Source organism: Ranitomeya variabilis, chromosome 3 (assembly GCF_051348905.1).
Source record: "Ranitomeya variabilis isolate aRanVar5 chromosome 3, aRanVar5.hap1, whole genome shotgun sequence".
Classification (NCBI taxonomy): domain Eukaryota; kingdom Metazoa; phylum Chordata; class Amphibia; order Anura; family Dendrobatidae; genus Ranitomeya; species Ranitomeya variabilis.
Window position 1 is genome coordinate 423,915,049 of NC_135234.1, and position 144,179 is coordinate 424,059,227.

The window sequence follows — 144,179 nt, forward strand, 5'->3', positions numbered from 1 at the left end:
TTGCCTGAGAATGTGTTGGGCAATTCTAGAGAAAATGTCAAGAGAAACCACAGTACAGACACTCCAAGATCTTGTCTATGTTTTTTTCTCCACAACACAAAGACTGACAACTCTAACCTCCAATGGCTCCACCTCCAGTAAATGGACTTGCACAGGGGAAAAATAAAAGGCAGCCTGCTGTTCACAACATCTCTCATGGATTCTGCAGTCCATTAATATGGCCTGGGCCTCTGACTAAGAACAAGGGGCGTCATGAAGGACCAGAGCATCCTTTAGAGTTTCGGAAAGGCCTTTGTAGAACTGGCACCTGAGAGCTGCATCGTTCCACAGAACTTCAGTGGACCACTGGCAAAATTAGTAGTCCTCAGAAGTGTGGCCTCCCTGTGCCAGTTTCATGATCTTTGCCTTGGCAACCTGGATCCTGTGGGGTTTGTCATAGATCAGGCCTAAAGAGTTTGAAAAGGCATCCACAGATGACCATTCAGGGGCTTGTGGAGACAAGGAAAATATCCAGTTCTGAGGACCCACTTGCACTAGAGACATGATTATTCACACCCGCTGGAACTCATACCCTGACGACCGGAGACACAGAGTAAAAAATGTCAGAGGATACTGATGCCACAGCCACTGCCGGCAGTGGAGGGCTATCAGGAGTCTTCATCAAACTAATCATCTGACCCTGCAGCATATAATGCAATGATTCCAGACTCTGGCATTCCTTAGCTAGATCCTTCATGATCAGCGTCAAATACACCTTCTAGTCACAGATCGTGCGAACAGGCTCCATACTTTGGAAAAAGTAAAACGTATAGGTCAGCCTTTATGTGACGCGGAGTCACTTCTCATGGACAAGCCAGTACAACAGTACAACAATGTCCTATTTAAATCACCAGGGGGAACCATGTAATTGAAGATCCCTTATGTTTGAGACCAGAAAAAATCTGAAATTGGCATAAATTAATATTTTATCATTTTCTGTTCATCACCTGAATGGGACAGAGTACCTTAAAGCAGATTTTGAGTCATTCCCAGCTCAATGAAGGGGAATGGGTATTAAATCAGGATGTTTTCAGACAGATATGCTCCCAGTCCCTATGGGGTCTTCCAGAGATAGACCTTTTTGTTTCTGAGATAATCATCTATTGGAGAACTTCTTAATAAATCTGTAGGAATTCCGTTGTCAGGTAGATTCTGGCCTCCAGAAATGGTACTTTAGCCTAGTTAACGCCTTTCCTCCATTCTTCCTAATTCCATGGGTGTTGAATAAAATTCAAGAGGAGGTAGTCAAGGGTTATGTTGATTTTCCCCTTTTGGTCCAGGAGGCCTTATTTTACTTGACTAAGAACTACAGTATATATCTTTGACCTGTGGGTTTTGCAAAAAATTCAAGAGCTTTTATTGCAGGGTCCAGTTGTCCACCCTCAAGTTTGCAGCCTTCATTTCACGGTTTGAAACATGAGAAAATTTCTAGTCTCCAAAGGGTCTTCTACTGAGTAGGAAAAAAGTAACTTCTCCTATTTATTATATCTGAAATATATTCATAAAGTTTTGTTACTGGTTCCTATCTTTCAGTAATGTTATTCCTCCTTCGCTAGTGTTGGAATTTCTTCAGAGATGATTGGAAAAGCCCCTCGCAGAACGTGAAAGGGTAAACCAAAATAGGAAAATGCAAAAAAAACTGGAAAGGAGCAAACCAAGAAAGAAGAATAAAGACAATAGGAACAATCAGCATTTGGACAGGGAAGGAAAAGGGCAATAGCTCAACATGCCACAAAGCAACAAGTCACTAGATCAGAATCCCCAAACTAAGCCATGACAATATCTATCCAATATAGCTCACGACTAGTGTGATCCGATAGTAAATTAATCAAACACTATGGTACTAAATAAAATATCAAATTTTTATTGTAAGTCAATGATAAAACATATAAAATACATTTACTACATGTTATAGAGGGTACAAAAAATCCACAAAAGAGGGACTATACTGCCTACGATGCACTACCTATCCAGACCACAAATGTGCAAATATGCAATAGACTATCATACACCTGAGCAGCCTAAGTTCATCGCCATACACTGGAGCTATCTATGGCCATATCATAACATCATGGCAATTAAAATGGCCCCAAAGTTACGCTCCATCATTTGGCCATGCTGATAGTATGCCCAAGATAGTGAAAAACAATAATAAATACCTGCTATAAAGTCTGGAAGGGTGTCTCGGCGTCCCTCTGCCCCGACGCGCGTTTCGCGTTCGCTTCTTCTGGAGGCGTGTCTGGGCAGGGGGCTTGCCGGTATATGTATAGTAATGTCCGTCGTTCATTGGATGAGACCTGCCTGCTATTGCTAACAGCTGTTTAGGTGTGCGGGACTGGTAACCTGTACGCATGCGTCCGGCTTACCTGATCGTACGGAAGCCGGAAACTAAACATGGAAGTACCCTGTACTAGATTCTATGTCATGATCCCTAAGGTTTGTACTGCGCAGATGCTAAATCCAGAGTGTACGGAAACCGGAACTAGATTCTGACTTCTCTGTGCAGGGTGCGAATGCCGGTAAGATAGTCTTATGATATCAAAAAGTACTATTGGAGCTGGAAATAATATTTATATAACACGCCAGCTTAAATGATATATGGATATCCTTCCATTGTGTGTGGAATCTGATAGTGAATGCTAAAACTACAAATAATAAAAGCTTGTCCTATCATAATGTGAATATCTTATAAGGTGTAAAATAATAATAGCAGCATATCCTCAAGGCAAAGCGGCGCATGTCACCATGGGGGGCTACCGAATAAAATCGGGTGGTCGGCCAGCGGTAGAGGGATCAGCGGCGCAGGGTCGTCCACGGTCCGACCCGACCCCACCGTATCCCCAGGAACCATCGGCCGTCCCTCCCTCGGTCCCCCCATATAGTTCATGCGCTCAGCCTGGGGATAGGCATAATAATTGTGAACTATATCATATATAATGTGTAAAAATGTATAATAAAGTGCTACTTGACCCCTCTCTTTATTAAGAGATAGGGAAGTCAACTTGAGGTATTTAATAGCTAAAATACATCAATAAGTGAACATATCTAAACCCTATATTGCTAGAACTATAAATATAAAAGTGATAATATATTATGTATAAAAAAAGGGTAAAAGTGATAATATTATTATGAATAAAAAGTGAATGTGCATATTTTGATTTCTTGTTACCTATAATAAAATTAGGTGTAACCATATAACCATGGCGCGGACTACATGTAGGCCCACCCATGACTGGCATGTCATACAGTATTGACTAATAAAACCTATATCACAAGGTGCAGATTAGTGTACTAGAAGGGACACATAATTAAAAATGATATTATGTATGAAAATACCACATAGAATTCCCATACCAATACAACATGACAATATGTCAGGATGTTAATCCGATAGGGGAGTGTGTTCTCATGTCCTCATAATACATATAGGTCCATTCCAATCTTCCCAGGATATTCATCTCCCTGAGGACAATATTTCAGACACGGCATTCCCATGTGAAGATCTTCCTGGTAACTTCCTTAGAAAAATACCGCACACCGATTCAGCAATAGCATATAGGTGGTCAACTGCAGCAAAGCATAAAAATAAAATGAATAAAACCAACATACAACTAACAATATAAATAATACTAACAATTCTAAAAGCAACCCCCCCACTCATTTTATCCTACTACTTCCTACTATTTTACAAAAATGCCCCAAAACCAAAACTTTTATTGAGGCCCTGGGGAGCCAAGGTTCCCAGCCTATAGATCCACTGGCATTCTTTTTTGGCCAGTCTCAGGATTTAGTGGATTTTGAAACCAACAAAATCTTTAAATGGCAAACTCCAAAAATGAACGCACGGAGAAACACTTCCAGAAGTTCTTCAATAGTGTCAAACTCATCTATGAGTGAGGGAGGAGAACCCAGTTATAATACATACAATGGACCCAGAACACGCCAATTCACCAAAAAGGGATTTTCCCATGGAAACCATAATCGAAAGGATGATTCCGTTAAGGTGATTAATCTCTCTAATCATATCCTTACTAATGCACAGGAGAGGGTCTTACAGAAGGGACTTAATTTTTCACCATCTTCTACCCTAGACACGTTTACCGCAGTGAAGGACCTCCATCTATTTGCGAGAAAACTTATTTTAAAAAAATTACATCACAAAGAAAACTTGGGGGAAATCGATATTGATGCTGATGGTGAACAACAAGCCCTGGAGGCATTGGTATCCTTATTGGAAGAAAATTCCAGTAATACAAGTAAGTTCCCTATGGGCCTCATAAATAAATCTACTAAATTCCCACCACTAACAATCTCACCGGCAGTGGATACATTCACCAAAATGGTCACCAATGATATTGAAAAAATTAAATCTAGACCCAAAAGAGTCCACCAATTTAATTTAACAAGGGAGGAGAGTGTGGCCCTTAGGGAATTGGAAAGTTGGGATGACGTTGTTTTCAAAATCGCGGATAAGGGTGGCAATGTGGTCATATGGTCAAATCAACTGTATGAAATACAAGCAGAAAAATTACTTCATAACACCACTGAATACAAATTATTAACGTATAATCCAATGACAAAGTTCAAGGATGAATTAGTTGCTATCCTTACTACTGCGTACGAGAACAACGTCATTCCGAAAAAGTTTCTGGACATACACATCAAAATGCATCCTAGGTTGGCCACATTCTACCTGATACCTAAGATCCATAAGAACCCGATAGACCCTCCCGGCAGACCTATTGTGGCGGCTAATGAGGGGTTGTGCGAAATCGTATGTGATGTTATAGAATACTATTTAAAACCTATAGTCACAGAACTACCCTCATACATCAAAGATACCACTGCGGCCTTGGGCCATCTAGAAAATATACAACTTACCGAAGACATGATTTTGGTCACTGCCGATGTTGAAGCGTTGTACTCAAGCATCAGGCATACCGATGGTCTAGGGGCAGTGGAGAAATATCTCACCCACAGTTGTATGGAGAAAAATATGGCCTCCTTAATTTTGACTCTACTCAGATTTATTCTTACGCATAACGCGTTTTCATTTGCCGGGAGGGTCTATCTACAACAACAGGGTACTGCGATGGGGGCCTCTTGTGCCCCCTCGTATGCCAATCTTTTTATGGGGGCTTGGGAGTGGTCCATATTTCAAGAGTGTGAGATACAGGGCATGGAGCGAGTCCATAACTGGATTCGCTTCATAGACGATATCATGTTCATCTGGGAGGGTCCGGTAGAGGATCTTGACAATTTAATGACCAGATTAAACCAAAATGATAAAAACATCAAGCTCACATACACCTATGGCCGTAAAATTGACTTTTTGGATTTATCCATCATAGCGTCATCAGATGGGATGTTGACAACCACAGTGTTTCGGAAGCCAACGGCGATAAATTCGCTGCTGCACGCATCTTCATTACATCCAAAATCAACTATCAACAGTATACCAATCGGCCAATATCTTCGCATTAAAAGAATCTGCTCAGATGATGATCAGTTTGAAGCCCAAGCAAAGATATTGAAAAACAGATTCCTGGAGCGTGGATATAACCGACAAGTTATACAGAAGGGATATTGGAGAGCCAAAAAAACGACGAGGCAACAACTCCTACATAAAAATCAAACAGTCCCTATACAAGCTGAACAGGATATCCAGGTAAGATTTATTACCAACTATAGCAGTGAATGGTACGATCTCCGTGGGATAATTGAAAAACATTGGAAGATCCTATTCACAGATCCAATGCTTAAAAAAATTCTACCAGAAAAACCTTTAATGGTAGCCAAGAGAGCTCCTAGCTTACGGGATATCTTGGTTCATAGCACTTATGACCCTAAAAGAACATCTAAGAACAAAAAGGGCATAGGCAGAAGGGGATTTTTTCCATGTGGTATATGCAAGGGATGTGGGAATATGAGGAAAAGCACCACCTTTCATAATTATGATAACACTAGGACCTTTGACATCAGGGCGCATATTACATGTTCATCGAAGGGCGTAATTTATTATGCCGCATGCCCATGTAATAAAGTATATATTGGCATGACTAGTCGCGAACTTAAGGTCCGTGTCCGTGAACACTGTGGAGACATTGAAAAGGCCAGAAAGATTACGGATGACACTACGTTGAAAACCCTCCCAAAGCACTTTAAGAGGTACCATCAATGCAATTCTCGGGGGTTCATTGTGAAGGGCATTGACACCCTTGACTTAGGCTTCAGGGGGGGAGATGTGGGTAAGAGACTGGCCAAAAAAGAATGCCAGTGGATCTATAGGCTGGGAACCTTGGCTCCCCAGGGCCTCAATGAAAGTTTTGGTTTTGGGGCATTTTTGTAAAATAGTAGGAAGTAGTAGGATAAAATGAGTGGGGGGGTTGCTTTTAGAATTGTTAGTATTATTTATATTGTTAGTTGTATGTTGGTTTTATTCATTTTATTTTTATGCTTTGCTGCAGTTGACCACCTATATGCTATTGCTGAATCGGTGTGCGGTATTTTTCTAAGGAAGTTACCAGGAAGATCTTCACATGGGAATGCCGTGTCTGAAATATTGTCCTCAGGGAGATGAATATCCTGGGAAGATTGGAATGGACCTATATGTATTATGAGGACATGAGAACACACTCCCCTATCGGATTAACATCCTGACATATTGTCATGTTGTATTGGTATGGGAATTCTATGTGGTATTTTCATACATAATATCATTTTTAATTATGTGTCCCTTCTAGTACACTAATCTGCACCTTGTGATATAGGTTTTATTAGTCAATACTGTATGACATGCCAGTCATGGGTGGGCCTACATGTAGTCCGCGCCATGGTTATATGGTTACACCTAATTTTATTATAGGTAACAAGAAATCAAAATATGCACATTCACTTTTTATTCATAATAATATTATCACTTTTACCCTTTTTTTATACATAATATATTATCACTTTTATATTTATAGTTCTAGCAATATAGGGTTTAGATATGTTCACTTATTGATGTATTTTAGCTATTAAATACCTCAAGTTGACTTCCCTATCTCTTAATAAAGAGAGGGGTCAAGTAGCACTTTATTATACATTTTTACACATTATATATGATATAGTTCACAATTATTATGCCTATCCCCAGGCTGAGCGCATGAACTATATGGGGGGACCGAGGGAGGGACGGCCGATGGTTCCTGGGGATACGGTGGGGTCGGGTCGGACCGTGGACGACCCTGCGCCGCTGATCCCTTTACCGCTGGCCGACCACCCGATTTTATTCGGTAGCCCCCCATGGTGACATGCGCCGCTTTGCCTTGAGGATATGCTGCTATTATTATTTTACACCTTATAAGATATTCACATTATGATAGGACAAGCTTTTATTATTTGTAGTTTTAGCATTCACTATCAGATTCCACACACAATGGAAGGATATCCATATATCATTTAAGCTGGCGTGTTATATAAATATTATTTCCAGCTCCAATAGTACAGTTTGATATCATAAGACTATCTTACCGGCATTCGCACCCTGCACAGAGAAGTCAGAATCTAGTTCCGGTTTCCGTACACTCTGGATTTAGCATCTGCGCAGTACAAACCTTAGGGATCATGACATAGAATCTAGTACAGGGTACTTCCATGTTTAGTTTCCGGCTTCCGTACGATCAGGTAAGCCGGACGCATGCGTACAGGTTACCAGTCCCGCACACCTAAACAGCTGTTAGCAATAGCAGGCAGGTCTCATCCAATGAACGACGGACATTACTATACATATACCGGCAAGCCCCCTGCCCAGACACGCCTCCAGAAGAAGCGAACGCGAAACGCGCGTCGGGGCAGAGGGACGCCGAGACACCCTTCCAGACTTTATAGCAGGTATTTATTATTGTTTTTCACTATCTTGGGCATACTATCAGCATGGCCAAATGATGGAGCGTAACTTTGGGGCCATTTTAATTGCCATGATGTTATGATATGGCCATAGATAGCTCCAGTGTATGGCGATGAACTTAGGCTGCTCAGGTGTATGATAGTCTATTGCATATTTGCACATTTGTGGTCTGGATAGGTAGTGCATCGTAGGCAGTATAGTCCCTCTTTTGTGGATTTTTTGTACCCTCTATAACATGTAGTAAATGTATTTTATATGTTTTATCATTGACTTACAATAAAAATTTGATATTTTATTTAGTACCATAGTGTTTGATTAATTTACTATCGGATCACACTAGTCGTGAGCTATATATGTTAAGGTACTTTACCCACATATGGAAAGGGGATACTTATGATTATGAGCAACTAAACGTGAATAAATATCTATCCAATGCCAGGCTCTAAGATAGCTCCAAGGAATGTACAGGTGCATCTCACAAAATTAAAATATCATCAAAAAGTTAATTTATTTCAGTTCTTCAAAACAAAAAGTGAAACTCATATATAGAGTCATTACAAACAGAGTGATCTATTTCAAGTGTTTATTTCTGTTAATGTTGATGATTATGGCTTACAGCCAATGAAAACTCAAACATCATTGTAGTGACCCGAGAGTGTGTCCTTCCCTTTCAGTAATCCTAGATTGTGAATAGCTTCTGTACACTACAGCTCACTCTCTAACTGCCCCTCTACATTATCCCCTGCATTTATGAGCTGTAATTATCCATCTATAGCAGACCTGGGCAAGATGCGGCCCGCGGGCCGCATCCGGCCCGCCTGATGATTTTAAACGGCCCGCCAGCTAGCTGTCACTTCTGACAGCCGCCCCCGGCACCGCTCGGCCAGCCGCCAGACGCTTCTGAGGACCGCTGGCGGCTGGAGTGAAGGCCCTGAGCTCATACGCATCGGCCCTGTACGTCACGTGCAATGTGAGCAGCAGAGCCGGGTTGAATATCGGTGGCGGCGGCCATCTTCCCGAGGCCGCGTGTGTGCAGATGGAGTGCTCTGCTTCACGGGGCTTCAGGAAAATGGCCGCTGGAGGCCGCACGTGCGCAGATGGAGATCGCGGCGGTCATTTTCCTGAAGCCGAGTTTGCAGATTTAGATCTCGGCTTCAGGAAAATGGCCGCCGCGATCTCCATCTGCGCACGCGCGGCCTCCAGCGGCCATTTTCCTGAAGCCCCGTTAAGCAGAGCACTCCATCTGCGCACGCGCGGTCTCGGGAAGATGGCTGCCGCCGATATTCAACCCAGCTCTGCTGCTCACATTGCATTCCGGGCCGCTGCGTCACCTCACCGGTGGAAGGGACCCTGCGCACGCAATGGCGCACCTCTGCCGTCACCACACCACTGCTGCAACCCCCCCATGGACACCAGGCCGTGGCGTCGCCCACCTAAGCAGGAAGGGACCCTGCTCAGCTGCACGCCACACCGCATCACCCCACCTCTGCCGACACCATGCCTCCTGTGACCCTGCTCTGCCACCGCCAGCCTTCAGGTAAGATACTGTAAATTTGGACAATAAGACGGACCCCCATCTTATAAAAAATCTTTTTTTCTGCAATTTTCACCCCAAATTTGGGTTGTGCCTTATGGTCTGGTGCATCTTATAGTCTGAAAAATACGGTAATTATATTAGTCCGGCCCTCTAAAACCATCCCAATTTCTCATGCGGCCCCATGGCAAAATTAATTGCCCACCCCTGATTTATAGTCACCTCCATTTTAGATGCAATGCATTTCTCATTTACTGTGTTCTGGCTCCATCTAAAGGTGAAACTGTACAATGACTCATAATTATTGTTTTGTAAAGATCTGAGATGTGTATTTGGTGTCCTATTGGCCAGCTCCTAGTCACATAGTCAATAGGAGGAGCTGTTTTCCAGGCAAGTCTAGAATGTTCTGTAGTCTGAGGGATATCTTCAGGGAGAGCAGAACACACGTGGAGGCTGTTTTCGCTACAAGATCTCCTGCCGGCCTAAGAGCCTGGGTTCCCTCTCTAACCTGTACAGACATCATTCTAAAATCTTTCTGACTGGATTCACCACAGTTTTTACATTCACCTATTAGTGACATCATTCTAAAGTCTTTCTGAATGGATTCACCACAGTTTTTACATTCACCTATAAGTACTTGTGCACGTGCCGTGACACACTGCGGAGTTAACCCCAAGTACAGATCTGTAACCTCTAATTGCTGCATCTACTTCCTTCTGTAAACTACCAAAAAACACTGTCCAGTGCTCTTAAAGCTCCAGATCCCAATCACATCTCAGCATCTAAGTGTGAACTGTAATTGCCGTGGACTACCTATGAGAGACTGTTCCTTATTTGTTTCAAGTTATAATTCACATTCCTGCTGAATGCAGCAACTTGTCTGACCTTAACCCCATAGAGAATCTATGGTGTATTGTCAATAGGAAGATGAGAGACACCAGACCCAACAATGCAGAGGAGCTGAAGGCTGCTATCACAGCAACCTGGGCTTCCATAACACCTCAGCAGTGCCAAAGGCTGATCGCCTCCATGCCACGCCGCACTGATGCAGTAATTAACGCAAAAGGTGCCCCGACCAAGTATTGAGTGCATTTACTGAACATACATTTCAGTAGGCCATCATTTCGGATTTGAAAATCATTTTTCAAGCTGATGTTATTAAGTATTCTAATTTACTGAGATAATGACTTTTGGGTTTTCATTGGCTGTAAGTCATAATCATCAACATTAACAGAAATAAACACATGAAATACATCACTCTGTTTGTAATGACTCTATATAATATATGTTTCACATTTTGAATTGAAGAACGGAAATAAATGAACTTTTTGATGATTTTCTAAATTTGTGTGATGCACCTGTATCATAAAAAAAAAATATTTTCAACAATTGAAGAAATGTAAAGTATTAATGTTTTAATTAAAATAAACAACAACCCTTTTTTGTTGGTATAAATGTGAAAAATAATTTAAAGGGAATCTGTCATATCATTTAATTCAGTGTTACGTATGCATTATAACAGTACTTTTGATATCCCTTGACTCCCGACCTTTGATCAATAAATACTGTTTTTATTTCTCCCGCGGTGTATGTAAATCTGCTTGGTCCGGTCCGATGGGCGGGGCTTATTGTCCGTCTCTCCTCCCCTAGTAGTAAGAACAGCTCTGTAATACAGTGACAGTGTTACAGTATCAGGCTGCGGACCATCGCTCGCCGCATCCTGGACCTACTGTACACTGTGAGCGGAAACAGGGGGCAATTGTAACTCACAGCACAGCCGTGGTCTATAACAAAGTAGCGCATGGCTCCCACCACAGCTGTGAAATGGACAGCTCAGTTCATAGCTGAAGTAGCCACAATGTAGCAGATGTGGTTGGACAACGACAACAGTCTCCTATGTACATGGGCTGTGGTATTTGTGGTGTCATGTGCAGACACTTACACACCACTAAAGAAAAATGGCAGCCCCAGTGGCTGCAGAAAAAAATAACAATAAAATATTAAAACAGGACATTTCATTTTGCATTAAAAATAATTACATAATTAATAAAAAGATAAAAATAGCAACACATTCCCCTTAAAGGTAACCTGTCACCCCCAAAATTGAGGGTGAGCTAAGCCCACCGGCATCAGGGGCTTATCTACAGCATTCTGTAGACGGCCCCTGGGTGAGTATAATCTAACCTCTTTTTCTTATCTTTTAGGTTACATCGGGGGCTTATCTACAGCATTACAGAATGCTGTAGATAAGCCCCTGATGCCGGTGGGCTTAGCTCACCTTCCATTTTGGGGGTGACAGGTACCCTTTAAATGTAATGTTTTTTTCTCTGCCTCTATTAGAGCTCTAACTCTTAAAACTGTTCTGTTGGTGGCCCTTTCCTCGGCTAAAATAATTTCTGAATTGCATGGTATTTCTATCAACCCTCCATTCATTACTTTTCCTTCAGACAAGCTAATTAATAAACCTCACCTTTCACCGCAAGGTATTTTCTACATTTCATAGGTCCCAGGAGATTGTTCTTTCTTCGTTTTGTGGGGAAAATCCAAAGTTTCAGGGGGAGGAGAGTGGGGAGCAGTTTTTCTTTTCTTTTTCACACTAGCATTCGGCAGGGCTGCGGACGAAAGCCTTCTTCCTCCGTGAGTCCCCGCCCACTGCCGCGCCTCTTCCTTCAGCTCCGCCTACACCTGCATTCGTCCTGCGTACCCTATCTTTAACATTGGGTACACAGGCTATGCGGATGCCTCCGCATGCGTCATCTTGATGCTGCGCCTACCTGCGTCAAACGCCGGTTGCATTTTGTTGCGGTCGGCGCAGCTTCAAAATGATGCATGCGGATGCATCCACATAGCCTGTGTACCCGATGTTAAGATAGGGTACGCAGGATGCATGCAGACGTAGGCGAAGCTGAAGGAAGAAGCTCGGCAGTGGGCGGGGCTTCACGGAGGAAGAAGACTGCAGCCCTGCCGAACGCTAGTGAGAAGCTAGCCTTAGATGTTAGGGGATATCTCCTCCAATACTTGGGATCAACAGCCACTTGGAGAAAGTCTTCTTCATTGTTTGTACTTTTTCAGGGCCTAAACGTGGCAAGGCAGCTAAAAAGCCTCCCTTAGCTAGGTGGGTCAGATTTGTCTACACATTTTTGTGGTCAAGTTCACCCTCAGAACCTCAGAGCCCATTCTTCTAGAACATTAGCTACTTCATTTTGCCAAGGGGTGATTAAAAAATGTAGAAATAAACAGAAGCTCTGTTCAAACACTACAGGTTGGAGTTGGGGAACTCTCATCATTCTTTTGGTAGGAAAGTCTTTTAAGCGGACCAATGCAACATTCCCTCATGAAGGCCTTTTCATAACGTTGTCCACATTTATGATGGCATAATGTACAGGAGTCAGACTTCTCTATTCTCCATTCTAGGTACAGTAACAGCTCAGCATTACATTGATTTGGTCTTGGAATCAGTGGTAAGGCAACTTACCTAAAGTGCCCTATGAGCAGTTTTTCAATACGATAACACCAGTCTGCAGGTTGCTTGTGATGCTGTGAGCAGCCTGCGTGGCATAAATGTGCTATCATGGCCTGAATCATCTGAATTTGTCTTCCATTCCTTAGGGTACAAGTCTAGTCACTCTATGTGACTGCAGACTTGTAAATCCTCACATCGTGCACACAGCACACTGTGCGTATTCTCCAATACCAGGCGCATCGCTGCAAGTATGTGATTTGCATATATGCAGTCATGTGCCGACTAGACTCACATGGCATTGCTCAATGCAAGTACATTCGAGTGAGACTGGACATGTCTAGTCACAATGTTGCAAGAGAATTTTACAAATCTCCTACTTGAAGTCACATGACAGCCCATTTGCGGCACCAGAGAATCCTCACAGCGCGCAGTCACTCTATATACCCCAAGTCCATACAACAGGGTGTCTTCAACGATTGGTGGCCTCTTAAAAGCCTGAATCCCCCATCTAATGGAATCGTTCCAAAACCAGTTTATTTCAATTCTCGTCTCGATTGTCCAAGTCCCTTGGGTAACATTATGATTTATTCAATGTGGCACTGTTTCAGTTCAGAAGAGCAAATATACAATTCATGTTACACAAAGCATAGAAAATTGGCAAAGGTGCTAAGGAATCTACAAGTATGTGGCACTGGAAGCTCGTAGCTTTTCAAACAGACAGGGTTCCACTAAAAGAAAACGTATTACACCCTGTATCATTCTGTATAAAGGCTGCGCCAATATCCTGTTTATATTGTGGCAATGCAAACAAGAACAAAAGATTGCCTGGGTATTAAAGAAAGACACAAGGGTGGGGATAAAATGTACATGAGATTTCTGTGGAAGCGTAAGAGACTGTAAATACTAAATGGCACGAGGAACAATAGTAACACAAAACCACAACACATCATGCTAACAGGAAAGAAAATGGTTTATTGAGTGTGCAGAACATTTTCTACAAATTGGATCCTTTAGGTTAAAGCACATCTCAAACATTTGGAATACCCACAGCATATGCCACCTCTCCAATCAAAGTGACACAAGACGGGGACCGATCCTCAAGAAAGATGTTGCACTGGTATTTAGCAGACATGGCATCTTTTGTGGACATTCAAAGAACCGCCAAGTTACAATGGGGCTCTCCGTTATGGCACACAGATGGCGACCCTATTTAAGTGACTTTGTTTTACATCAGACCTATGCCCTGATTGGATATTCTTGACGTGAGACACTCCTTTATGAGAATACAGACCTGAAATTCATTTGTGTGGAACCTGCACCAAAAATTAGCAAAAAGTACATGTAACTATAAATCACAGGTAAGAAGTACTGGTAATCGTCCAAAGTTTTAAACCATCTGAACAAAGGACATTTTGATACATTATGACTAAAAATTGTGGCAATAAAACAGTCACCTAAAAAAAAAAAAGATTGCCAAGTACAAATTTAGAACTTTAGCCCCAATTCATCAAAGCAATTTAGGCAAAATTCTGGTTTACATTGCTCTGAAAAGATGCAAAATTTTGGCACAACTCAAAGTTGCTTAAAAATGTTGAGACTTTTGGCATCTTCATGCCAGTTTCTCCCAGCTATGCCAAAATGGGTGGTGATTGGATGAGGTGGGGCTCATGATGAGCTGGGACGTTCCTTCTGCCAGAAATCTTACTGACTGAAGTAAAATTACTGGCGTGGCACGTGGTGATGCATGCCTCTCGTCAGACGCTCCTGATTCATAAAGAAGCATGTACCTCTTCAAGAATCAGGAGCGTCTGACTCCACCACTCCTCCCCTCCCCCCATCAGGACATCTAGAAAATCGATGGTCTTCATGAATAACTTGCTGATTCCTGGGGGGTTTACTAACTAGATCCCCAATGACCCTAAGGACAGGGCTTTACAGAGGTCTGTCTGAAAGAAACAGCGGGTGATCATGTACACCTCTGCTCCATTCATTCTCAAGTGCTCTTTCAGAGAGAGGTGAGCACTGTTCTTGGCTATCTTCAGCAGTCCAACAGAGAATGAATGTTCTGGAGGTGCACATGATCACCCTCTGTTTATTTGCCTCTGCTCCATCCTACCATGAGAGAACTTAAAAACTTGGTCAAACAACTTTTAAGTCTTTTTGGTCTTAAACAGAAATATCTACTGAAATATCTATGGAATATATTCAGGCTTTATTCACACATCACTGTTTGTCGTCTGTGTGCTGTCAGTTTGTCTTCCACTGACACATAATGCTATATGGTGCTAATGACATCATGTTTATTTTGAGTGTTTTTTCTGATTGAAGAGTGTGCATAAAAATAATCTCAAAACAAATTTCTACTTTGGACCTCTTTGCCTCTTCGTAGACAGGATTGAAATAAAACCATCAGTATGCTAATGGCATCAATTTACTGTCACTTTTGCACTGCCTGGTTGCCAGGAGAAGCTTCGGCAACCTCTAGCAATGAGTTTTGAATAAAAGAAGACGGACCAAAAACGGATTTAGCACACCAATGAAAAACCATTTTATTTATTTTTTTGCTAATGCCTGAATAAGGCCGTAAAGTGGTACAGTCGTATTGCACATTGATGGTCTATCCACAGGATATGCCATAAATGCATAGTGGTTGGAATTCGTACCTATAGGATCCTCTGTTATACGGAGAACAGGGCTCCCATTTGCTTATTCTATTTGGTGCCGTCACCAAGGACTTTAATGAAGCAAATTGCAAACTGTGAAGCCACCAGCCAGCCACCCAGTGTGTTCCATTAGAAGTGCAGTGCCACCGAATAACGTCCGCACATAGATATGTATAGCTTCCTGCCCTTTTCCACAGGATAACAGACAAAATAAAATTATTTATTCATTTATTTAAAATACATTTCTATAACTCCACATTAGAGAGGAGGAAAAATAGTAGATTTATTACACAATAAACATGTTTAGTTGAATGTAACGGTAAAATTATGGCAGACGGAGTATTTATATGTGCCCAATAGAAACTGTGCGTAAAGTAAGTTTTCTACTTAACATGAAAACAAACTGCCATAAAAAGACAATGTGAAACGCAATCTGGGATCAATTAAAAAATGCTGACGTGTTAAGTATGCATTAGCGGTTGCTTCCCTTGGGTCAGTCATATATTGGGCAGATGGTTCAAAGGGAATCTGTCATGAACACTAACCTTCACCAGAAACGGTAATGCGGGATACGGCAGTGAAATATATTATGGAAGATGCCTATTATAGCGCCATTTATTTCACCCTTATTCAAATTTCATTGATATGCAAATTTGGTTCGCTTTTGGGCGTATTGGTGCGCTTCCACTTCGCTTCTTCTCGCCAGCACTGCCTTTTGTCTCCTGATTGAGAGTGGAGAGCAGAGGTGATGGGAGACAGGATGAGCAGCAAAGACAATTTCGGTGCAACAGATGGCACTGTGGTAGGGATCTTTTATATTGTTTTACACACCATTCCGTGCTTGCACAGTAGCAGTGTCACTAAGGCCCCTTTCACACATCAGTTTTTTGCCATCAGTCACAATCCGTTGGCTCGACGGATCCGGTTTTTGGACGGATCCGACTAGCAGATCTGGCTAATTGGATCGGAGCTTGCTCAGTTAAAAAAACAGAATCCGTCGCCAGATTCCATCATTTGACGGATCCGGCACCATAGGCTTCCATTCTAGCAAACAACGGACGGCGACGGATCCGTCGCTGTCTGTTTTTTTCGACGTACACAAAAAAGTTACTTTATCCGTTGTCTCTAGCCGCCAGACAATTTTCGACGGATCCGGTGAATGATTAATGAAACGTGAGGCGATCCGTTGCTAATACATGTCTATGAGAAAAAAACGGATCCGGTGGCATCAGTTTTCAAAATTCGACGGCTTGCGATTGATGGCAAAAAACTGATGTGTGAAAGGGGCCTAATTGGTTCCCTTTAAGCAGAGGTAGCAACTCCTTAAAGAAGGAACCATTTACATGACGGTGATTTTTCGCAAAAAATGGCGGCGACATACCGATTTTGATCAGAGGGCTAAAAAATGCCAACGCAAGTCAACGGGTCCATGAAATTTTTTTCTCCACGTACAAGAAAAACTGATGTCACTCAGCCACACTCTGATCTCCTACAGAAAATCGAACATCTGAATCAGCCCTTATGCTTTTGGAGTACTTGGAGCAGAATTTTGTTTTCTACCTATTTCTGCAAAAATCTCAATCTCAGATGCCTAAGAGAGCATCTGCGTTCTATCATTTATCACACAAGATGTCCTGCGCTATTACTCAGGGAATCAGAACTAGTTTACTGCATTTTGTGTTGTCAATGGAATCAAACAACGTAACTAAGTCACCTATAAATAAATCGATCTTTCTATATCATAAATATCTAAATATACATATTCACCTATAAAAAATATATTAGTCCATATATATCAGTACATGACAGAATACAATAAGTGAATAATATTCAGGATTATTGGCTTTTAAAAAATGATTTCATAATGACAACTTAACAATAGTTATTCCGGACACCAGGATCAGATCCCACTTTTATCTTGTTGTCAGGTTGTGATCTACAGCACATTTATACAATTTTTTTTTTTACTTATTTTGCTGAAAACAGGCAATATTACAAAATTTTTATTTTGTAGGGAAAAAAAGTGGTTAAAATATGGACTAAAAATGTTACCGCCCTAAGCCCTGTCTCTAAAGATGGCTGCAAAGGTAAAGATTATGGCCACCAACCCCACTTGTTACAGTATATTTCACCTATAAACACATTTTTGCAGCTTACATGTCATTGAGTAACTTAGTATACACATTGCATTGCTTCTCTTGTATTGACCCTGATTTACGGCCAGGATGACACTCCAGAGCTGCATTCACAATTCAGCAGGACTGAAAGCTGAAATCTCACAGAATTTCTTCCTGGCTGAATGTCTGTATGTAGCTTGCTCTAGCCATTTGTATTCTGGAAAATATCATCTTTACACCAGATAGTACAATAATGATGTGGGGAATGCGAACTGCGCCACTTCATTATTGGAGCTCTGTTAGGGGTGTCTGTCCATCCCCTGTTTCTAATGAAAACCAGCAGCGCAGACATATTCTACAAGCCGTAATCCAGGATCAATATAACAAAGTAATCAAACTGTATGTACATAAAATATGAAATGGAATCTGTCATCCGATTTTTGCTATGTACTCCAAGAGCAGCACAATGTAGGGGCAGATACCCTGATTCCAGTGATGTGTCACTTGCTGGTCTGCATGCTGTCATTTTGATACAATCAGCTTTTTCTTGCTGCAGATGTAGCAGTGCTCACAATGCTGATCTGTGTATTACCCCATCCATACCACTAATTAACAGAAATCTGGTAATCAGTGGTTAAAGCAGGGTTGGACTAGGATGCACAAGGCCAGCTGTTCTGTAGTGATAATCTCCTATTGATAAAACACTCATTTTATTGAAAAAGCAACACACAGCCTAATAAGTGACTCATCATTGGAATCACTGTCTCAGACCCTATATCATGGTGCTCTCAGATTACATAGCAAAATCTGTCAAATTGCGTTTAAAGATGGAAATACCCATTAACTAATTAACTACAATTATTAGGCCCATTGTAGTAAAATGATTATTTGTAACTGCTGGAAATCAGGTCATTGGGTGTTCTTTTGTATTTTTATACTGCACATGGGGACATTTTTAAAGATAAATATGATTTTAACACTATTTGCAACTTGCCCGACAAGAGGTAATTTGAAGTATATTAGTGCGATTTAGATGAACCCATATGTGCTGTAGCGTGTCTAAGATGCCCCAAATCATCCAGCTCGAGCCTTTGTGAGAAAATTGGGCACATTTTATGACTTTCCAAATATTAGTAAATCTGACCTATGGGTTCTCTTTTTAACATGGATTTTAAAATAGAGCAGGAAGGAGGCCGGAACAGCTCTTTAAAGGGCACTCTGGCCAAACCGATGACCTGCAATGCTGACTGCAGGCCTGAGGGGGCAGTGTATAATAAAGATATACACTTTTTAGAAGTTTTTCCTACAGGTTTGCTGAAATCAGCCATCAGTCTTCAGTATCACAATATTTTCAGATGATAAAACAGTAACAAATTAATATTTTTTGCACGTACGGCAAGCTCTTGTAAATACTATGCAAAGTGTATGGTCATTTTAGTTACTGACCAAAGTTCATAGGTTCATATTACATTAAAACAGGTTTAGAAATTAACATATTAATGAAGTCACATTTTAACAAAACCATTAGATTATTGCCCAAAGCCCACAGTGTGAAATTGGATCACCACTTCCGAACTAATTAAAAACAAGTACATGATATAGTCACCTGCTATAAAATCCCAACCAAACACATCCTACATAGGATCAGACGGGATTTGTTTAGCTTTCTCCATTTTACAGCCAATGACAATTGTAAATTATTTACCATCCGAACCTATTAACTGTCCTGGATGACTAAGCCGTTCCCATCCCCTTATTAAATGGAAAAAAAACAGCTTCCGGTAGCGCAAACTATTTCTTACTCATCCAGAAAAATGCAGTTTTATCCTTACTGAAAATAATAATGTACATTCTTGTGCTTTCATTACCCATTACAAATTTAGTGCAATTCAGTAGAAAATCACATTGTGATTTATCAAGCAACCATCTTTTTGTAGCTAAAATGTAGTGTTTGTGTGGCGTGGAAGCTTGTAACAAGGCTCCATAATGCTTGGCTTCCAATACATATGGCGTAGTCCCTGTCCTGGACTACAGCTCCACGTAAAGGACTGCTGCGCGAGTAGCGAGGCTGTAACACAATCGCTGAGTAGTAGCCCAGTCCCTTCTACTTACTCCAGGAGGAACCCAGCCATACAGCACGGCCGCAGCTCATATACTAAACGTTATCGGTCCTTGTTGGAGGCAGAATTGCTGTACAGTCTCATGGCCTTTCGGCAAATAAGCCAAAACCAATATATCTGTGGGGCCATAATGGTGCCCATTGTAATGTTGCAGTGCAGGGGGATGTTGAAGGGCACTTTGTATAGTGGAATCCCAAACTGCTTCCCGTAGGCGTGGTACATGAAAGGAAACAGCAGGATACGGCAGGCGAAAAATGTGAGCAGGACAAAAGCACCGTTCACTTTGTGCAATAAGGAGTTCTGCAAGTTCATCTGTAGGAAATAAAATACATTGTATTAGTATGAATGCCAGTCACATTAAACGTATTGTCTATGGGGGTCACTAAACCTAAAGTATCACATTATGGCATAACTTTACATTTACAAATGCTAAACACTATATAAGCCCTTATATATTGTTTACAGGGGACAAGGGCATAGGTGATTTGGCATTAGGTGAGTGTAATGTGTTTTTTATTTGAATTTGAATTTAATTATTTTAGATGCTTTATTTTATTTATTTTTTTAAGCTTGAGCACAGGCGCCTGCTAAGGAGAGACTACTTATCCAATCAGGGGCGTCTGCTATCACTGTTATGAGCGACAGCAGACATAGCCTGATGGTAGTAGTAGTCTCTCATCAGCTGTTGCCTGCTGAACTGCGGTAAGCTTTTTACTGCGGGTTACAGTATCTCTGCGAGGTCACGCTGACATCTGACAGTGTGACCCCGAAGCACTCTGACAGACGGTAACGATCTTACCGGCGGTAACGTTACCGCCGATGAGAACTGCTGGTGTTTCCCACACTGTCACACATGACAGCGTGGCAAACACCAAAGGAAGTTCGTAAAAACTCGGCAAATCCGCAAACATTTTGATACCTGCGTTCTTACTGCGGATTTAACTGACTCAACTGAATTCAATGGGTGAAAAATGCTAAAAATCTGCACAAAGAATTGACATGCTGCAGAATAAAACACACTGAAATTCTCAAAGGAAAATTACTGATAATTTGCACAACACTTCAGGATTGTCATTGAGTTAGCTTGCATAAAGATTCCCTAGCCTTTTTGGCCCATTTCAGAGTAGAAAAAACGCTGCCAAAAGGCACCGTATGCCTGCAATCTATCAGAAACAGCCAGAGCCCTAAGGGGAAGGCAGAAGCAGTTTATTACTATTTCTGTCTCCTCTTTTCTAGTCTACATAGCTACAATGCCTGCTATGCCGATGCTTCTATTAGGCCGGGGTCACACTTGCGAATTCAATGCGAGTGCCAGCACTGCTGCTGGCACTCAGGACCAGAGCGTGCGGCTGCATGTTTTTCTATGCAACTGAACGCTCCGGTCCCTAGTGTCGGCGGCAGTGCTGGTCTTAATGCGAGAGACTCGAGTGAGTTTCTTGCATTGAACTCACAAGGGTGACCCCGGCCTTAGACCCGGTGAACACATGAATGCGAAGGTCGGCCTTTCATAGCAAAGCTGCTGAGTCTTGGCAGATCCAGATCATCTCTGTAAGTGACCTGTGTCATGACAGTGAATTTTTTCCACTGTAATCGGGGTTCGCATAAATGCCTCAGTTACAGTAACAATTATATCATAAAATAAATGTAATTTATCTATTGGGATATTTTATGAGTTCATAGGGATATATCATTTAAGATATATAATAAAATCAAATTAAAGCAGTAAAAAAAAGTCCTCACCCTCCCCCCCCCAAAAACCCATAAATACACCATATAAATGCATTTTAACCCCTTACGTCCGATGGCAGTACCCGGCTTTGATATGGGCTCCGGCGGTCAGCCCGTATCCAAGCCGAAACATGTCAGCTGTTTTCAACAGCTGACATGTGCCTGCAATAGGCGCGGGGGCGGAATCGCGATCCACCAGCATCTATTAACTAGTTAAATGCCGCTGTCAAACTTACAGCAGCATTTAACAAGCGCTTCCGGCTATCTGTCACGTGATCGGGGGTCATCGGTGCGTCGGCATAACAACCAGAGGTCTCCAGCAGACCTCTATGGTTGTTGATGCCAGATTCCTATGAGCGCCACCCAGCGTTCGGCGCTCATAGCAATGCAGTCATTTTGCTACATAGGGGCGATCTGTTCATCACCCCTATGTAGCAGGACCGATCAGGCTATGCCAGCTGCTAGCCTTCCATAGAGGCTATTGAAGCATGGCAAAAGTAAAAAAAATGTTTTTAAAAATATGAAAAAAAATATATAAAAGTTCAAATCACCCCCCTTTCGCTCCATTCAAAATAAAGCAAACAAAAAAAATATCAAACATACACATAATTGGTATCGCCGTGTCCAGAATCGCCCGATCTATCAATAAAAAGGATTAACCTGATCACTAAACGGCGTAGCGAGAAAAAAAGTTAAAAACGCCAGAATTACGTTTTTTTGGTCGCCGCGACATTGAATTAAAATGCAATAACGGGCGATCAAAAGATCATATCTGCACCAACATGTATCATTAAAAACGTCAGCTCGGCACGCAAAAAAAAAAAAAAAGCTCTCAACCAACCCGAGATCATGAAAATTTTTATTTTTATTTTTTTTTAGCAAAGTTTGGAATTTTTTTCTCCACTTAGATAAAAAATAACCTAGACATGTTTAGTGTCTATGAACTCGTAATGACCTGGAGAATCATAATATCAAGTTAGTTTTAGCATTTAGTGAACCTAGCAAAAAACCCAAACAAAAAACAAATGTGTGATTGAACTTTTTTGCAATTTCACCGCACTTGGAATTCTTTTTCCGTTTTTTAGTACACAACATGGTGAAACCAATGGTGTCGTTCATATTGCCATATTGACAGAAAAATAAAAAAAAGTTATGGCTCTGGGAAGGAGGGGAGAGAAAAACGAAAACGCAAAAATGAAAAAAGCTCCGGGGGTTAATACACATACAATACATAAAAACAAAAGACTTATATTATATATTATACATATTATATTCACAAGGTGCAATGATCTGTATAATTAACTCAATAGGTTTAGTGTATAATGTGGAACAGTATAAACAAACTGCTAAAAATCATAATTTTCTATGGTTACACTGCAAAAAAATTAAATATAATTTACTACAGTACTTTCTATGCTGTTTAAGTACCCCCTAACAGGGCCAAAATATAATAAAATGCAGCAAATATCATGCAGCAATGTTGGTAAAAATAAAACTGTTTGTCAAAATGTAAAAGAAAGAATATCGTAATTATGTATTAAAAAAGAAGCTTGTAATTAAGGGTTAAAAGTATAGAGCCCCTCAAGCATAAGACTCTGCAACTGCTTGAGGATTTTAAATTGCTCAAAAGACAGTAGCCATTGTATGATTAACTCCTTGAACCCTGACACCTACCTGTATTAAAAGTTTGCCAAGGGATACAAATGGTGTGCTCAGTTCTGCAACTAGGAGACAGCCAACATAAAAATCGCCAATATCTCCTCTAATAAACTGCAAAAGAGAAGCAAATAAAATTGTAAAGACCATTGAGATGAGTATATGCGATGTGTAAGACCTGGCGGGGAGAAATGCCTGGTATGCCAGCGTGTTGTGACAAGTATGAGACTACAGCTTCTGGTATTTGGGATTTACATGGTGGTTTGTATAGTGAGCACAAACCCGTGCTTACATTTTGTCTTGGATGCATGTCCTCATGCCTCAATGTTACCATAATGCCCATCACAATATTACAAGTATACTGTAGTGGTCACTTAATTAGTCAAAAGACCCCTGTATGGGCCAGATTGGAGACCCCGGACATGCTAATGACTTCACAGATATATATATATATATATATATATATATATATATATATATATATATATATATATATATATATATATACTAGATGGTGGCCCGATTCTAACGCATCGGGTATTCTAGTATTTGCATGTCCACGTAGTATATTGCCCAGTCACGTAGTATATTGGCCGGCCACTTAGTATATTGCCCAGCCACGTAGTATATTGCCCAGTCACGTAGTATATTGCCCAGCCACGTAGTATAATGCTCCATGCAGTTATGGCCCCATAGATGACCCATATAATGCTCCATGCAGTTATGGCCCCATAGATGCTCTATATAATGCTCCATGCAGTTATGGCCCCATAGATGCCCATATAATGCTCCATGCAGTTATGGCCCCATAGATGTCCCATATAATGCTCCATGCAGTTATGGCCCCATAGATGCCCCATACAATGCTCCATGCAGTTATGGCCCCATAGATGCCCCATATAATGCTCCATGCAGTTATGGCCCCATAGATGCTCCATGCAGTTATTGCCCCATAGATGCTCCTTATAATGCTCCATGCAGTTATGGCCCCATAGATGCCCCATATAATGCTCCATGCAGTTATGGCCCCATAGATGCCCCATATAATGCTCCATGCAGTTATGACCCCATAGATGTCCCATATAATGCTCCATGCAGTTATTGCCCCATAAATGCCCCATATAATGCTCCATGCAGTTATGGCCCCATAGATGCCCCATATAATGCTCCATGCAGTTATGGCCCCATAGATGTCCCATATAATGCTCCATGCAGTTATGGCCCCATACATGTCCCATAAAATGCTCCATGCAGTTTTGGCCCCATAGATGTCCCATATAATGCTACATGCAGTTATGGCCCCATAGATGCCCCATATAATGCTCCATGCAGTTATGGCCCCATAGATGCCCCATATAATGCTCCATGCAGTTATGGCACCATAGATGCTCTATATAATGCTCCATGCAGTTATGGCCCCATAGATGCCCATATAATGCTCCATGCAGTTATGGCCCCATAGATGTCCCATATAATGCTCCATGCAGTTATGGCCCCATAGATGCCCCATACAATGCTCCATGCAGTTATGGCCCCATAGATGCCCCATATAATGCTCCATGCAGTTATGGCCCCATAGATGCTCCATGCAGTTATTGCCCCATAGATGCTCCTTATAATGCTCCATGCAGTTATGGCCCCATAGATGCCCCATATAATGCTCCATGCAGTTATGGCCCCATAGATGCCCCATATAATGCTCCATGCAGTTATGGCCCCATAGATGTCCCATATAATGCTCCATGCAGTTATTGCCCCATAAATGCCCCATATAATGCTCCATGCAGTTATGGCCCCATAGATGCCCCATATAATGCTCCATGCAGTTATGGCCCCATAGATGTCCCATATAATGCTCCATGCAGTTATGGCCCCATACATGTCCCATAAAATGCTCCATGCAGTTTTGGCCCCATAGATGTCCCATATAATGCTACATGCAGTTATGGCCCCATAGATGTCCCATATAATGCTCCATGCAGTTATGGCCCCATAGATGCCCCATATAATGCTCCATGCAGTTATGGCCCCATAGATGCCCCATATAATGCTCCATGCAGTTATGGCACCATAGATGTCCCATATAATGCTCCATGTAGTTATGGTCCCATAGATGCTCCATGCAGTTATGGCCCCATAGATGCTCCATGCAGTTATGGTCCCATAGATGCTCCATATAATGCTCCATGCAGTTATGGCCCCATAGATGCCCCATACAATGCTCCATGCAGTTATGGCCCCATAGATGCCCCATATAATGCTCCATGCAGTTATGGCCCCATAGATGCTCCATGCAGTTATTGCCCCATAGATGCTCCATGCAGTTATGGCCCCATACATGTCCCATATAATGCTCCATGCAGTTATGGCCCCATAGAGGCCCCATATAATGCTCCATACAGTTCTTTATGGCCCCATAGACGCTCCATATAGCATTGTGCCATATGTAATGCTGCTGCTGCTGCAATAAAAAAAGAAATGACATACTCACCTCTCGTCGCTGCTCCTCAGCGTCCCGTCTCTCCGCACTGACTGTTCAGGCAGAGGGCGGCACGCACACTAATACGTCATCGCGCCCTCTGACCTGCACAGTCACAGCAAGAGGACGGGAAGACAGAGCGGTGCTGGCGGATGGAACGCGGACAGGTGACTATGAAATACTCACCTGCTCCTGGCGCTCCTGACGCTGTCCCTGCCTGTCCCATGGTACCGCAGCTTCTTCCTGTAATGAACGGTCACATGGTACCGCTCATTACAGTAATGAATATGCGGCTCAACCACTATGGGAGTGGAATCCATATTCATTACTTTAGTGAGCGGTACCACGTGACCGCTGAATAGAGGAAGACCGGCAGCGTGGGAGACCATGGGACAGGCTGGGACAGCGTTAGGAGCGCTGGGAGCAGGTGAGTATGCGACAGTCCTCTCTCCCCCTCACCCGCCGACCATGACTCGAGTATAAGCCGAGAGGGGCACTTTCAGCCCAAAAATTTGGGCTGAAAATCTCGGCTTATACTCGAGTATATACGGTAGTTGGGGACACACAGGGTTAATAGCAGCGGTAACAGAGTGCGTTACACCTTGGCCCATTACCGCTGCCATTAACCCTGTGTGAGCGGTGACTGGAGGGGATTATGGGCGCCGGGCACTGACTGCAGGGGAGTAGGGGAGGGACTAATCGGACTGTGCCCGTTGCTGATTGGTCGCGGCAGCCATGACAGGCAGCTGCTGAGACCAATCAGCGACGCGGGATTTCCGTGACGGAAGTTGAGGACAGAAAGACGGAAGTACCCCTTAGACAATTATATATATAGATATATAAATATATATATATATACAGTGCACCACAATGATATAGATAGTAATCTTATATAAGAATTAGGAAATTAATGAAGAAGTAAGAAATAAATAGTATGCACTCATCTAATTGTCTAATGAGCTTACACAGCGCATTGATCTCTGGGAACAGAAAACAAGCACAACTTGAAACTTGGCTTAAAGGGTTGTGCGGGCTTGGGCCTCTATGACTGCAGACTGCTGACAGCGTGTGGTGGGCACACTGTCCCGATTCCCCGGTATTGGCATTTGCATACATGCAGTCATGTGCAGACTCGACTCATCCGGGCTCTTCTCAATTCTCCTCTATGGAGAGAAGCCAGACGAGATTAGTCAGCGTGTGGTCGTAAGTATGCAGAAACGGGGAATTATGTAAGTGTGCGCACCGGATGCTGTCGCGATTCAGCAGTCTGCAGTCACACAGTGGTTTGCACAAGCCTGGAAAGCTCCTTTAAAAGCCTTTAATACAATTGAAAAAAATGTCAGCACCACTAACGTCCATGGGTTGTGTGTGGGGTTATAGCTTAGTCCCATTTAGAACCACATACAGCCAATGGACAAGAATGACACCGATTTTGGGGAAAAATAATGCAATAAAACGTTTCTTTCACATTTTCTGCTATTACGACAATGGCATACTACCATAAATGAACACATTCATGTTTGGGTCACTTACCAGTCCGATTGGCACAAGGATGGTCAGGATGGATATGTGATGGACAAGCATTAGGAATTCCTTCTTCAGAAGGCTGTTCATTGCAGCAGAAAAGTGATCGTTCCCATTTAAGACTGTGCTGTCTTTACACTTAAACCAATGGCGAAGATACATTGCATATGTGTCGTACACCATGTATGGGATTACAAACCATATATATGCTGTAGCCAGCCAGTGTCTGTGGGGAAAAAATACAGTATCGTTGAATACTTTTATCCTCTGAATGCTCAGAATTGAATATTTCGTGTCCAGTTATTTGTTTTCATTTTTGTAAGATGTACTATTATCTTGTACTTCTTTGTAGAAAACAAACTGCTGGACTACTAGACTTCCTTGATAACTTGATTGAAGGTAAGGTGGCACTTTTTTATTATTTAAAAAATAAAAAAAAATCACATAAGTTGTTTTAACCTATGTTCTATTAAATTATATTTATGGGTTTTTAATATATATTTTTAATGCAGCCACTGGGGGCTGCCATTTTACTTTACAGGTGTGTAACAGTCACTACATGGCACTTACTGTCTGCAAACACGGCTGCCCTAGGGCACAGGAGACAGTGGTCGGAGGACGACCCTCTCTTGATCACTGTATCCACACCAGCTGAGGGCTGCCCAATTCACAGCTGTAGGTGTGGCCAGGCGCCATTTTATGCTCCATTTACCCTCTGTTGCCAGGCGCGGTATCCGGAAGCTGTACTGTTCACTTCCAGCATTACATGTTCTGGGTTGAGAGGAGGGCAAGGAGCGGAGACCAGAGGAGAAGGCAGTGAAGATCGTGGACAGGAGGAGCAGCCACAATAGCAGCATGGCGGTGACTTCATCCGTTGGTAAGTACAGGGCTGCTGCAGTGTGAGTATCAGGCATGGTACATTTGTGCAGAGGCCAAAATATGAGGGAAGAGAGGAATGAAATGGAAGTATGAGGGAGGTGGAGCCATGGAATATGAGGGAAGAGGAGCCATGGAATATGAGGGAAGAGGAGCCATGGGATATGAGGGAAGAGGAGCCATGGGATATGAGGGAAGAGGAGCCATGGGATATGAGGGAAGAGGAGCCATGGAATATGAGGGAAGAGGAGCCATGGGATATGAGGGAGGTGGAGCCATGGAATATGAGGGAGGTGGAGCCATGGAATATGAGGGAGGTGGAGCCATGGAATATGAGGGAAGAGGAGCCATGGGATATGAGGGAGGTGGAGCCATGGAAATATGAGGGAGGCGGAGCCATGGAATATGAGGGAGGCGAAGCTATGGAATATGAGGGAAGAGGAGCCATGGAATATGAGGGAGGTGGAGCCATGGAATATGAGGGAGGTGGAGCCATGGAATATGAGGGAAGAGGAGCCATGGGATATGAGGGAGGTGGAGCCATGGAAATATGAGGGAGGCGGAGCCATGGAATATGAGGGAGGCGGAGCCATGGAATATGAGGGAAGAGGAGCCATGGGATATGAGGGAGGGGGAGACATGGGATGAGGGAAGAGGAGCCATGGGATATGAGGGAAGAGGAGCCATGGGATATGAGGGAAGAGGAGCCATGGGATATGAGGGAAGAGGAGCCATGGGATATGAGGGAGATGGAGCCATGGAATATGAGGGAAGAGGAGCCATGGAATATGAGGGAGGGGGAGACATGGGATATGAGGGAGGCGGAGCCATGGAATATGAGGGAAGACGAGCCATGGAATATGAGGGAAGAGGAGCCATGGGATATGAGGGAGGTGGAGCCATGGAATATGAGGGAGGGGAAGACATGGGATATGAGGGAGGCGGAGCCAAGGAATATGAGGGAAGAGGAGCCATGGAATATGAGGGAGGGGGAGACATGGGATATGTGGGAGGCGGAGCCAAGGAATATGAGGGAAGAGGAGCCATGGAATATGAGGGAGGGGGAGACATGGGATATGAGGGAGGCGTAGCCAAGGAATATGAGGGAAGAGGAGCTATGAAATATAAGGGAGGGGGAGACATGGGATATGAGGGAGGCGGAGCCAAGGAATATGAGGGAAGAGGAGCCATGGAATATGAGGGAGGGGGAGACATTGGATGAGGGGGCGGAGCCATGGAATATGAGGGAAGAGGAGTCATGGAATATGAAGGAGGGGGAGACATGGAATATGAGGGAGACATTGGATATGAGGGGGGCGGAGCCATGGAATATGAGGGAAGAGGAGCCATGGAATATGAGGGAAGAGGAGTCATGGAATATGAGGGAAGAGGAGCCATGGAATATGAGGGAGACATTGGATATGAGGGGGGCGGAGCCATGGAATATGAGGGAAGAGGAGCCATGGAATATGAGGGAGGGGGAGACATGGGATATGAGGGAGGCGGAGCCATGGAATATGAGGGAAGAGGAGCCATATCATGGAAAAGGCTTCTAGCTGAAATGCGTTGGTTATGTATTATGGAATTTCATGGTGACCAATGTTTTTTTTTTTTACTACTGTAATAAAGAAGGTTTTTTCCACTTTTAATGGGATTAGTCTTTGCTGGAGAACCACCCTCTTTCTTTTGTATGCATTCAAGGATAGGTACGGACAAGACAAACTGGAATAAGTTCACACCCTGACAGAAGTTATGTCCCTTATCCATGTTATGTAAATAAAACCTTATAACCTGACGTTCATCCATTGGTTGTATAAATTATTCTTTTGAAAGCTGAAACCCTCCGAAATGTGGTTTAGGTTAAGAAAATAAATTGGCATCAATGCAGAAATATTGAACAGTTAATGGACACAGAATGGTCAGACTTTGGCAAGACAAAAGTTCAGTCGCCTGGTCATATAATGCACCCAAGTATCCTAGTTTACATCCTCACCTGTGCTCAGGAAATGATTGGTTAAATAGTGTGTGTATAAAAAGAAACCCAGCACCCCAGATATTCACTTGAACTGCAACTTGAGCTCTGACAACATGCCAAAAATCCACCCTGCGACCAAAGCCTGGATTATCAAGAGGCTGAAGACCAGATCCACTGCAGAGGTGGCTGGCACCTTTAATGTGTCTCAGCGTCAAGTACAAAGAATTAAAAAAAGATTTCAAGAGACTGGAGATGTTTTTGACAAGCCCAGGTCTAGCAAACCCCGCAAGACAACTGCACAGGAGGAACGTTTGTTGGTTAGAAAATCCAAAGCAAGCCCCTCTTCCACTGCAGAAGAGCTCCAACAGGCCTGGTCACCTCAAGTCCCTGTGTCAACTAGAACAGTTTGTAGGATTCTGTCTCGAAATGGCCTCCATGGTCGAATTAGTGCCCAGGAGCCAGCACTAAACAAAAGGCAAATAAAAAACCGTGTGGCATTTGCGAAGTCCCACAGCCTGCTAAACAGATGGACGCTGGAAAAGTGGCAGAAGGTGGATTTCTCTGATGAATCTTCAGTAGAATTACACCACAGCCACCGCAAATACTGCAGGAGACCTACTGGAGCCTGTATGGGTCCAAAATACACCCAGAAAACAGTTACATTTGGTGGTGGAAAGATCATGGTCTGGGGTTACTTTCAGTATGGGGGTATGCAAAACATTTTCAAGGTGAAAGGCAATATCAATAGTCTAAAATATCAAGAAGCATTAGCTACCTCTTATATGCCAAATCTTAAAAGGGGTCAAATTCTGCAGCAGGATGGTGCTCCATCTCATACATCCATCTCTACAACAAAGTTCCTCCAGGCAAAAAAGATCAAGGTGCTCAAGGACTGGCCAGCCCAGTCACCAGACATGAACATCATTGAGCATGTTTGGGGTAGGATGAAAGAGGAAGCTTGGAAGACAAAACCAAAGAATCTGGGTGAACTCTGGGAGGCATGTAAAAGACTGCATTCTTTGCTATTCCTGATGACTTCATTAATAAATTGTATAAATCGTTGTTGAGCCGCATGGATGCAGTCCTTCAAGCTCATGGAAGTCACACAAAATATTAAATATGACTCTAATAGCACCACAACTTCATTCACCAATGCTATGCAACATATATTTGTATTTTAAGTTAATTATTTGTTTGAATATCACATTACTCTCTGTGGGCGACAAAACATTTGTCATGCCAAAATCTGACCATTTTGTGTCCATTAACTGATCAATATTTCTGCATTGATTTTAATTTATTTTCTTAACCTAAACCACATTTCGGATGGTTTCTTTTTTCAAAAGAATAATTTATACAACCAATGGATGAATTTAACGTCAGGTTATAAGCTTTTATTTACATAACATGGATAAGCGACACAACTTCTGTCAGGGAGTGTATGTATGTATGTATATATATATACTGTATATATATATATATATATATATATATATATATATATATATATATATATATATACACACACATACATACATTACATATATATACAGTACAGACAAAAAGTTTGGACACACCTTCTCATTTAAAGATTTTTCTGTATTTTCATGACTATGAAAATTGTACACTCACACTGAAGGCATCAAAATTATGAACTAACACATGTGGAATTATATACTTAACAAAAAAGTGTGAAACAACTGAAAATATGTCTTATATTCTAGGTTCTTTAGTAGCCACCTTTTGCTTTGACGACTGCTTTGCACACTCTTGGCATTCTCTTGATGAGCTTCAACAGCTTCAATATTTTGACAAATATTTCCTTTGAAAACGATATGTAAATGACAGAGAACTGCTGTATGTAAAAGCTCATGTTAAAATCGCATTGCAGTCTGATAGCAATCGCAATGCACTCGGATGTAAATCGCATGCTAAGTGTGAAAATCGCCTTGTACTCGCATGACAGTCTCATGGCACTCGTCTGTTTTTTCGGTCCATATTACGGACTGTTTTGTTTCTTGCATATGGGAATGTACCAGTACTGTTACTATTACTATGTCGAAAAGGGGTTAGAACAGTGTTACTAATACTAATATCGCTGTTCCCAATGGGGCTCACAATCTAAATTTCGCATCAGTCTTTGACATGTTGGAGGGAACCATTGTACCAGGAGGAAACCCACACAACACACAAACTCCTTGCAGATGTTGTCCTTCGTGGGATTTTTTTTTTTTTTTTTTTTTTTCAACAAACTTTATTTGATTTTAACTTTTTAAACAGGGAAGGGTAGACAAGGAAAGGGAGGGAGGGTAAAGGGAGGGATACGAGTATAGGGAAAGATCCCCTATGAAGATAGGGGATACAGGCAATCATAGTATTGTAAAAATTTACAAGATAGATGTGGCATCATAAAATAATACATAGTAGATTTTAAGTAGAATAAACGTTAATCTAGGAAATGATACGAGTAGCTCTCTTGAACCAGAAAAGTAAAAACTTTAGAGTGACAGTAGGCTATATGTAATGCTATAACAGTATGGCTGAAACACGATAGTAGGCCCTATAAAATATTAGTAACGCTATGATTCCCCATGTATGTAAGGAATGTATGAAAACTGTGTATAAACTTGGTTAGATCCGCTTTGACAATACGCTGTAGCTTAAAGAAGAGAAAAACCTAGAATAAAAAGAAATGGTTAAAGAATGCAATGACATACGTAATACAATAATATTCTAAAGCTGTCCAGTAGACTTGAATAACATATGAAGGCCTGTCAGTTCCAGGTCATCTCCAGATGACCTTAGGATCTTGTGGGCAAAATGTTCGGTTCAAACACAGGCTGTGACGTGGATTAAACGGAAAGATGAAAAATGTCCCTCTAAATTCTCACTTTGGTATAGCTTTAGACGAAGGGCCAGAAGTGGGCCCGGGAGGACCTAACCCTGCACGGTCCAGGAAGTCCGCCACCCCATCTGGAGAAGTAAAGGTATGCCATTTTGCCGCAAAACGGAATCTTAGGCTAGAGCACTGGAGCCAGTTGTACTGTATTCCAGCCTGCTGCAATCTGTGAGTGGCATGCTGAAACGATTTTCGTTTTTGTAGAGTAACCTTGCATAAGTCTCTGTAGAAGAACAAGTGACTATAAGGGGAAGAACGGAATCTTGATTCTCTGGCAGTGTCCAGCAAAGAGTCCCTTAGCCAGTTGGGGTAGAAAGAGACTATAACATCTGCTGCTAGATTAGACGGGAGAGAGGGTGGTCTAGGTATTCTAAATGCTTTCACCACTAAATTTTTTCCTCTTGTGTCGGGGAGCAGGTAAGATACCATAGAGGAGACATAGTCGCCCAGCTGAGATTTTCCCACCGACTCTGGAATTCCTCGGACCTTTAAGTTATTCCTTCTTTTAAAGTTCTCAAAATCTGTCAGTTTGTTTTTAAAGGTGACTATTTCCTTCTCCAGATCAACCAAAGGATCCGAACGCCTAGAATCCTCCCCCACAGCATTCGGAGAAACCCGTTCGAGGTGCATACCAGGAGGGTCAGACCCCCTCGGGATGTTAGGAGGTTTATCAGTGGACTTGTTAAAGTCAGATGCTGGGACATTGTTAACTTGTGAGAGAATATCCTTAAATAATTTTTTGAAGATTTTCTCAGATGATCTAGTTCCTGTTAGATCTATAGATGTGAGTAAAGCCTTACATAAGTTAACCATGAATTTTATTGAGGGGTAATTGTCGGAAGCTGAGATATTGTCTATCAGGGAGTAGCTGGGACCCTCATAGCAAGACTGCTCCTGCTCCATGTCGCTAACATCCGCGGACTCTGAAGTGTCATCTGAGCCGCCAGAATCCTCAGTGTCACTGAACTTCTCTGATAACCTGTCTTGATCTGTCAGACCTTCAGCATCTAAATCGTCAGAAGAACCCATATATTCGTGTCCAGAGGAGGCCGAAGAGACTATAGAATTGTCAGAGTGTGCAGATTTCTCCTCCATTGGTGACATAGGAGGGTCAGGAAAATGATCAGTGTTGGGGTGATCTTTAAGTGACTCTCTATTAAGGGTCTCAAGGTTCTTTTCAAGCTGTGAGGTGAGTGACCGATGCAGTAATGCAACTTGTTCCGCTATTTCTCTCATTGAAGGGGAATTATTCCCACGTATGTCATTTTCGTTTTTTGAGGGTGAACAGTCATTGGTGGTATTAAATTGAATCCCTAGCTTCAATGAAATTTCCTCTTCCTCTTCATAGTTCTGCAATGGAGGCAATATTAGAGTGTCCCTGTGGCTATTTCCCTTATGAATGTCTGAATTGGCTCCATCCCTAATAAATCCGTCCCACACTGGTATGGAGCGCTCATTGTTGCTTATACAGTCCTTAGATGAATTGCTCCCCCTACTCTGGGGAGATGTGCGGCACCTATAATGCTCTCCCTTGGGGTGTATTGCGGCGGGCAAGCCGCGCTGCTGCTCCCTAGCTTCTCTATGTACTGCCGACATTCCCAGCGCCTGACGCCGTTTGCTCCCTTCACTTCCGGGTACGAACTCACGAGCGTCGTACCTTAGTGTGCTTCTGTGCGGCGTCAGGATCGCTCCACGGCTGGGCTGCTGTGCTGCCGGTGCTTGCTCCGCTTGTTCCACCGGCTCCGGCGGCTCCGCCGCAGCTTGTAGTGCCAGGGAGATCCCGCGGCGCTCCTTCCGGTCTCCCCCGTCTGTCTTCGGTGGCTTGACAGGCGCTGGAATCCTCGTCGCTGACGTCACTGTGCCGTCCCGGAAATCCCTCCGCCGCGTCGCTGCACATAGGCTCTCAGCGGTCCCGCTGCTTCTCACCGCTTCTCCTGCAGGCTGTGCCGAGGTTGAGGCAAGGACAGGAGTCCTTCTTGCATCCGCCCGGGTGGCCATCGGTATTCTTTGAGACTGCTGGACTGCAAGATTACAGCCAGCAGCTCCTTTGCTCTGATTCACAGGACTATTTTTTCTCTCATCAGAGGGAAGCTTGCGGCCGCCATTGCTGAGTTTCTCCCGGGGACTTCCGTGCCCAAATGAGGGAGATTTCTTCGGTGTGCCAACATAATTCTTCATCCCTCCTGATCTTGGCATGTTCTTGTTGGTTGGGGAATAAAATAATCCACGTTTGAGTAAGCTTAAATAGTAGCAATTAAGGGAATTGCAGGAGCTCTACAAAAGCACGACTGCTCCTGTCCCTTGGCAAACCACGCCCCGTCCTTCGTGGGATTTGAACCCAGGACTTCAGTACTTCAAAGCACCAGTGCTAACCACTGAGCCACAGTGCTGCCATGGATTATGGTGTCCAGGTGCTACAGACATTTTTTTTACCTTTTACCCCTTAACGTCCAAAGACGGACATAGTCCATCATTAGACGCCTCCCCGTTGGGTGCAGGCTCCTGCGATGAGCCCCCACCTTTTCTGGGACATGACAGCAGATCTGATCAGCTGACATGTGCCCAGAACAGCCACGGGTGAAATCGCGATTCACCCGCATTTGTTAACATGTTAAATTCCACTGTCAAACTCTGACAACGGCATTTAACATGCACATGCAGGAAGCGCGTCATTCCCTCCTCCCATTGGCGCCCATGACACATGACCGCGGGTCGCTGATGGGTTGGCAAGACAACCCGGGGTCAGGAGAAGAACCCTGTGGTTGTCATAGCTGGATTGCTACGAGCGCCACCTGGTGGTTGGCGCTCATAGCAAGTGAGCATTTCTGCTACATAGAGCAGGACTGCAGCCCTGCTCTATGTAGCAGAGGCGATCGGACATGCAAAAGTAAAAAAAGGTTTTTAAAAATATTAAAAAAGTTAAAAAAAAAAATCACCCCCTGTTGCACCATTCAAAATAAAACAATTAAAAAAAAATCAAACATACACATATTTGGTATCGCCGAGTTCAATATCACCCGATCTATCAATATAAAAAAAATGAATCAAATCGATAGACGGCGTAGCGAGAAAAAAATCAAAACGCCAGAATTAAGTTTTTTTTGGTCGCTGCAACATTGCAATAAAATGCAAGAATAGGCGATCAAAAGATTGTATATACACCAAAATGTATCATTAAAAATGTCAGATCGGCACGTAAAAAATAAGCCCTCACCCGGCCCCAGATCCCCAAAAATGGAGATGCTATGGGTATCGGAAAATAGCAACTTTTTTTTTTTTTTTTTTTTACAAACTTTGGAATTTTTTTTCACCACCTAGATAAAAAGAACTGAGCCATATTTGGTGTCTATGAACACGTAATGACCTGGAGAATCATAATATCAGGTCAGTTTTAGCATTTAGTGAACCTAGTAAGAAAGGCCAAACAAAAAACAAGTGTGGGATTTCACCGCAATTTCACCGCACTTGGAATTTTCCCCGTTTTCTGTTACACGACATGGTAAAACCAATGGTGGCGCTCAAAAGTACAACTCATCCCCCAAAAAACAAGCCTTCACATGGCCATTTTGACAAAAAATAAAAAGATTATGGCTCTGGGAAGAAGGGGAGCAAAAAATGAAAATGCTAAACAAAAAAATACCCCTGGTCGTTAAGGGGTTAATCCCTCTAATGAAAGGGGACTGACGAAAGCAGACATCTTAAATGTTAACTCGTTAAATCCCTTTTTTAGGACACGATCTCACAGTTGAAAACATCAGAAATATTACTTGACAACTGATTACGAATGATGAGATGTGTGTAACCTGCTTTTATAGGTTCTAAAAAAATATCCATAAAGGTTATAATTAGGAGCATAACTAATCCATAGGAATACATGAGAACACATAATTACTGAACACGTAATCTAAATATAAAATTAATATACACGTAGAAAACATAAGCAAAATATTTGAGGCCAAGAAAGAAATGTGTACGGTGACTAACCATTCCTGACATTCCTGAGCAGTCTCTGTGTTTGTTTGTGAGTATTATATATATATATATATATATATATATATATATATATATATATATATATATATATATATATATATATATATATATATATATATATATATATATATATATATATATATATAAAGCTGAATGTGTGTATGTATGTGTGTATGTCCGGTATTGGCATCTGAACCGTCGCAGCTACAGCCACAAAATTTTGCACAGTCACACGTCTGGACCCCAAGAGCGTCATAGGCTATGTTGTGAGGTGAAATTTTAACCCCGCGCTTTCCAATTCACCAAACAATTTTGCCCCTATCTACATAATGGGGAAAAAGTGAAAGGAAAAGTGTTGGAGGCGTCGCAGCTGCAGCCACATAATTTTGCACAGTCACACGTCTGGACCCCGAGAGCATCAAAGCTATGTTGTGAGGTGAAATTTTAACCCCGCGCTTTCCAATTCACCAAACAATTTTGCCCCTATCTACATAATGGGGAAAAAGTGAAAGGAAAAGTGTTGGAGGCGTCGCAGCTACAGGCACAAAATTTTGCACAGTCACACGTCTGGACCCCGAGAGCATCAAAGCTATGTTGTGAGGTGAAATTTTAACCCCGCGCTTTCCAATTCACCAAACAATTTTGCCCCTATCTACATAATGGGTAAAAAATGAAAGGAAAAGTGTTGGAGGCAAATTAACAGCTGCCAGATGTGAACAAGGGGGACTTAAAGAATGAGAGCGATGGCGCCAAAGAGTATATACTGTACAGTTGCTAAGGTGGGGCCCCAACATGGGATAATCACCACACCACCACGGGGATATGAACACACACACAAAATGCGCCACACACTACCACGTGCTCGAACACATATACCACCCTCAGCGCACATTTCACCACACATACACCAACCTCGCCACATAAAAGTCGAAACACAAAAGTCGCCGCTCAAAACTCGCCACGCGCAAAACTCTCCACATGCAAAACTCGCCACACGTGCAAAACTCACCTCATGGAAAACTCGCCACACGTGCAAAACTCACCTCATGGAAAACTCGCCACACGCAAAACTTGCACACACGGAAAAATTGCCACATGCACAAAAGTTGCACCACATGCAAAAGTTGCCTCACACAAAACTTGCACATGCTCAAAAGGCACCACACATAAAACTCGCCACGCGCAAAACTCGCCATGCGCAAAACTTGCTGCACACAACTTGCTACACTAACCTGTCACATGCAACTCGACACACAAAAAGTTGCTACACGCATGTCGCCACACAAAACTCATCTCACAAAAGTCGCTACATGCATGTCTCCACACGCAACTCAACACACACAACTTGACACACGAAACTCGCCCTAAAACACACACAAGTCTGGTATTATCCTTATAAATTATAAATTACAAATTATTTTATAAATAAAAATCTGATTAATAAGCAGACAAACTACAAGAGCAACAAATGTACCATATAGGAATCCGGCAGCTGTCAGTCACATTACCAGTCTATTATGTGTATGTGTGAGCTAATATATACTGCCAGGGGGTGGGCTTACTGTTGGCTGGGGATTTATCAGGCTGCCAATTTAGCTTACAAATACTGAGGTAAAAATACTGACCAAATAACGTGTGAACGAGGTCTAATACAGGAGGAGATGACATACAGATATATACTATATACAGGAGGAGATGACACACAGGTATATACTATTTACAAAGGAGATGACACACAGGTATATACTATATACAGGAGGAGATGACACAGATATATACTATATAAAGGAGAGATGACACACAGGTATATACTATATAGAGGAGATGACATACAGGTACATACTACATACAAGAGATGACACACAGGTATATACTATATACAGGAGCAGATTACCTACAGGTATATAGTATATACAGGAGGAGATGACATACAGGTATATGCTATGTATAGGATGAGATGACATACAGGTATATACTATATACAGGAGATGACACACAGATATATACTATATAAAGGTGAGATGACACACAGGTATATACCATATACAGGAGGAGATTACATACAGGTATATACTATATATAGGAGGAGATGACATACAGGTATATACTATATACAGGGGAGATGACACACAGCTGGTATATACTATATACAGGGGAGATGACATACAGGTATATACTATATACAAGAGATGACATACAGGTGTATACTATATATAAGGGAGATGACAAACATGTATATACTGAGGTGAAAATGAGAGGTGTGAGGTGAAAATGAAAAGGTGTGAGTGCAAAATGAGAGGAGTGAAGGAAAATAGTGGAGTGATCGGAAAATGACAAATGTGAGGTCGAAATGACAAGTGTTAGGGGGGAATGAGAGGAGTGAGGGGGAAAATAAGAGGAGTGAGGGGGAAAATGAGAGGTGTGAGGGAGAAAATGAGAGATGTGAGGGGGAAAATGAAAGATGTGATGGGGAAAATGAGAGGCGCGATGGGAAAATAAGAGAAGTGAGGTGCTATAACTAACCACAGATATTTACTATGCCCAGGCAACGCCGGGCTCTTCAGCTAGTATATATATATATATATATATATATATACACACACACACTCACTGGCCACTTTATTAGGTACACCTGTCCAACTTCTTGTTAACACTTAATTTCTAATCAGCCAATCACATGGCGGCAACTCAGTGCATTTAGGCATGTAGACATGGTCAAGACAATCTCCTGCAGTTCAAACCGAGCATCAGTATGGGGAAGAAAGGTGATTTGAGTGCCTTTGAACATGGCATGGTTGTTGGTGCCAGAAGGGCTGGTCTGAGTATTTCAGAAACTGCTGATCTACTGGGATTTTCACGCACAACCATCTCTAGGGTTTACAGAGAATGGTCCGAAAAAGAAAAAAAATCCAGTGAGCGGCAGTTCTGTGGGCGGAAATGCCTTGTTGATGCCAGAGGTCAGAGGAGAATGGGCAGACTGGTTCGAGCTGATAGAAAGGCAACAGTGACTCAAATCGCCACCCGTTACAACCAAGGTAGGCCTAAGAGCATCTCTGAACGCACAGTGCGTCGAACTTTGAGGCAGATGGGCTACAGCAGCAGAAGACCACACCGGGTACCACTCCTTTCAGCTAAGAACAGGAAACTGAGGCTACAATTTGTACAAGCTCATCGAAATTGGACAGTAGAAGATTGGAAAAACGTTGCTTGGTCTGATGAGTCTCGATTTCTGCTGCGACATTCGGATGGTAGGGTCAGAATTTGGCGTAAACAACATGAAAGCATGGATCCATCCTGCCTTGTATGGAGCATCTTTGGGATGTGCAGCCGACAAATCTGCGGCAACTGTGTGATGCCATCATGTCAATATGGACCAAAATCTCTGAGGAATGCTTCCAGCACCTTGTTGAATCTATGCCACGAAGAATTGAGGCAGTTCTGAAGACAAAAGGGGTCCAACCCGTTACTAGCATGGTGTACCTAATAAAGTGGCCGGTGAGTATGTATATATATATATATATATATATATATATATATATATATATATATATATATATATATATATATATATATATATATATATATATATACACTCACCGGCCACTTTATTAGGTACACCATGCTAGTAACGGGTTGGACCCCCTTTTGCCTTCAGAACTGCCTCAATTCTTCGTGGCATAGATTCAACAAGGTGCTGGAAGCATTCCTCAGAGATTTTGGTCCATATTGACATGATGGCATCACATAGTTGCCGCAGATTTGTCGGCTGCACATCCCAAAGATGCTCCATACAAGGCAGGATGGATCCATGCTTTCATGTTGTTTACACCAAATTCTGACCCTACCATCCGAATGTCGCAGCAGAAATCGAGACTCATCAGACCAAGCAACGTTTTTCCAATCTTCTACTGTCCAATTTCGATGAGCTTGTACAAATTGTAGCCTCAGTTTCCTGTTCTTAGCTGAAAGGAGTGGTACCCGGTGTGGTCTTCTGCTGCTGTAGCCCATCTGCCTCAAAGTTCGACGCACTGTGCGTTCAGAGATGCTCTTAGGCCTACCTTGGTTGTAACGGGTGGCGATTTGAGTCACTGTTGCCTTTCTATCAGCTCGAACCAGTCTGCCCATTCTCCTCTGACCTCTGGCATCAACAAGGCATTTCCGCCCACAGAACTGCCGCTCACTGGATTTTTTTTCTTTTTCGGACCATTCGAAGTCGAAGACCACACCGGGTACCACTCCTTTCAGCTAAGAACAGGAAACTGAGGCTACAATTTGTACAAGCTCATCGAAATTGGACAGTAGAAGATTGGAAAAACGTTGCTTGGTCTGATGAGTCTCGATTTCTGCTGCGACATTCGGATGGTAGGGTCAGAATTTGGCGTAAACAACATGAAAGCATGGATCCATCCTGCCTTGTATGGAGCATCTTTGGGATGTGCAGCCGACAAATCTGCGGCAACTATGTGATGCCATCATGTCAATATGGACCAAAATCTCTGAGGAATGCTTCCAGCACCTTGTTGAATCTATGCCACGAAGAATTGAGGCAGTTCTGAAGGCAAAAGGGGGTCCAACCCGTTACTAGCATGGTGTACCTAATAAAGTGGCCGGTGAGTGTATATATATATATATATATATATATATATATATATATATATATATATATATATATATATATATATATATACATACTCACCGGCCACTTTATTAGGTACACCATGCTAGTAACGGGTTGGACCCCTTTTGTCTTCAGAACTGCCTCAATTCTTCGTGGCATAGATTCAACAAGGTGCTGGAAGCATTCCTCAGAGATTTTGGTCCATATTGACATGATGGCATCACACAGTTGCCGCAGATTTGTCGGCTGCACATCCCAAAGATGCTCCATACAAGGCAGGATGGATCCATGCTTTCATGTTGTTTACGCCAAATTCTGACCCTACCATCCGAATGTCGCAGCAGAAATCGAGACTCATCAGACCAAGCAACGTTTTTCCAATCTTCTACTGTCCAATTTCGATGAGCTTGTGCAAATTGTAGCCTCAGTTTCCTGTTCTTAGCTGAAAGGAGTGGTACCCGGTGTGGTCTTCTGCTGCTGTAGCCCATCTGCCTCAAAGTTCGACGCACTGTGCGTTCAGAGATGCTCTTAGGCCTACCTTGGTTGTAACGGGTGGCGATTTGAGTCACTGTTGCCTTTCTATCAGCTCGAACCAGTCTGCCCATTCTCCTCTGACCTCTGGCATCAACAAGGCATTTCCGCCCACAGAACTGCCGCTCACTGGATTTTTTTTCTTTTTCGGACCATTCTCTGTAAACCCTAGAGATGGTTGTGCGTGAAAATCCCAGTAGATCAGCAGTTTCTGAAATACTCAGACCAGCCCTTCTGGCACCAACAACCATGCCACGTTCAAAGGCACTCAAATCACCTTTCTTCCCCATACTGATGCTCGGTTTGAACTGCAGGAGATTGTCTTGACCATGTCTACATGCCTAAATGCACTGAGTTGCCGCCATGTGATTGGCTGATTAGAAATTAAGTGTTAACAAGAAGTTGGACAGGTGTACCTAATAAAGTGGCCAGTGAGTGTATATATATATATATATATATATATATATATACACACACACACACACACACACACATACACAGAGCGGAAACTAGAAGTTAGTTAGGATTACCATAATTATTAATATTTGCCAAATGCCAGAATAATGAGAGAGAGATAATGTTTTAAGGCATTTTTATAACTTACTGCAAAGTCAAAAGTTTACATACTGTACATTTCATTAGTATTTGGTACCATTGCCTTTAAACTGAATGACTTGGGTGAAACATTTGGGATATCCTTCTACAACCGTCTCACAATAGTTGATCGGAATTTGGGCCCATTCCTCCTGACAAAACGGGTGTAACTGACCCAGGTTTGTAGGTCACCTTGTCCTTACCTGCCTTTTCAGCTTTGCCCATAATTTTTCAATAGGATTGAGATCAGGGCTTTGTGATGGCCACTCCAAAACATTGAGTTTGCTATCCTTAAGCCACTTTGTTACCATTGGGTCATTGTCCATTTGGAAGACCCATTTCGACCCAAGCTTTAAAGGGAACCTGTCACCCCCAAAATCGCTGGTGAGGTAAGCTCACCGGCATCAGGGGCTTATCTACAGCATTCTGTAATACTGTAGATAAGCCGCCGATGTTACCTGAAAGAGGAGAAAAAGACGTTAGATTATACTCACCCAGGGGCGGTCCCGCTGCGGTCCGGTCGGATGGGTGTCTCCGGTCCGCTCCGGCGCCTCCCATCTTTGTTCCATGACGTCCTCTTCGGGTATTTATGCTGCGGCTCCGGCGGCGGAAAGGTCAGAGAGGCCCGGCGCCTGCGCACTGCAGTACTTAGCTCTGCCCTCAACAGGGCAGACAAGGTACGCCTGCGCCGGAGCCACGGCATAAAGACCCGAAGAGGACGTCATGGAACGAAGATGGGAGTGACAGCGATTTTGGGGGTGACAGGTTCCCTTTAACTTCCTGTCTGATGTCTTGACATGTTGCTTCTGTATTGCCACATAATCTTTTCTTCTGATGCCATCTATTTTGTGAAGTGCACCAGTCCCTCCTGCAGCAAAACAACCCCACAACTTAATGCTGCCACCCCCGTGTTTTACAGTTGAGATGGTGTTCTTAGGCTTACAAGCTTCTCCTTCTTTCCTCCAAATGTAACGATGGTCATTATTCCAATAAAGTTTAATTTTAGTTTAACCCCTCTCTGACATTAGGCGTACTATCCCGTCGAGGTGACCTGGGCCTATCTGATCCTCGACGGGATAGTACGTCATAGCGATCGGCCGCGCTCACGGGGGGAGCGCGGCCAATCACGGCCGGGTATCAGCTGACTATCGCAGCTGACATCCGGCACTATGCACCAGGAGCGGTCACGGACCGCCCCCGGCACATTAACCCCCGGCACACTGCGATCAAACATGATCGCAGTGTTCCGGCGGTATAGGGAAGCATCGCGCAGGGAGGGGTCAACTCGTCCCGCAAAACACAAGACCTCACATGACTCTGTGGACCAAAATATAGAAAAATTATAGCTCTCAAAATGTGGTAACGCAAAAAATATTTTTTGCAATAAAAAGCGTCTTTCACTGTGTGACGGCTGCCAATCATAAAAATCCGCTAAAAAACCCGCTATAAAAGTAAATCAAACCCCCCTTCATCACCCCTTTAGTTAGTGAAAAGTTAAAAAATAAAAAAATTTATTTATTTCTATTTTCCCATTAGGGTTAGGGCTAGGGATAGGGTTAGGGCTAGGGCTAGGGCTAAGGTTAGGGCTAGGGTTAGGGTTGGGGCTAGGGTTAAGGCTACAGTTAGGGTTGGGGCTAAAGTTAGAGTTAGGGTTTGGATTACATTTACGGTTGGGAATAGGGTTGGGATTAGGGTTAGGGGTGTGTCAGGGTTAGGGGTGTGGTTAGGGTTACCGTTGGGATTAGGGTTAGGGATGTGTTTGGATTAGGGTTTCAGTTATAATTGGGGGGGTTTCCACTGTTTAGGCACATCAGGGGCTCTCCAAACGCGACATGGCGTCCGATCTCAATTCCAGCCAATTCTGCGTTGAAAAAGTAAAACAGTGCTTCTTCCCTTCCGAGCTCTCCCGTGCGCCCAAACAGGGGTTTACCCCAACATATGGGGTATCAGCGTACTCAGGACACATTGGACAACAACTTTTCGGGTCCAATTTCTCCTGTTACCCTTGGGAAAATACAAAACTGGGGGCTAAAAAATAATTTTTGTGGGAAAAAAAAGGATTTTTTATTTTCACGGCTCTGCGTTATAAACTGTAGTGAAACACTTGGGGGTTCAAAGTTCTCACAACACATCTAGATAAGTTCCTTGGGGGGTCTAGTTTCCAATATGGGGTCAATTGTGGGGGGTTTCTACTGTTTAGGTACATTAGGAGCTCTGCAAACACAATGTGACGCCTGCAGACCAATCCATCTAAGTCTGCATTCCAAATGACGCTCCTTCCCTTCCGAGCTCTGCCATGCGCTCAAACTGTGGTTCCCCCCCACATATGGGGTATCAGCGTACTCAGGACAAATTGGACAACAACCTTTGGGGTCTAATTTCAACTATTACCCTGGAAAAATCCAAAACTGTGGGCTAAAAAATAATTTTTGTGGGAAAAATTTTTTTTTTTATTTTCACGGCTCTGCGTTATGAACTGTAGTGAAACACTTGGGGGTTCAAAGCTCTCACAACACATCTAGATGAGTTCCTTAGGGAGTCTACTTTCCAAAATGGTGTCACTTGTGTGGGGTTTCAATGTTTAGGCACATCAGTGGCTCTCCAAACGCAACATGGCGTCCCATCTCAATTCCTGTCAATTTTGCATTGAAAAGTCAAATGGCGCTCCTTCGCTTCCAAACTCTGCCAAATTGTACTTTTGTGGTCCAATTTCTTCTCTTACCCTTGGGAAAATAAAAAATTGGGGGCTAAAAGATAATTTTTGAGAAAAAATATGATTTTTTATTTTTACGGCTCTGCATTATAAACTTCTGTGAATCACTTAATGGGTCAAAGTGCTCACCACACATCTAGATAAGTTCCTTATGGGGCCTACTTTCTAAAGTGGTGTCACTTGTGGGGGGTTTCAATGTTTAGGCACATCAGGGGCTCTCCAAACACAACATGGCGTCCCATCTCAATTCCAGTCAATTTTTGCATTGAAAAGTCAAATGGCGCTCCTTCGCTTCCAAACTCTGCCATGCGCCCAAACAGTGGTTTACCCCCACATATGGGGTATCGGCGTACTCAGGACAAATTGTACAACAACTTTTGGGGTCCATTTTCTCCTGTTACCCTTGGTAAAATAAAACAAATTGGAGCTGAAGTAAATTTTTTGTGAAAAAAAGTTAAAATGTTCATTTTTATTTAAATATTCCAAAAATTCCTGTGAAACACCTGAAGGGTTAATAAACTTCTTGAATGTGGTTTTGAGCACCTTGAGGGGTGCAGTTTTTAGAATGGTGTCACACTTGGGTATTTTCTATCATATAGACCCCTCAAAATGACTTCAAATGAGATGTGGTCCCTAAAAAAATGGTGTTGTAAAAATGAGAAATTGCTGGTCAACTTTTAACCCTTATAACTCCCTAAAAAAAAATGTTGGTTCCAAAATTGTGCTGATGTAAAGTAGACATGTGGGAAATGTTACATATTAAGGATTTTGTGTGACATATCTCTGTGATTTAATTGCATAAAAATAAAAAGTTGGAAAATTGCAAAATTTTCAAAATTTTCGCCAAATTTCTGTTTTTTTCACAAATAAACGCAGGTAATATCAAAGAAATTTTACCACTATCATGAATTACAATATGTCACGAGTAAACAGTGTCAGAATCACCGGGATCCGTTGAAGTGTTCCAGAGTTATAACCTCATAAAGGGACAGTGGTCAGAATTGTAAAAATTGGCCTGGTCATTAACGTGCAAACCACCCTTGGGGGTAAAGGGGTTAATCAGACCATAGGACATGTTTCCAAAAATTAAGCTCTTTGTTCCTGTGTGCATTTGAAAACATTAATCTGCCTTTTTATGTTTCTTTTGGAGCAATGGGTTCTTCCTGGCAGAGTGGCCTTTCAGGCCATGCTGATACAGTACTCGCTTCACTGTGGATATTGACACAATCTTAATAGCTTTGGCCATCATCTTCACAAGGTCTTTTGCTTTTGTCCTTGAGTTGATATGCACACATCAGACGAAAGCACATTCATCTCTGGGACACAGAACCTGTCTCTTTCCTGAGCGGTATGATGGCTGGACATTCCCATCTTGTTTGTACTTGTGTATAATTGTTTGTACAGATGAATGAGGCACTTTCAGGTATCTTGAAATTGTACCCAAGGATGAACCAGAATTGTGCAAGTCCAAAACTCTTTTTCTGATATCTTGGCTGCTTTCTTGAGACTTTCCAATGATGTTACACAAAGAAGCAGTGTATTTCAGGTGTGCATTAATATATATGCACAGGTGTGTCTCTAATTAACTCAGATGTTGCCAAACACATGACATCATCTTATAGGCAGTCCAGAATTGTTTAACCCCTTAGTGACAGAGCCAATTTGGTACTTAATGACCGAGCCAATTTTTACAATTCTGACCAGTGTCACTTTATGAGGTTATAACTCTGGAACGCTTTATCGGATCCCGCTGATTCTGAGACTGTTTTTTCGTGACATGTTGTACTTCAAGTTAGTGGTAACATTTCTTCGATATTACTTGCGATTATTTATGAAAAAAATGGAAATATGGCGAAAATTTTTAAAATTTTGCAATTTTCAAACTTTGTATTTTTATGCCCTTAAATCAGAGAGATATGTCACAAAAAATAGTTAATAAATAACATTTCTCACATGTCTACTTTACATCAGCACAATTTTGGAAACAATTTTTTTTTTTGTTAGGGAGTTATAAGGGTTAAAAGTTGACCAGCAATTTCTCATTTTTACAACACCATGTTTTTTTTAGGGACCACATCACCTTTGAAGTGATTTTGAGGGGTCTATATGATAGAAAATAACCAAGTGTGACACCATTCTAAAAACTGCACCCCTCAAGCTGCTCAAAACCACATTCAAGAAGTTTATTAACCCTTTACGTACTTCACAGGAACTAAAACAATGTGGAAGAAAAAAATTAACATTTTACTTTTTTTTGCAAACATTTTACTTCAGAACCATTTTTTTTAATTTTCACAAGTGTAAAAACAGAAATTTAACCACAAATTTTGTTGTGCAATTTTTCCTGAGTACGCCGATACCCCATATGTGGAGGTAAACCACTGTTTGGGCGCACCGCAGAGCTTGGAAGTGAAGGAGCACCGTTTGACTGTTTCAATGCAGAATTGGCTGGAATTGAGATCGGACGCCATGTCGCGTTTGGAGAGCCCCTAATGTGCCTAAACAGTGGAAACCCCCCACAAGTGACACCATTTTGGAAACTAGACCCCCCAAGGAACTTATCTAGATGTGTGGTGAGCACTTTGAACCCCCAAGTGCTTCACAGAAGTTTATAACGTAGAGCCGTGAAAATAAAAAATCGCATTTGTTTTCACAAAAATGATTTTTTCGCCCACAAATTCTTATTTTCACAAGGGTAACAGGAGAAATTAGACCACAAAAGTTGTTGTGCAATTTCTCCTGAGTACGTCGATACCCCATATGTGGAGGTAAACCACTGTTTGGGCGCACCGCAGAGCTTGGAAGTGAAGGAGCACCGTTTGACTTTTTCAATGCAGAATTGGCTGGAATTGAGATCGGATGCCATGTCGCGTTTGGAGAGTCCCTGATGTGCCTAAACAGTGGAAACCCCCCACAAGTGATACCATTTTGGAAACTAGACCCCCCAAGGAACTTATCTAGATGTGTGGTGAGCACTTTGAACCCCCAAGTGCTTCACAGAAGTTTATAACGTAGAGCCGTGAAAATAAAAAATCTCATTTTTTCTACAAAAATGATCTTTTTGCCCCCAAATTTTTATTTTCACAAGGGTAACAGGAGAAATTAGACCACAAAAGTTGTTGTGCAATTTCTCCTGAGTACGTCGATACCCCATATGTGGAGGTAAACCACTGTTTGGGCGCACCGCAGAGCTTGGAAGTGAAGGAGCACCGTTTGACTTTTTCAATGCAGAATTGGCTGGAATTGAGATCGGATGCCATGTCGCGTTTGGAGAGTCCCTGATGTGCCTAAACAGTGGAAACCCCCCACAAGTGATACCATTTTGGAAACTAGACCCCCCAAGGAACTTATCTAGATGTGTGGTGAGCACTTTGAACCCCCAAGTGCTTCACAGAAGTTTATAACGTAGAGCCGTGAAAATAAAAAATCTCATTTTTTCTACAAAAATGATCTTTTTGCCCCCAAATTTTTATTTTCACAAGGGTAACAGGAGAAATTAGACCACAAAAGTTGTTGTGCAATTTCTCCTGAGTACGTCGATACCCCATATATGGGGGTAAACCACTGTTTGGGCGCACCGCAGAGCTTGGAAGAGAAGGAGTGTCGTTTTACTTTTTCAATGTAGAATTGGCTGGAATTGAGATCGGACGCCATGTCACGTTTGGAGAGCCGCTGATGTGCCTAAACAGTAGAGACCCCCCACATATGACACCATTTTGGAAACTAGACCCCTTAAGGAACTTATCTAGATGTGTGGTGAGCACTTTAAACCCCCAGGTGCTTCACAGAAGTTTATAACGTAGAGCCGTGAAAATAAAAAAATCGCATTTTTTCTACAAAAATGATCTTTTTGCCTCCAAATTTTTATTTTACCAAGGGTAACAGGAGAAAATGGACCCCAGAAGCTGTTGTACAATTTGTCTTGAGTACGCCGACACCCCATATGTGGGGGTAAACCACTGTTTGGGCGCATGGCTGAGCTCGGAAGCAAAGGAGCGCCATTTGACTTTTCAATGCAAAATTGACTGGAATTGAGATCGGACGCCATGTCGCGTTTGGAGAGCCCCTGATGTGCCTAAACAGCAGAAACCCCCCAAAAGTGACCCCATTTTGGAAACTAGACCCCCCATGGAACTTATCTAGATGTGTAGTGAGAACTTTGAATGCCCAAGTGCATCACAGAAGTTTATAATGCAGAGTCGTGAAAATAAAAAATATATATTTTTTAACAATAAAGATTTTTTAGCCCCCAAGTTTTTATTTTCACAAGGGTAACAAGAGAAATTGGACCCCAAAAGTTGTTGTCCAATTTGTCCTGAGTATGCTGGTACCCCATATGTGGGGGTAAACCACTGTTTGGGCGCATGGCAGAGCTCGGAAGGGAAGGAGTGCCATTTTGGAATGCAGACTTTGATAGAATTGTCTGCGGGCGTTATGTTGCCTTTGCAGACCCCTAATGTACCTAAACAGTAGAAACCCCCAACAAGTGACCCCATTTTGGAAAATAGACCCCCCAAGGAACTTATCTAGATGTGTGGTGAGCACTTTGAACCCCCAAGTGCTTCACAGAAGTTTATAACGTAGAGCCGTGAAAATAAAAAATCTCATTTTTTCTACAAAAATGATCTTTTTGCCCCCAAATTTTTATTTTCACAAGGGTAACAGGAGAAATTAGACCACAAAAGTTGTTGTGCAATTTCTCCTGAGTACGTCGATACCCCATATGTGGAGGTAAACCACTGTTTGGGCGCACCGCAGAGCTTGGAAGTGAAGGAGCACCGTTTGACTTTTTCAATGCAGAATTGGCTGGAATTGAGATCGGATGCCATGTCGCGTTTGGAGAGTCCCTGATGTGCCTAAACAGTGGAAACCCCCCACAAGTGATACCATTTTGGAAACTAGACCCCCCAAGGAACTTATCTAGATGTGTGGTGAGCACTTTGAACCCCCAAGTGCTTCACAGAAGTTTATAACGTAGAGCCGTGAAAATAAAAAATCTCATTTTTTCTACAAAAATGATCTTTTTGCCCCCAAATTTTTATTTTCACAAGGGTAACAGGAGAAATTAGACCACAAAAGTTGTTGTGCAATTTCTCCTGAGTACGTCGATACCCCATATATGGGGGTAAACCACTGTTTGGGCGCACCGCAGAGCTTGGAAGAGAAGGAGTGTCGTTTTACTTTTTCAATGTAGAATTGGCTGGAATTGAGATCGGACGCCATGTCACGTTTGGAGAGCCGCTGATGTGCCTAAACAGTAGAGACCCCCCACATATGACACCATTTTGGAAACTAGACCCCTTAAGGAACTTATCTAGATGTGTGGTGAGCACTTTAAACCCCCAGGTGCTTCACAGAAGTTTATAACGTAGAGCCGTGAAAATAAAAAAATCGCATTTTTTCTACAAAAATGATCTTTTTGCCTCCAAATTTTTATTTTACCAAGGGTAACAGGAGAAAATGGACCCCAGAAGCTGTTGTACAATTTGTCTTGAGTACGCCGACACCCCATATGTGGGGGTAAACCACTGTTTGGGCGCATGGCTGAGCTCGGAAGCAAAGGAGCGCCATTTGACTTTTCAATGCAAAATTGACTGGAATTGAGATCGGACGCCATGTCGCGTTTGGAGAGCCCCTGATGTGCCTAAACAGCAGAAACCCCCCAAAAGTGACCCCATTTTGGAAACTAGACCCCCCATGGAACTTATCTAGATGTGTAGTGAGAACTTTGAATGCCCAAGTGCATCACAGAAGTTTATAATGCAGAGTCGTGAAAATAAAAAATATATATTTTTTAACAATAAAGATTTTTTAGCCCCCAAGTTTTTATTTTCACAAGGGTAACAAGAGAAATTGGACCCCAAAAGTTGTTGTCCAATTTGTCCTGAGTATGCTGGTACCCCATATGTGGGGGTAAACCACTGTTTGGGCGCACGGCAGAGCTCGGAAGGGAAGGAGCGCCATTTTGCAATGCAGACTTTGATAGAATTGTCTGCGGGCGTTATGTTGCGTTTGCAGACCCCTAATGTACCTAAACAGTAGAAACCCCCACAAGTGACCAAATTTTGGAAACTAGACCCCCTAAGGAACTTATCTAGATATGTGGTGAGAACTTTGAAAGCTCAAGTGCTTCACAGAAATTTATAATGCAGAGTAGTGAAAATAAAAAAATATATTTTTTTCCAACAAAAAAGATTTTTAGCCCCCAAGTTTTTATTTTCACAAGGGTAACAGGAGAAATTGGACCCCAAAAGTTGTTGTCCAATTTATCCCGAGTACGCTGATGCCCCATATGTGGGGGTAAACCACTGTTTGGGCGCACGGCAGAGCTCAAAAGGGAGGGAGTACCATTTGACTTTTTTAGCGCAAAATTGGCTGTCGTGTTTGGAGACCCCCTGATGTACCTAAACAGTGGAAACCCCCCAATTCTAACTCCAACCCTAACCCCAACACAGCCCTAACCCTAATCTCAACCCGATCCATAATCCTAATCACAACCCTAACGATAATCACAACCCTAACCCCAAAACAGCCCTAATCTCAACCCTAACCATAACCCTAATCAAAACCCTAAATCCAACACACCCCTAACCCTAATCCCAACCCTAACCCTAATCCCAACCCTAATCCCAAACGTAACACTAATCCCAACCCTAATCCAAACCCTAACCCTAATCCCAACTCTAACCCTAACTTTAGCCCCAACCCTAACTTTAGCCCCAACCCTAACCATAACTTTAGCTCCCGTCGTCACAAAAAAAGTTCAATGTAACCTTTTTTTTGTACGTCGCGTCCGCCATTTCCGCGGATGCGTGGCCGTAACTCTGCCCCCTCCTCCCCAGGACATAGACTGGGCAGCGGATGCGTTGAAAAACTGCATCCGCTGCCCACTTGTGCACAATTTTCACAACGTGCGTCGGTACATCAGGCCGACGCATTGCGACCGCCCCGTACCGACGCAAGTGTGAAAGAAGCCTTAGGCTACTTTCAGACATAGCGCATTTTTGAGCGCTATTTTGCGGGCGCTTTTCAAAAATGCGCAATGTCATTTTCGTCTGCCGGCAAAGTGAATGAGAAATTCACTTTGCCGTTCAGACACACCGCAAAAAAACGCGGCGCTTTTGTCTGCAAACACGCCGGCGTAAAAAGAATTGACATGTCAATTCTTTACGCAGCGGCGTGTCTGCGTATCCCCCTAGGGCCCCATATTACCTTCCACACACAGCGCCTTTGTCCTGGGTGTCGGCGTCTTTGTACGGAGGGGTTGACACCCAGGACCGGACGTGACGTCGGACAGGAAGAGGGAAGCCCCCGCCCCCCAGTGAAGCAGCATGGAGTCCTTCTGTGTGTGTGTGTGTGCGTGTGTGTGCGTGTGTGTGTCCCCATGCGACGCTAGTGCCACCATTGTGCTAAGTCGCCGTATGGGACTACTACTCCCATCCGGTATTAGGATGGGAGAGTTGTCCCTGTGTCCGGCGACTTAGCACAATTGTAAAGTTACACAAAACACCTACACACAATACACATACATGACACACAGTACATACAACATATAACACAGAGTATATACTCACCAACAGCACACTTGTAGGCGAAGCCCTCGATCCTCCAGGAAAAAATCCAAAAATAATAAACCAAATTCATACTCCCTGTCCGCAGAATCCATAAAACGAGTGTCCCACGCCGATCGGCTGCTCTCCGGCGATACACTGCCAGGAGCGAAGCTCCTAGCAGTGTATCGCGTACTGTTCCGGAGTTCAATGACTCCGGCGTCTCGGTTAACAGCAGTACAGCTGCGTTGAACTTTCCCACGCAGCACTGCCGTTAAGCGAGAGTGCCGGGGTCAATGACCGCCGGTAAACTCGCTCGCGCATGCGCAGTGACACACCGACAGGAACTATGGCTCCTGTCAGTGTGTTGCTGCAGCCGTGGAGAGCAGACATATCTCTGGATGTGTCTGTTCTCCATGGAAAATCTTGATACGTGGCACTTAAATATGTGGCAATTAAATACGTGACACGTGGCACTTATACGTGATACGTGTCACTTAAATACGTGGCACTGAAATACGTGATACGTGGCACTTTGATACGTGGCACGTGTCACTTAAATACGTGGCACGTGGCACTGAAATATGTGGCACGTGGCACTTTGATACGTGGCACGTGTCTCTTAAATACGTGGCACGTGGCACTGAAAGATGTGGCACGTGGCACTTTGATACGTGGCACGTGGCACTTTGATACGTGGCACGTGGCACTGAAATATGTGGCACGTGGCACTTTGATACGTGGCACGTGGCACTTTGATACGTGGCACGTGGCACTTTGATACGTGGTACGTGGCACTTTGATACGTGGCACTGAAATATGTGGCACGTGGCACTTTGATACGTGGCACGTGGCACTTTGATACGTGGCACGTGGCACTTTGATACGTGGCACGTGGCACTTTGATACGTGGCACTGAAATATGTGGCACGTGGCACTTTGATACGTGGCACGTGTCACTTAAATACGTGGCACGTGGCACTGAAATATGTGGGACACGTCGCACAAAAAAGTTACATGTAGTTTTTTTTGTGTCGACGGTCCGCCGAAGCACAACGCATCCGTCGCACGACGGATGCGACATGTGGCAATCCGTCGCAATGCGTCGCTAATGCAAGCCAATGGAGAAAAAACGCATCCTGCAAGCACTTTTGCAGGATGCGTTTTTTCTCCAACGACGCATTGCGACGGAAGCCAAAAAACGCTAGTGTGAAAGTAGCCTAACCCTAACCCTAGCCCTAACCCTAACCCTAAATTTAGCCCCAACCCTAACCCTAACTCTAACCCTAACCCTAACTCTAACCCTAACCCTAACCCTAACCCTAATTTTAGCCCCAACTTGTCTTCTCCTGCCGGCCGGCAGATGGCAGCAGATGGCGGGCGCACTGCGCATGCGCCCGCCATGATGAAAAAGCCGGCTGGCAGGAGAAGACAGAAGAGGACCCAGGGACCCCGGGTGAGTATGATAGGGTCCCCGAATCCCCCTATTTCTCTGTCCTCTGATGTGCGATCACATCAGAGGACAGAGAAATAACTGATCGCTTTTTTTTTTTTTTGCGGTCGCCGGTAAACTGTTAATTACCGGCGATCGCAAAGCAGGGGTCGGTGCAAATCGACCCCGATCATGTTCTTTGGGGTCTCGGCTACCCCCGGCAGCCGAGACCCCAAAGAACATCCGGGTGCCGGGCGGCGGGCGCACTGCGCGTGCGCCCGCCATTTTTTCCCGGAAAAAAGATGGCGGCGCCCATGGGGAGACACGAGGAGCACCGGGGGAGGTAGGTAAGTATTGGGGGGCTATTGGGGGCCATCGGGGACCACATTTCTCTGTCCTCCGATGTGCGATCACATCGGAGGACAGAGAAATTAAACGGCAAATCGCGTTTTTTTTTTTTTTGTTGCGACCGCCGGTAAACGGTTAATTACCGGCGATCGCAACTCGGGGGTCGGTAAAAACCCCCCGAATCATGTTCTCTGGGGTCTCGGCTACCCTCGGCAACCGAGACCCCAGAGAAAATCCGACTCTGGGGGGCGCTATTCACTTTTTCCACAGCGCCGTTAATTAACGGCGCTGTGGTTTAAGTACCCTTAGCGGCCGCCGTTAAAAGGCGTATCGGCGGTCGTTAAGGGGTTAAAGGCATAGTAATCTTAATGTATGTAAACTTTTGATAATCTTTAATAAAAATGTTTTAAAACGTTCTCTCGCTCTCATTATTCTGGCATTTGGCAAATATTAATAATTATTGTAATCCTTATTGACCTAAAATTGGAAAGGTTTATTTTGATTTCATGTCATATATTGAGAAAAACATGCATATGTGTCTTTTTAGATAGCGTATGTAAAATTCTAGCTTCAACTATATATACAGTTGTGCTCAAAAGTTTACATTCCATGGCAGAATTTTTGCTTTCTTGGCCTTTTTTTCAGAGAATATGAATGATAACACCAAAACTTTTTCTCCACTCATGGTTAGTGGTTGGTTGAAGCCATTTATTGTCAAACTACTGTGGTTTATCTTTTTAAATCATAATGACAACCCAAAACATCTAAATGACCCTGATCAAAACTTCACATACCCTGGTGATTTTGGCGTGATAACATGCACAGACGTTGACACAAATGGGTTTGAATGGCTACTAAAGGTAACATCCTCACCTGTGACCTGTTTGCTTGTAATCAGTGTGTGTGCATAAAAACTGAGTGACTTTCTGGGATCCAGAGAGACTCTTGCATCTTTCATCCAGCCACTGACGTTTCAAGACTGTCAGTCATGGAGAAAGCAAAAGAATTGTGAACGGATCTACGGGAAAAGGTAGTTGAACTGTATAAAACAGGAAAGGGATACAAATAAAAATTGATAATGCCATTCAGCAGCGTTCAAACTGTGATTAACAAATGCAAAATTAGGGCTCTGTAAAAACAAAACCACAGTCAGGTAGACCAACAAAAATGTCGTCAACAACTGCCAGGAAAATTTTTCGGAATGCAAAGAAAAACCCAAAAATAACATCAGCTGAAATACACAACTCTCTGAAAACTATCAGTGTGGCTGTTTCAAGATGCACAATAAGGAGGCACTTGAAGAAAAATGGGCTGCATGGTCTAGTCGCCACAAAGTAGCTCGCCTACAATACGCAAAACAGCACAGAGACAAGCCTCAAAACTTCTGGAACAGGGTAATTTGGAGTGATGAGACCAAAATTGAACTTTTTAACCATAATCATAAACGTTACATTTGGAGAGAGGTTAACAAGGCCTATGATGAAAGAAACACCATTCCTATTGTAAAGCACGGAGGTGGAACGCTGATGTTTTGGGGATGTGTGAGCTACAAAGGCACAGGAAACTTGATCAAAGTTGAAGGAAAGATGAATGCAGCATTTTATCAACAAATACTGGAGGTAAATTTGCAATCATCAGCCCGCAAGCTGTGCTTGGGACGTACTTAGACGTTCCAACATGACAATGATCCATAACACAAGGCCAAGTCGACCTGTCATTAGCTACAGCAGAACAAAGTGAAGATTCTGGAGTGACCATCTCAGTCTCCTGATCTCAATATCATTGAGACACTCTAGGGAGATCTCAAGCACACAGTTCATTCTAGACAGCCAAGGAATTTACAGGAACTGGAGGCTTTGTGCCAAGAAGAGTGGGCAGCTTCACCATCTGAGAAAATAAAAAACCTCATTCATAACTACCACAAAAGACTTTAAGCTGTCATTTATGTTAGAGGGGGAAAAACACGGAATTAAGAAATGGGGTATGTGAACTTTTTGATCAGGGACATTTGGATGTTTTGGATTGTCATTATGATTTAAAAAGAGAAAACACAGTAGTTTGACAATAAATGGCTTCACCATTCCCAGTGGCTTCACCCAACCACTAGCCATGAGTGGAGAAAAAGTTTTGGTGTTATCATTCATATTCTGTAAAAAAAAAAAAAAAGGTCAAGAAAGCAAAAATACTGCCGGATATGTAACCTTTTTAGCACAACTAATATACTATATATACAGATCTGGCAAAAAAACAAGAGACCAATGCAGAGTTTAACCCCTTCCTGACCTGTGACACCACGTAGGCGTCATCAAAGTCGGTGCCAATCCGACCTGTGACGCCTATGTGGCATCATGGAGGGATCACGTCCCTGCAGATCGGGTGAAAGGGTTAACTCCAATTTCACCCGATCTGCAGGGTCAGGGGGAGTGGTACTTCAGCCCAGGGGGGGTGGCTTCACCTCCCCCCCCGTGGCTACGATCGCTCTGATTGGCTGTTGAAAGTGAAACAGCAAATCAGAGCGATTTGTGATATTTTACCTATGAAAACTGGTGAAATATTACAATCCAGCCATGGCCGATGCTGCAATATCATCGGCCATGGCTGGAAACCCTGATCTGCCCCCCATCGCCAGCGATCGCCTCCCCAGTCCTCCGTCCTGTGCTCCGCTCCCCTCCGTCCGCCTGTCCGCTCTCCCATCCTCCTGTCCGCTCCCCCGTGCTCCAATCCCACCCCCCGTGCTCCGATCCCCCTCGTACTCCAATCCCCCCTCGTGCTCCAATCCCCCCTCGTGCTCCAATCCCCCCTCATACTTACCGAGCCTCCCGGTGTCCGTCCGTCTGCTCCATGGGCACCGCCATCTTCCAAAATGGCGAGCGCATGCGCAGTTCTGATCACTGTGATAAAACCTATGACAGTGATAAAAATAAAAAAAAAAATAGTAAATGAACCCCCACTTTATCACCCCCATAGGTAGGGACAATAATAAAATAAAGAAAATATATTTACTTTTATTTTGCCACCAGGGTTAGGGTTAGAACTAGGGTTAGGGTTAGAACTAGGGTTAGGGTTAGGGCTAGGGTTAGAGTTAGGGCTAGGGTTAGAGTTAGGGTTAGAATTCAGGTTAGGGTTAGAATTAGGCTATGTGCACAAGGTGCGGATTTGGCTGCGGATCCGCGGCGGATTGGCCGCTGCGGATTCGCAGCAGTTTTCCATCACGTTTAGAGTACCATGTAAACCTATGGAAAACCAAATCCGCTGTGCCCATGGTGCGAAAAATACAGCTTTGAAACGCTGCATTGTAGTTTCTGCAGCATGTCAATTCTTTGTGCGGATTCCGCAGCGTTTTACACCTGTTCCTCAATAGGAATCCGCAGATGAAATCCGCACAAAAAACACTGGAAATCCGCGGTAAATCCACAGGTAAAACGCAGTGCATTTTACCTGCGGATTTTTCAAAAATGGTGCGGAAAAAAGATTAGGCTTGTGGTTAGGGTTATGGTTAGGGGTGTGTTGGGGTTAGGGTTGTGGTTAGGGTTGGGATTAGGGTTAGGGTTGGGAATAGGGTTAGGATTAGGGTTAGGGGTGTGTCGGGGTTAGGGTTGTGGTTAGGGGTGTGTTGGGGTTAGGGTTGTGATTAGGGTTATGGCTAGAGTTGCGATTAGGGTTAGGGGTGTGTTGGGGTTAGTGTTGGAGTTAGAATTAAGGGGTTTCCACTGTTTAGGCACATCAGGGGTCTCCAAACGCAACATGGCGCCACCATTGAATCCAGCCAATCTTGCGTTCAAAAAGTCAAATGGTGCTCCATCCCTTCCAAGCCCTGACGTGCGCCCAAACAGTGGTTTACCCCCACATATGGGGTACCAGCATACTCAGGACAAACTGGGCAACAACTATTGGGGTCCAATTTCTCCTGTTACCCTTGCTAAAATAAAAAATTGCTTGCTAAAACAATTTTTGAGGAATGAAAAATTATTTTTTATTTTCACGGCTCTGCATTGTAAACTTCTGTGAAGCACTTGGGGGTTCAAAGTGCTCACCGCATATCTAGATAAGTTCCTTGGGGGGTCTAGTTTCCAAAATGGGGTCACTTGTGTGGGGGGGTTCTACTGTTTAGGCACATCAGAGGCTCTGCAAATGCAATGTGACGCCTGCAGACCATTCCATCAAAGTCTGCATTTCAAAACGTCACTACTTCCCTTCTGAGCCCCGACGTGTGCCCAAACAGTGGTTTACCCCCACATATGGGGTATCAGCGTACTCAGGACAAACTGGGCAGCACCTTTAGGGGTCCAATTTCTCCTGTTACTCTTGTGAAAAGAAAAAATTGAGGGCTAAAAAAGAATTTTTGAGGAAAGAAAAATGATTTTTTATTTTTACGGCTCTGCGTTATAAACTTCTGTGAAGCACTTGGGGGTTTAAAGGAGTCACCACACATCTAGATTAGTTCCATGGAAGATCTAGTTTCCAAAATGGGGTCATATGTGGGGGAGCTCCAATGTTTAGGCATACAGGGGCTCTCCAAACGTGACATGGTGACATGGTGTCCACTAACGACTGGAGCTAATTTTTCATTCAAAAAGTCAAATGGCGTTCCTTCCCTTCCAAGCCCTGCCGTGTGCCCAAACAGTGGTTTGTGACCACATATGAGGTATCAGTGTACTCAGGAAAAATTGCCCAATACATTTTAGGATCCATTTTATCCTGTTGCCCATGTGAAAATGAAAAAATTGAGGCTAAAATAATTTTTTGGGGAAAAAAAAGGACTTTTTCATTTTTACGGATCAATTTGTGAAGCACCTGGGGTTTCAAAGTGCTCACTATGCATCTAGAAAAGTTCCTTGGGGGGTCTAGTTTCCAAAATAGGGTCACTTGTGGGGGAGCTCCAATGTTTAGGCACACGGGGGCTCTCCAAACACGACATGGTGTCCGCTAAAGATTGGAGCCAATTTTTCATTGAATAAGTCAAATGGCGCTCCTTCCCTTCCGAGCCCTGTCGTGTGCCCAAACAGTGGTTCCCCCTGCCCCCATATGGGGTCCAGTTTCTCTTTTTACCCTTGGGAAAATCAAAAAATTGTTGCTAAAAGATCTTTTTCGTGACTAAAAAGTAAAATGTTCATTTTTTCCTTCCATGTTGCTTCTGCTGCTTTGAAGCACCTGAAGGGTTAATAAACTTTTTGAATGTGGTTTTGAGCACCTTGAAGGGTGCAGTTTTTAGAATGGTGTCACTTTGGGGTATTTTTAGCCATATAGACCCCTCAAACTGACTTCAAATGTGAGGTGGTCCCTAAAATAAATGGTTTTGTAAATTTTGTTGTAAAAATGAGAAATCGCTGGTCAAATTTTAACCCTAACTTCCTAGCAAAAAAAATTTTGTTTCCAAAATTGTGTTGATGTAAAGTAGACATGTGGGAAATGTTATTTATTAACTATTTTGTGTCACATAACTCTCTCGTTTAACAGAATAAAAATTCTAAATTTGAAAATTGTGAAATTTTCAAAATTTTCGCCAAATTTCCATTTTTTCCACAAATAAACGCAAAAATTATCGACCTAAATTTACCACTAACATGAAGCCCAATATGTCACGAAAAAACAATCTCAGAACCGCTAGGATCCGTTGAAGCGTTCCTGAGTTATTACCTCATAAAGGGACACTGGTCAGAATTGCAAAAAACGGCCAGGTCATTAAGGTCAAAATAGGCTGGGGCATGAAGGGGTTAATAAAAATCAGCTTCTCTACATGTCTCACAGCCATTCCTTCCCAGTGTCAGTTGAATTCCAACCAGAGCACACCTTATTCTACTTAATGAGCTTCTGATTAGGTGATCACCTGAACCAAATCTTATTTAACAAAGGAAAGTGTAAAAAACCCTGCTGTGTTGTTTACAATCCTCTTGCAATAGGACAAGCTGGATGGCAAAACAAGTGCTAGTAATAGCCCAAAAGTAATAGGAATGAAAAAATGACGTTTAACCATACCAAAGGAGTTGAAAAGAAAAGTCTTGAGTGAGGAAACGAAGGGCTCAATTCTGGCTTTACTAGCAGAACACAGTGAGCATCATGTTGCCGCATCCTTAAAATTTCTAAGATGGCAGTCCATTACAACAAGGTCAAGCAGCAGACATTGGGGACAACAAAGCTATAGACCGGCAGAGGGCGAAAACAACTCTCCACTGACCATGATGACCATCATCTTATTCAAATGTCACTCAGCAACTGCAGGATGACATCAAGTGACCTACAAAAGGAATGGCAAATGGCAGCTGGGGTGAAGTGCATGGCAAGAACAGTTCGTAACAGGTTCCTAGAGGCAGGACTCAAGTCATGTAAAGCTAGAAAAAAGCCTTTCATCAATGAAAATCAAAGGAAAGCCAGGCTAAAGTTTGCCAAAGACCATAAGGATTGGACCATAGAGAACTAGAGTAAGGTAATCTTCTCTGATGAGTCTAATTTTCAGCTTTGCCCAACACCTGGTAATCTAATGGTTAGACGGAGACCTGGAGAGGCATACAAGTCACAGTGTCTTGCACCAACTGTGAAATTTGGTGGAGGATCAGTAATGATCTGGGGATGCTTCAGCAAGGCTGGAATTGGGCAAGTTAATCTTTGAGAAGGACGTATGAATCAAGTCGCATACAAGGTTATCCTGGAAAAACAGTTGATCCCTTCTGCTCAGGCAATGTTCCCCAACTCTGAGGACTGTTTTTTCCAGCAGGACAATACGCCATACCACACAGCTAGTTCAATCAAGGTGTGGATGAAGGACCACCACATCAAATCTCTGTCATGGCCAGCCCAATCTCCAGACCTGAACCCCATTGAAAACCTCTGCAATGTAATCAAAAGGAAGATGGATAGTCACAAGCCATCAAACAAAGAAGAACTGCTTAAATTTTTGTACCAGGAATGGCATAAGGTCACCCAAAAGCAGCGTGAAAGACTGGGGGAAAGCATGCCAAGATGCATGAAAGCTGTGATTAAAAATCATGGTTATTCCACAAAATATTGATTTCTGAACTCTTCCCGAGTTAAAACATTAGTATTGTTGTTTCTAAATGATTATGAACTTGTTTTTTTTCGACATTTCTCATTTTCAGAAAATAAATACAAAATTTATTGCTTGGAACTTCGGGGAAAAATCAGACAAGCTGAAAATTTTGCAGTGGTCTCTTAATTTTTGCCAGAGCTATATATATATATATATATATATATATATATATATATATATATATATATATATATATATATATATATATATATATATATTGCGCAGGAGTTCGCATCTCGGCTTCAGGAAAATGGCCGCCGCGATCTCCATCTGCGCACGCGCGGCATCCCGCGGCCATTTTCCTGAAGCCCTGTGCAGCAGAGCACTCCATCTGCGCACGCGCGGCCTCAGGAAGATGGCCGCCCCCACCAATGACCAGGGGAATAGCGCAGATCGCGCTCTTTTTCTTCACCTGCGCAGTGGATTCGGCAGTTGGACATGCGCAAACCTCTACGCCACCAACGGAAAGATAAGCAAGATCTGGGGGAAGAAACAGCGATGTCACCACGCCCATTTGACCAGACCAGCGTGAGTGACAGCCCCAAACGGCGACTTTACAAAGGTATTTCGGCAGCATAGGTGGGGAATAAAGGCACAAAAAAGACACTAATGTAAAGCACAGCTCTGCCCCTATTTAACGGTATTTTTATCTCATCTTTAAAAAACGGGGTGACAGGTTCCCTTTAAGTTTTCAATTGCTTTATTAAAAAAACCGAACTGCATAAACCAGTGCAAAATTAGGTAAACATACATGGTCTTTCTGGCGTAACGGGAAAAACAAAAAAGTTTCTTCAGCTGGCCGCTATATGTGTAGAGACCTCTATGCGGAGGAATGTATTTAGTTTTGTGCCATATGTGGAGATATCAGTAACGTGGCACTATACTATGAATATGTATATATGTATCATCATTGCGTGGTCCAACTGATAGAGGTCACACATCAGTATTTCTACACATAAGAAATGATAGGGAAGTGTGTAGTATACTTGTTTGTACACACTATCTAGTTTGTTTACATGTCTTCATTATACATAGGCCTCAGGATATTATCCATCTGACTATGTGTTCTAGATAGTTAGTTGTTTATTAGGCTACTTGTCTGCACTATCTAGCCTAATTTATAATCCTTTACTATATATAGGCCTAGTATATTATCCATCTAACTATGTATATTTTGTTTTTTAGATAGTCAGTTATTCATTAGGTTATTCATATTGAGTAAGGGCTAATAATTTCAGCTAAGAATTTTTTTCATAGCTACTAATAAATCAATCCAGGATAGTGGTCTAGTACAACAATTGTTGTCCTTTTCTATCAGATTTTTGCTAGTGTACAACATCTTATAAGAAGAAAAAGATTTAAAACACCACTTACACACTTCTCTACTTTCTCACCTACTGTTTCATCATCTATCGCACCCCCTGCCACCACAGGGTTTGATAGGGTGAGCAGGGACAGCCGCCGACGAGTGGGGGCGCCAGTGCGCAGGTCTAGGGTGCCAACCTCCGCTGTTAGGTAGGTCTAGATAGGCCAGCTTAGGGGTAGGCACCCCCCTGGTTATTTTCTGCGTTGGGTGTTGGTGTGATGCTTATGAGTTATGGTATTAGATTTTAACATATTATAAATAAAGATTTATTGTTTTAATTGTAAAAAAATTGAAGGGATCTCTGTGAGCTAATTAATGATTTATCCCTCTGGTATATTTATTTCAAGTTGGTAAATAAGTTAGAAAAACAAAAAAGCTTGCAGTACAGTCTGTATGGCTGCAGGGATCTGCCCCCTCAGGTGAACAAAACAAGGTTCAGTTCTCTTGAACAAGAGCACAACTCTGCAGATTTCATCTCCAGACACATCAAACATGGACCTTCTGGACTGCACCCTGGGGTGAACAGCCTTCCCTCCACTCTTCAGCTGTTCATAAAAATCTAGCCCTTAATATGGCCGATTAACCCCTCTCAGCACTTAGTAAGCTGGAGCAATTTTCCAGGTTCATATAACTGAGGCTAACATACATATATTTATTTATCCACTCTATCATCTATATCTATCTCTAATGACAACAAATAAAGATTGTAATTATAAAACAATCTTCACATAGGAAATGTTCTGCACCCCGTTCTCTTGCACTTACCTGCTATATTTCACATCTTTGCAGGAAGTAATAACAATTATCCCAGAAACAGCAGCAAGAACTCCGTGAACAGAAGAAACAATTCTGCAAGACAAAAGAAATATGTCTTATACATGTTGTCTCAAGTTCTCAATCAGGATCGCACTACTCCCCTGCCTTTTGCCTTTCTGCTTGTCGCGGTACGGAGTGGTGCTCTCCCTGTATGACATTTTGTACCGGTAGTATCCTGCTGCCACTGGCTTGAACTCTGCACTTTCTGTTGTTCGCAGCAGATGTACCATTGCCTCTGCCACAAAGAAGCACAGTAGCACAGAAACTTGCCTATCCAGCAACCGAACCAGCTTCTGAGCAGCGCTTACAAGGTCTATTAGAGAAAGCTTGTAAGCGCTGTGCTACTTGTCTATGACACTGGCCACCGCAGGTAGACTGCAGAGGTAGCTGGTAACCTAGGCATGACAAGTGAGCTATAAAATTACAGAACACTCTATTCTCCGGTAACAGACAAGAGTTTTAATTAGATGTAAATAGCAAAGTTACTTGTTGAAGAACTTGAAACAAACTACCGTATTTAATTCTTTAGCCATCATAACCACTGCGAGCCAGAGGGTCAAACTGATTTCATACCAAGGTTTTTTATTGTGGCATGCTCCTTCAAACGCTGTACTATGGTGGCGGTGCTTCTAATAAAGGTGTACTCCTTTTTTTTATACCATATGAACCCATCACACAAAGGCACTATAGTACTGCACCATTAAGTCTGATTTCTGAATGTGGCTTATTAGTCACAACCCTAGTTAAAACTATTACTCTTTTTCTAAAGAAACAGATCTGTAATGCTTGGCCCCAAACTGTGCACGAAAAGTAAAAATGGAGGGTTTCTGAAAATACCAGATTCTCCTACCCACTTACAAGAGTCCAGAAAGCTGAGAAATGGGGAATTGTTTGGTGGGGTCTTGTACATGCAGAGCAGCTTTAGCCTTGTCTCTGCCAGCATCAAGTTCAACCAAGAAGGAGGAACTCCAGTCAAATTGATCGTAGGACACGGTGCCATAGAGACGTGAGAACATCATATTGGCAAAATCAGTGAACTGAAACCAGCACCAATATCCAGAATTATAACCCTTTGGTACGCTCATAGATTTCTGTAACAAACTCTGACACATTAGTTCCAGAAAAATCAGTGCTAGTCTTCTTACAGTGTTGTGTCAGTGCCAAAAGTCCACTGTCCACCCTTGCTCTCTGTGCACTGCAATGGGTACTAAAAGGAAAAAAGTGCTGTCTGCAACCTCAGATTTACTATATATACTGTCTATACACACACACACGTCTCCATCAGCAGCCTCCATAACACTTCTTTTTTTCCGGTCACATATCCCTCCATCTGCATTCACTTCAAGGCCTGGAGCTCAGTAAGGTCCGTGCAGCAGAATTCACTTACGAGGTGGTGGCGGTTCACAAACCATGACTGAGCTGCTGACACAGCGAATTAGTGAGCTGCTGATTATGCCATTTACAGCTCATTTGTAAAATACCAAGAAAAAAGGATCTGCAGCTAACAGGACAGACACTATAGGAGACCTTCAGAAATCATGTGGGGTCCCTGCCAGGGTTTACAGAACATTTGGCAGCATGAGCATGTTCTACACAATCCTAGGTGGGCGATTTTCATGTTATGGCAAAGGTAATATATGTGATCACCAGAGGCGCACATACTATTGGTGAAACCTGTGCTACCACCCAGTGGCCCACATCCACCTACAAACAGCTTCTGTCAGCTTGCGGAGTGCCAGTGTGGTATCCATCAAAACAGCAGCATTGCCATTTTTCAGTTGCGGTACCGCACCCCAAAAAATGCAATAAACAGCGATCAAAACATCTTATATAGCCCCAAAATGCACAAATATAAACTAAAGCTACACAGGTTAATTGATGGAAAAAGAAAATGTTACCATTTCACCCCACTAAGAATTTGATTCATCTTCTCAGTACATTTTAACTGGTCCCCCAAACAGAAATCATGCAATATATTACAGGCACTAGAAAAGCTAGTGGCCTTAACATGTCCAGGCACATATACTGATGGACATGTACACATATTTATTAAATATTTATATTTATAAGATGGGAATAACGTTTTAAAGAAGTCTAATTGCATTGCTTTTCAGAGTACTTAAAGGGGTTGTCCTGAACGACTATATTGATAACCTATCCTCAGGAAAGGTCATTATTATGAGATCCGAATTAATTCACTTCACCTTTCTGACGTCAATGCGAGCACTGAGGAAAATTTCACACGGCGCTCCCGCTGACGTCAGATAAGTGAAGTCAGTTCATTGGGTGTGAACTCCCAGGACCTGTCTGATGGCACTGCAAGCAGGAGAACTTTCTCACGGTCGCATTGCCCTCAGACAGGGAATAGAAGTTCACAGGGAGACACTGAGCACACAATGCTCAGTGTCTCTTATTGATGGCAGGCTGTATGGTCGCATCATGCAACCATGCAGCCTGCCATCTACATGTAGCAGAGCTAGACCCATCGTGGGACAAATTGATTGGCAGCATCTCTGTGGAAAGGTGAGGAATATATTTTTTTTATTTTTAACTCTTTTGCAGAGGATAAGGGCTTTGGTGGAATGGGTGAGGTCATAAGTATGGTTTAATTAAGATTTATTAAAGGAGTCTGTGTCATTCTTTCAATTAAAGGACTTTATTCTGGGTGTCTATGTTTTAATACAATGTGACGATTGGGTTAGTAATGGGGGCGTCTTATAGATGCCTCTCCATTGCTAACCTCGTAGCTTGATGTCACCTGACAATACAAAGGTACAGGGCAAGTGGGAAGAGCGAGACTAATTGCCACAATTTGCACATCTTAGAGATGCACCTTTCAGGGGGCAGCTGAGAGCTGATGTTTTTAGCCTGGGCGGCGGGGGGGGGGGGGAGGCCAGTATCCATGGCCCCTTCCTAGGCAATTAATATCAGCCCGCAGCTGTTTGCATAGCCTTTGCTGGTTATTAATTATAGGGGGACCCTACGTAATTCATTTTAGGGTCCCCCATTTTAATAGCCAGTAAAGGTTAAGCATACAATTGTGAGCTGATATTAATAGCCTGGGAAGCTCCATGGGTATTAACCCCTTCCCAGGCTATAAATATTGGCACCCAGCTGTCGGCTTTCCCTCTGCTGGTTACGAAAACTAAGAGAGAGTCAACGCAATTTTTTTTAAGAAAAATTATCTTTTATTAATTAAATACATGTACATTAAGCTGCACACACACTGTACTAATTGTATTTGTCACAGACATCTGTATATCTACCTATTCTATTTGTATTTACTGTATGTAATCCATCTATTCTATCCTGTCAGCTCTTGATGTGATTTTTCACTACACGGCTGCTGAATTGCTGACTTTTCATCTATCTATCTATGTAATATATAAACATACCGTATATATTTGTGTATAAGCCGAGATTTTCAGCACACTTTTTTTGTGCTGAAAATGCCCCCCTCGGCTTATACACAAGTCATTGTCCCAGTTTACGGCAAGGGAGGTTGAGCGGCGGAGCAGCGGGTCACAGGAGGTGGCTAAAGCCTGTGCCTGCTGCTGAAGATAAATGAATATTCACTGCACTGTCAATGAATATTAATTTCTCTTATAGCGCGTGCACAGTTATAGCAGGGATCTCACGGGTGCCCGCTCATTACGCTAATGAATATTCACCTGTCTCCACTCCCATAGGCATGAAGAGATGTGAATATTCATTACCTTAATGAGCGGGGACATGTGATCACTCAGCCGCAGGAGCTGCTGGCACCGGAACGAGATGCTGCGAGGGTATGCAGGAAAGGTAAGTAGGATGGTTTTTGTTTTTTTAATGCTTTTCTCATGGGGGCCATACATACAAGGATGGGAATTAGGAGCCATGCAGACAAGGATGGGGATAAGGAGCCATGCAGACAAGGATGGGGATAAGGAGCCATGCAGACAAGGATGGGGATGAGAAAACATGCATACAAGGATGGGGATAAGGAGCCATGCAAACCAGAATACGGATTTGGGGACAATGCATACCCGGCTTATACTCAAATTAATAAGTTTTCCCAGTTTTTAGAGGCAAAATTAGGTGCCTCTGCTTATACTCGAGTCGGCTTATACTCAAGTATATACGGTGTGTATGTATATATATATATATATATATATATATATATATATATATATATATAAATATGTGTGTGTCACTGACATCTATATATCTATGTATCCTATGTGTATATATCTATTCTATTTATTCTATTCTAACCTGTCACAATGTGGTTTTACTGTACACAGCACATGAATTGCTGGCTTTTCAAAGGACACTGGTGCGTAAAAATCAGACAGCACTAGTATTGTCCGAGTGCTGTGCGATTTTTTTCTTGCACCCACAGGCTTGCATTGGAGAGTCTTGGTGACAGTTGCAGCATGCTGTGATTTTACACGCATGGAGAATACGGCTGAGAAAATAAACACTGATGTGAGCTGCCCCATAGATTAACACAGAGCCGAGTGCTATGTGATGTTTTCTCACATAGCACTCGGCAGTATTCTAACGTAGTGTGATGCCAGCCTATCTCTGAAGGAGCTGCAGAGTTCCCAAGCAGAGACTGGAGTATTTGTCGATATGACCACAATAAGCCATACCCTCCATAGAGGTGGCTTCATGGAAGAGTGGGCAGAAAAAAGCTTTTACTTACACATAAAAACTGTAAGGCTCGTTTTGAGTTTACCAAAAGACATGTGGTGCTGCGATCAGATGAGACCAAAAGTGAACTTTTGGGCTACCGAGGTAAACGCTATTTCTGGCGCTAAACCAACAGAGCTCATCACCTCAAGGACATCATCCCCACAGCGATGGTGGTGGCAGCACCATGCTGTGATTATGTTTCTCGGCAGGAAAAATGGTCCGAGTTGAAGGGAAGATGGATGGTGCGAAATACAGGGATATTCTGGAGCAAAATCTGTTTCAGTCCATCAGTGATTTGAGACTGGGATGGAGGATCACCTTCCTACAAGACAATGACCCAAAGCATACTGCTAAAGCAACACTCGAGTGGTTTAAGGGGAAACGTGAAGATGTTTTGCAGTTGCCTAATCAACGCCCAGACCTTAATCCAATTGAGAATCTGTGGTCAGACTTCACGATTGCTGTTCACCAGAGGAAACCATCTACCGTAAATTGAAAGAGCTGGAGCAGTATTGCCTTGTGGAACGGGCAAAGACTTATCCAAAGTGACCTGCTGTTGTAATTGCCGCAAAAGGTGGCTCTACAAAGTACTGGCTTTAGGGGGGATGAATAGTTATGCACACTGAAGTTTTCAGTTATTTTGACGTATTTGTTGTTTGCTGCACAATAAAAAGAAAACCAAATGCTCAGAGCTCTCGGCATGTCCTTTACGTGAACTGATGTAAACTCTCAAAAAACCCCGTGAAATTCCAGCTTGGGAGGCAGCAAAACACGAAAAATGTAAAGGTCGGTGAATACTTTCGCAAGCCACAGTACACTGAACAGTGTGACCTGCGGCTCACTCCAGCAGACCATAACCACCAGAAGTCCAACCAGAGTGGAGAAGATATGTTAAAAGACGGCAGCAGGTAAGTATGAGATTAGGGTCGGGGACCTTAGATTAGAAGCACCACTCCAGTGCTGCAATAAAATAACAAAAACAACCAGTTGGAGTGGTGCTTTAACTACAGCATTTTCATTATTTTGAACAATCCCTTTAACTACTGCTGTATTCTATTCTTCTTACAAGGTTACACTGATAACGTGATTATATTCTATGGTATTTGAATATATGAATGAACAATGAAGTACCGTATGTAAAGTCAAGAATGTTTTACACATTGTGCAAACTCTTACAAGTCTGTATTGTCCTCCATAGTTTGACCTTACAATGACTACTACCCCTATCTGTGTTATTATCATGGCATAGTAACAGCCCCGGCCTGAGCGACCCGATAACAGTCCAAGAGCAAACAAGATACCAGCACTTGAAATAAAAGTACATGATCTACCACATTACAAATCACATCTGTGACGCACACACATTATGCAGGGGCATCCACTATAAGGGCTAGATAGGAGATCCAGTAGTGCTGCAGCGTTCTGTAGTCTTCACAGCCTCATATTCTGCACAGAGTAACATTTTAAATCATAAAGAGAAGTTAGATCTGATAATAAGAACATGAAGCACCTGTAGTCACAAGGGTTGTGGATATTTTTGCATTGCAAATTAATTGGGTTCATTGATTAAAAACCAAAGACCTCATAGCCTGCTTTTATATTGCTTCCTTTTTTGCGTATTTTCATTTGAAAGTTAATTCCTAAGCCATTTTATTTAGTTTTCACTTTGAGCACATTCATTAAATGTGAATATACAGTTGAAACCAGAAGTTTACATACACTATATAAAAAGACACATATGCAAGTTTTTCTCAATATTTGACATGAAATCATAATAAACCTTTCTCGTGTTAGGTTTATTAGGATTACCATAATTATTAATATTTTCCAAATGCCAGAATAATGTTCTTCGCATGAACATGCAGCAGGAATGTCATGTGACCATTGCAACCAATCAATAGCTCTCATATTCTATTCAAACAGAAAGAGAAATTTTTCTTCCTGTTTATATGGAACTAGATGGAGGCCCGATACTATCGGGACGGCGGTAATATCACAATGGGGGCAGGCTTTGCAGCGTTGAGAATCTCCCCATGTGCTCACCCACCTATCCACTCTCTCTTTCCCCGTGTGCTGTGCTCTCTTTGACCTGTCTACCCCATGTGCTATCTGTACAGAACATACCACAGCTGCTCGGCAGGGGAGGAAGCAAAAGACAATACTGACATTACAGCAGATCGCAGAGGATAAATTTTGTGAGGTAAAATATTGTTTAAAAGCAGTCAGTGAGACATTTTACCTGACAAAAGAAATCCTCTGCGATCTCCTGCTGTAATGTCAGTATTATCTTTTGCTTCCTCCCCTGCCAAGGAGATACCACATCTCCTTGGCAGGGGAGGAAGCACACGGTACACGGTCTGACCGTACACGGTCAGACACAGACAATTTTTAAAATTAACTTTCGTTCGTGGGAAAACCCCTTTAATGTGACCGGCTTCCTCTGCCTGTAGACACGTCGTGCATCTGCCTCCGGGATCAGCCAAATGATTCACTGCGCCTGTGCAGAATTCGCGCAAGCGCAGTAAATCAGACCACCGCCATCTTTGTGCAGACAGATAGCGGCAGTCACATTAAAACTGCGCATGTGCTCCTCCTGTCCAAAGATGGCGGCAGTCAGTGAGTCATTTGGCTGATCCCGGCGGCGTGTTCGCAACGGTGTTCCGCTGGTGGTACCGCGCAATAGGCTGAGTACGGTGTATACAGTGTGTGCAGGGGTGGATTAAGGGTAGCCAGGGCCCCGGGCTGTTCAGACACTGTGGGCCCCCCCCCGGTCATGTGACGGGGGGTCATGTGTTGGGGGGGGGGGGTCATGTGACGGGAGGGGGTCATGTGACGGGGGGGGGGGGGGGGTCATATTATACCCGAGCCAGATTATTCTAGAAGAATGGCCGGGCCCTACTCTACTGTAACCTATTAAATATTTGTTAAAATCTGCAATATAATTTAGATATATTTTGACCAATAATATCACATACAAGGAACAAATAACACCGCGCCATGACCAGACCACAAATTACAAACACAGTGATCGAATAATATCACATACAAGGAACAAATACCACCGCACCAGGTCAAGACCACATATTACCACCACTTGGTGACCAAATAGCACATTCAAGGGACAAATACCACAACACCATTTCCAGACCACATATTACCACCACATAGTGACTGAATACTACAATACTGATCAGTAATAATAAAAAAAAAACCACAATACTATCACCATAAGTGCCAGGAGATCTATACTTAGTATGCAGTGTCTGTGTAGAGGTAATACAGAGATCACTGGTGACATTATACACAGGAGCTCTGTATATAGTGTATAGGTAATACAGTGATCACTGGTGACATTGTACACAGGACCTCTGTATATAGTATAGTGTATAGTGTCAATGTATAGGTAACACTGACTCACCAATGACGTCTCTAGGTGAAGTCCTTCATCTTTCATCCAGCACAGACCGCCATCATTTCTTCCAGCCAGGACTCGTTTCTGCAGGAAATAACACAGTTATCTCGAGCTCTGCTTGCAGAACACATTACTTAATTTTTCACAACTTCTACATTACACATGGAGAAAAAAAGGCGATATAGAGTCACTCTGCACAGTAACAGGACCGCCCCCCCCATTTAAAACAGTATACTCAAAAAATAAAATAAATACATCACTGCAGTAATAATATCCCTTAATTAGCCGCTATGGTAATAATATTCCCCACCCTGGCCCCGTGTGTCTCATTCCTGGCTCCTGCCATATGTTCTCCCATCCTGCACTCATGAGTATCCATTCTACCCTGTGTGATCTCCCCATCCTGCCCCATCTGTCTCCATCGTATTCTCCTGCCCCATGATCCAATCATGCACCATGTCTTTCATTCTGCCCTGTGTCTACATTCTGCCCATGCCTCCAGTCCTGCCCCCAGTGTGTCCAGCAATCTGCCCCAGTGTGTCCAGCAATCTGCCCCAGTATGTCCAGCATATTGCCCCAGTAACCAGCAATCTGCCCCAGTGTGTCCAGCATTGCCCCCAGACAGTGTCTCCAGCAATCTGCCCCAGTGTCTGACTCCAGCATATTGCCCCCAGACAGTGTGTTCAACAATCTGCCCCAGTATGTCCAGCATATTGCCCCAGTGTGTCCAGCATATTACCACCAGTGTGTCCTGCAATCTGCCCCAGTATGTCCAATTGTCCAGCATTGCCCCCAGTGTGTCCAGCAATCTGCCCCATTGTCTCCAGCATATTACCCCCAGTGTGTCCAGCAATCTGCCCCAGTATGTCCAGCAATCTGCCCCAGTGTCTCTAGCATTGCCCCAGTGTCTCCAGCAATCTGCCCCAGTGTGTCCTCCAGCATTGCCCCAGTGTCTCCAGCAATCTGCCCCAGTGTGTCCTCCAGCATTGCCCCAGTGTGTCCAGCAATCTGCCCCAGTGTGTCCTCGAGCATTGCCCCAGTGTGTCTCCAGCAATCTGACCGTGTCTCCAGCAATCTGCCCCAGTGTCTCCAGCAATCTGCCCCAGTGTCTCCAGCAATCTGCCCCAGTGTCTCCAGCATTGCCCCAGTGTCTACAGCAATCTGCCCCAGTGTCTACAGCAATCTGCCCCAGTGTCTACAGCATTGCCGCAGTGTCTACAGCATTGCCGCAGTGTCTCCAGCAATCTGCCCCAGTGTCTCCAGCAATCTGCCCCAGTGTCTCCAGCAATCTGCCCCAGTGTCTCCAGCATTGCCCCCAGTGTGTCCAGCAATCTGCCCCAGTGTCTACAGCAATCTGCCCCAGTGTCTACAGCAATCTGCTCCAGTGTCTACAGCAATCTGCCCCAGTGTCTACAGCAATCTGCTCCAGTGTCTACAGCAATCAGCCCCAGTGTCTACAGCAATCAGCCCCAGTGTCTACAGCAATCTGCCCCAGTGCCTACAGCAATCTGCCCCAGTGTCTCCAGCATTGCCCCAGTGTCTCCAGCATTGCCCCAGTGTCTCCAGCATTGCCCCAGTGTCTCCAGCAATCAGCCCCAGTGTCTCCAGCAATCAGCCCCAGTGTCTCCAGCAATCAGCCCCAGTGTCTCCAGCATTGCCCCAGTGTGTCCTCCAGCATTGCCCCCAGTGTGTCCACTGTCCACCGTTAGCTTATTAAAACACAAAACAAAAAAAACCAAAAACAGTCTCCTCACCTTACCAGCGCTCCACGCGGCGAGCTCCCTCCAGCAGCGCACACTCGCCGGCGACTGACAATGACGTCAGACGCCGGCGACGTGTGAGCTGCGGCCGACTTCAGCTGCCAGCCTCCAATTGGCTGGCTGGCGGCTGTTGTTAACTATTGAGGTGCGGGCGCGCACACGCACCTCAATAGGAAAGCGCCGCAGCGCCGGAAGGGGCCCAGTGAGCAGATGAGAAGGGGCCCGATGCGGACCCCCTCTCTCTGCCCACCGGGTCCGGGGGGCGGGGCACATAAATGCCGGCGGGCCGGGCATTCAGTCACACTCCGGCGGATTATCAGAGGGTCAATCTGCGGTGGCCCAGGGCCCCCCCAAGCCACTGGGCCCTGGGCTACCGCCCATATTGACCCTCTGATAATCCGCCCCGGATAATCCGAGTGTGTGTGTGTTGTGTATGGCGTATACAGTGTGTGAGTGTGTGTCCGTGTGGTGCATGTGGCATATACAGTGTGTGTGTGTGGTGCATACGGCATATACAATGTGTGTGTGTTGCATACAGCATATACAGTGTGTGTGTGTGTGTGTGTGTGTGTGTGTGTGTGTGTGTGTGTGTGTGTGTGTGTGTGTGTGTGTGTGTGTGAGAACTTCCACCGCTTGGAATTCTGGGATCCAGACACATCTGGACGGAACAGGATGTGAAGACATTACAAGGTACCGTATATACTCGAGTATAAGCCGAGATTTTCAGCCCAAATTTTTGGGCTGAAAGTGCCCCTCTCGGCTTATACTCGAGTCACGGTCGGCGGGTGTGGGGGAGAGAGGTCTGTCATATACTCACCTGCTTCTGGGGCTCCTGGCGCTCCCCCTGCCTGTCCCATGGTCTTCGGGTGCCGAAGCTCTTCCCCTGTTCAGCGGTCACGTGGGACCGCTCATTAAAGTTATGAATATGGACTCCACTCCCATAGGGGTGGAGCCACATATTCATTTCTCTAATGAGCGGTAACGGTGACCGCTGACAGAGGAAGAGGCTGCGGCACCCGGAGACCATCTGTCTGGGATAAGGAGCCAGGGACGCCGGGAGCAGGTGAGTATTACATATTTACCTGTCCACGTTCCACACGTCGGGCGCCGCTCCGTCTTCCCGTCCTCTTGCTCTGACTGTTCAGGTCAGAGGGCGCGATGACGTACTAATCTGCGCGCCGCCCTCTGCATGAACAGTCAGTGCGGAGAGACGCCGAGACGGGACGCTGAGGAGCTGCGGGCAGCAAGAGAGGTGAGTATGTCATTTTTTTTTTATTGCAGCAGCAGCATTATATATTGCACAGCTTTATATGGAGCATCTATGGGGCAATAATGAACGGTGCAGAACATTCTATATGGCACAGTTTTGTATGGAGCATCTATGGGGCCATAATGAACGGTGCAGAGCATTCTATATGGCACAGCTATATATGGATCATCTATGGGGCAATAATCAACGGTATGGAGCATTATATATGGCACAGCTTTATATGGAGCATCTTATGGGGCAATAATGAACAGTATGGAGCATTATATGTGGCACAGTTTTATGTGGAGCATCTATGGGGCCATAATGAAATGTATGGAGCATTATATGTGGCACAGTTTTATATGGAGCATCTTATGGGGCCATAATGAAATGTATGGAGCATTATATGTGGCAGTTTTATATGGAGCATCTTATGGGGCAATAATGAACGGTATGGAGCATCTATTTTTATTTTTGAAATTCACCGGTAGCTGCTGCATTTTCCACCCTAGGCTTATACTCGAGTAAATAAGTTTTCCCAGTTTTTCGTGGCAAAATTAGGGGGGTCGGCTTATACTCGGGTCGGCTTATACTCGAGTATATACGGTAAGTATATATTAAGATGTGGAAGCTGCAGCTGAAAATGGCTGCTGGTTGATCGCAGCAGTAATGTGAGGCTCCCCACCAGATTTGATGACACTGTTTGTGTGCACTCAGTTCCTGCAGTGTCAGTGTACGCACGCTCTCACCCCTCTCTCCTGGCAGTATCAACCGTCCAATGTGGTGCGATCCTGTGTGCAGGCAATACATTGCCTGTGCTACAATGAGCAGCCTAAATGTGCTAGACATAATCGTTACTGTCCCCATTGGGGACTTACAATCTAAATTCCCTATCAATATTGGAGTGTGGGAAGTAACCAAGCAAACTCCTTGCAGATGATGATTTTGGTGGGATTTGAACCCAGGACTCCAAGGATGCAATGCAGCTGCCTTTATCTTTCCCTCTATATACATACATGCAAGTAGTTTGTATGATCTTCCCATGTTTTTGTAGGTTTTCTCTGGTCTCTTCCCACGCTCCGAAGACATACTGATAGGGAATTTAGATTATGCATTCTCTGTATTCTAGAATACAAATTAGTATATTGGGAAAGTAATAGGGAATGTGGCTTTCTAAAGCCGAGTTCACATTTGCGTTCGGAGGCTTGTGGAGGGCTGCGTACTTCCTCCGTTAAGCCCCACCTACTTTCACATACTTCTTCATGCGTCCTGCATACCTATCTTTAACATTGGGTACACAGGGCATGCGGATGTATGTGGAAGTAGGCGGAGATTAAAGGAGGAAGTACGCAGCCCTTCGCAAAGCCTCTGAACGCAAATGTGAACTTAGCCTAATATATTAGCAAATTTACCGTACATCCAAATTAGAGGGACATTTGTGAGTTCCCTTCTGTTGGTGGCCTTCATATAGTGACAAGTCATACAGTAATATAGCATGTTGCACAGATAACAGTGCCACACAATGGTCAAATAAAACCCTATACCATTACATAAATACTAATACTATACAGTGCCTCACCGACCCACACTGATAAAATAATATTGTGTACTGAGCCTAAGGCTGGGTTCACACTGCGTCTGTGGTGTCCGTTAGACGGACTACGTTACACCGCGGCATAAACGCGGTGTAACATGGCCCGTTAACGCCGCCATTAAGTTCTATGTCGGACGCATCGCTAGCGCACGCCCACAATGGGGGTGCGCTAGCGATGTGCCGTCATTGAGTGACGGACCCTGGAACGCGGGCTGCAGCGTTTCCGGGTCTGTCACTGCTAGCGCAGATGGAGCTAGCAGATGCTCTATCTGCACTAGCGTGCTGCCATACCGGCACTTGCGTTTACAGCAGCCCGTTAACATATGTGTTGAACGAGCTGCTGTTAACGCAGTGTGAACCTAGCCTTAGTAACAATGCTACAAAATAAATATCACCATACAAGGCTCAAATAATACCAACATGGAGTCACCAAAAAACAGCTCTACATGTAAAGTATAAAAAACAACAACTGCGGGCGCTGCACACTGTGTCTAGACACTAGTGGTCCTACTGCTGCAGATAAACGGACCTAACTACCGAAAAAGTCCAAATTCAAGTGAACAACCACCAGAAGTAAGTTAATATGTATATATCCGCGCTATAGGAATACCACAAATTCTATCTGTTGGTGAGAATTAGGCTTATATCATTTAATTTAACACTCTACCATCGGCTATACAATTTAAAATCAATTGTTCTGTTGCCTTAAAAATCTATGTACTAATATTTACCGGGCGTTTTGGCAGTCCGAGTCTCCCGACTTGGTAACCTGAGTTGCCGCATGTGACACGATCTAGATCCTCTAGATGGACGATATAGCTGTGCTTCCAAAATCCTTGCGTTCCTTCTTTTTGCTCAGCATATAAAAATCGAGTGAAAAAAGGGTCTGTCCCGGCCGGTGACAGTCACCCCTTACTTCATTAATGGTGAGCACAAATCTTCAGCGCGTGTCAGCGCTTCCATATGCTTATGCCGACAAGGCGCAGAGAAGCTGCAGGGCCTCGTGTGACGTCACTATCACGTGATGTTCCACGTGAACGGCTGAGAAGACTGCACAGAGGACCGAAAGAGGTGCTATCCAACGCGTTTCGAAGTCAGCGGACTTCTTCCTCAGGGATAGTGCAGTACAAATTGCAGTAGTTTATATAGCTTATAGCACATGGAAGCGCATTACTCATTTATTAAACGCAAAAAGTTCAATCTCGCTATTCAGTCCATTTGGGATCAGGGTATCCATTTCAAAAATCCATTGACTCTCCTCCCTGGACATTTTGTGAATAAAGTTACCCTTCCGCCAGTCCTTTTTGACAACTTTAATTCCGGTAATTACAACGTCCTTTATTGAGCCATCATGATATTCTTTAAAGTGCTGTGATAGGGGGTGACCCGAGAATTTCTTATTGATATTTCGTAGATGTTCCCCTATACGCACAGTTAGAGGGCGTATAGTCCGCCCAATATACAATTTTTCGCATGGACATTTAATGCCATAAATCACTCCCCGGGTGGAACAGGTGATAAAATCTTTGATTTCTGCTGTGTTACCTTTATGGATAATATTAACTTGTTTTTTTGTTTTTAATTCTCTACACGGTACACACTTTTTGCATGGAAAGAAGCCAGCCGGTTTTTGCAATACACAGGGTGATTTTATAATTGTGGGTTGTTGAACGGTTGGAGCTATAATGCTACCCAAATTCTTGGCCCTCCTATACACGAACCTTGGGTATTGGATTAATGTATTGCCAATTACCTTATCATCCTTGAGTAAACTCCAGTGTTTCTTAACTATTTTTTTCATAAGGTGACTATTAGAGTTATATGGCATTATTATAGGAATTCCTTCCTCTTCCATATTACTACTTCTATTTCCTTTTGGTTCAAGTAATTTCTTCCTTGATTGTTTACCCACCTGTTCCCTAACCCGTATTAGAGTCTCTTTATTATACCCCTTGTGATAAAATCTCTCTATTAGAATATCTGACTCCTTAATAAAATCTTCTTTTTTGGAACAATTTCTGTGAGTCCTTATGAATTGGCTCTTAGGGACGTTCAGGAGCCAACTCGGTAAGTGGCAACTTTTTAATGAAATATAGTTGTTTGAGTCAGTTGGTTTATGGTGTAGGCTAGTTTGTATCCTGTTCCCCTCAATAAAAATCTTTAGATCTAAAAAATTAATTTCTTTATTGTTAGTATTAGCAGTAAAATTTAAAAAATAACTATTTTTATTCAAATCATTAATAAAATCAAATAATAAAATGGGACCCCCTGCCCAGATAAAAACTATGTCATCTATAAAACGCTGCCATAGGACCAGGTTCGCCGGTAGGATTCCATCTTGGTATATATGGTCCTCCTCCCACTTGCCAACATAGAGATTAGCATAGCTGGGTGCGAACCTGGTACCCATGGCAGTGCCCCACTTCTGGGAGTAGTAGTTCTTCCCATAACAGAAATAATTGTGGGTTAATATAAAATTTATGCATTCAATAATAAATAAAATTTGATCACCCGGCAAAGTTTTACTTTTAGATAAAAAATATTCAGCAGTCTCACAGCCTTTCTGGTGTTGGATGACTGTATAAAGCGAGGTTATATCGAGAGTGCCCATAATATAGTGATCTTGCCACTGAACAGTTTGTAATAGCCGCAAGATGTGTGCACTATCCTTTAAATAGGATGGAAGTAGAGGGCATAATTTTTGTAAGTGGCAGTCAACATACCTTGACAGGTTAGTAGTCAAGCCTCCCATGGCTGAAATGATTGGCCTACCTGGTGGGTTTAATAAATCTTTATGTACCTTGGGCAGATAATAAAAATAAGGGATTCTGGGGTGTGTGATATTAACAAAGTCATATTCAGATTTATTCAAAAAGTTCTTGTCTAATCCCATTTTTATTAATTGTTTCATTTCACCAATATATCCGTCTGTTGGATCCGATTTAAGTATTTCATATGTACAATCATCTCCCAATATACGTAATGATTCCTTGTTATAATCCTCAGTGTTCAATATTACTACCCCACCCCCTTTATCTGCTGGCCTGATCGTTATCTCTTTTTTATTTTGAAAATGTCTTATTGCCATACGTTCACGATGAGGCAAATTGTACTTGTATTTAAAGCATTTCCTATCGGAGATTTTCCTAATGTCATTAATGACATTTTTCTGAAAAGCATTAAAAGCTTCAGAGTACTCCTGGATGGGATGAAAATTAGATTTATTCTTTAGGGAAGTGTGTTGATATGGGTTAAAAATCCCTACATCACCCTCAGGTTCCTTAGTAGCAAGTTTCTTCTTAATATAATATTTTTTGATGGCCAGCTTTCTCATGAATAATTTTATGCCAACAAAGGCCTCAAATTTATTGAATCTCGTACTAGGTGCGTACTTTAGACCCTTATTCAGTAGATTCGTTTCATGAACATTCAGCACATGGTCACTAAGATTAAAAATCTTCTGTTCAGATATGGCTAGTTCTTTTTCCTGTTGTTGTTGTTGATATTTATCCTTTTTTTTGGTAGATTTCCCGGCCCTACATCCCCTCTTTCGTGATTTTTTCTGACCACCTGAAAAAAAGGAAGATGACTTTGTTTGATTTTTTGTTGTTTAGATTTCCTTTGTTCAAGAGGTCGAGCAGATGTTTTGCTAGTAGTGGGCCTTTGCGGGCTTAATTCTCTATGAGCATTTTGAGGGGGGTTTATTGCGTTTGTTAGTGAAAGGAACCTATTGTGAGTGGTTACTGAGGTTATTGGGGTGGATATTTCTGGTCCATTTTCATGAGTATAATTCTCAAAATTCACATCAGTATTCGTGTTATCCTCAACAATCTCATTTGTAAAATTCTCTATATCTGAGGTAACATGAATGGAAAATCTTTCACTTGAGGATAAGAAAGAAGAAGAAGGAGGGGATCCGTCACCCCCCTGAATCTCGTCTATTGTGACCAATTGGTCATTATTTCTTCTGAAATTGGCATCTTCAAAATTAGATGCATCATTGCTTAATCTTATATGGTTATCTGTAATGTTCGTTATGTTTAATTGGGGAATAGATGCGTCTTCTGTTCTCAAATCCCTACAAAATTTTCTTTGCTTTTTCTCTATAATCTCTTTTTCTTTTATTTTAATCCTCCTTCTTATACTTCCACTCAAATAAATAATCTCCTGACAAGTCTCAAAGGGCTTGATTACTTCAAACATATCAGAGATTTCATTACGGATCTTGATTAACTCATCTTTCCTCTTTTTAATAATGAACATGACCACGCTCCTAGAAAAATCATTAAACATTGAGTCCCACTCTGCCATAGTTTCTACATCACCAATATCTCCTGACAGAGGTTTATACACCACCAGGCCTTTAGGTATGCGATTTAATGACAGATATCGCTCAAGTGTGGCTATCTCCCATAAGTCTCTCATTTCTTTTATTAGATGTTGTTCCAGAGTCTTTAATGTGTCAATGATTTTACTTAAGTCTTCTTTATTTGGATCTACGCATGTTGTCTGTAGATCCGTTTGAAAAAATTTCTGTATCTTATGGATCCTTTCTTTCCTATCACACCAGAGTTCACTCATAGTAATGAGGAGTACAATAGTGCTGCAGCCACTCAGTAATAGTAGTTAAAATACTTTATATAAATATATAAAATGTTTCAGAATATATAAAAAACAACAACTGCGGGCGCTGCACACTGTGTCTAGACACTAGTGGTCCTACTGCTGCAGATAAACGGACCTAACTACCGAAAAAGTCCAAATTCAAGTGAACAACCACCAGAAGTAAGTTAATATGTATATATCCGCGCTATAGGAATACCACAAATTCTATCTGTTGGTGAGAATTAGGCTTATATCATTTAATTTAACACTCTACCATCGGCTATACAATTTAAAATCAATTGTTCTGTTGCCTTAAAAATCTATGTACTAATATTTACCGGGCGTTTTGGCAGTCCGAGTCTCCCGACTTGGTAACCTGAGTTGCCGCATGTGACACGATCTAGATCCTCTAGATGGACGATATAGCTGTGCTTCCAAAATCCTTGCGTTCCTTCTTTTTGCTCAGCATATAAAAATCGAGTGAAAAAAGGGTCTGTCCCGGCCGGTGACAGTCACCCCTTACTTCATTAATGGTGAGCACAAATCTTCAGCGCGTGTCAGCGCTTCCATATGCTTATGCCGACAAGGCGCAGAGAAGCTGCAGGGCCTCGTGTGACGTCACTATCACGTGATGTTCCACGTGAACGGCTGAGAAGACTGCACAGAGGACCGAAAGAGGTGCTATCCAACGCGTTTCGAAGTCAGCGGACTTCTTCCTCAGGGATAGTGCAGTACAAATTGCAGTAGTTTATATAGCTTATAGCACATGGAAGCGCATTACTCATTTATTAAACGCAAAAAGTTCAATCTCGCTATTCAGTCCATTTGGGATCAGGGTATCCATTTCAAAAATCCATTGACTCTCCTCCCTGGACATTTTGTGAATAAAGTTACCCTTCCGCCAGTCCTTTTTGACAACTTTAATTCCGGTAATTACAACGTCCTTTATTGAGCCATCATGATATTCTTTAAAGTGCTGTGATAGGGGGTGACCCGAGAATTTCTTATTGATATTTCGTAGATGTTCCCCTATACGCACAGTTAGAGGGCGTATAGTCCGCCCAATATACAATTTTTCGCATGGACATTTAATGCCATAAATCACTCCCCGGGTGGAACAGGTGATAAAATCTTTGATTTCTGCTGTGTTACCTTTATGGATAATATTAACTTGTTTTTTTGTTTTTAATTCTCTACACGGTACACACTTTTTGCATGGAAAGAAGCCAGCCGGTTTTTGCAATACACAGGGTGATTTTATAATTGTGGGTTGTTGAACGGTTGGAGCTATAATGCTACCCAAATTCTTGGCCCTCCTATACACGAACCTTGGGTATTGGATTAATGTATTGCCAATTACCTTATCATCCTTGAGTAAACTCCAGTGTTTCTTAACTATTTTTTTCATAAGGTGACTATTAGAGTTATATGGCATTATTATAGGAATTCCTTCCTCTTCCATATTACTACTTCTATTTCCTTTTGGTTCAAGTAATTTCTTCCTTGATTGTTTACCCACCTGTTCCCTAACCCGTATTAGAGTCTCTTTATTATACCCCTTGTGATAAAATCTCTCTATTAGAATATCTGACTCCTTAATAAAATCTTCTTTTTTGGAACAATTTCTGTGAGTCCTTATGAATTGGCTCTTAGGGACGTTCAGGAGCCAACTCGGTAAGTGGCAACTTTTTAATGAAATATAGTTGTTTGAGTCAGTTGGTTTATGGTGTAGGCTAGTTTGTATCCTGTTCCCCTCAATAAAAATCTTTAGATCTAAAAAATTAATTTCTTTATTGTTAGTATTAGCAGTAAAATTTAAAAAATAACTATTTTTATTCAAATCATTAATAAAATCAAATAATAAAATGGGACCCCCTGCCCAGATAAAAACTATGTCATCTATAAAACGCTGCCATAGGACCAGGTTCGCCGGTAGGATTCCATCTTGGTATATATGGTCCTCCTCCCACTTGCCAACATAGAGATTAGCATAGCTGGGTGCGAACCTGGTACCCATGGCAGTGCCCCACTTCTGGGAGTAGTAGTTCTTCCCATAACAGAAATAATTGTGGGTTAATATAAAATTTATGCATTCAATAATAAATAAAATTTGATCACCCGGCAAAGTTTTACTTTTAGATAAAAAATATTCAGCAGTCTCACAGCCTTTCTGGTGTTGGATGACTGTATAAAGCGAGGTTATATCGAATTAAAGTTAAAGTTGTCAAAAAGGACTGGCGGAAGGGTAACTTTATTCACAAAATGTCCAGGGAGGAGAGTCAATGGATTTTTGAAATGGATACCCTGATCCCAAATGGACTGAATAGCGAGATTGAACTTTTTGCGTTTAATAAATGAGTAATGCGCTTCCATGTGCTATAAGCTATATAAACTACTGCAATTTGTACTGCACTATCCCTGAGGAAGAAGTCCGCTGACTTCGAAACGCGTTGGATAGCACCTCTTTCGGTCCTCTGTGCAGTCTTCTCAGCCGTTCACGTGGAACATCACGTGATAGTGACGTCACACGAGGCCCTGCAGCTTCTCTGCGCCTTGTCGGCATAAGCATATGGAAGCGCTGACACGCGCTGAAGATTTGTGCTCACCATTAATGAAGTAAGGGGTGACTGTCACCGGCCGGGACAGACCCTTTTTTCACTCGATTTTTATATGCTGAGCAAAAAGAAGGAACGCAAGGATTTTGGAAGCACAGCTATATCGTCCATCTAGAGGATCTAGATCGTGTCACATGCGGCAACTCAGGTTACCAAGTCGGGAGACTCGGACTGCCAAAACGCCCGGTAAATATTAGTACATAGATTTTTAAGGCAACAGAACAATTGATTTTAAATTGTATAGCCGATGGTAGAGTGTTAAATTAAATGATATAAGCCTAATTCTCACCAACAGATAGAATTTGTGGTATTCCTCTACATGTAAAGTAACCTAGTAACAGAGCTACAAATGCCTAAAGAATTTCTATAAAAATTAATATTAAGATCATTAGTGATTCCAAGCCTCTGTGTAAAGCCATCGGTGGCTCCTCCTTCAATAGTAGCATAGCAAATTGTTCTTTGTGAATATAGAGGTATTAGGTTCCTAAGGACGACATAATAACCTTCTGAAATGTATGCTTCACAACATTTGGACTGGAGATGTTCACGGACTTCAAAAAGAGAGTGTTGTAGGCATGCTCTGTTACCTACGCAGAGGTCATTATGCAGAGAGGGAGGAAGTGACTAGTCACCATCATGTAATCTGTGTTATCTACATACACTGTAGGTGAAACATTTCTTAATAATCTTGAAGACAGGTCATCAGTGTTATATTCCTAAACAACCCCTTTAACTTAAATAGAATTTGTCATTGTCTGATTACATGTTCCTTTAAGTATCACTGGAGCTGAAGACTTCCCCAGAGGATCATTAATAAAATATTATTACCATAATGGGACATATTTCCACACCACTTTCCGATATCTGTGTAATGTAAACCGGTGTGGACTAGATCTGAAAAACAGCAACGCAAAAAAGTCATGTGAGATTTCTAAAAAGGATCGATTTCATAAAGAGGCGATTAGGTTACATCATTTTCTGGTTAGCACAGCTTTAGTTTGGATGATACAGTATTTCTGCTGCTTTTTGCAGAGACCAATGACTTCATAGTATTAGGATTTAGGTGTTATGACCAAATTAGTATCCAAGAAGCACAGATTTTCGATGAGAGTGGGCCACCCTCCTCTAGGCAAACATCCAGGTAAAAAATAGAACTTTATTCTAGTGTGATTAAAAAATGAATGACATTTTCAATTTCATCCAGCAATGTGGTATACATCCCCTATGTGTTTCTGACTGTAAACCAATCCGTAATCATGAGTGTTCTACAGTCAGAAACTCGTATTCTCTATTGCTGGACGTAATTGAAGATGTGATTCATTTTTTCATTTTGTCCCTGGATTTTGGTCTGGAGGAGTTTTTATATTGGATCAATGGGGGTGCCTAGTGTGGGAACTCCACAATGTAATACTGATGACCTGTCCTGAGGATGGATTTGTGAATAACCCTGGATAACCCCTGTAGGCACTATATGTCTGGTTGTCTGAATATATAGTACTTGAAAAAAAGTCACTTTAGATCATAGGATATTCAATATCTGCCATTTACACTCCAAGTCAGATTGAAAAACCAAATTATAAAAATGAGGAATCTGGATCTTTTACTGCATGGCTCAATAACGTGACACCATTGACCTGTAACAGTATACAGGCCGCACTGATCTGCAGGCAACAAGTATATATATTTAGTATATATATTTATTAGACCACCAGGAACTTAGCAGAGTGAGGGAAACCATCACTGATTTCCATCTCTGCACACGCTGGGCTCAGAAATCTACAGGGGGTGTGACTCAGTGATTGACAGTAACTTCTATGTGAGCATGACTACCTAAGTACCCTCTACTCAATTGTCATAAACAGTAATATTTTTCATGAGAAAACTATCTAATAAAAAAGCTCATAATGGGTTAAGAATGATGACTAAATTGATGTTGCACATTTTCTGCATCTATTAGGAAAATGTGGTTACTCATGGTTTATTTTCATTCCGTTTTTATCTCGTTTTTGATGCTGGGTTGTTTTATATACTTCCTGGTATTTGGCTTTGACAAAATTTTATTCCTATAGTCATGCAAGGATTACACGTGTTTTTAGTGTATTTCCACAACACATGTGCGTTTTTTACTTGTGGATTTTCCACACATGTAATGCAATTCTATGGGGAAAATTAGCACATACTACCCAGCGTAACCGCAAGAGAAATTGACGTGTTGGGGATTTTAAACACGCACCACAGGTCAGTTTATGCGGAGTTAAAAAAAAAAGCACAGTGGACATCAGATTTCTAGAAATCCCATCCACTTTGCTGGAGCTATAAGACGCTCTGTTCAGTGTATTATTTTGAGCATTTCCTATTAAAATCAATGGGGAGTCTATGTACAAAAAGTGGTAATACAGGGTGGTCATTCATCCATGTGACAGGTGTCAGCAGCTCTCCTCCTCTCTAGCTCATAAAGAAGGGTGCTCAGCAGGGCCCCCTACATCCTAGTAAGGCTACGTTCACATTTGCGTTGTGCGCCGCAGCGTCGGCGCCGCAGCGCACAACGCAAACAAAAACGCGGCAAAACGCACGCTAAAACGCTGCGTTTTGCGCCGCATGCGTCCTTTTTGGCCGAAAGTTGGACGCAAAAAAAATGCAACTTGATGCGTTTCTTGCGTCCAACGCTTGCGGCCATGCGGCGCAAAACGCAGCACAACGCATGTCCGTGCGCCCCCATGTTAAATATAGGGGCGCATGACGCATGCGGCGCCCGACGCTGCGGCGCTGACCGCAAATGTGAACGTAGCTTAAGATATGAGGTCCAGTACTGATTGCAATGTGTGGACTGGCCAAGGATCTTCCACCTATGAGGCTGTTGAATTCGGGTCAGTAGAACAATAGACGCATAACCGGTCTGGACATCACTGAAATGGGATGGTAAATGTTGGATGTGTGAAACCAGCCTATCCTACACGACTGACAGTCATTTTACATTCCATTTACTTTCCAAGCAGACGATTTTACCCAATACAGGCTTTTTCCTATAGGTTGCAGACTATTCTAAATAACGGCTTTTATTAAATTGTGGCAACAGGGCCAATAAGTTTTTACAATAACGGAACACAGAGACTAAATCAGATATTCCAATATTAACAATATTCCTGTAAACGGCTTTTTGTGCATTTACCATCTATTCTATAAAGCAGATTCAAAAGGTGTCTCTTTTTATTTTGGGTAAATAGAGTAACAAAAGGCAAATAGAGTGGTGATTCCTAAAATACTGTTTATCCCTAAATATGTAAGGGCAGCAGCTAAGCATTTTCAGCCCCACACAGCTATATATATTTACTGTACTGTCAATAGCTCTATTAGCAATAAACAGACTTCATTTGTCATATACACATATATACACATACGCAGTATTTTTTGGACTGAAGGTAGCTTACCGAAAAAAGGGGACGGGCGGCTACTGCAGAGGAGCAGGGTCACAGGAGGCAGGGTCGGTGCTTCAGGTGGCAAGCGAAGGCAGCAGGAGTGGGTCGATGCTGCGGGCAGGGAGGAGGAGGTGTCCTGGGGCTTTGGGCCATGGGCTCTCCTCCTAAGATGTCCACTCTGAGCGAAGTCCTCCTTCCCACTGATTTCCCAGTTGTGGGCTTCGGGAAAATGGAGACGCATGCACAGATTGACATATCGGGAGATGAGCTTTTAGTCTGCGCAAGTGCCGCCTCTGGCAGCCATTTTCCTGAAGCCCACTGCAGGGAAGTCATTGACATCTTAGGAGAGCCTAGGGCCCGCAACCTTGCAGCGCTGGGACACTCACTCCTCCCAGCCTGGGGCCCGCAGCATTGCCCAACTCCTCCCGCTGCCAGCCTCCTGAAGCAGCAACCCTGCCTCCTGTGACCCTGCTCCATCCCTGCCGACCCCCTGATAAGCTACTGTAAAATGGGACTATAAGACGCACCACCATTTTATATATATATATATATATATATATATATATATAAAAAATCCTATTTTGCTCCCCAAATTTGGGGCTCGTCTTATGGTCCGATGTGTCTTATTGTTTGCAAAATAAATTAATAATAAACATTTCAATGGTTTATTTTTATCAGTAGAGGAAATGTAAAGTGAATGAACAATCCTCGATGGTGAGATCAGGATTCTGTGGCGGCTATATCATCCCTTCTAGGACTCCTTGTTCTTCTTTACCGTCAAAACAACATCAAAGCCTCAAATCTTGGAGGTACACAGTTTTGGAAGTAATTAGGCAGAAGACTGTTCCCAACATCTTTGATAACTAACCACAGACCTTTTATGGATGTAGATTTGTACAAATCCTTCAGTCTCTTCATGTAATCCCAGACAGACTGGATGATAGTGAGATCAAGGATCTGTGAGGGTCACTTCATTATTTCCAGGACTCCTTATTCTTCCTTACACTGAAGATAATTCTTAATGACTTTGGCTGTATGTGTCACGCTCACGGCCTGACTGGTGGGCGTGAGCTCTGGGGGTTTGTGGCCCCACTGTGCCACAAACCAGACTACCCTGGAAGGGGCATGACTATGACAGCTGCCTGGGTTTTCACTGGAGCCTCTGATGGTGAGGTCAGGCTTGTGCAGCAGGCAGCTGCCAGGTGCTACTCCAGGGTGGTGTCTGGCTGTGGCTGCTGATCCCACTTGGAGAACAGGAACACTAGGACAGGTGCAGGCATCAGGCAGGACTGGCAGGAGAGCACGGCTGAAACTCAGACGAGTAGGCTGGCACGGCTGAGACACTGGGTTGGCAGAGACACGGCAGAGAACACAGGGCTGGCAGAGACACGGCAGAGAACACAGGGCTAGCAGAGACACGGCAGAGAACACAGGGCTAGCAGAGACACGGCAGAGAACACAGGGCTAGCAGAGACACGGCAGAGAACACAGGGCTGGCAGAGGCACGGCAGAGAACACAGACCTGGCAGAGGCAAGAGTGCTGAGTGTAAGCAGACTGAGAACACGAGGAAAGACATAGCAGGGAAGGAAGCCACAGACAAGGAGACCGAGATAAGACTAAGTACAGACAAGGAAATGGAACAAGACAAGAAACAAAGACAAAGACACAGGGACCAGGATATTCTGCCTCCTGGAGGGCAGACAACAAGATCAAGGCAATAAGACAGAGAAAAGCCTCCAGAGAGGGAGTAACTCAGAGCAAGGCCTGGCAAACTCAGAAGCTAAACACAAACTGAGCTAACACATTGCACAGGCCCAGACCACTGGGTGGAGCTGCACGATATACTGGAGGCCTCTTGGTAATTGGTCAGGAACAGATTAGACAGATGCACCTGATTCCTATAAGATCCAGAGAGTTCAGGCGCCGGCCCCCCTATACACACACAGCCAGGAAGCATGCAGAGAGCAGGGACACAGAATATGCAGCTGGCATGAAACAGAAACCACATCATGGCCTGGAGCAGTGGGTAAGATAGTGTGAGAAATGAGAGGCCATGCCGTGATGCCAGCAGAGTTGTTACAGTATGTTTAGCGCAGTTGTTCTGCTGTAGAATACATTTGGAGCCAATCAAGCACCTCCCTGATGGTATTGCTTTATGGATAAGTACAGTATATGCCTTTATTTTTTTTTTGCTGCTAAATTTGTTTTGCTGCAGGACAATGGCCCCAAACATACAGTCTATGTCATAAAGAACTACAGTTGTGGCCAAAAGTATTGACACCCCTGCAATTATGTCAGATAATACTCAGTTTCATCCTGAAAATTATTGCAAACACAAATTCTTTGGTATTATTATCTTCATTCAATTTGTCTTAAATGAAAAAAAAAAAAACACAAAAAGAATTGTCTTAAAGCCAAATTGGATATAATTCCACACCAAACACTGGCACTGTTCGAAAAATCATGTGATGCTTCTCTAATTTGTGTAATTAACAGCACCTGTAACTTACCTGTGGCACCTAACAGGTGTTGGCAATAACTAAATCACACTTGCAGCCAGTTGACATGGATTAAAGTTGACTCAACCTCTGTCCTGTGTCCTTGTGTGTACCACATTGAGCATGGAGAAAAGAAAGAAGACCAAAGAACTGTCTGAGGACTTGAGAAACCAAATTGTGAGGAAGCATGAGCAATCTCAAGGCTACAAGTCCATCTCCAAAGACCTGAATGTTCCTGTGTCTACCGTGCGCAGTGTCATCAAGAAGTTTAAAGCCCATGGCACTGTGGCTAACCTCCCTAGATGTGGACGGAAAAGAAAAATTGACAAGAGATTTCAACGCAAGATTGTGCGGATGTTGGATAAAGAACCTCGACTAACATCCAAACAAGTTCAAGCTGCCCTGCAGTCCGAGGGTACAACAGTGTCAACCCGTACTATCCGTTGGCGTCTGAATGAAAAGGGACTGTATGGTAGGAGACCCAGGAAGACCCCACTTCTTACCCCGAGACATAAAAAAACCAGGCTGGAGTTTGCCAAAACTTACCTGAAAAAGCCTAAAACGTTTTGGAAGAATGTTCTCTGGTCAGATGAGACAAAAGTAGAGCTTTTTGGGCAAAGGCATCAACATAGAGTTTACAGGAGAAAAAAAAGAGGCATTCAATGAAAAGAACACGGTCCCTACAGTCAAACATGGCGGAGATTCCCTGATGTTTTGGGGTTGCTTTGCTGCCTCTGACACTGGACTGCTTGACCGTGTGCATGGCATTATGAAGTCTGAAGACTACCAACAAATTTTGCAGCATAATGTAGGGCCCAGTGTGAGAAAGCTGGGTCTCCCTCAGAGGTCATGGGTCTTCCAGCAGGACAATGACCCAAAACACACTTCAAAAAGCACTAGAAAATGGTTGTGAGAAAGCACTGGAGACTTCTAAGATGGCCAGCAATGAGTCCAGCCCTGAATCCCATTGAACACCTGTGGAGAGATCTAAAAATGGCAGTTTGGAGAAGGCACCCTTCAAATATCAGGGACCTGGAGCAGTATGCCTAAGAAGAATGGTCTAAAATTCCAGCAGAGCATTGTAAGAAACTCATTGATGGTTACCGGAAGCGGTTGGTCGCAGTTATTTTGGCTAAAGGTTGTGCAACCAAGTATTAGGCTGAGGGTGCCAATACTTTTGTCTGGGCCATTTTTGGAGTTTTGTGTGAAATGATCAATGTTTTGCCTTTTGCTTCATTCTCTTTTGCTTCATTCTCTTTTTCATTTAAGAGAAATTAAATTAAGATAATAATACCAAAGAATTTGTGTTTGCAATCATTTTCGGGAAGAAACTGAGTATTATCTGACAGAATTGCAGGGGTGTCAATACTTTTGGCCACAACTGTATCTTCAGTGTATCAAGAAGAATTGGTGCTTTGATGCTGAACTGAAGGCAAATATTGATTTGTTTTAGATTTCTCTTTTGTTCATTCTCTTTGCTAAATCATAAAAAATATACTGTACTATTAACATTTTTATTTCTGAAAGCATTCTTACTGTGCTTGCCGTAAAATGGCATATCAGTTGGCAGGTCCAAGTGAGTGTTGATGACAAAGGCACTGGATTGAGCCATTAACCTTCACAATTTCCTGCACCCAAGCTTGGCAACATTGTAAAAGGAAGTACAATTGTCTTGGGCAACAAAAAGCAGACGGTGTTTGTCATGCATTGGAACTATTCTTGGCTGATCTAAAGTTTTGTGAGTTTTCCATCTCACTCATTCACTCTGACTAGCCCAACAGGAATAGCTCAAAAGGGTGCTTCTACTCAATACTGAGCAAAGGGTCTGAATACTTATGACCAGGTGATATTTCAGTTTTTCTTTAATAAATATGTAAAAATTTCTGGGGGGTTTTCAGTCAAGATGGGGTGCAGAGTGTACATTACTGAGAAAAAAATGAACTTTTTTGAAATTACCAAATGGCTGCAATGAAACAAAGGGGTCTGAGTACTTTCCGTACCCACTGTATATGTAATACACACATATATATGATGAACCAGCATCTCGCCACCTCACCTGACATCACTATTAGGTCGGATCATGAGGTACGGTCTCTGAACTTGCACAAACGTGACGAGGACACATAATTTCAGCTTGGCACAGTTTTACACAAACACCCCCACTATCCACTCGGGCACAGGGAGCCAAGGGGAGTTAGAGGAGGTGGCCAATGCAAACGCTGACATGGCACCACAGTCACTCACAACCCTGACAGCCTGAAAGTTCACTTTCACTAGCAGCAGTGAAACAAAACCTTATGAGCCCGGTAGGATGCCAAGAGTTCTTCTTTAGATATAACCCTGGTCCATTAACAGGATTATATCAGGCCAGAAACCAGTCCCGGTAGCATGGAAAGTTAAAACCGAGAACACGGATGTGTGCTTTTGTGGATTGATACAAAGGAGCAGCTCATGGCTAAATTTCATATTTAATCGCATTTATGGCACACTAGAAAATACACTATATACACAATGGTTATACATACACAATGGCCAAATATGCAAATGAAGGTGAAGTACAAAAGATATAAGCAGATGAATCATGTCAAATTACCAGTCTGATATTCAACCATGTGTGTTGGGCTGCATGGGGCCACAATGATTCCCGTTCCTCCCAGCATGTTACTCGATGTGCCCCCCCCCATCCTTTAGAAGTGAACAGCAAGAATGACAGAGAGAACGCACAAACATTTACCCCCCTGGTTGGTCGCACCCTCTTCCTCCATCCCCGGGACTGGACTCATCCCCCTTCCCTGGATGCCTGAAGCAGAAACTCCCAAAACCTATGAAGGGATCATAATGTACAAATGGAAGGTCATTATGCTACAGTTCTGGTGCCATTGGATCCGGCCGGGCCCCTGTTACGCTTGGACACCAAACACGGCTTCACTACCTGGTTTTACTAGCCGTCTTGCCTTTCTGCCCACCAGGCGTTCAGCCCGTTCTACAGATAATGTAACTGGTAGGTGGCTAGGATGTTCAATAACTCCATATTCTCCTTAAATCTCCTTATGAAATCCTATCTGACTGGACAAAACAGTTACACAGCTCGGGCTTCAAAGAAGGTCATCTTGTATGAGATTGCATACTAGCTAGTGTGGCTGGACAACCTGCTGAACTAGGTGTCTTGATACAGCTACACAAGATGAAGTCGAATTGTTAGCTGCCATTAAACTCCCCCCATATTCTTCCCCAAACTGCTGGATATACATACATCATAAGATGTACGAGTGTGTGAGTGTGTGTATTACACATACTGTATATGCAAGCATATACATGCTTACATAGTTGTGCACATGATTGGACCTGACACCCTTGATGTGTTTTTATATACAGTACAGATAAAAAGTTTGGACACTTTGAAGAACCTAGAATATAAGACATAATTTCAGTTGTTCCACACTTTTTTGTTAAGTATATAATTCCACATGTTAATTTATAGTTTTGGTGCCTTCAGTGTGAACGTACAATTCTCATAGTCATGAAAATACAGAAAAATCTTTAAATGAGAAGGTGTGTCCAAACTTTTGGTCTGTACTGTATGTCACACACAGATACACATATATGAGATGATATACTAACAACATATATCTTACACAGCTGGAGTACATGAATGGACATGACACAGCCACTGGATGCACGGAGATGATACACACGAGATGACAAACAGGTAGTATATATGGTACATGAATGAACATGTCATTGGCTGCTAGATGCACGGACAGGATATATATGATCTAAGCATACCCACACACATATATATGCGCACACAATGACATACAGACAGTACATACATGAATGGACATGACAGCTCACTGGATGCACGGACATTATATATATATATATATATATATATATATATATATATATATATATATATATATATACACTCACCGGCCACTTTATTAGGTACACCTGTCCAACTTCTTGTTAACACTTAATTTCTAATCAGCCAATCACATGGCGGCAACTCAGTGCATTTAGGCATGTAGACATGGTCAAGACAATCTCCTGCAGTTCAAACCGAGCATCAGTATGGGGAAGAAAGGTGATTTGAGTGCCTTTGAACGTGGCATGGTTGTTGGTGCCAGAAGGGCTGGTCTGAGTATTTCAGAAACTGCTGATCTACTGGGATTTTCACGCACAACCATCTCTAGGGTTTACAGAGAATGGTCCGAAAAAGAAAAAAAATCCAGTGAGCGGCAGTTCTGTGGGCGGAAATGCCTTGTTGATGCCAGAGGTCAGAGGAGAATGGGCAGACTGGTTCGAGCTGATAGAAAGGCAACAGTGACTCAAATCGCCACCCGTTACAACCAAGGTAGGCCTAAGAGCATCTCTGAACGCACAGTGCGTCGAACTTTGAGGCAGATGGGCTACAGCAGCAGAAGACCACACCGGGTACCACTCCTTTCAGCTAAGAACAGGAAACTGAGGCTACAATTTGTACAAGCTCATCGAAATTGGACAGTAGAAGATTGGAAAAACGTTGCTTGGTCTGATGAGTCTCGATTTCTGCTGCGACATTCGGATGGTAGGGTCAGAATTTGGCGTAAACAACATGAAAGCATGGATCCATCCTGCCTTGTATGGAGCATCTTTGGGATGTGCAGCCGACAAATCTGCGGCAACTGTGTGATGCCATCATGTCAATATGGACCAAAATCTCTGAGGAATGCTTCCAGCACCTTGTTGAATCTATGCCACGAAGAATTGAGGCAGTTCTGAAGACAAAAGGGGTCCAACCCGTTACTAGCATGGTGTACCTAATAAAGTGGCCGGTGAGTATGTATATATATATATATATATATATATATATATATATATATATATATATATATATATATATATATATATATATATATATATATATATATATATATATATATATATATATATATATATATATATGTGATCTATTGACACACACGCTATATACATGCACACACACAGTGGCGTATCCAGGGGGGCGCCAAACTGATCCTTTGCCCGGGTGCAGGAAAGGCTAGATACACCTCTGCACACACACAGGTGTCATACAGGCAGTACATACATTACGCTAGATGCACGGACATGATATATATGATCCATGTACACACACATATATATATGACACACACACACACATATATATATATATATGACACACACACACACATATATATATATATATATATATATATATATATGACACACACACACACACACACACACACACATATATATATATGACACACACACACACACATATATATATATATGACACACACACACACACATATATATATATGACACACACACACACACACACACACACACACACACATATATATATATATGACACACACACATATATATATGACACACACACATATATGACACACACACACACACACATATGACACACACACACACACACACATATATGACACACACACACACACACATACCGTATATACTCGAGTATAAGCCGAGATTTTCAGCCTAAATTTTTGGGCTGAAAGTGCCCCCTCGGCTTATACTCGAGTCATGATCGGTGGCGGGGTCGGCGGGTGAGGACTGTCATATACTCACCTGCTTCCGGGGCTCCTGGCGCCCCCCCTGCACGTCCCACGGTCTCCGGGTGCCGCAGCCTCTTCCCCTGAGCGGTCACGTGGGACCGCTCATTAGAGAAATGAATAGGCGGCTCCACCTCCCATAGGGGCGGAGCCGCCTATTCATTTCTCTAATGAAGCGGTGCCGGTGACCGCTGACAGAGGAAGAGGCTGCGGCACCGAAGACAGGCAGGGGGAAGGAGCAGGACGCCGGGAGCAGGTAAGTATGTCATATTTACCTGTCCTCGTTCCACACGCCGGGCGCTGTCTCCATCTTCCCGGCGTCTCTCCTCACTGACTGTGCAGGTCAGAGGGCGCGATGACGCATATAGTGTGCGCGCCGCCCTCTGCCTGATCAGTCAGTGCGGAGAGACGCCGGGAAGATGGCGCCGAGGAGCTGCAAGCAAGAAAGGTATGTGTTTTTTTTTTTTTATTGCAGCAGCAGCAGCACAGCTATGGGGCAATAATGGACGGTGCAGAGCACTATATGGCACAGCTATGGGGCAATGGTGCAGAGCACTATATGGCACAGCTATGGGGCAACGGTGCAGAGCACTATATGGCACAGCTATGGGGCAACGGTGCAGAGCACTATATGGCACAGCTATGGGGCAATGGTGCAGAGCACTATATGGCACAGCTATGGGGCAACGGTGCAGAGCACTATATGGCACAGCTATGGGGCAACGGTGCAGAGCACTATATGGCACAGCTATGGGGCAACGGTGCAGAGCAATATATGGCAGAGCTATGGTGCAACGGTGCAGAGCACTATATGGCAGAGCTATGGGGCAACGGTGCAGAGCACTATATGGCACAGCTATCTATGGGGCAACGGTGCAGAGCACTATATGGCAGAGCTATGGGGCAACGGTGCAGAGCAATATATGGCAGAGCTATGGGGCAACGGTGCAGAGCACTATATGGCAGAGCTATGGGGCAACGGTGCAGAGCACTATATGGCACAGCTATCTATGGGGCAACGGTGCAGAGCACTATATGGCAGAGCTATGGGGCAACGGTGCAGAGCAATATATGGCAGAGCTATGGGGCAACGGTGCAGAGCACTATATGGCAGAGCTATGGGGCAACGGTGCAGAGCACTATATGGCACAGCTATGGGGCAACGGTGCAGAGCACTATATGGCACAGCTATGGGGCAACGGTGCAGAGCACTATATGGCACAGCTATGGGGCAACGGTGCAGAGCACTATATGGCACAGCTATGGGGCAACGGTGCAGAGCACTATATGGCACAGCTATGGGGCAACGGTGCAGAGCACTATATGGCAGAGCTATGGGGCAACGGTGCAGAGCACTATATGGCACAGCTATGGGGCAACGGTGCAGAGCACTATATGGCACAGCTATGGGGCAACGGTGCAGAGCACTATATGGCATAGCTATGGGGCAACGGTGCAGAGCACTATATGGCACAGCTATGAGGCAACTGTGCAGAGCACTATATGGCACAGCTATGGGGCAACGGTGCAGAGCACTATATGGCACAGCTATGGGGCAACGGTGCAGAGCATTATATATATGGCACAGCTATCTATGGGGCAACGGTGCAGAGCATTGTATATATGGCACAGCTTTATGTGGAGCATCTATGGGGCCATAATGAACTGTGCAGAGCATTATATATGGCACAGCTGTATGTGGAGCATCTATGGGGCCATAATGAATGGTATGGAGCATCTATTTCTAATTTTGAAATTCACCGGTAGCTGCTGCATTTTCCACCCTAGGCTTATACTCGAGTCAATAAGTTTTCCCAGTTTTTTGTGGCAAAATTAGGGGGGTCGGCTTATACTCGGGTCGGCTTATACTCGAATATATACGGTATATATATGACACACACACACACACATATATATGACACACACACACACATACACACATATATGACACACACACACACATATATGACACACACACACACATATATATGACACACACACACACACACATATGACACACACACACACACATATATATGACACACACATATATGACACACACACACACACATATATATGACACACACACACACACATATATATGACACACACACACACACACATATATATGACACACACACACATATATGACACACACACACACACATATATATGACACACACACACACACACACATATATGACACACACACACACACACATATATGACACACACACATATATGACACACACACACACACATATATGACACACACACACACACATATATATGACACACACACACACACACACATATATGACACACACACACACATATATATGACACACACACACACACACATATATATGACACACACACACATATATATGACACACACACACACATATATATGACACACACACACACACACACATATATGACACACACACACACATATATGACACACACACACATATATGACACACACACACACATATGACACACACACACACATATATATATGACACACACACACACACACATATATATATGACACACACACACACACACATATATATATGACACACACACACACACACATATATATATGACACACACACACACACACACACACATGTGACACACATATAATATGACACACACACACATATATATATATGACACACACACACACACACACATATATGACACACACACACACACACACATATATATATGACACACACACACACACACACATATATATGACACACACACACACACACACATATATGACACACACCCACACACATATATGACACACACACACACACACATATATATATGACACACACATATATATATGACACACACACACACACACATATATATATGACACACACACACACACATGTGACACACATATAATATGACACACACACACACATATATATATATATATATATATATATATATATATATATGACACACACACATGTGACACACATATAATATCACACACATATATATATGACACACACACACACACATGTGACACACATATAATATGACACACACACACACACACATATATATATATATATATATATATGACACACACACATGTGACACACATATAATATCACACACACACACATATATATATGACACACACACACACACACATATATATATGACACACACACACACACACATATATATATGACACACACACACACACACACACACACACATGTGACACACATATAATATGACACACACACACATATATATATATGACACACACACACACACACACATATATGACACACACACACACACACACATATATATATGACACACACACACACACACATATATATGACACACACACACACACACACACACATATATGACACACACCCACACACATATATGACACACACACACACACACATATATATATGACACACACATATATATATGACACACACACACACACACATATATATATGACACACACACATGTGACACACATATAATATGACACACACACACACATATATATATATATATATATATATATATATGACACACACACATGTGACACACATATAATATCACACACATATATATATGACACACACACACACACATGTGACACACATATAATATGACACACACACACACACACATATATATATATATATATATGACACACACACATGTGACACACATATAATATCACACACACACACATATATATATGACACACACACACATATATATATGACACACACACACACACACATGTGACACACATAATATGACACACACACACATATAATATGACACACACACACACACACACACACACACACATGTGACACACATATAATATGACACACACACACACATATATATATGACACACACACACACACATGTGACACACATATAATATGACACACACATATATATATCACACACACACACATGACACACACAGTACAGTGTGTCGGGCTGAGGCGAGCAGCTGCCCGAGGAGATGCTACACGCCGGCCTCCTCCATCCCTCCCCGTCCCCAGCTGCACACATGACACGCTCCAGATGTTCGCTCACTGAGGAGACAGCACTTGAGCTACTTACCTGGAGCTGATGAGCGAGTAATCAGCCTCCGACCATCCCGGCAGAGCCCTGCGGGCACACCGGGTGCACAGCTGGTAAAGTCCGGGAAAGAAGAGGAATCCGGCGGCCACGACGTGCCACATCGTGCCCGCTACACCTCTGCTAATGCCCAAGTCCGGGAGCCGCCTGCCAACACCAGAGCCCGCCCACACTGACGTCACCACCAAGAGCACCGCCCTTGGGTACTATGTGACCACGCCCACACGCTGCCACTCACCGAGCGCCGGTTTGGGCCACGCCCGCTCACGGTGCACGTATCCGCGGAGCAGGTCTCCACTTCTGCCTGTGCCGTCCGTGTGTGCCGGTGCCGCAGACTCTCAGGGAATTCCAGTATAGAGAATAGAATTCAGAGCCCCGAGCACTCATGTCCCGACACAGGCGACAGTGTGTGGCAGGAGGGGCTTACCGTGGGTTTGCACATTACCTCTAGCTCCAAGTCATTTGCTAAAGGCACTGAAATTCTCATCCAGCGGTGTACCTGGGAATGAGGCCGGCGTCACACTTGGCGTAAGACAATACGCCACGTATTATACGTCCGTACTACGGCCGTAATACGGAGAAATGTTCCCAAAATAGTGATCCGTAGTCAGGGTGTTTCAGCGTACTTTGCGCATGGCATCCTCCGTATGTAATCCGTATGGCATCCGTACTGCGAGATTTTCGCGCAGGCTTGCAAAACCGACATCTAATGGATTTATGTGCTCAAATGTCCGTTAAAACATATATACAGTATATATATATATATATATATATATATATATATATATATATATATATATATATGTCATTGTGACACATATATATATATTCTGTATTTATATTTCATTCAGCGCGATATCTGTGAAAAGCCGGTAATTCAATTGCCGGCTTTTCATTTCTCCTGCACAAACCCGACAGGATATGAGACATGGTTTACATACAGTAAACCATCTCATATCCCCTTTTTTTTTGCATATTCCACACTACTAATGTTAGTAGTGTGTATGTGCAAAATTTCAGCGCTGTAGCTGCTAAAATAAAGGGTTAAATGGCGGAAAAAATTGGCGTGGGCTCCCGCGCAATTTTCTCCGCCAGAGCGGTAAAGCCAGTGACTGAGGGCAGATATTAATAGCCAGGAGAGGGTCCATGGTTATTGGCCCCCCCGTGGCTAAAAACATCTGCCCCCAGACACCCCAGAAAAGGCACATCTGGAAGATGCGCCTATCCTGGCACTTGGCCACTCTCTTCCCACTCCCTGTAGCGGTGGGATATGGGGTAATGAAGGGTTAATGCCACCTTGCTATTGGAAGGTGACATTAAGCCAGATTAATAATGGAGAGGCGTCAATTATGACACCTATCCATTATTAATCCAATTGTAGGAAAGGGTTAAAAAACACACACACACACACATGATTGAAAAGTATTTTAATGAAATAAACACAGCGGTTGTTGTAATAATTTATTGTTCTCTCAAATCCATTTGCAGTCCCTCGCTTGGCAACATAATAAACGCACAAGATACATACCTTCTGATGTACTGTCAGGTCCAACGATGTAATCCATCTGAAGGGGTTAACTAATATTACAGGCAGGAGCCCTGCTATAATGCAGCTGTGCTCCGTGCTTGTAATTCCCCTGCGAATGAATGAAATGTAGGTCATTGACCTACATTTCCTTCAGTCGCGGTGAGGCGCCCCCTGGTGGATGTTCTCATGAACTGCAGCCTGGGAACTTTTTCCCACGCTCCAGGTTATATGAGGACATCCACCAGGGGGCGCATCACCGCGACTGAAGGAAATGTAGGTCAATGACCTACATTTCATTCATTCGCAGGGGAATTACAAGCACGGAGCACAGCTGCATTATAGCAGGGCTCCTGCCTGTAATATTAGTTAACCCCTTCAGATGGATTACATCGTTGGACCTGACAGTACATCAGAAGGTATGTATCTTGTGCGTTTATTATGTTGCCAAGCGAGGGACTGCAAATGGATTTGAGAGAACAATAAATTATTACAACAACCGCTGTGTTAATTTCATTAAAATACTTTACAATCATGTGTGTGTGTGTTTTTTAACCCTTTCCTACAATTGGATTAATAATGGATAGGTGTCATAATTGACGCCTCTCCATAATTAATCTGGCTTAATGTCACCTTCCAATAGCAAGGTGGCATTAACCCTTCATTACCCCATATCCCACCGCTACAGGGAGTGGGAAGAGAGTGGCCAAGTGCCAGAATAGGCGCATCTTCCAGATGTGCCTTTTCTGGGGTGGCTGGGGGCAGATGTTTTTAGCCACGGGGGGGCCAATAACCATGGACCCTCTCCTGGCTATTAATATCTGCCCTCAGTCACTGGCTTTACCGCTCTGGCGGAGAAAATTGCGCGGGAGCCCACGCCAATTTTTTCCGCCATTTAACCCTTTATTTTAGCAGCTACAGCGCTGAAATTTTGCACATACACACTACTAACATTAGTAGTGTGGAATATGCAAAAAAAGGGGGATATGAGATGGTTTACTGTATGTAAACCATGTCTCATATCCTGTCGGGTTTGTGCAGGAGAAATGAAAAGCCGGCAATTGAATTACCGACTTTTCACTAACACCGCTGCGTATTTCTCGCAAGTCACACTGCTGGTCCGTGTGGAATCCGTATTTTTCTCGCCCCCATAGACTTTCATTGGCGATTTTTTTGCGCAGTACGCTGACAAACGCAGCATGCTGCGATTTTGTACGGCCGTAGAAAGCCGTATAATACTGAACCGTAATATACGGCTAATAGGAGCAGCCCCATTGAGAATAATTGTGCCGTATGTTATGCGAGTTTTACGGACGTAGTTTCTGCGCTCTTACGTCCGTAAAACTCGCCAGTGTGACGCCGGCCTAAAACACTGCCATACGGTGAGCGAATCCATGAGGCAGCTGCAAATTCCCGCCAGTGTCACCAGATATATGATGGCTGAACAGTGACATATGTCCAACTAGTAACACCACAGAAATATCTGTATAGATGGGCACCATACTGCTGTTACTACTGGGGAGAGAATGCGCCATACTGCTGTTACTACTGGGTAGCGAATGGGCCATACTGCTGTTACTACTGGGGAGAGAATAGGCCATACTGCTGTTACTGGGGAGAGAATGGGCCATACTGCTGTTACTGGGGAGAGAATGGGCCATACTGCTGCTACTACTGGGGAGAGAATGGGCCATACTGCTGTTACTACTGGGGAGAGAATGCGCCATACTGCTGTTACTACTGGGGAGAGGATGGGCCATACTGCTGTTACTACTGAGGAGAGAATGCTCCATACTGCTGTTACTACTGGGGAGAGAATGCGCCATACTGCTGTTACTACTGGGTAGCGAATGGGCCATACTGCTGTTACTGGGGAGAGAATGGGCCATACTGCTGCTACTACTGGGGAGAGAATGGGCCATACTGCTGCTACTACTGGGGAGAGAATAGGCCATACTGCTGTTACTACTGGGGAGAGAATGCGCCATACTGCTGTTACTACTGAGGGAGAGAATAGGCCATACTGCTGTTACTACTGGGGAGAGAATGCGCCATACTACTGTTACTACTGGGGGAGGGAATGGGCCATACTGCTGTTACTACTGGGGATAGAATAGGCCATACTGCTGTTACTACTGGAGAGATAATAGGCCATACTGCTGTTACTACTTGGGAGAGAATAGGCCATACTGCTGTTACTACTTGGGAGAGAATAGGCCATACTGCTGTTACTACTGGGGAGAGAATGGGCCATACTGCTGTTACTACTGGGGAGAGAATGCGCCATACTGCTGTTACTACTGGGGAGAGAATGGGCCATACTGCTGTTACTACTGGGGAGAGAATAGGCCATACTGCTGTTACTACTGGGGAGAGAATGCACCATACTGCTGTTACTACTGGGGGAGAGAATAGGCCATACTGCTGTTACTGGGGGAGAGAATGGGCCATACTGCTGTTACTACTGGGGGAGAGAATAGGCCATACTGCTGTTACTGGGGGAGAGAATAGGCCATACTGCCGTTACTGGGGGAGAGAATGCGCCATACTGCTGTTACTACTGGGGGAGGGAATGGGCCATACTGGTGTTACTACTGGGGAGAGAATGGGCCATACTGCTGTTACTACTGGGGAGAGAATGGGCCATACTGCTGTTACTGGGGAGAGAATGGGCCATACTGCTGCTACTACTGGGGAGAGAATGGGCCATACTGCTGCTACTACTGGGGAGAGAATGGGCCATACTGCTGTTACTACTGGGGGAGGGAATGGGCCATACTGCTGTTACTACTGGGGAGAGAATGCGCCATACTGCTGTTACTACTGGGGAGAGAATGGGCCATACTGCTGTTACTGGGGAGAGAAGGGCCATACTGCTGTTACTACTGGGGAGAGAATGTGCCATACTGCTGTTACTGGGGAGAGAATGGGCCATACTGCTGCTACTACTGGGGAGAGAATGCGCCATACTGCTGTTACTACTGGGGGAAGGAATGGGCCATACTGCTGTTACTACTGGGGAGAGAATGGGCCATACCGCTGTTACTACTGGGGAGAGAATGCGCCATACTGCTGTTACTACTGGGGAGAGAATGGGCCATACTGCTGTTACTACTGGGGAGAGAATAGGCCATACTGCTGTTACTACTGGGGAGAGAATGCGCCATACTGCTGTTACTACTGGGGGAGAGAATAGGCCATACTGATGTTACTGGGGGAGAGAATGGGCCATACTGCTGTTACTACTGGGGAGAGAATGCGCCATACTGCTGTTACTACTGGGGAGAGAATGGGCCATACTGCTGTTACTACTGGGGAGAGAATAGGCCATACTGCTGTTACTACTGGGGAGAGAATGCGCCATACTGCTGTTACTACTGGGGGAGAGAATAGGCCATACTGCTGTTACTGGTGGAGAGAATGGGCCATACTGCTGTTACTACTGGGGGAGGGAATGGGCCATACTGGTGTTACTACTGGGGAGAGAATGGGCCATACTGCTGTTACTACTGGGGAGAGAATGGGCCATACTGCTGTTACTGGGGAGAGAATGGGCCTTACTGCTGCTACTACTGGGGAGAGAATGGGCCATACTGCTGCTACTACTGGGGAGAGAATGGGTCATACTGCTGTTACTACTGGGGGAGCGAATGGGCCATACTGCTGTTACTACTGGGGAGAGAATGCACCATACTGCTGTTACTACTGGGGAGAGAATGGGCCATACTGCTGTTACTGGGGAGAGAATGGGCCATACTGCTGCTACTACTGGGGAGAGAATGCGCCATACTGCTGTTACTACTGGGGAGAGAATGGGCCATACTGCTGTTACTACTGGGGGAAGGAATGGGCCATACTGCTGTTACTACTGGGGAGAGAATGGGCCATACTGCTGTTACTACTGGGGAGAGAATGCGCCATACTGCTGTTACTACTGGGGAGAGAATGGGCCATACTGCTGTTACTACTGGGGAGAGAATAGGCCATACTGCTGTTACTACTGGGGAGAGAATGCACCATACTGCTGTTACTACTGGGGGAGAGAATAGGCCATACTGCTGTTACTGGGGGAGAGAATGGGCCATACTGCTGTTACTACTGGGGGAGAGAATAGGCCATACTGCTGTTACTGGGGGAGAGAATAGGCCATACTGCTGTTACTGTGGGAGAGAATGCGCCATACTGCTGTTACTACAGGGTGAGGGAATGGGCCATACTGGTGTTACTACTGGGGAGAGAATGGGCCATACTGCTGTTACTACTGGGGAGAGAATGGGCCATACTGCTGCTACTACTGGGGAGAGAATGGGCCATACTGCTGCTACTACTGGGGAGTGAATGGGCCATACTGCTGTTACTACTGGGGGAGGGAATGGGCCATACTGCTGTTACTACTGGGGAGAGAATGCGCCATACTGCTGTTACTACTGGGGAGAGAATGGGCCATACTGCTGTTACTGGGGAGAGAAGGGCCATACTGCTGCTACTACTGGGGAGAGTAAATATAGAAAAACTGACTGAACAGCCATCTAGTCTGAACTGGTGCATAACCAAAAAGTCTTACATAGCAAATAGATAATGGCTGCATTCAAGTTTATTGTGCTAAAGCAAGGAAATGTGCAATACATGAAATGTGAACAGCATAATGGCTTGTGAAATTTATGAAAAAACACATGAGATTTTTAGCACAAAATTTGGCCAAATGTTGTGAGCCCATTCACCAAACGTCAAGGTAATCTCAGATCGAATGGGTAACTAACCTGTCTGCCTAGTGTGAACACTTACCTATGGCTAATAAAATGGTAAAGCCTGTATTTATAGAGGAGGTTAGAACCAACTGTGTTTGGATGTAATTAAAATCACAGCATGGTGAAGGGCGGGGCGTTCAAGTCAGAAAAAGCAATACATAGTAAATATAGAAAAACTGACTGAACAGCCATCTAGTCTGAACTGGTGCATAACCAAAAAGTCTTACATAGCAAATAGATAATGGCTGCACTCAAGTTTATTGTGCTAAAGCAAGGAAATGTGCAATACATGAAATGTGAACAGCATAATGGCTTGTGAAATTTATGAAAAAACACATGAGATTTTTAGCACAAAATTTGGCCAAATGTTGTGAGCCCATTCACCAAACGTCAAGGTAATCTCAGATTGAATGGGTAACTAACCTGTCTGCCTAGTGTGAACACTTACCTATGGCTAATAAAATGGTAAAGCCTGTATTTATAGAGGAGGTTAGAACCAACTGTGTTTGGATGTAATTAAAATCACAGCATGGTGAAGGGCGGGGCGTTCAAGTCAGAAAAAGCAATACATAGTAAATATAGAAAAACTGACTGAACAGCCATCTAGTCTGAACTGGTGCATAACCAAAAAGTCTTACATAGCAAATAGATAGTGGCTGCACTCAAGTTTATTGTGCTAAAGCAAGGAAATGTGCAATACATGAAATGTGAACAGCATAATGGCTTGTGAAATTTATGAGATTACCTTGACGTTTGGTGAATGGGCTCACAACATTTGGCCAAATTTTGTGCTAAAAATCTCATGTGTTTTTTCATAAATTTCACAAGCCATTATGCTGTTCACATTTCATGTATTGCACATTTCCTTGCTTTAGCACAATAAACTTGAGTGCAGCCATTATCTATTTACTACTGGGGAGAGAATGTGCCATACTGCTGTTACTACTGGGGGAGGGAATGGGCCATACTGCTGTTACTACTGGGGAGAGTATGGCCCATTCCCTCCCCCAGTAGTAACAGCAGTATGGCGCATTCTCTCCCCAGTAGTAACAGCAGTATGGTCTATTCTCTCCCCCATTCTCTCCCCAGTAGTAACAGCAGTATGGCGCATTCTCTCCCCAGTAGTAACAGCAGTATGGCCTATTCTCTCCCCCAGTAACAGCAGTATGGCCCATTCTCTCCCCAGTAGTAACAGCAGTATGGCGCATTCTCTCCCCAGTAGTAACAGCAGTATGGCGCATTCTCTCCCCAGTAGTAGCAGCAGTATGGCCCATTCTCTCCCCAGTAGTAACAGCAGTATAGCCCATTCTCTCCCCAGTAGTAACAGCAGTAGGGCCTATTCTCTCCCCCAGTAAAAGCAGTATGGCCCATTCTCTCCCCTGTAGTAACAGCAGTATGGCCCATTCTCTCCCCAGTAGTAACAGCAGTATGGCACATTCTCTCCCCCAGTAACAGCAGTATGGCCCATTCTCTCCCCAGTAGTAACAGCAGTATGGCGCATTCTCTCCCCAGTAACAGCAGTATGGCCCATTCTCTCCCCAGTAGTAACAGCAGTATGGCGCATTCTCTCCCCAGTAGTAACAGCAGTATGGCCTATTCTCTCCCCCAGTAACAGCAGTATGGCCCATTCTCTCCCCAGTAGTAACAGCAGTATGGCGTTACTACAGGGGAGAGAATGGGCCATACTGCTTTTACTGGGGGAGAGAATAGGCCCTACTGCTGTTACTACTGGGGAGAGAATGGGCCATACTGCTGTTACTGGGGGAGAGAATAGACCATACTGCTGTTACTACTGGGGAGAGAATGCGCCATACTGCTGTTACTACTGGGGGAGGGAATGGGCCATACTGCTACTGGGGGAGGGAATGGGCCATACTGCTGTTACTACTGGGGAGAGAATGGGCCATACTGCTGTTACTACTGGGGAGAGAATGCGCCATACTGCTGATACTACTGGGGAGAGAATGGGCCATACTGCTGTTACTACTGGGGAGAGAATGGGCTATACTGCTGTTACTACTGGGGAGAGAAATGCACCATACTGCTGTTACTACTGGGGAGAGAATGCGCCATACTGCTGTTACTACTGGGCAGAGAATAGGCCATACTGCTGTTACTACTGGGGAGAGACTAGGCCATACTGCTGTTACTACTGGGGAGAGAATGGGCCATACTGCTGTTACTACTGGGGAGAGAATGGGCTATACTGCTGTTACTACTGGGGAGAGAATGGGCCATACTGCTGCTACTACTAAGGAGAGAATAGGCCATACTGCTGTTACTACTGGGGAGAAAATAGGCCATACTGCTGTTACTACTGGGGAGAGAATAGGCCATACTGCTGTTACTACTGGGGAGAGAATGGGTCATACTGCTGCTACTACTGGGGAGAGAATAGGCCATACTGCTGTTACTACTGGGGAGAGAATAGGCCATACTGCTGTTACTACTGGGGAGAGAATGGGCCATACTGCTGTTACTACTGGGGAGAGAATGGGCTATACTGCTGTTACTACTGGGGAGAGAATGGGCCATACTGCTGCTACTACTGGGGAGAGAATAGGCCATTCTGCTGTTACTACTGGAGAGATAATAGGCCATACTGCTGTTACTACTTGGGAGAGAATAGGCCATACTGCTGTTACTACTTGGGAGAGAATAGGCCATACTGCTGTTACTACTGGGGAGAGAATAGGCCATACTGCTGTTACTAGTGGGGAGAGAATAGGCCATACTGCTGTTACTACTGGGGAGAGAATAGGCCATACTGCTGTTACTACTGGGGAAAGAATAGGCTATACTGCTGCTACTACTGGGGAGAGGATGGGCCATACTGCTGTTACTACTGGGGAGAGAATAGGCCATACTGCTGTTACTACTGGGGAGAGAATAGGCCATACTGCTGTTACTACTAGGAGAAAATAGGCCATACTGCTGTTACTATTGGGGAGATAATAGGCCATACTGCTGTTACTACTGGAGAGAGAAAAGGCCATACTGCTGTTACTACTGGGGAAAGAATGGGCCATACTTCTATTACTCTGGAAGAAAAGAATGTGTCACACTGCTGTTTCTACTGGGGAAAGACTTGGCCAAACTGCTGTTACTTGTCACGGGTGTACCGCGACAGAGAGGAGCCAGAAGACCGCAGTATCTGATTTCTCCTAGAAGTACTTCACCTTCATATTAAAGGTGTAAATTTCTTTTAGCAGTGCAGGGAATAATGTGCTCAGTTTAGAGCTCCTGGAGAGTTTAGGCACTCAGCTATGCACTGATAGCCATTTCCATCTCCTATATAATCTGGGCCCTGGCTAGCACTCATTGTCAGAGTTGGCTTTTGCTGCATGGCTGTAGGTTGTTTGTGGTGGTTATTGGAGTAGGCGGTTGGTGGATTTATCTTTGATTGTTGCTAGATTTTGAGTGTGTGATTATTATTTTTTTCTTCTACTTTGGTTTAATCCCATCCTCCACTCCCCGATGCAGCCCTCTGTTATTTGTGTGTATGTTTGGTATTTTTCATTGCCCCTGTTCATATTACCTTGTTAGTCCTGTTCGTTTATTACGGTACACTACAACTCCCCTCTTCCCTGGGTGGGGGAAGGGTACAGACTGAGGGCGGATTCAGTAGCTAAGACAAGGTACGTGGCCCCGGCATCTTCACCATCAAAAGGAATCTGGGAAGCAGGTCGACCCCAGTGTTAGGGACAGGGAAGGAGCCCCGTGGTCCCGGGACACCCGAAAACAGAGTCGTAACATTACTACTGAGTTAAAGAATGGACCATACTGCTGTTATTATTGGGGAAAGAATGGGACATACTGCTGCTACAACTGGGGGAAATAATGGGCCATCTTCTGTTACAACTGGGGGAAATAATGGGCCATCTTCTGTTACAACTGGGGGAAATAATGGGCCATACTGCTGTTACTACTGAGGGAAAGAATGGACCATGCTGCTTTTACTACTGACAAAAAAATGGAGTAAACTGCTCTTACAATGAGGCAAAGAATGGACCATATTGCTTTTACTACTGGGGAAAGGATGGGCCATACTGACGATTCTACAGGGCTAAGGCTGGTTTCACACTTGCGTTTGGCTGGTCTGCGTATGGCTGAGTACATTCTCCGTTAAGCTCCGCCTACTTCCGCATGCATCCTGCATAACTATCTTTACCGCACAGGAACACAACTTTTTGTCAGCGGGCACATCAAAACGCCGCATGCAGACGCATCTGCATACAACGCATATCCCTGCATACCCAATGTTAAAGATAGGGACGCAAGATGCATGCAAAAGTAGGCGGAGCTTAATAGAGGATGTACGCAGCCATAAGCAGACAAAGCCAAACACAAGTGTGAAACCAGCCTAAGAATGGGACCGGGCTGCTGTTACTATTGAGTAAAGAATGGGACCCTGTTCTTGTTGTTAATGGGGAAAGAATTAGGACATACTGCTTTTAACCCCTTCATGACCCAGCCTATTTTGACCTTAATGACCTGACCGTTTTTTACAATTCTGACCAGTGTCCCTTTATGAGGTAATAACTCAGGAACGCTTCAACGGATCCTTGCGGTTCTGAGACTGTTTTTTTCGTGACATATTGGGCTTCATGTTAGTGGTAAATTTAGGTCGATAATTTTTGCGTTTATTTGTGAAAAAAATTGAAATTTGGCTAAAATTTAGAAAATTTCGCAATTTTCAAATTTTGAATTTTTATTCTGGTAAACGAGAAAGTTATGTGACACAAAATAGTTAATAAATAACATTACCCACATGTCTACTTTATATCAGCACAATTTTTGAAAAAAAAATTTTCCTAAGAAGTTATAAGGGTTAAAATTTGACCAGCAATTTCTCATTTTTACAACAAAATTTACAAAACCATTGTTTTTAGGGACCACCTCACATTTGAAGTCAGTTTCAGGGATCTATATGGCTGAAAATACCCAAAAGTGACACCATTCTAAAAACTGCACCCCTTAAGGTGCTCAAAACCACATTCAAGAAGTTTATTAACCCTTCAGGTGCTTCACAGCAGCAGAAGCAACATGGAAGGAAAAAATTAACATTTTACTTAGTCACAAAAATGATCTTTTAGCAACAATTTTTTTATTTTCCCGAGGGTAAAAAGAGAAACTGGACCCCAAAAGTTATTGTACAATTTGTCCTGAGTACGCCGATACCCCATATGTGGGGAGGAACCACTGTTTGGGCGCACAACAGGGCTCGGAAGGGAAGGAGCGCCATTTGACTATTTCAATGAAAAATTGGTTCCAATCTTTAGCGGACACCATGTCGCATTTGGAGAGCCCCTGTGTGCATAAACATTGGAGCTCCCCCATAAGTGACCACATTTTGGAAACTAGACCCCCCCAAGGAACTTATCTAGATGCATAGTGAGCAATTTGAACCCCCAGGTGCTTCACAAATTGATCCGTAAAAATGAAAAAGTACTTTTTTTTCACAAAAAAATTCTTTTAGCCTCAATTTTTTCATTTTCACATGGGCAACAGGATAAAATGGATCCTAAGATGTGTTGGGCAATTTTTCCTGAGTACACCGATACCTCCTATGTGGTCACAAACCACTGTTTGTGCACACGGCAAGGCTCGGAAGGGTAAGAGCGCCATTTGACTTTTGAATGAAAAATTGGCTCCAATCGTTAGCGGACACCATGTCGCGTTTGGAGAGCCCCTGTGTGCCTAAACATTGGAGCTCCCCCACATGTGACCCCATTTTGGAAACTAGACGCCCAAAGGAACTTAGATAGATGCATAGTGAGCACTTTGAACCCCCAGGTGCTTCACAAATTGATTCGTAAAAATGAAAAAGTACTTTTTTTCACAAAAAAATTTCTTTTAGCCTCAATTTGTTCATTTCCACATGAGCAACAGGATAAAATAGATCCGAAAATTTATTGGGCAATTTCTCCTGAGTACACCGATACCTCACATGTGGGGGTAAACCACAGGGCTTGGAAGGGAAGGAGCGCCATTTGACTTTTTGAATGAAAAATTAGCTCCAATCGTTAGCAGACACCATGTCGCGTTTGGAGAGCCCCTGTGTGCCTAAACCTTGGAGCTCCCCCACATGTGACCCCATTTTGGAAACTAGACCTCCCGTAGAACTAATCTAGATGTGCAGTGACCACTTTAAACCCCCAAGTGCTTCACAGAAGTTTATAACGCAGAGCCGTGAAAATAAAAAAATCATTTTTCTTTCCTCAAAAATTATTTTTTAGCCCGCAATTTTTTATTTTCACAATAGTAACAGGAGAAATTGGACCTGAAAAGTTGTTGTCCAGTTTGTCCTGAGTACGCTGATACCCCATATGTGGGGGGGAACCACTGTTTGGGCACACGTCGGGCCTCGGAAAGGAAGTAGTGATGTTTTGGAATGCAGACTTTGATGGAATGGTCTGCGGGCATCATGTTACGTTTGCAGAGCCCCTGACAGGGCCGGACTGGCCATAGGGCAGTTCTGGCAAATGCCAGAAGGGCCGGTGGCAGTAGTGGGCCGCTCGAGTGTGCCGCTGTCGGCACACTCTCCCCGCTGTCGGCGCACTACTGGCCCCGCATTCAACTATACCGGCGTCATAGATGCCGGTACAGTTGAATGCAATGATGGAGGAGAGAGCGTCTGCTGACGCCCCCTCTCCCATCATTCCCCGCTCTGCCTGCCGCTGACACTGCGGGTGCACGATGACGTCATATCATCGCGCACCGGCTGTGTGACCGGGCGGGCAGACTGCGACTGCTGAGACCAGAGCCAGAGCAGCGCGGGGCAGGAGGAAAGGTGAGTAGAGTGTTGTTTTTTTTTTATCAATGAGTGATGACTGGATTGTGGAGCTATTGGGGGAAGGGGGGGGGGCTGTGCTGCATTCCATTCTATGGGCCTCTGCTGCATTATATTCTATGGGGCTGGCTGCATTCCATTCTATGGGCCTCTGCTGCATTATATTCTATGGGGCTGGCTGCATTCCATTCTATGGGCCTCTGCTGCATTATATTCTATGGGGCTGGCTGCATTCCATTCTATGGGCCTCTGCTGCATTATATTCTATGGGGCTGGCTGCATTCCATTCTATGGGCCTCTGCTGCATTATATTCTATGGGGCTGGCTGCATTCCATTCTATGGGCCTCTGCTGCATTATATTCTATGGGGCTGTGCTGCATTCCATTCTATGGGCCTCTGCTGCATTATATTCTATGGGGCTGGCTGCATTCCATTCTATGGGCCTCTGCTGCATTATATTCTATGGGGCTGGCTGCATTCCATTCTATGGGCCTCTGCTGCATTATATTCTATGGGGCTGGCTGCATTCCATTCTATGGGCCTCTGCTGCATTATACTCTATGGGGCTGTGCTGCATTCCATTCTATGGGCCTCTGCTGCATTATATTCTATGGGGCTGGCTGCATTCCATTCTATGGGCCTCTGCTGCATTATATTCTATGGGGCTGGCTGCATTCCATTCTATGGGCCTCTGCTGCATTATATTCTATGGGGCTGGCTGCATTCCATTCTATGGGCCACTGCTGCATTATATTCTATGGGGCTGGCTGCATTCCATTCTATGGGCCTCTGCTGCATTATATTCTATAGGGCTGGCTGCATTCCATTCTATGGGCCTCTGCTCCATTATATTCTATGGGGCTGGCTGCATTCCATTCTATGGGCCTCTGCTGCATTATATTCTATGGGGCTGGCTGCATTCCATTCTATGGGCCACTGCTGCATTATATTCTATGGGGCTGGCTGCATTCCATTCTATGGGCCTCTGCTGCATTATATTCTATGGGGCTGGCTGCATTCCATTCTATGGGCCTCTGCTGCATTATATTCTATGGGGCTGTGCTGCATTCCATTCTATGGGCCTGTGCTGCATTCCATTCTATGGGCCTGTGCTGCATTATATTCTATGTACAAATAAACACCGTGTGCACTGCTATGTATTGGTGCAGAGACTAGGTTCCCAAGCCGTATAGTAAATTGTAAAAAAGTCTCGCACTCAACTTAAATCTGATAGATTTATTGGTCCAGTGCTACCTTAGTACCAATAAATCTATCAGATTTAAGTTGAGTGCGAGACTTTTTTACAATTTACAATGCATTATATTCTATGGGCCTGTGCTGCATTATATTCTATGGGGCTGTGCTGCATTATATTCTATGGGCCTGTGCTGCATTGTATTCTATGGGCCTGTGCTGCATTCCATTCTATGGGCCTGTGCTGCATTCCATTCTATGGGCCTGTGCTGCATTCCATTCTATGGGCCTGTGCTGCATTATATTCTATGGGGCTGTGCTGCATTCCATTCTATGGGCCTGTGCTGCATTATATTCTATGGGCCTGTGCTGCATTATATTCTATGGGCCTGTGCTGCATTATATTCTATGGGCCTGTGCTGCATTATATTCTATGGGGCTGTGCTGCATTCCATTCTATGGGCCTGTGCTGCATTATATTGTATGGGGGCTGTGCTGCATTACATTCTATGGGGCTGTGCTGCATTACATTCTATGGGGCTGTGCTGCATTATATTGTATGGGGGCTGTGCTGCATTATATTCTATGGGGGCTGTGCTGCATTATATTGTATGGTGGCTGGCTGCATTACATTCTATGGTGGCTGGCTGCATTACATTCTATGGGGGCTGTGCTGCATTACATTCTATGGGGGCTGTGCTGCATTACATTCTATGGGGGCTGTGCAGCATTACATTCTATGGGGCTGTACTGTATTATAGTCTATGGGGGCTGGCTATATTACATTCTATGGGGGCTGTGCTGTATTACATTATATGGGGGCTGTGCAGCATTACATTCTATGGGGCTGTGCTGTATTATAGTCTATGGGGGCTGGCTGTATTACATTCTATGGGGGCTGGCTGTATTACATTCTATGGGGCTGTGCTGCATTACATTCTATGGGGGCTGTGCTGCATTACATTCTATGGGGGCTGTGCTGCATTACATTCTATGGGGGCTGTGCAGCATTACATTCTATGGGGCTGTGCTGTATTATAGTCTATGGGGGCTGGCTGTATTACATTCTATGGGGGCTGTGCTGTATTACATTCTATGGGGGCTGAGCTGTAATGCTGGATACAGCTGTAATTATATGTTATATAGTCGTGTTACACTCCCCTCACTTCTTGTAGCCTACAAGTGTACAAAGATATTATACAGTCACCATGTGACAAGTGGGCCTGTGTGACTTCAAATGCCAGGGCTGAATTTTAGTCCCAGTCCGGCCCTGGCCCCTGATGTGCCTAAACAGTAGAAACCCCCCACAAGTGACCCCATTTTGGAAACTAGACCCCCAAGGAACTCATCTAGATGTGTGGTGAGCACTTTGAACCTCCAAGTGCTTCACAGAAGTTTATAACGCAGAGCTGTGAAAATAAAAAAATAATTTTTCATTCCTCAAAAATTATGTTTTAGCAAGAAATTTTTTATTTTTGCAAGGGTAACAGGAGAAATTGGACCCCAATAGTTGTTGTCCAGTTTGTCCTGAGTACGCTGGTACCCCATATGTGGGGGTAAACCACTGTTTGGGCACACGTCGGGGCTCGGAAGGGAAGCAGTGACGTTTTGAAATGCAGACTTTGATGGAATGGTCTGCGGGTGTCACGTTGCATTTGCAGAGCCCTTGATGTGCCTAAACAGTAGAAACCCCCCACAAGTGACCCCATTTTAGAAACTAGACCCCCCAAGGAACTTATCTAGATGTGTGGTGAGCACTTTGAACCCCCAAGTGCTTCACAGAAGTTTATAACGCAGAGCCGTGAAAATAAAAAATAATTTTTCATTACTCAAAAATTATGTTTTAGCAAGCAATTTTTTATTTTTGCAAGGGTAACAGGAGAAATTGGACCCTAATAATTGTTGCCCAGTTTGTCTTGAGTATGTTGGTACCCCATATGTGGGGGTAAACCACTGTTTGGGCGCACGTTGGGGCTCGGAAGGGAGGGAGCACCATTTGACTTTTTGAACGCAAGATTGGCTGGAATCAATGGTGGCGCCATGTTGCGTTTGGAGAACCCTGATGTGCCTAAACAGTGGAAACCCCTCAATTCTAACTCCAACACTAACCCCAACACACCCCAAACCCTAATCCCAACTGTAGATATAACCCTAATCACAACCCTAACCCCAACACACCCCTAACCACAACTCTAACCCCATCACACCCCTAACCACAACCCTAACCCCAACACACCCCTAACCCTAATCCCACCCCAGCCCTAATTCCAACCCTAACTCTAATTCCAACTCTAACCCTAAGGCTATGTGCCCACATTGCAGATTCGTGTGAGATTTTTCGGCACCATTTTTGAAAAATCCACAGGTAAAAGGCACTGCGTTTTACCTGCGGACTTACCGCGGATTTCCAGTGTTTTTTGTGCGGATTTCACCTGCGGATTCCTATTGAGGAACAGGTGTAAAACGGAATCCGCACAAAGAATTGACATGCTCCGGAGAATACAACACAGCATTTCCGCGTGGTATTTTCCGCACCATGGGCACAGCGGATTTGGTTTTCCATAGGTTTACATGGTACTGTAAACCTGATGGAAAACTGCTACGAATCCGCAGCGGCCAATCTGCTGCGGATCCGCATTCAAATCCGCACCATGTGCACATAGACTAATTCTAACCCTAGCTCTAGTTCTAACCCTAATTCTAACCCTAGCCCTAACCCTAGCCCTAACCCTAACCCTAGTGGGGGAAGAAAAAAAAAATATTTTCTTTATTTTATTATTGTCCCTACCTATGGGGGTGATAAAGGGGGGTTCATTTACAATTTTTTTTTATTTGATCACTGTAATATGTTTTATCACAGTGATCAAAATGTACCTGGAACGAATCTGCCGACCGGCAGATTCGGCAGGCGCACTGCCATTTTGGAAGATGGCGGCGCCCATGAAGAAGAGGGACGGTCACCGGGAAGCTTGGTAAGTATGAGGGGGGAGATCAGAGCACGGAGGGATCGGAGCACGAGGGGGTGGATCGGAGCACGGGGGGAGCGGACAGGAGGACGGGGGAGCGGACAGGAGGACGGAGGGGAGCGGACCACAGTACGGGGCAGAAAGGAGGACTGGGGAGGAGATCGGTGGCAGTGGCGGGGGGCAGATCAGGGTTTCCAGCCATGGCCGATGATATTGCAGCATCGGCCATGGCTGGATTGTAATATTTCACCACTTTTCATAGGTGAAATATTACAAATTGCTCTGATTGGCTGTTTCACTTTTAACAGCCAATCAGAGCGATCGTAGCCACGGGGGGGGGGGGGGCGAAGCCACCCCCCCCCCTCTGGGCTGAAGTACCACTCCCCCTGTCCCTGCAGGTCGGGTGAAATTGGAGTTAACCCTTTCACCCGATCTGCAGGGACGCGATCCCTCCATGACGCCACATAGGCGTCACAGGTCGGGAAGGGGTTAATACTGGTGGACATATTGAGGACATTGCAGCACCCCAGGTGGCCGGCTGCTGCAGTGATCTTGCCTTTCCTTCGGGGAGAGTAATGTCATACTCAGAGGCAATGGAGTTCTCTTCACCAGGTAACACTTCCGTTGTTTAGTATCCGTCACAATGCGTCTTTTGGGCAAAAAACGCATCCTGCAAATGTGCCTGTAGGATGCGTTTTTTCCCATAGACTTGTATTGCCGACGGATCGCAATGTATGGCCTCACGTCGCGTCCGTCGTGCACTGGTTGCGTCGGGTTTTGGCGGCCCGTCGTCTGGGAAAAACGTTCAAGGGAATGTTTCTCTGTACGTTGCATCCAGTTTTTAATACTGCGCTTGCGCAGCAGGAAATATCGCTCTCACTCTCTTCCTCACCCAGAATTCTGACGGAAATGTGAAAGAGAATAAGAATACAGGGGCGCTTCACTGCTATAAGTGGTGCTCAGGAGAAAATAAGTCCAAGTAATAGAGAAACTCCGGCACACAAGAGAATATAATTGTGAAAAATTTATTGCAAAGTCAATTCAAAAGGTCAAATTCCAAAGAAAAAAAATTTTTGTTGAAGTTTCTTACAGACACATATTAAATTCAACGTTTCGGCTATTTTGCCTTTGTCAAGAAATGTCTGTTATCTGTAATATATGTAAACATCATTATATTGACATTTGATTTGTAAAAAATCCTTTACATATAAAGTTATAGTGTGAGACATATAGCTAGAGGCAAGGAAAGGATAGAAAATGTATGCAATATGTGTATTTAGATACCCAATAATAATCATACATCCCGTGTATTTAATTGTGACAGAGACCACAATGGGAAAGACCTGTTATAAATAAAGATCATAATGAGTGGTACAAAACGGGTGTATACCCCATAAGTAAAAAGAATAAATATAATACTTTACTTGTATTTACTCCGTTTTAGGAGAAAGAAAATCAGTCACACTGTGGAGTAAAAAAACTATGAGAAGTGGTCCGTGCCACTGGTATGATCTGAGAGAAAAGATACACGAAATGTCATAATAAAGTTACCTGGTGCTCTTAGCCAAAAAGAGTGCCCATATGGTAAGGGCTGCGGGGTCCGTGAAGACACGTGGGCAGTGGATCAGTGGTGAGTCTGATGGGAGAAGATGCGATGTGTCGACTTTTATATATTTCCGGTGTTGGAAGACTTCTGGTGGGAAAGAAGATTGATGCGCTAAAACGCATGTGCCGTACGAAAAAAAACAAATCCCATAATAAGGAGCCGAAGTCCACTTAGTGCGCCTGCGTAGATGCATCGTAAGAAGTCCGGAAGGAGCCGAGGAATCTCTAACAAAAAGCGGTGTAGTGTGCGCATGCGTCATGCGATAATACTCCGGAAAGGGCCAACAGACTCAGCGATAGATAGAGTAATAGGTGCGCGTGTGTAGTCTTATCTTGGATCGCCGCCTGCGTGCTGTAAAGATAGTAATAAGAAAATTAATAATCTATACGAAAATATCTTCTTTCATATCGCCGCTATAATAAAATAAAGATCTATATAATAGGAATCCTATAGGTATACACTCATATATATATATATATATATATTCAAGAGGTCTAAATATATTGTTTAAAGTGTCACATGGCTAAACAAGAATCTAAAGTTTATGATGTTAACTGGGTAAGGAAATAGTGATGATGGAGTCCATAGAGTAAGGAAGAGTGTTAGTATCGAGGAACCATGGTCTCAATAGAGAATATGAAATTTCATATTAAATGGTTCGATACTAACACTCTTCCTTACTCTATGGACTCCATCATCACTATTTCCTTACCCAGTTAACATCATAAACTTTAGATTCTTGTTTAGCCATGTGACACTTTAAACAATATATTTAGACCTCTTGCATATATATATATATATGAGTGTATACCTATAGGATTCCTATTATATAGATCTTTATTTTATTATAGCAGCGATATGAAAGAAGATATTTTCGTATAGATTATTAATTTTCTTATTACAATCTTTACAGCACGCAGGTGGCGATCCAAGATAAGACTACGCACGCGCACCTATTACTCTATCTATGGCTGAGTCTGTTGGCCCTTTCCGGAGTATTATCGCATGACGCATGTGGAGCGCCCCCACACCGCCGCAGGGCCTAGGGGTACCCGACACCGGGCCTCTGGGTCTCAGTCCTGGGGTTGTCACGGTGGCTAGACCCGGTCCGTGGCCCTGTCTGTCAGTGGGGGACGTCCAGTAGAATAAGTGATGATGATGGTGCAGTTGTGGGGTGCAGGTCGCGGTAAATAACGAGGACACCAGGTTGCAGTCTCTTTACCTCTTTACTGGAGATCTCTGAGTCCTCAGTCCAGAATACGGTTCACCAAGCTGCGCAAGTCCGGCCGGTCCAATGGCACCTCCAGAGTTCTCTTCACAGGTGGAAATCGGTGCCTTCCTACTTAGCGCTATGTGTTGTAGTCCTTCCCTGCTGTGCTTACGGAAAGTACCCCACAACTGTTGTGTCTGTTTCTTAAGTTCCCTCACAACTCGATTAAATGATGTTCTTCTAATCGTCCGTCCCTTCCTGATGTTACAGTTAGAACGGCACCCGTTTGTCGGGTAGGCCTGGAGTTCTTCCGGGACCCTAGAGACGCCCCTCTCCCGCAATTGCCTCCCAAGACTTCATAGGTGATATGTGTTAGACAGCCCGCCTTAGACTGACTGTCCTGCCGCTGTTTAGAGTATTGCTTGAAGCTGAATGTTATAATACTCCCTCGGCGTTCCGGCCACCGGTAGTGCGCCTCAGTAGGGTGTTGCTCCGGTCTTACAGCACGACCCCTACTGGAATTCTCCTATCGCTTGATCTCGTTTCTCACTCAGCACAATCTATCTCGCTTCTAGTCCTTTCTTGGGCCCCGCCGCTTCCCGGAGCTGGCGCGGACCCGTTACGTTCTTTCCAATGCCAAGCCTCTGTCAGGATCCCACCCCTGACAGAGACCCTACTGTCTCTTCCTCCACAACACCCTCTGCCACTAGGTGTTGCTTCGTCCAATCCAGTCAGCTTTCTGATCTAACTTCCTGCCTGACCCCCAGTTTACCCACTATGGTGGGGAGTGGCCTAATGAATAGAACCCTTAGCTCCCCCCGGAGGCCCGGCTGTGAAATGTATTGGTGTCTGTGATACCTGATCAGATGAACTCCTTCAGTGCCATCGGACGCACCATGGCTCCCCATAGTGGCGGAGCCACAGTACTGCAACGACCAGGACTCTGGGGCGCTGCACTCCCCCCTGGTTAAACACAGTATTCCGGGACTGGGAAGAAAACAACAATACAAGTTAGCAAAAAGACATACAATTTTGTTGAGTGCAATGACAATAAGTATACTTGAACAGGCTTCCCTTTATGGGAGGTAAGGACACTTGAACGTTACAAACATGGCAAAAATATCATAGCAACATGCTATAATTAACTTTTCTTACCCAACCGGGTATTCTACTAAGTGCAAACATTATTAACCAATAATTTAACTTTGCCTTTAAGGATATACACTCTTAGTCCGCTAAAGACCTTCCTATAATCACATTACAAGGTATTTTTAACTTTTTCATTCTCCTACTTTGGATCTGCAGGACCGCCTGTCCTATCGGCACCAGACCTACTGCCTCTCCTTTCTGTTACAGGACCGCCCCGTTCAGCCAGGGCCTACTGCCTTTTCAACTACTATACACAGTATAGAACATAACTTTTCTCTCAGTTTGAGAACACCGAGCCGGCTCTACTTGGCTCCTATAAGGACTCACCCACTAACCCTTACGGGTTCACTTTCTGTCCTTAGTAACACATTACTAACTTTCGATGGGGAACGCAGGGTTTACCTTCTATCCCCCCCCTTTTCTTATCAACATTATCAACTATCTTCTTTTCACAACATTAAACTTTCTCATTACTTCCTTTTACTTTTTCTTTCAGAGAACATTATCAGCATTCCTTTACAATTAACTAATGGCATACATATAACTTTTACATGTAAATATTATCATCATTTTCTTCCATTGACATTATTGCTACCGGTCTTAAAGCAATATCACCATTTACGTGCAACAAATGAACATCCCCTTTAAGAGGGGACCAAATCTCTGTGAGGTAGCACATCTTCTCAAGCTACCAGTCCATACTCATCAAAGGTTCCAGTGCGGTATCTTCGCAAAGAGTCCTTGTTTAAGTAAAACCAGTAGGGAGCGCCTTTAATAAGGTGCAACTATTTACAAAGAAGTTCTGATCATGCACTGTTCATGATTTCACAGTTTTTGAATAACATAGAAAAAATAGAAAAATAACCAAAAACAATAGGGATCCCGGGTAAACAAAGGGATCCCTTTAAGAGTTAACCCGGGACGGGTTCAGCAGAACAACAGGAAAACAGCAACTATTTACAGATTCATGGTTTCGAGGTTTATTCTTCTAAGTCTGGGGGCGGTCTTTGTCCCCCAGCCAACGTGGCACCCGTACTGGTAGTTGGTCTCTCAGATGCCATCAGATCGGCCGGTGCCTGGATTTGAAGGCTAATCCTGCTCGCGAGTTCGGTAGCTGCTACCAGGCGTACAGTGGTGATAGGAACAAGGTCTGGCAAATCAGGATCATTCATGATCGGGGCTACAGGGGGCGCTCCCTCAGGCTCACACCGTCGAACGTTCCGGGCACACCATCCTTGTGCGCTCCGATGGCGGGTGTAGGTCACCTGATCCCCCCTTTGTAACGGATCACCATTTCGACTGCAGCAGGGGGTTTTCACGTTATAGCTAGTAACAAAAACGTCAGTTGGTAGCCCCGGCTCCTGTATGGAGCCCCATCCCCTCTTCGGGTGGTAGGCCAGCACGGTTCCCCGCTTTACCACGTCTCTCTTACTGGGAGCAGACTTCTTACGTTGCGTGTCAGGTGGTTCGGTCTCGTCTCGATCTTTCCAGTGTTGTATTAAACATTGCTTATACTGCTCCCAGGTAAGTACCGCTAGGGTGAGGCCATCCTCCCGGGCCCCATCCGGCCCTGTCCCACCAGGGGGTGTCCCACCGAAGGATAACCCCGTCTAGGCCCACACCTATGGGTTCTCCCATCTTGGTTGGTAGTGGAGGCACTAGCTTCCCCATCGCGTTGGAGGTGAGGATAACCCGCTCCACCAAGAAGGAACGATCATTGCCGGGGTGGGGAGCGGTCACGGGAGTAGGATCGATCAGGGGAGCCGGATCTGTCGGGAGAACAGAATCGGCCAGGGGAGTAGGGATGCCGTCCATACCTGCGCCTGATGTGATTCCACCGATGTCGCTCCGGTCCGTTGACAAGGACACTGGAATCGGCTGCAGCCCGGACCGCGGCTCCTCCGGAGTCATCTCTTGACGTAACTCCGCCCTCCATGATTCCGTGACTAGGATAGGCAGGCTCGGCTCCTCCACTGGTGTCTCCAAGGAGTCCAGGTCCCTCACCGGCGGTGGACGCGAGTCCTCTTCTGATGGGTGAGGACAAACCGGGGTCACCTCGCCGTTGTTCGGGCACCTGCTGTTCATCGTCGCTGTCCGGCATTCGGCGGCAATGCATGCATCTGACCCTGCCATTTCTCCAAGGTCGAGCTCCTCCTTCACCTCGTTCCCGCCATCGCAAGTCAGGGGGCGGTTCTCTGCTTTGAGGCAGGTCATCGCTTTGCAACAAGAGGCGCAGGGGGCGATCACCGCTTCTGGCGCCACTTTGGTAGTCTCCTCCCATGGCACGCCCTCCTGCTTCTCTGGCGTAGCAATGGCGGCGGTTTTTGGCGGGAACTTTTGGCGGTAAATGGCGCAGCACAGTCTTTGCAACAAAGTACAGTCCAAGCACAGTAAATCACAGTTCCAAGGCACACATGACCTGATTCTTCAGGCTTAAGTAGATCCTGTTCGTGACGCCAAGTTGGAGCGCCCCCACACCGCCGCAGGGCCTAGGGGTACCCGACACCGGGCCTCTGGGTCTCAGTTCTGGGGTTGTCACGGTGGCTAGACCCGGTCCATGGCCCTGTCTGTCAGTGGGGGACGTCCGGTAGAATAAGTGATGATGATGGTGCAGTTGTGGGGTGCAGGTCGCGGTAAATAACGAGGACACCAGGTTGCAGTCTCTTTACCTCTTTACTGGAGATCTCTGAGTCCTCAGTCCAGAATACGGTTCACCAAGCTGCGCAAGTCCGGCCGGTCCAATGGCACCTCCAGAGTTCTCTTCACAGGTGGAAATCGGTGCCTTCCTTCTTAGCGCTATGTGTTGTAGTCCTTCCCTGCTGTGCTTACGGAAAGTACCCCACAACTGTTGTGTCTGTTTCTTAAGTTCCCTCACAACTCGATTAAATGATGTTCTTCTAATCGTCCGTCCCTTCCTGATGTTACAGTTAGAACGGCACCCGTTTGTCGGGTAGGCCTGGAGTTCTTCCGGGACCCTAGAGACGCCCCTCTCCCGCAATTGCCTCCCAAGACTTCATAGGTGATATGTGTTAGACAGCCCGCCTTAGACTGACTGTCCTGCCGCTGTTTAGAGTATTGCTTGAAGCTGAATGTTATAATACTCCCTCGGCGTTCCGGCCACCGGTAGTGCGCCTCAGTAGGGTGTTGCTCCGGTCTTACAGCACGACCCCTACTGGAATTCTCCTATCGCTTGATCTCGTTTCTCACTCAGCACAATCTATCTCGCTTCTAGTCCTTTCTTGGGCCCCGCCGCTTCCCGGAGCTGGCGCGGACCCGTTACGTTCTTTCCAATGCCAAGCCTCTGTCAGGATCCCACCCCTGACAGAGACCCTACTGTCTCTTCCTCCACAACACCCTCTGCCACTAGGTGTTGCTTCGTCCAATCCAGTCAGCTTTCTGATCTAACTTCCTGCCTGACCCCCAGTTTACCCACTATGGTGGGGAGTGGCCTAATGAATAGAACCCTTAGCTCCCCCCGGAGGCCCGGCTGTGAAATGTATTGGTGTCTGTGATACCTGATCAGATGAACTCCTTCAGTGCCATCGGACGCACCATGGCTCCCCATAGTGGCGGAGCCACAGTACTGCAACGACCAGGACTCTGGGGCGCTGCACATGCGCACACTACACTGCTTTTTGTTAGAGATTCCTCGGCTCCTTCCGGACTTCTTACGATGCATCTACACAGGCGCACTAAGTGGACTTCGGCTCCTTATTATGGGATTTGTTTTTTTTCGTACGGCACATGCGTTTTAGCGCATCAATCTTCTTTCCCACCAGAAGTCTTCCAACACCGGAAATATATAAAAGCCGACACATCGCGTCTTCTCCCATCAGACTCACCACTGATCCACCGCCCACGTGTCTTCACGGACCCCGCAGCCCTTACCATATGGGCACTCTTTTTGGCTAAGAGCACCAGGTAACTTTATTATGACATTTCGTGTATCTTTCCTCTCAGATCATACCAGTGGCACGGACCACTTCTCATAGTTTGTTTTACTCCACAGTGTGACTGATTTTTTTCTCCTAAAACGGAGTAAATACAAGTAAAGTATTATATTTATTCTTTTTACTTATGGGGTATACACCCGTTTTGTACCACTCATTATGATCTTTATTTATAACAGGTCTTTCCCATTGTGGTCTCTGTCACAATTAAATACATGGGATGTATGATTATTATTGGGTATCTAAATACACATATTGCATACATTTTCTATCCTTTCCTTGCCTCTAGCTATATGTCTCACACTATAACTTTATATGTAAAGGATTTTTTACAAATCAAATGTCAATATAATGATGTTTATATATATTACAGATAACAGACATTTCTTGACAAAGGCAAAATAGCCGAAACGTTGAATTTAATATGTGTCTGTAAGAAACTTCAACAAAAAAATTTTTTCTTTGGAATTTGACCTTTTGAATTGACTTTGCAATAAATTTTTCACAATTATATTCTCTTGTGTGCCGGAGTTTCTCTATTACTTGGAAATGTGAAAGGACACACTTCCGTCGGTACGTTGCGCCGACGCTTTGTGACGGGTGACTACAGAAGTGTGAAAGTAGCCGAAGGCACCCACACACAATACATTCCAAATCTAGGCCAGCAGGGGGAGCTCAGGACCCAGATTCAGGGAAGCTTCCCTGAGCTGTATGCATCCTGACCTGGAGGAGGAGTTAGGACAGTCTGGGAGAGACACTGAAGTAGAAGGAAGTCTGGATCTGAGTGCAGACAGAGAGGCTTGGCAGCCACGAGGGAGCTGGAGCCTCTGGAAGGAGGAAGACCTGAGGGGTTGAATGTGGAGGAGCCAGAAGGGAAGGAGCAAAGGAGAGGGACAGGGCTCAGAGGGGAACTGTGACTGGGCACCCTCAGAGCTGAAGCGCAGTACCGGGTATTGGGAGCCCAAGGCCTTAGTGGAACTGTACGACACTTGGCAGAACCAGAGGGCTCAGAGCTTTATGTATTGGACCACATCACGCATGAGACGCAGCAGCACCTAGGAGTTCGGGACATGATAGAGTCCCTGTAAAAAGGCTCAAGCTGACCATCATTCAGGTACCTGTCTCAGGACAGGGGGAATAGAGGACTCTGCAGGAAGCTTCAAGCAGCAGGGATGTCACTTTAGCAAGCGCTAGTTGGAAAGGCTCACGGACCTCTACTGGAACAAGGGAACCCTCCATTGCCTCTGGGCCGGCCGGGCCATACCATCATCCGTGCCTGGTACCCTGGACTGTGGCCTGCCAACTATAGTAAACCAGGTAAAGGCTTACAACTTGTGTCCTTTACTCATTTACCGGCAACCGTCATCACCGCCATGCACCTTAGGACCCCTGGAGACCCCGCTTCACCTGTGGGAAGTGTACCATCAGTGCTGCAATAACATCCACCAGAGGACCCCTTTAACGCAGTGTCGGTCCCACCATTGACCGAACACCACAGGTGGCGTCACGACAGACTTAATAACATTTTTCCCTTAAAAGACAGTTCCCCTTTTGCTTGGGCGCCCAGGGCTACGGACCGGGTCGCAGCCACCGTGACTTCCCCTTTAATACTGGACCCAATACCGAGTACCCCACTGCCCTGGTTGGGGCACTCCAACATGCTGCTGTTCCTACTGAAGGAAAGTATCATGACATGTTTCTCTTACTACTGGGGGAAAGAGTTGGCCTGAGCTGCTTTTACTATTGGGGGTGATAGAGCCATGCTGCTGTTACTATAACAAAAAGCCACGAGACTAGTGATGAGCCACCTCCCTAGTGTTCGGTTCGGTTCGTCGAACAGGGACGTGTTCGACGAACACCGTCGAACCCCATTGAAACCAATGGCAGGCAAACACAAACACATACAAACACATGGAAAACACATAGAAAACACCTTAAAAGGTGTCCAAACGCTGACAAACTGCTCAGAAGACACAACAAACACATGGAAAAGTCACAACTACATATAGTCATGCGAAAACAAAAGAGGTGGAGGAGTAAAAGGAGGAGGAGACACAGATATAGGCATGTCATGCCCTTCTAAAATCAAGAAAGGCTGGAGTAAAAATCGAAACTCACTCTACCAACACCCAGACGTCTTGACAAAAAAAAGAAAAAAAGAAATATCTTTAGGTAGAATGGCGGCGGGTCCATTCAGAACACTTTCCTTAGAAAACGTAGTGGTACCCCCGTTGGGAGTTGTGCCAAAAAATGAGCCCAATACATTCAGACTAATCCACCATTTGTCATATCCAAGGGGCAGGTCAGTAAACGACAACATCGAAGCGGAACCAAGTACAGTACTATGTACTGTTCCTCCTTTGACGAGGCAATCAGGCGGGTCAAGAAGTTGGTAAGGGGCACCCTAATGGCCAAAACAGACATTGAGGGGGCGTTCCGGTTACTACCTGTGCCTCCGAATATTGTCCTCCCATTGGGCTGCTTCTGTGAAGGAGCATACTACATAGATCGCTGTTTGCCTATGGGGTGCTCCATATCCTGCTCACTATTTGAGGCGTTTAGTTGCTTCCTCGAATGTGTCGTCATGGACGTTTGTAAGGCAGCACGTATTATCCATTACCTCGACGACTTCTTATGCCTGGGCCCAAAAGATTCGTCACAGTGTGAAAACACGTGGTAGTCCACCTGTGAGAAAGAGAGAGCTGGAGGGAGAGTGGACACCCCAGAGCCGAGGGGTTAGATTGAGAAAGAAAGAAGTCGGTGTAGCTTGCTTCATGGGTGGGGTACTCTGCTGAGTAGCAGAAATTGCTAGTAGGCCCAAAAGGATTTCCTGGGCCAGATGCCGTTACAAAATAGTAGTTAGGTAAACAGGCGGTGTAGCTTGCTTCATGGGTGAAGTACGCTGCTGAGTAGCACCAAATTCTACTAGGCCCAAAAGGATTTCCTGAGCCAGATGCCATTAAAAATAGTACTTAGGTAAACAGGCGGTGTAGCTTGCTTCATGGGTGGGGTACGCTGCTGAGTAGCACTAAATTCTACTAGGCCCAAAAGGATTTCCCGGGCCAGATGCCGTTACAAAATAGTAGTTAGGTAAACAGGCGGTGTAGCTTGCTTCATGGGTGGGGTACGCTGCTGAGTAGCACTAAATTCTACAAGGCCCAAAAGGATTTCCTGGGCTAGATGCCGTTAAAAAATAGTACCTAAGTAAACAGGCGGTGTAGCCTGCTTCATGGGTGGGGTACGCTGCTGAGTAGCACCAAATTCTACTAGGCCCAAAAGGATTTCCTGGGCCAGATGCCGTTAAAAATAGTACTTAGGTAAACAGGCGGTGTAGCTTGCTTCATGGGTGGGGTACGCTGCTGAGTAGCACTAAATTCTACTAGGCCCAAAAAGATTTCCTGGGCCAGATGCTGTTAAAAAATAGTAGTTAGGTAAACAGGCGGTGTAGCTTGCTTCATGGGTGGGGTACGCTGCTGAGTAGCACCAAATTCTACTAGGCCCAAAAGGATTTCCCGGGCTAGAAGCTGTTACAAAATAGTAGTTAGGTAAACAGGCGGTGTAGCTTGCTTCATGGGTGAAGTACGCTGCTGAGTAGCACCAAATTCTACTAGGCCCAAAAGGATTTCCTGGGCCAGATGCCGTTACAAAATAGTACTTAGGTAAACAGGCGGTGGGTGGCTGGGCTACTCTGCTGACTAGCAGACACTGAAGCTTTGAAGCAGACCTCTGAATCCCAGGCCATAGTATGAGTAAACAACTCTGCAGATGACCCCACCCACCTGGAATTGACGATGGCAACGTCATGTAAAACTCAGCAAGGGGACTAAATAAAAGAGTCTCCATTTTTTCAAAAAATTTGGCCACAGACACCACTTAAGTGGCATCAATTTTGCCAGAGTTTTTTAAAACGGTTGGTGAGGTGATTTTCAAAAATCATTAAGCTTTAAGTCTCCCCAAGATGACACAGGGGTAGAAAAGTCCTTGCGAATCCAGGATTTGTTCATCTTGATGAACGTTAGTCTGTGTACATTGTCACTGGACAGCCGCGTGCGCTTATCTGTCAGCACGCCACCAGCAGCGCTGAACACACATTCAGAGAGAACGCTGGCTGCGGGGCACGACAAGATCTCCAAGGCGTGAGTGGGAGCTCAGGCCATTTTTCAAGATTGGAAGCCCAAAATGAGCAAGGATCCAGTTCCACAGTCATGGCATCGATGTTAACTTGGAGATACGCTTGTACCATCCTCTCTAGGCGTTGGCTGTGCGTAAGACTTCTTGTCTCCTGTGGCCTTGCAAAGGATGGTCTAAAAAAAATCTTGAAACGATTGGAAAAAATTGCTGTTACCACCAGATACGATGTTACTGTTACGGTTAGAGTGATGACTCGATAGTCCCACGGTTGGCAAGTTAGAACTCAGAGATTGACTACGTGCACCACTGGTGTTTTGTGGAAAAGCAGATGTTAGATTCTGTAACAGCCTCTGCTGATACTCCTGCATGCGTGAATCCCTTTCTACGGCAGGAATTATTTCGCCAAATTTGCTTTTGTACCGGGGATCTAAGAGTGTGGCAACCCAGTAGTTGGCATTACTTCGGATTCTGACAATCCGAGGGTCATGTTGCAGGTAGTGCAGCAAGAAGGCACTCATGTGTCTTGCGCATCCAGGAGGACCAAGTCCTTGTTGTCTTGGTGGTGGCGAGGTGAGAATCATGCATCCTTCGTCTGCCCTCTCCCCCCAACCTCGCACAACAGAAATATGATCAAGGTCTCCCTCATCTGATGAGTCTTCCATGCCCAGCGCCAGTTCGTCCTCCACTTCTTCCTCGCCTCCTGCACCTTCCTTAACAGTTTGGCTGCTACCATGCACCCTCGGTAATCCCTCTCCCCCAGCCTCCAATGCCATCCGCCTTGGTGCTGCCAACCTTCTTGACCTTGGAGATATGATCCCTTCCGCATACGACTCCTCCTGTTCCTCCTCCTCCTCCTCTTGTTCCACCACCTGACACCGGACACTGTGTAAGGTGTGCTCCAGCATGTAAATCACCGGAATGGTCATGCTGATAATGGCATCGTCAGCACTAAACATCTTCGTTGCTATTTCAAAACTGTGCAGAAGGGTGCATAGGTCCCTGATCTGAGACTACTCCTGCAGCGTGATTTGCCCCACCTCTTGATCTCGTTGGCCCAGGCTATACGTCATAACGTATTGCACCAGGGCTCATCAGACAGTGCAAACACTGCTCCTAGGCCCAAAACTATTAACTGGATTAGATGCAGTAAAAATTGAGATACACAGGCGGTATAGTTTGTTTCACAGGCGGGCTACTCTGCTGACGTGCAGACACTGCTCCTAGGCCCAAAACTATTAACTGGATTAGATGCAGTAAAAATTGAGATACACAGGCGGTATAGTTTGTTTCACAGGCGGGCTACTCTGCTGACGTGCAGACACTGCTCCTAGGCCCAAAACTATTAACTGGATTAGATGCAGTAAAAATTTAGATACACAGGCGGTATAGTTTGTTTCACAGGCGGGCTACTCTGCTGACGTGCAGACACTGCTCCTAGGCCCAAAACCCCAAAACTATTAACTGAATTAGATGCAGTAAAAATTGAGATACACAGGCGGTATAGTTAGTTGCACAGGCGGGCTACTCTGCTGACGTGCAGACACTACTCCTAGGCCCAAAACTATTAACTGGATTAGATGCAGTAAAAATTGAGATACACAGGCGGTATAGTTTGTTTCACAGGCGGGCTACTCTGCTGACGTGCAGACACTGATCCTAGGCCCAAAACCCCAAAACTATTAACTGAATTAGATGCAGTAAAAATTGAGATACACAGGCGGTATAGTTTGTTTTACAGGCGGGCTACTCTGCTGACGTGCAGACACTGCTCCTAGGCCCAAAACCCCAAAACGATTTCCTGGGTTAGATGCAGTAAAAATTGAGATACACAGGCGGTGTAGCTAGCTTCACAGGTGGGCTACTCTGCTGACGTGCAGACACTGCTACTAAGCCCAAAACCCCAAAACGATTTCCTGCGTTAGATGCAGTAAAAATTGAGATACACAGGCGGTGTAGCTAGCTTCACAGGCAGGCTACTCTGCTGACGCGCAGATACTGCTACTAAGCCCAAAACCACAAAACTATTTGCTGGGTTAGATGCAGTAAAAATTGAGATACACAGGCGGTGTAGCTAGCTTCACAGGCGGGCTACTCAGATGACTATCAGACAATGCTACTGGAGCGCCCCCACTGTCGCAGGGCCGAGGGGTACCCGGTACTGGGCCTCTCTGTCTCGGTTCTGGGATTGTCACGGTGGCTAGACCCGGTCCGTGACCCTGCTAAGGGCGTCCAGTAGAAGTTGAGAGTGATGATGTGTAGTGCAGGGTGCGATGAATAACGAGGACACAGGGTTGCAGTCTCTTTACCTTTTTACTGAAGGTTTCGAGATACTCAATCCAGAGCACTGTTAACAGGGCTGGCTGAGACCGGCCGGTCCAAAGGCACATCCGGAGTTCCCTTAGCAGGTGGGAATCAGTGTCTACCTTCTAGCGCTTGTGTGTTGTAGTCCTTCCCTGCTGAGCACCCCGGGATAGTCCTCACAACTGATTCTGTCTGTCTCTGATGTTCGTTCTCTACGTCCCCCAGATGATATGGTTAGGATGCACCCGTATGACGGGGTAGGCCTGGAGTTCTTCCGGGACCCTAGAGTCGCCCCTCTCCCACAGCTGCCTCCGTTGTCTGCTTAGGTGTTTAAGTGAGACAGCCAACCTATAATTGGCTGTCCTGCCGTGGTTTGAAGTAATACTTAAAGTCTCTTACTTTCTCGGCGTTCCGGCCACCGACTTTGCGCTTCAGAAGGATGTTGCCTCGATCTTACAGCACGACTCCTTCTGGTCCTATCACCTCTGTGCTGTATTCCTGTTTTTCACTCCTTCACAATACCCCTCGCTTCTTGTCCTTTCCTAGGAGACTGCCGCTGAAAGCACAGGCACGGCTCCGTAACGTTCTTTCTTGTTCACTAGGGCTCTGCCAGGATCCCACCTCTGACAGGCCCTCTCTCGAGCTCTTCCCAGCTCCTTTCTCCCTGACTTCCTGTCCAACCCCCAGTTTTACCCAAGTGTGAGGAGTGGTCTAATAGATAGAACCACCCCCCCTCGTGGCCGGAGTGTGAAGTGTATTGTGGGTGTGTGTTACCTGGTCAGGTGAACTCCTTTAGTGCAATTGTAGCACCCCCACCGCCGCAGGGCCGAGGGGTACCCGGTACCGGGCCTGCGAGTCTCTGCTCAGGGGTTGTCACGGTGGCTAGGCCCGGTCCGTGACCCTGCCGTGGGGCGCACAGAGAATAAATATGGTGTAGTGGTGCGGTGCAGTAAATAACGAGGACACCAGGTTGCAGTCTCTTTACCTCTTTACTGAAGATCTCTGGGTCCTCAGTCCGGAATCCAGATCACCAGGCTGCGCAAGTCCGGCCGGTCCAATGGCACCTCCAGAGTTCTCTAAGCAGGTGGAAATCTGTGCCTTCCTTCTAGCGCTAGGTGTTGCGGTCCTTCCCTGCTGTGCTTACGGAAAGTCCCCATAACTGTTGTGTCTGTTTCTTAAGTTCCCTCACAACTCAATTAGATGATGTTCTGCTAATTCTTCCGTTCCTCCCTGTTGTTACAGTTAGAACGGCACCCGTTTGACGGGTAGGCTCGGAGCTCTTCCGGGACCCTAGAGTCGCCCCTCTCCACAAGTTGCCCCCCAAGACTGCATAGGTGATTTAGGTGAGACAGCCCGCCTTAGACTGACTGTCCTGCCGCTGTTTAGAGTATTGCTTAAAGCTGAATATTGTAATACTCCCTCGGCGTTCCGGCCGCCGGTTGTGCGCCTCAATAGGATGTTGCCTCGGTCTTACAGCATGACCCCTACTGGTATTCTCCTCTTGCTTTGATCTCGTTTCTCACTCAGCACAATCTATCTCTCTTCCAATCCTTCCTTGGGCACCGCCGCTATACTGAGCAGGCACGGTCCCGTTTCGTTCTCTCTAGTTGCCAAGCCTCTGTCAGGATCCCACTCCTGCCAGAGACCCTACCGAATCTTCCCCTGCAACACCCTCTGCCACAAGGTGTTGCCTGGCTCCAACCCAGTCAGCTTTCTCTCTAACTTCCTGCCTGACCCCCAGTTTTACCAGTGTGTGAGGAGTGGCCTAATGAATAGAACCCTTAGCTCCCCCTGGAGGCCCGGCGGTGAAATGTATTGGTGTCTGTGATACCTGCTCAGATGAACTCCTTCAGTGCCATCAGACGTACCATAGCTCCCCTTAGTGGCGGAGCCACAGTACTGCAACGACCAGGACTCTGGGGCACTGCACTCCCCCCTGGTTAAATCCAGTACTCCGGGACTGGGAAGAAAACAACAATACAAGTTAGCAAAAAGACATACAATTTTGTTGAGTGCAATAACAATAAGTATATTTGAACAGAGCTTCCCTTTATGGGAGGTGAGGACACTTGAACGTTACAAACATGGTTAAATATCATAGCAACATGCTATAAATAACTTTTCTTACCCAACCGGGTATTCTACTTAGTACAAATTCTTGAACAATAATTTAACATCGCCTTTAAGGATGTACACTCTAAATCCGCTAAAGACCTTCCTATAATCACATTATAAGGCAATTTAACTTTTACATTCTCCTTTAAATCTGCAGGACCGCCTGTCCTAACGGCACCAGACCTACTGCCTCTCCTTTCTTACAGGACCGCTCCTTTCAGCCCGAGCCTTCTGTCTTTTCAACTACTATACACAGTATAGAACATAACATTACTTTCAATTTTAAGAGCACTGAGCCATCTCTATATGGCTCCTAGGAGGACTCAGGGTTTACCTTCTATCCCCATTTTCTATCAACGTTATCAACATTTTCTTAAAGCATTAACTTCCATCATTACTTTCTTACTAGCAACTATGCAGGACACTACGTCTACCCCTACGGGCCCACTGCATCTTTCTTCTAACTTTCACTTTCTTTCGGGAAACATTATCAGCATTCTTTTACAATTAACTAGTTCAATACATATAACTTTTACATGTAAACATTATCATTTTCTTTTCGGTCAAGACATTATTGCTATCGATCTTAAAGCAATACCATTCTTTAAGTACAACAAGTGAACATCTCCTTTAAGAGGGGACCAAGTCTTTATGAGGTAGCATATCCTCTCAGGCTACCAGTCCATACTCATCAAAGGCTCCGGTGCGGTATCTTCACAAAGAGTCCTTTTTGAAGTAAAACCAGTAGGGAGCACCTTTAATAAGGTGCAAACTATTTACAAAAAGTTTGTATCATGCACTGTTCATGATCCAGCAGTTCTTTCTAAACTTGGGTAAACAAGGAGCAAAAGGAAAAAAAAATAAAATAAAAAATAAATAAAAGCAATAGAGATCCCGGGTAAACTAAGGGATCCCTTTAAGAATAACCCAGGTCGGGTATTAGTAGCAAAAAGCAGGGAAACAAACAGTTAACTATGTACAGTTTCAGGTTTCCGAGGTTTAGTTGGATGGCTTCCAGGGCTGCACCTGGCACTTAACCCTTCTTGTCCTGGGAAAAGTGAGGTCCAGGGTCATACCCAGTGCTGGACAAACGCCGTTAATCCGTCTTGCATGTACGGTTAAATCATGTGCAGCGATGGAGGTCTGCGCAGCTTGAGTATGGGCATTTGCTACAGCAGAGGTAGCGGCTGCTGCAAGATCAGTCACTGGAACGGAGTCAGCAGCTGTGGCACTAGCAGTCACTGGAGTGGTGTCGGTCGTCAGGGCAGGGTCGTCCTTCATACCTGCTTCAGATGCGGTTCCTCCGGTGCCGGTCTGCTCTGCCTCCGCTGGGGTCTGGAATGCTGGCTGCAGGGCCTCGTGCTGCGACGTTGTCATCTATGCTCGCAGCATCTCGCTTTCCGGCAGGGCCTTGCTTTCTGGCTTCAGAGCGCTGGAACTTCTTTCTTGCTCCGGACCAGACGAGGCTGCCGACAGATGTCTGGTGAGGCTCCCGATGATGGTCTTCTTCCACCCGGCCTCAGTGCTCAGCTGCGTCTGCGGGAGTTGGTGGATCAGCTCGTCCGCTCCGGTCTGCAGGAGGTCAGCGTCAACTATGGAGGTCTGGCTGCGGTGCCTCTCCGGGTAGCTGGGGGAGTCCTCGGCTCCGACCCCACGCTCCGGCTCCGGGCGGCTGGCCATGGCGTCCTCCATGTCGCTGAATTCTTCTTCCTGGTCCTTTTCCCGCTCTCTCCTTCGTGGGCGGTTTCGTTTTCTCTGTCTCTGCCCACCATTGCGGATCAGGAGGCGGATCTCGGCTGCTGACGGACACGTCCTCAAGGGGCCGAGATATTTAGACTGGGCGGCCATTGTCTTTCGCGCTCTTCAGCTTGTTCACGCCCACTTCCACGCCCTTCTTCTTCTCCTGCGCTCTCCTTAGCGCTGTAATGGCGGCGGTTTTGGCGCGAACTTTTGGCGGCAAGTGACAATCCACAGTCTTTGCAATAAAGTACAGTCCAAGCACAGTAAATCACAGTTCCAAGGCACACATGACCTGATTCTTCAGGCTTAAGTAGATCCTGTTCGTGATGCCAAGTTGTAGCGCCCCCACCGCCGCAGGGCCGAGGGGTACCCGGTACCGGGCCTGCGAGTCTCTGCTCAGGGGTTGTCACGGTGGCTAGGCCCGGTCCGTGACCCTGCCGTGGGGCGCACAGAGAATAAATATGGTGTAGTGGTGCAGTGCAGTAAATAACGAGGACACCAGGTTGCAGTCTCTTTACCTCTTTACTGAAGATCTCTGGGTCCTCAGTCCGGAATCCAGATCACCAGGCTGCGCAAGTCCGGCCGGTCCAATGGCACCTCCAGAGTTCTCTAAGCAGGTGGAAATCTGTGCCTTCCTTCTAGCGCTAGGTGTTGCGGTCCTTCCCTGCTGTGCTTACGGAAAGTCCCCACAACTGTTGTGTCCGTTTCTTAAGTTCCCTCACAACTCAATTAGATGATGTTCTGCTAATTCTTCCGTTCCTCCCTGTTGTTACAGTTAGAACGGCACCCGTTTGACGGGTAGGCTCGGAGCTCTTCCGGGACCCTAGAGTCGCCCCTCTCCACAAGTTGCCCCCCAAGACTGCATAGGTGATTTAGGTGAGACAGCCCGCCTTAGACTGACTGTCCTGCCGCTGTTTAGAGTATTGCTTGAAGCTGAATATTGTAATACTCCCTCGGCGTTCCGGCCGCCGGTTGTGCGCCTCAGTAGGATGTTGCCTCGGTCTTACAGCATGACCCCTACTGGTATTCTCCTCTTGCTTTGATCTCGTTTCTCACTCAGCACAATCTATCTCTCTTCCAATCCTTCCTTGGGCACCGCCGCTATACTGAGCAGGCACGGTCCCGTTTCGTTCTCTCTAGTTGCCAAGCCTCTGTCAGGATCCCACTCCTGCCAGAGACCCTACTGAATCTTCCCCTGCAACACCCTCTGCCACAAGGTGTTGCCTGGCTCCAACCCAGTCAGCTTTCTCTCTAACTTCCTGCCTGACCCCCAGTTTTACCAGTGTGTGAGGAGTGGCCTAATGAATAGAACCCTTAGCTCCCCCTGGAGGCCCGGCGGTGAAATGTATTGGTGTCTGTGATACCTGCTCAGATGAACTCCTTCAGTGCCATCAGACGTACCATAGCTCCCCTTAGTGGCGGAGCCACAGTACTGCAACGACCAGGACTCTGGGGCGCTGCACTATCAGACGTACCATCACTCCCCTTAGTGGCAGAGCAACAGTACTGCAACGACCAGGACTCTGGGGCGCTGCACTACTAGCCCAAAAGGATTGGCTGAGCTAGATTACACCCAATGCTGTGACTAACACTTGCACAGCACTGGCTGGCAAACAGTGCTATGAACTGCTGTAACCTACCCTGAAAAGGGCTGATATTACAACTAGTCCCGACTCCTCTCGACTCCCTAAACCTATCTCTCTGACAATTCGCTACAAAAAACACTCTTAGTCTGTATAGCGCCCACAGCAGCAGCGGTGCCGTCTAGCACTAAGCTGCAGCAGTGAGGAAATGGTGGCGACGGGGCAAATGGCTGGTTCTTATAGGGCAAGGACATGTGACATACACAGCCAATGACACATGCCCTTGCTTGTGTGCATCACATGCACATTGCTGTGTGTGTGCGCACTGCTGATAGGCTGAGAGACTGCACCGCCCCTCTGTAAATGCGGGAAAGAAAAAAAAAATGGAGATCGGCGTTATTTCAGCACAGATCTATCCACCGCCCCCCCCCTTCCCCCCCGCCCACTATACACTGAAACGGTCCATTGACAATGATCAGCAGTTTTAATGTGCAAATCAAGATAGGCTTTTGGTGAACGAACAGTTATCGAACAGAAACTCGAACAGCCGAATTTTAAGCAAATTGTTCGGGTTCGTCGAACGACTCAAACACCGCCCAAAACAGCTTGAATTTGAAATTGGCGAACAGTTCGACTCGAACACTGCTCATCTCTACACGAGACCTCTGGAGAACTAGTGCAGGATTTGCCATTAATGAGGAGAGACTGCCATGTGCTGGCCAGCCGAAATCAAGTGGAACCAAAGTGTGCTGGAAGATTTGCAGGGGGAACCACCATGTGTGCTGGACCAGACTAGGTGACCCCCAGTAAGGACTTCCCTCATATAAAAGCCCTGCGCGCCCGACCACGAGGTGATTTGGTGTCAGGGAAGAGAGCAGGGCAGAGGTGCTCCAGAAAAATTGCTCAGACCAACGTGACAGGCCTCAGTGGGGAGTCTGTGCTGCCCAGGGGCAGGTCACCATCTGGCAAAGTCTTGAAATCCCAGAAGCTATTCCTGAGTACGGTTTATACTGGTTAGAGACGGCATGTGCGCCCTGCACTGGTCAAGCCTCCAAGGCCCGACTATGCCTGTCAAGAGCTGAGGCCCAGTCCTCTCTGCCTCGAACCTGAGAGACTTCTGCTGACAGTCAAGCCAAGAAGAGCCGTGCAGCGACTGAGACATGCCTGCGATAGAGGAGGAACAGTGCGAGTGAGCAGGGTCGTCACTTCCAGCTATCACCTGCGGTGTCGGGATCAGCTTGGACTATGATTACAGGTTGGGAGGGGGCCCGTGGTGCGTGGGAGGCTCAATGGGCTTTAATAGACTATGTCAAGAAGAGACTTGCAGCCTAGCGGGAAAACCCGGTGACCCCCGCTAGGGCCAGAGCTTCAAGTGAGAACTCACATGGTCACTCACAAGACTGGGTGCACCACAAGGCCTCTTTCACATTAGCATTGTGCGACGTACGTCGCAATCCGTTGTTTTGGGCAAAAAAAGGATCCTGCAAATGTGCTCGCCGGATGCGTTTTTTTGCCCATTGACTTGTATTGCCGACGGATCGCGACGTATGGACATACGCCGCGTCCGTCGTGCACTGGATCCGCCGTGTTTTGGCGGACCGTCGGCACGAAAAAACGTTCAAGTGAACTTTTTTTGACCATCGGATCCGCCATTTCCGACCACGCATGCGCAGCCGGACCTCCGCCCCCTCCTCCCCAGACTTCAAACTGGGCAGCGGATGCGTTGAAAAACTGCATCCGCTACCCACGTCGTGACAAATTTTCACAACGTACGTCGGCCCATTGCATAGCGACGGACCCATACCGACGCTAGTGTGAAAGAGGCCTAAGTAGTGAAAGTCTTTCTTGCTTATTGTATACCTGTTGTGATTCCCTATACTGTTAAATTGCATATCTTCTAACCCTAATTATTTAAAAGTTACCGTTGTATATAAATAGTATTATATCAATCTCTGGCTGTTTCTGCCTCGTGATCTCTTATTGTTTGCATCCATACACCTGCATTACATTACTACTGGGAGAGAGTATTGGGCCCGGTTACTGTTACTACTGGAGTACAGAATGGGCCATACTGCTGTTATTACTGGGGAAAATAATAGACCGTACTGCTGTTACTACAGTTAAAAGAATGGGCCATATTGCTGTTACAACTGGGGAAAAGAATGGGCCATACAGCTGTTATTACTGGGGGAAAGAATGGGCTATACTGCCCATATTAACTGAGGAAAATAATAGGCCATACTACTGTTACAACTGGAGTAAAGAATGGGCTATACTGCTCTTACTAATGGGGAATAGAATTGGCCAATCTTTCATTACTACTAGGGAAACAAATGGTCCATACTTTCTTTACTACTGGGGAAAAGGATGGGCTATACTGGTGATACAAGTTGGCAAAGAATAGGATTGTGCTGCTGGTACTACTGGTGAAAGAATGGGTGATACTGCTGTTACTATTGAGTAAAGCAGGGGTGGGGAACCTCCGGCCCCCGGGCAGGTCCCCTGAGTCCACAATGCTCGGGCGGCAGCCGTATCCTGCTAGCTGCCGGGCCTTTAACCTTCAAGTGCATGCAGCGTTCATTACAGAATGCTGCCTGCACATGAATCATGATGTCATCTGAGTGTGCAAAGCAGTCATCAAAGCAAAAGGTGGCTACTTTGAAGAACCTAGAATATAAGACATAATTTCAGTTATTTCACACTTTTTTGTTAAGTATATAATTCCACATGTGTTAATTCATAGTTTTGATGGCTTCAATGTGAATGTACAATTTTCATAGTCATGAAAATACAGAAAAATCTTTAAATGAGAAGGTGTGTCCAAACTTTTGGTCTGTACTGTATATCCAGCAGTCCCAGCATCTCATGTGTGATGTATATACAGCTGTCTCCACTTCCTCTATGTGATATAGATACAGCAGTCTCAGCGTCTCCTATGTGGTGTATATACAGCTGTCTCAGTGTCTCCTATGTGATGTATATACAGTAGTCCCAGCGACTCCTATGTTGATGTATATGATTTACAAAACTTATGACAAAAAGTTGACTGCTCTCCTGGCTGAGACAAACCTGGAAAAGAAGCTGTGAGAAGCAACATGATCAGTATCACAGCTGCACCAAAGAGAATAAGCTCCAGCCATCACATTAAGGGTGAGTAACCGTAATTAATTGTTCGACTAAATATACCGGGGTAATTTTCAAGGTGATCATTTTTGTGTGGCCCCCGAATGATGGTAGAAATTTCCAAATGGCCCCTGGCTGGAAAAAGGTTCCCCACCCCTGGAGTAAAGAATGGGCCATACTGCTGTTACTTTTTACTAAAGAATGAGACCATGCTTCTGTTATAACTGGGAAATAATGGGGACATGTGTCTTTTACTACTGGTGGAAATAGTGAAGACATGCTGCTGTTACTATTGGCAAAAAGTATTGTGATATGCTTATTTTACTACTGGAAGGAAGAGAAGGCCTGTGCTGCTTTTACTAATGGGGGTAATAGTAGAATCATGCTGCTGTTAGGGTACTGTCACACACTGCAATTTTGATCGCTACGACGGCACGATCCGTGACGTCGCAGCGATCGTATGATTATCACTCCAGCGTCGTAGACTGCGGTCACACGTTGCAATCACGGCGCTGGAGCGATGCCGAAGTCCCCGGGTAACCAGGGTAAACATCGGGTTACTAAGTGCAGGGCCGCGCTTAGTAACCCGATGTTTACCCTGGTTACCAGCGTAAACGTAAAAAAAACCAAACAGTACATACTTACATTCCGGTGTCTGTCCCCCGGCGTTCTGCTTCTCTCCACACTGTGTAAGCACCATAGCCGGAAAGCACAGCGGTGACGTCAGACGTCACCGCTGTGCTCGCTTTCCGGCCACTGTGCTTACACAGTGCAGAGAAGCTGAGACGCCGGAGGACAGACACCGGAATGTGAGTATGTACTGTTTGTTTTTTTTACGTTTACGCTGGTAACCAGGGTAAACATCGGGTTACTAAGCGCGGCCCTGCGCTTAGTTACCCGATGTTTACCCTGGTTACAAGCGAACACATCGCTGGATCGGTGTCACACACAACGATCCAGTGATGACAGCGGGTGATCAAGCGACAAAAGAAAGTTCCAAACGATCTGCTACGACGTACGATTCTCAGCAGGATCCCTGATCGCTGCTGCGTGTCAGACACTGCGATATCGTAACGATATCGCTAGAACGTCACGAATCGTACCGTCGTAGCGATCGAAATTGCAGTGTGTGACAGTACCCTTACTACTGGGAGAAAGCATTGAGCCAAGTTACTGTTAATACTTAGGAAAACAGTAAGACCATGCTGCTGTTGCTATTGGGGTAAAGAGTGAGGCCATGCTCATTAGTATTCAAGAATAGTGAAGGCCCCTGTTGCTAGAGCAAAGGGTGGGTTGCTTCTAAGGTACTGTCACATTAAGCGACGCTGCAGCGATATCGACAACGATGCCGATCGCTGCGTGGTCGCTTGAGAGCTGTCACACAGACAGCTCTCCAGCGACCAACGATGCCGAAGTCCCCGGGTAACCAGGGTAAACATCGGGTTACTAAGCGCAGGGCCGCGCTTAGTAACCCGATGTTTACCCTGGTTACCAGTGTAAATGAAAAAAAAACAAACACTACATACTTACATTGCCGTGTCTGTCGCGTCCCTCGCCTTCAGCTTCCCTGCACTGTGTAAGCGCCGGCCCTAAGCACAGCGGTGACGTCACCGCTGTGCTTTGCTTTACGGCCGGCACTGACACAGTCAGTGCAGGAAGCTCTGAGCAGCAGCGCGGACGCCGGGGGACGTGACAGACATCAGAGGGTGAGTATGTAGTGGTTTTTTTTTTACTTTTACAATGGTAACCAGGGTAAATATCGGGTTACTAAGCGCGGCCCTGCGCTTAGTAGCCCGATATTTACCCTGGTTACCATTGTAAAACATTGCTGGCATCGTTGCTTTTGCTGTCAAACACGATGACCAAATAAAGTTCTGGACTTTCAGCAACGACCAGCGATATCACAGCAGGATCCAGATCGCTGCTGCGTGTCAAACACAACGATATCGCTATCCAGGACGCTGCAACGTCACGGATCGCTATCGTTATCGTTGCAAAGTCGTTTAGTGTGAAGGTACCTTTATGCTACCTGACAGAATAATGCTTATTATTGTATATATAGCAAACTACTATTTACTAATGTTTAACAGTGCATGAGTTTGTTTCTAGCAATAGTGTTATATTGCTAGTAGTGTTGAGCGATACCGTCCGATACTTGAAAGTATCGGTATCGGAAAGTATCGGCCGATACCGGCAAAGTATCGGATCTAATCCGATACCGATACCCGATACCAATGCAAGTCAATGGGACTCAAGTATCGGACGGTATCCCTGATGGTTCCCAGGGTCTGAAGGAGAGGAAACTCTCCTTCAGGCCCTGGGATCCATATTAATGTGTAAAATAAAGAATTAAAATAAAAAATATTGATATACTCACCCTCGGACGCAGCCTGCACCTTACCGAGGGAACCGGCAGCCTTCTTTGCTTAAAATGCACGCGTTTACTGCCTTCCGTGACGTCACGGCTTCTGATTGGTCGCGTGCCGCCCATGTGACCGCGACGTGACCAATCACACAAGCCGTGACGTAATTTTCAGGTCCTGAATGCCTAGAATTATCCGCATAGATCCCCATGCGTCTTACGTACCTATCTTTAAGGCCAGTCTCACACGTCCAGATAATTCCGGTACCGGAGAAAACGGTACCGGAGTTATCCGTGTCCGTGTGCTCACGTGGCACATCAGTGTGGCACACGTGCGGCAGCCGTGTGCCGCCCGTGTGCCGCCTGAGGACCACACGGACCGTGCAGGAGAGACAGTGCTACAGTAAGCGCTGTCCCAGCGTGTGGTGCTGAAGGAGGCATTCATCTCTTGTCCCCTGCAGCGCTCGCAGGAGAGAAAAGATGAAAAATCTATTTTTTTTTGTTAAAAATAAAGTTTGGGGTCACCTTCTGCCACTCACCCCCCGTGCGCCCGCCCGCTTGCAGAAAAATACTCACCCAGCTCCTGCGATGCCTCCTCTCAGCGCCGGTAGCCTGTCCTGTGTGAACGGTCACGTGGTACCGCTCATTACAGTGATGAATATGTGGCTCCACCCCTATGAGAGGTGGAGCCGCATATGCATCACTGTAATGAGCGGTACCACGTGACCGCTTACACAGGACAAGCTGCCGGCGCTGAGAGGAGGCATTGCGGGAGCTGGGTGAGTATTTCTCTGCAAGCGGGCGGGTGCGTGGGGAGTGGGGAGGGGTGGGACGCGGGAGGTGACCCCAAACTTTATTTTTAACAAAAAATAACGTGATTTTTCATCCCTTCTCTCCTGCAAGTGCTGCTTTCAGCCGAGCAGGACAGAAGGGATGAATGCCGGCTTCAGCACCACATGCAGGGGACAGCGCTTAACTGTAGTGCTGTTTCTCCTGTGGCGGCACGTGCACACGGAGGAGAGTGCACACTGTTCTCCGTGTGCACGCGTGCGGGACGCTTTGCAGACCGTGCTGCCGGAGAAAAGCAGACATGTCTCCGTGTTTTGCACACGGACACACGGTCCGTGAAAACACGCAGGCATGTGCATAGACACATTCTTTTGAATGGGTCTACGTGTGTCAGTGTCTCCGGTACGTGAGAAAACTGTCACTACACGTACCGGAGCCACTGACATGTGAAACTGGCCTAACATTGTGTACACAGGGACATGTGTTTGCATCAGTTTGGGTGCGGATGCGTCCGCATGCATTGTTTCGCCGCGCCCGCTGAACGCAACATATGTTGCATTTTTTGTCGCGTCAAATATGCACAGGCATGCGCATGCAGATGAGAGCGTCAAAACAACGCATTACTGTCTATGGGAATGCATTATTACGCAAGGACATGCGTACTCATGCGTTCGATGCGCTTGCATACTTAGGACTGCGCATGTCCAGGAAATTATTTCACCACCTCCAAATTCATAGCTGTATAAAAGGGGGTGTGGTCACTGGAAGTCCAGTACTCTCAAGACTCTGGATCCGATCTCAAGACTCTGTATGTAAGTATAGAAGCTTTGAAAATGTCTGTCTCTCTCACTGCAGTCTGTACTCTGTACTTAAGTTTTGCTTTTTTTTCCTTGTAGACTGTGCAGTGCTGCTGCATTGGATTGCTCCTGTCACGGATTTCTCCTGTCCAGTGATGTGCTCCTGTCACGGATTTCTCCTGTCCGATGGTGTGCTCCTGTCATGGATTTCTCCTGTCCGGTGGTGTGGTACTGGCCCTGATTTCTCCTGTCCAGTGGTGTGGTACTGGCCCTTGCAGCTGCTACATAATGTAAGTATGAGTGTCTGTACTTTTCAGTTACTATTTTGCTCGGCCCAGTCTCACACTCTGCCCAGTCTTACACTCTTTGTCACTTTGTGTCTTATGTTTTGCTTTCTGTTCCTTGTAGACTGTGCGTTGCGCCTGTTACGGATTTCTCCTGTCTGGTGGTGTGGTACTGGCCCTGATTTCTCTTGTCCGGTGGTGTGGTACTGGCCCTGATTTCTCCTGTCCGGTTGTGTGGTCCTGTCACGGATTTCTCTT

General features: G+C 44.6%; 1 protein-coding gene across 1 annotated transcript; it reads right to left on the reverse strand.

The window, feature by feature from the left end:
* Positions 1-15,789: 15,789 nt before the first annotated feature.
* Positions 15,790-99,725, reverse strand: TLCD3A (TLC domain containing 3A). The gene is made up of 5 exons (XM_077296373.1): positions 99,537-99,725; positions 63,920-64,003; positions 27,224-27,440; positions 23,230-23,325; positions 15,790-20,139 (listed from the first exon to the last, which is right to left on the reverse strand). The coding sequence occupies exons 1-5, from the start codon at positions 99,656-99,658 to the stop codon at positions 19,870-19,872; spliced, it is 789 nt and encodes a 262-aa protein (XP_077152488.1). The 5' UTR covers positions 99,659-99,725; the 3' UTR covers positions 15,790-19,869.
* Positions 99,726-144,179: the final 44,454 nt, after the last annotated feature.

Bases quoted from the DNA above. Each gene is read 5' to 3' on its own strand.
- TLCD3A (XM_077296373.1), bottom strand. From the start codon at position 99,658: ATGTGGCACGTCGTGGCCGCCGGATTCCTCTTCTTTCCCGGACTTTAC. The intron at 64,004-99,536 runs GTAAGTAGCTCA...TTTGTCTTGCAG, and splicing joins TACTCGCTCATCAGCTCCAG to AATTGTTTCTTCTGTTCACG. The intron at 23,326-27,223 runs GTAAGTGACCCA...TCTCTTTTGCAG, and splicing joins TCCTTGTGCCAATCGGACTG to TTTATTAGAGGAGATATTGG.